General features: G+C 42.3%; 1 protein-coding gene across 3 annotated transcripts; it reads left to right on the top strand.

Annotated features, from left to right (window-relative positions):
• The first annotated feature begins 28,483 nt into the window (after positions 1–28,483).
• On the top strand, positions 28,484–140,350 carry GGT1 (gamma-glutamyltransferase 1). 3 transcript variants are annotated; one of them, XM_063454515.1, is made up of 14 exons: positions 53,229–53,323; positions 78,663–78,830; positions 94,322–94,452; positions 105,786–105,875; positions 108,049–108,241; positions 113,963–114,123; positions 114,641–114,790; positions 116,280–116,416; positions 117,390–117,577; positions 117,934–118,061; positions 128,487–128,599; positions 137,543–137,656; positions 139,602–139,772; positions 139,879–140,350. In XM_063454515.1, the coding sequence occupies exons 1-13, from the start codon at positions 53,241–53,243 to the stop codon at positions 139,746–139,748; spliced, it is 1,803 nt and encodes a 600-aa protein (XP_063310585.1). In that variant the 5' UTR covers positions 53,229–53,240; the 3' UTR covers positions 139,749–139,772; positions 139,879–140,350. The 3 variants fall into 3 exon arrangements, with proteins under 3 accessions (XP_063310586.1, XP_063310585.1, XP_063310584.1); XM_063454516.1 differs by lacking the exon at positions 53,229–53,323 and adding an exon at positions 28,484–28,634 and having other exon boundaries at positions 139,602–140,350; XM_063454514.1 differs by having other exon boundaries at positions 139,602–140,350.
• Positions 140,351–144,179: the final 3,829 nt, after the last annotated feature.

Below are 144,179 nucleotides of genomic sequence, written 5' to 3'. Positions count from 1 at the left end.
AATTTCATTCACAGTCCTCCACCTGATGAATACAGGTGAGGGCATGGGGGGGGGGGATCTGGTCAACAATCTTGATAGAGAAACCACTTTGGATAAGGGCTCTGTTTCATTTTTGCTTCAGGCGATTAGGTTCATACTGACACATAATTTCTTTATGTTCAATGAAGAGTTTTTCCTACAAGTCAAGGGTACGGCAATGGGCACCAGGTTTGCCCCCCAGTTATGCCAATATATACATGGATTATTGGGAATGGACATTTATTTGGGTCAACAATCCATATGGGGCAAACCTGGTGCTCTGGCGTCAGTATATCAATGATATCCTTGTGATTTGGAAGGGGTCTGACGAACAATTGCAAGACTTTTTTCTATATTTAAACAGCAATGCATTCTCACTAGTGTTCACGCCGGTTTTTAGTTCTGTCTCCATTGATTTTTTAGACTTGACTATTTTGATTATGGATTCAGGAATTAGAACTAAAACATACTTCAAGCCAACTGATATAAATAGTATCATCGAGTCCAGCAGTGGACATCATCCCAGATGGCTTGCAGGGGTCCCCAAAAGTCAATATACCAGACTTAGATGGAATTGCTCAGATCAAACATTATATGTAGAGCAGGCAGAGATTCTGACCAATACATTCTTGGAGAAAGGATACAAGAGAGAACATCTACAAATGGAAGTTCAGAAAACTGGGGGTATCAACTGAGGAGATCTCCTGGTTGATAAATCCAAACTGAGGTCTAACTCCAACACCCAATTTGAGTTTTCTTTCAATACACAGTATAACTCCAAGGCTTTCTCCATTAATCGAATCCTTAAGAGACACTGGCCAATCCTCCAACACGATGAGTACCTGAGACGTAAACTACCAGATATTTCAAAGGTCATTTATAGAAAAGGGAGAAACTTTTCAACTTACTTTACACCTAGTTTATTTCAGAATAAGAATACCACCAAGAAAATTAATACTAGGAAGGGGTTTTATACTTGTGGACATTGCAAGGCCTGCAGATTTGTGCCATCGCATACTCATTCATTCTCCAGTATGACTATTCTTCCACACATGTGGTGTACCTCCTCATGTGTGGATGTGGAGCACAATATGTGGGAAGAACAGGGATAAAAACAAAACTCGCTTTTTGGAACATCTGAATAATATCAAAAAGGAAATCCAAAGTCATACCATTCCTGTACACTGCAACAAATGTCCAGGCTTCAAAATTCAGAACTTTTCTTGGATTATCATTGAACAAGTTACTCTAGATGTGAGAGGGGGTGACATCACTATGAAGCTAAGACAAAGAGAGGGATTCTGGATACACAGACTGAAAACACTTCAACCATTAGGGCTGAATGTGGATTTCGATCTAATTTGTTTTTTATGATTTTCCAATCATTTAATATATATAGTTTTATGAATTTTATTTTTTATATATTTTTTATTATATTTTTATTATGATTTTTGATTATTATTGATTTTTCAGTCTAGTGTCTCCAAAATCCCTCCTTTTCTCCCACTTTCTCTTTTCTATTACCTTTGGTTCTCTAGAATACTCTGCGAGTAGTATGATGCATGTTTTTGACTTTTGACATAACACACATTTGATATGTATTTGATTGTATACATTTTTATATTTGGCTGTGGAAAATGCATGAATATATTACATATATTGAACCACTAATATATTTTTATATGCTTTTGTTTTATTATTTGGTATTTCACAATTAATGAGGACTCATTAAGATAATCCTGTGAAGGAAAAACGAAGTGGAACATATATGCGTTCCAGCTGCATATCACTGCCATCAACATCATTCATGCAAGAAGCTAGAACACTTCCTGATCGGTGAAACGCATGTGCGTTCCACGGACGTCCGCCGGAACTCCATATAAGGAAGAGAGTGAGCGAACAATTGGAAACAAGTGAATTGATATAAGCAGATTGGTTGAATGGATTCCGACACCTGTAGGAGGGACTTTTAAATACAGCTACGGTTGCCAGAGTTACTCAAGCACTTTATTTGTATATTATATCATTCTTTACTCCTGATGAAGTCTAACATATTAGACGAAACGTGTAGAGTTTATGTTCTAACTTTTGTTTTATATACATATTGTCTCTTCGCCTACCACTTCTGTGAAGAACCCTCTACTTAACATCATACAGATTGGAAACGCAGAACTGTATTGATGGGCTTTTAACTGCTTGTACACAGTAAGTGCAGTCATTAAAGCACGTGATTTTAATTTATATCATGTACTATGTTTATTTTTTTTTTTCATGCATCACTGGATATCTGAATGAGGATGAACACGTGTGAGTCCATACATTATTGATGAGCCTGAATACCTCTCAAATTTTGTGAGTGCAACATTTAAATAAAGGGCCAATTGTTAATGTTACTTCCCTATGAGTTTTTTCTTTCTCTGTTTATGTGTTTAGGTATATCTTATTTTTTTCATGTACATTGAGGATTGAGAGGAATCCTTTGTTATACCAAATCGAAAGGAAGTAATTTTCTTTTTATATTCATTGTATATATGCTGCACCTGGGAGGCTAATCTTGCTTATTTCTAGTGACCAGGCAGATATGGCTGCCCAGTCACTTGTGTTTAGTTACAGCTTGTGGTTGCTCTCTGTTTAGTAAATATGGCTACCAAAAGTTGGGTCTAGATCTGAAGCACCTGGACCTAGATTATAATAATACAGGTCCAGATTTCAGCTGTTCTGAAGCCAAGGGTCCAGACTATATTCTGGGTAATTCAGAGCCTTCACTGCAAAATTCAGACATTGATAAATACAATATATATTTTTCGACTTTAGTCAATTACTCTGTAAATTATAGGAGGAAGGTAATTAACTTCTTATCCCACCTTACGCAGGGAAACTATGTATTGGAAACTGCTGATTACTGTTTGTGACGGTAGTAAACTGTATCGCCGTCCAGTATTCCCTTTTTCCCAATAGTAGAATAATCCCAATAATCCACAGGAATAAATATCGCTGGTATTGCCAAATAATCCACACATGAGCCAAAGCTTAATGCTGGAACAAGACTGATTTACTGGAAGCAACAAGCATTCAATTTAAACAATAGCAGACTCCTCCTCTGGGCCAGGCTGGATAATTGAGTTTCAGCAACATACTAAACTCAATTATCTGCTGGCCAGAAATATTAAAATTTTTAAAAAATTTTGAAAAGTACTTTCTGCATAACATAAAACATATAACAATATATCACATCCCTGGGTAGCTGAGGATACTGGGAGTCACATATCCAAATTTCACGAAAATCCGTTCGGTAGTTTCCGTGTCGCATCGTGTGGAAGTTTGACCAGCTCGCCATGTGGTGGTATCCGATTTAGAGTTCCATGAAATCAGCAGCAAGAGCCAGTCTCCGTTCGCGCATAATTACATGAAAAACTACCATAGGTATTTTGCAGCTTGTTACATGAGAATGCTCCCCTTGTTCGGTAGATTAAAACTCCCGAATGCCGGTTTGATACGTTGAATGGAAAGTAGCCAGACGGGACTTCCATAATGACCGGACGTTTGCGTGATTGCCCTGCCGAAAACAGTTCCATGCAATTCACGCGTAAGTCCCGCTGACCGCATTAGGGAGATTTAAGATGGCCGCCATCCTTTGTTCTCGCCACGTGTTCGTATGCCAAATGGCGGCCACCTAGAAGCAATCAATTAAGCTGCGGTTTTTCGTGTGATTACTCAATGTTCCAAATTCTGATTGCTACCCAGGGTGGTCTCCGTTCGGTAGAACGAATACATTTCCCGAACACATAGTTAAAACGAAATGTCCAAAAGCAGTTAAACAGCAGGGAGAGGATATAACCGAATGAACACAGGTGAATATAGGAAAATCCTTTACACTGTTTTCATTAATAAGGACACCAAATAAGTTCTTGCCAGGTAAGAGATTTGCAGTGTAATAAGGAAGTTAGCAAGGCTCCAAGCTTGTGAAACAGTTTAGTCATATACAAATGTTTCGTAAAATAAATAAACATTGAATAGTAAGTATTTTAATATATACAGATGATAATGTGTTCTGAATACCAAAACTCCCAGTAATGTCCTCATCTGCAATTTTACTACTGACGACAGCATTAGCTACCTCCCCAACCAGGAATGCAGAACATGTAAACTTAGAAAACTTTAATCTTTTTCCCTTAAATGTTAGCTTTCAGAAACAGTTAACGTAAAAATAGTATATTACAAGTATATAATATACTTATCTAATTAGTAAAGTAGGACAGCCTCCCCAAGATCACTTCCCAAGTGGTGATCTCATATAAACCAGAATATAGACAACAAAAGCACATGGGAACCGGCTGTTAAATCTAAAAAGTACATAAAACAAAAAATAGTGTGAATTATGTGTGCTGTAAATAGATGCACTCACAGGATGAATAAAATGCACAGTCTGTATATGCCGCTATCAATCAGGACTCCAGATGGAAAGTTAAAAAAAAATGGCAGCTTTATTATAAATAAAAGGTGAATGGATAATAATATAATGCTTACAAACAGCAAAAGTTGGTCCTACGTGTTTGGTTCCAATACTTGGGACTTCCTTAGGGTCCTTAAAATCAAGGTTAATAACAAACATACAATCAAAGCAGCCCCTTTGATTGTATGTTTGCTGAGGCTGCTTTGATTGTATGTTTGTTATTAACATTGATTTTAAGGTTTATACATACTCACGTAAAACTGTATTACACTATGTTTTGTTTTATGATCTTTTTATATTTAACAGCTGCCATATGCTTTTGTTGTCTAGAAGCAGTAATAGTAATATTTCATAAAATGCATTGTCACTTTTGTGTACATCATACACAATCTTCAGTAAAATTCCAATGAGATAACCGGAGACAAAGTATTTTCTACTTTATGTAGACAGATGCCGAGGTTGACAAAAGACACAGCTTGAAAGGAGTTTCCCCATCAAGTCTTTAACAAGAGTACAACAGTGATACAGGATCCTTGTGGATGAAGCACCAGGAGCATGAAAACAGACTCCTGAAAGTAGATGATGGCACAGAGGGAGCATTTTAGATGAATATGTATAAATCACAGCACAAGCCAAATCTCCCCTCGAACTACCTCCCAAATAAATCAATGCAATACCCTGACAGAACAGTTTCTACTGTTTTCAATATATGTTGAGGTATAGATGTTAAATAAGAGGTACATATTTTCTTGATATTAGATAAATCAAAGTTGAGTTGTTCTTGTTAGAACTCAAACCTGTGACCAGAGATATTGGGGCACTAATCATTGCGCTTTCTTATCATTATTTGGTTATTTCAGACTAGTTCGCATCGTTCATACATACTGAAGATCATTTGTATCCTAAAGAATTTGGTGACAATAAGGAACTGCTTGATTAAGGAACAATAAGGAACTCACATCACTGTTAGTTCTGAAACCCAAGATCTTATTTGGTCATTTAAAATCTAATCAAGTTGGCATCCCATGTGCAAGAGTACTTTGCTAGATGAGGCTGACCTAAACTGGCACCTTTTAGGAGCCAACTCACCAGGACGAAATAGATCACCAACCAATACAAATACAGAAAGCATGACCCCCCCCAACCTCCCACCATGGAGAGAGAAGTTAGGAGGCCAAGAATATCTACTATACGTGCTGAAAAGGGACTCTTACCAAAACACCTATAACCACAAAAACACCAGGCTGAATGGTAAGGTTTCCAAGTTCAAGAAGCCCACAAACCCACCAGTAAGTATCAAATACCATATTTCACCGCATAACGGTCGCAGATTTTATGCCTAATTCCTTTCCCTAAAAATGGGGGAAAGAAAATGAGCATTCCAATCCACCTCTACAATGCTCAACCCCGGAATGTACTTTACTTGGACTGATATATTGTGAGCCAGACAAAAGTTCTAGGTCCACCGATTGGGTGCTGCCCAAGTGGTTAATGTAACACGTGGCAGATATGTTGTCCATACAGAGCTTGATACAGGTGCAGTGTTTGGAGAATCTCATGGCAGTGAAGGAGCTCCAAACAGTGGATGTGCAATTCTGAGTCCATTGCAGACGGACATCCACCTGTTGTACCTCAGCTGTGAAGAGTCATTTCTGAATTTATGGAAAGCCATTCCAAGTATCCATGTTGAGAAGTTGCCAGTGCAACTTGCCCTTGGTCTCAATGTCTCAATGTCCAGTGCGACAAGACCCTCTGTTTAAGGCCAGAGCACAGCATCCATGGGTGGCAGGGGCCCAAAATATGTAAGGGATCAATAAATAAACAAATTAAAAAATGTGTGAAAAACTTAGTACACCCTTACTGCTTCCATTGGATTTAAAAGCCTAAGCAGCATACAAGTGCTGCTAATTTAATGCCCTTGAGTAATAGGTCATCAGCAAGTGTGACCACCTCTATAAATCATCAGCAAGTGTGATCACCTCTGTGACCACCTCTGTTATCAAAGTTTTAGCAGTTTGCTGGTCTGGGGCATTCAGGTGTGTGTTAACACAATGCAAGGAGAAATACACCAGCAATGATCTTAGAGGCAATTGCTGTTGCCCATCAAACTGGGAAGGGTTCTAAGGACATTTACATTGAGAAAGATTATTCAAAAGTGGAAAACATTCAAGACAGTTGTCAAGCATGGTGGTGAAGGGGTGATGATTTAGGCATCTTTTGCAATCACAGGGCCTGGGAACCTTGCAGGACTCATGCACAGCCAATAGAATGTTTCTTGTAGAGAAACACTGAATCCAATGCATCTGTTTGAGAAATACGTATTACTACTTTGAACTCGTGTTTAAAGCAAGCGGGCAGGAAGCCCTCCTTTCTCGCAGTTAGGATATAAATAATGTGGTATATAAACCATTTCTCTTGAAATCTGCACGTATGTAAAATAAAGCAATGGGGATAGCCCTAATTTACCTATTAAAGGAATACTTCTGCTACCTAAGTTTTTAGCAGCAGGAGTGTTCCTTTAATAGGTCAAATAAGTTACTTCTAGAACAGGTTTAAAAGTCTGTAAAAAAAAAATCACATGATGTCTCCATGATTGAGACCTACTCAGGAGGTGAGCGGGGTGGACAATTGCCGCCCTGATACCTGGCCTTTGATCCACGCAGCGCCGGCCCTGCTTCCCCCCCTGTGGGCCGGTGGGGGTTATCCCAGCCAACACTGGGGCCCAACTGTCAGCTGTTTCGGTTGGAGAACTCGCCTACCTTCTAAGATGTGAAGCAGCACTATGCGTATTATGTCGTTATTCAGCTTGATCTCTTACTCTGCCTAAGCTTGTCCTTATAAAAACAAAAATGTGCAGATTGTTTGTTTTAAACGCTTGAACACCGTGCTTTTCTTCTTTTGTGATATACTCTCAAGACTACCAAAATGTTTTTTTTTCTGCACAACCAAAATAAAGAATTATTAAAAAAGGCTGATGGGTGCTTTATTGTCGTCATAAAAGCACTCAGCATACAAAATACATGTATTTCTACAGGACATGTTGTTTTCTTTAATTTTATGGCAAGACAGGAGGCTTCATATTTGCTTATCTTTCTTTACTGTAACTCCCAGCAGCAAAGACATAGTTAACAAGTTGTAAATAAAAATTCAACCAATCATAATACATCATACAACAATATAGTGCTATCAGACTCCTCCCACTTCCTCTTTCTTTGCTGCTTGCCTCCCAGGCGAGTCTATTCTAATTACGTTGCCTAGTCTCATTCATTATTTTATTATCTTGTCATTATTTGTATTTCTAATTTTACAAGATTTCTAATTTTATAAATATTTTTTTTTTTTTTTTTTTTTGCAGTGCATATAGTGATTACAACTGGCATTGATAACAAGTAGGGTAATTGTTAGACAGTGCACATTTTTTAGTATAATAGGTACAGGATAAGGTTACAAGCGGATAACACACTCTTTTTAAGTGGGTAAGCTTTGTATAAAATAAAGAAGCAGGTTCAAGATTTCCCTGTCGCATAGGTTCAACTCAAACAGTAGGAACATGCTAACACAATAAACGATGTAGGGTCAAAAATTACAGGCTATGAATTGAACAAGGCTGAGCTAGTGTGTCCCCCTCAGGAAGTGGGGAGTCTCTAACAAGCTGTGCACACAGTATTAATTGTAGACTACACCTCAAAGATCGCGCAGTTGCTATCTAGTTAATTAAGGCATATTCAGACAATATTGAAATAACCAGCAATATGTTTTTGACAATGCATGAGAGGTGAAGTAAATTAACGGCATGCGGATAAAGCAAGGTAGATAATCTGGGGAGAGACTAGCTAACATGTTTAAAACACAATATTTTATCAAGAAGCTAGTTAGCCTTGGATGAGCCACATAATAAGTATTCACTGTTGTCTGGGGTTCGCTCAAGTGTCTCTCGAGTGTCCTGCTGCCCGGTACAGTCCATATGTTTGGTAAGTGGCGTGGCAAAGTCGATGCTGTGTAATGCCCGGTTCTCGGCACAGCCAGAATGTGTCGGTTAGCGTTTCCATCATCCGACGCCTTCTCTCAGGAGGCAGCTTGGGTTCGCCATTGGGATTCTGCAGGTTGCCGCCATACAATTGGGTCAACAGGTTCAGTGCTTCATAGGTAAGACTGTCAGTCCTGGACACTTGGTTTACCAGGCTTAAGCTAAGGGTATATGGGCCTGGCGCTGTCGTGTCATGGGACTTTACGCAGAGAGTCTCTATCAGCCGATGCCTTCTCTTGTGGGGCAGTGAGCATTGGTCGGGGTGGTGTTGAAGGCTGCGGTAGCAGTGAGCAGTGTGAAGACATCCTTCCAGCCCCATGCTGTTTTGTAGGCCTGCATCTCGGTGCCACGAACTCTAAGACTACTGGAGCTTGAGTTGCTTCCCCTCTCGGGGGCAATGGAGGGCCTGCTGGACTTTGGCCGCTTGTGGCGATAAAGCCTCCTTGCGTGTGGACGATGCGTCCGGGTCTTTGCCCTTTTGGCCTTCAGCCCGGGTGGGCTCTGTGGTTTGGGGGTGTGTGGGTTGCCTGTCGCTGTGCCCGAGGGTACCTTTCCCTGCCCCTGCCGCCAGCTGCCTCTCTTACCCGCCGTCTGTGCAGGTTCCTGAGTGCTTTGTGCTGCTCTTATGCGGTCATTGAGTTGTGCCCAGAAGCGGCTGAATATCGCGTTCAGGCGCCGAGCGGTGTCTCGTCGGATCATCTTTAGCTGTAGCTGATTGTTTGCAAACAGCGTGTCGGCTGCCGCCATCTTGGGGGAGCTGTGTGGGTGCCGGCGCTGTTTTATCTCCGCTTTGCATCCCCGTATAGCTGGTGGCTCCGGACACACTTTGCAGACCGGGACGACCCCGGCCGGTCCAAGGGGGGGGGTAGGAGGTGAGTAGCGTGGAGGTTCCATGCACAGGGTTACCCGCGAGGAGAGCGGCCGCCTCTCCCCTACAGGGTCTCAAGTAGGCCTCAAGTTGCTGGTGCCGGTTCCCGGTAAGTAGTGGGTTAACAACTGGTATCCATCGCTTTGTCCGGGTGTCCCCCACGTTTCTATCACCCTCCAGGTGCTGTGCGTGCATGTTTTTTGGGGTTTTTGCCCCGAATTGTGCCATTGTGCTCAGGAGCTCTGTTGCAGCACGTCCATGCAGCCTGGAAGCCAGGCTCCGCCTTCTTTTTATAAATATTTTTTAATAAATCCTTGTTACTATGGGGCATTTCATGCTTCACTAGAATCTTTATATTTACATTGCTATTCTATGTTGTTTTTGTTTTTTTATTTTGAGTTTGATTTAAGCCTTATTCTTTATGTGAGATCTTGTACCTTTAATTAGCTTCAGGTTTTCATTTGCCGCCGGGCCGTTCTCTGTCAATTACAAGAACGGCCCGCCGGGTCTTTCCTTTCCCCTTCCGTCACGGGGAATCTCTTCAGTAACGGACTCCATTTCCCAGGAGTCCGTTACCTTGCGCAACAGTTTCGCGCCCTTTTTTCTTCCCGCCCTTGCGGCCGGCAACGCCTTCCCCTTACGCGGCGGCCATCTTTGATTGCGGTATCACGTTTTTTTCTGGCGGATTCCACGGCTTCTGACAGGAATTTCGCTTTAACGCCTGTTTCAGAAGGTAAGTCACATCCTAATAGAAATAACCCTTTTATTAGGGTTTTTTTTGTTATCTTTGTACCCATTTCGATCAGAAGTCTCATCTTTTCTTTTCATACATTTGCAGGTACCTTGCTTCAGGATAACCTGCTCAAACTGATGGGTGACCCCCTCCCTGTTTCTCAATAAAAAATTGATTTTAATATACATTCTATATTATTATTATAACCTTACTGTGTGGCTGTCACCACCTTCTTACTGTGGGTGACCCCCACTTTACATTGTATATATATTTATATACATTTATCTGCTTTTCCTTTGTGGGTGACCCCCACCTTTGTCTCTGTGGGTGACCCCCACTATTCTTCACCATATTTTTATTAACTATTGTCTGGGTGATCTATCTTATCAGCTGCTCAATAATAGTGGGTGACCCCCATTTGTTTGCTATTATATGCATATATTTATGCCTGCTTCTTAAAGTCAGTGGCAGAATACCACTTTATCTACTGGGTAACACCCATATATTTTATCACTATCCACATTAGTGATTAAGTCCACATAGTGGGTGACCCCCACTTTTCTCCTCATATACCCTAGCTGAGTTGCCTCATCTTCTTGTCTTACAAGAATACTATAAATTCACATTTATCATATTTTAATTCTGTCTGCCAGTTCCCTCTCATAATAATAAGTATGTCAGACCGCCAAGACCCTGCAATCTCTGCGGAACTTCGGGAATGGCTTTTCTCCACCATTGCGGAGTCCATTCCCAAAGCCTTGGCAGCCTATCAAGAACAGACTGCTCCAGAGGTTCATCCCTCTACGCACCTACCCTCTGACTCCCACTTTTCTGACCAAGAAAGTGCCCCGCGCAAAAGACCCATGAAAGGGAATAGCGCTACAGCGGGCAAAGGCAAGGCCCCTGCCAAAGTTTTAAAATCTTCTCTGCCTCACACCGTGCGAGATCCTACCGATCCCCTTGAGGGTTCTACTTCCCGACTCGCTGGCCGTATTTTAAATGATTACGACCTAATGTACTCTGATGAGGACTCCATGGCGAATGTGCCCCAGGAGTGCTCAACATCGGAGTTCGTTAAGGAAACCTTCCTTAATTCAGATATGAAAGGTGCCCCTTCATCTAAAGAGCCTGTTTCAGATGTCCTTCTGGATGCTTCAGGCCTCCCCTTGTTTGACCCAAGGACAATTCGTCATCCACGATCTGCAGAGTGGGCCAATTTCTGCAAGATGTGGCTTCGCAAGCCACTTGAAAAAGAGATCAGGAACAAATTAAGGGCAGCATGCCCAAGACCCACTATACCAGGCAAAGTTGCCTCTACCCCCGAATTTGACCCTATGCTGGTCACTTATTTAACCAAGTCGGGCAAAGACGCTCGTAAGGGTATCGAACAAGGGTTAAAAACAACCCAAGACAAACTTTTGGACATTTCAGGTCCTATAATTCAAATTTTTATTCTGGCAGATGAGGCACTCACTAGCGGTAAATTTGACCCTCACACTGTAAGGGAATGGGCTCAACGAGCTCTATGCCTATTGGGTAACGCCAATGTGGCAATGTCGGTAGAGACAGAAAGCAGCACTCTATAAGATTGATGCCAAATTAGTGGATTTAAGCTCCAAAGAGTTGGGGCCAGAAGCCGATGGTCTGTTATTCGGCGACAAGTTTATGAGAGACCTCTCTAAGCATGTCTCGGTTTTTACAACCCTAAATAAAGCCCAATCTTCATTACGAAGGGTTTTTAGGTCCCAAACTAATCGTTTTTATGGGAGAGCTGGTCGCTACCGGGGTCAAGCTACCAGTAGGGCAGCCTTTCAAGGCTACAGACCCCGACCCACAGACTACTGGTCTTCAGGACCCAACCGACCATACCACAGACAGCTCTTCAATACAAGAGGCTCCTTCCGAGGACGTGGTTCTGCATCCCTGCGCGGTCGCACTGCTTCAGGTAATGGACCTTACTTATTTAAAATATGTACCAATTGCTGGTCGACTAACCCTTTTTTTCCAACAGTGGAAACTACTCTCTCAGGATCACTGGATCCTTCATACAGTCAGGGGTTTCAAGATAGATTTCCTTACACACCCCTTTCAAAACTCCTCTCCGACTCCTCTAGAGATGTCGAAGGTGGACAAACAAATCCTGAACTCAGAGTTACACAAACTTCTAGACAAAAGGGCGATCGAGCCTTCGCCTTTCCCACACACTTTCATAAGCAATATTTTCCTAGTACAGAAAAAGACGGGAGAACACAGTCCTATTATCAACCTCAAAACATTGAACCAATTTATCACATACCGTCATTTCAAGATGGAGGGTATCCATCTTCTCAGGGACCTACTCTGCGTGGGAGATTGGTTCTCCAGATTCGATCTGAAGGACGCTTATCTCACGGTCCCTGTTGCACCGAGTCATCGTGCCTTTCTGCAATTTCTCTGGCAAGACAAAGTTTGGCAGTTCACCTGCCTTCCTTTTGAACTTTGTTCCGCCCCTTGGTGTTTCACCAAGTTAATGAAGCCGGTCATAGCTCTACTCCGTTCTCAAGGAGTACGCTCCATCATATCTAGACGATATCCTGATTATGGCCCAAGACCGACATTTGCTCCGCAAACACACTCACATGACCTCTGCTCTCCTTCAAAACTTCGGTTTTGTAATACATTTCCAGAAATCAGATCTGGAACCTTCTCAAATAGTCCAATTTCTGGGTTTTCAGATAGACTCGGTTCAGGCGACTTTGCAGCTGCCTTACCCAAAAATCAAAAACATAAAGAAGGAAATACGAAAGTTACTCTCTTCGCAACGACCTCGGCTCCGAGACCTTGCTCACATTCTTGGACTCCTGTCCGCTTCAATTCAAGCTATATTTCCCGGGCCTTTACACTACAGAGCAATGCAACGGTTGAAAACCTCCTACTTGCATCGCTCAACCGCGTACGACCAATTCATATCCCTGACAGACAAAGTTCTCATCGAACTACACTGGTGGCTTCGCAACATGGAAGCCTGGAATGGGAAAGCGATCTTCGGATCTCAACCAGATTTTATCCTGGAATCCGATGCAAGGGGGTTGGGGTGCTACATGTGCCCGAAACTCCACAGGGGGTCTCTGGTCCCCTTTGGAACAAGCACTCCATATAAACTGTCTCAAGCTCATTGCTGGATCATTCGCGATCCGCAGCTTTGCCAAGAACGCGTCCAACTGCTCCCTAGTGCTTCGGATGGACAACATCTCCGCAGTGCGGTATGTAAACCGCCTCGAAGGCTCCAAATACAAACTACTGTCCGATCTCACCAAAGATCTGTATCAATTCTGCCTGAACAGGAATCTATCCATCCGAGCGGAATATCTTCCGGGACCCGACAACCGGCATAATCAGGATATCGTCTAGATATATGATGGAGCGTACTCCTTGAGAACGGAGTAGAGCTATGACCGGCTTCATTAACTTGGTAAAACACCAAGGGGCGGAACAAAGTTCGAAAGGAAGGCAGGTGAACTGCCAAACCATCGCAGACTGGTTTTCACGTCACTGGAGAGATGCCAGCGATTGGCAATTAGACCCTTTTCTGTTCCACCATATTCATCTATCACGGGGACCCCTCACACTCGATCTCTTTGCATCCCGCCTGAACCGTCAGACAGACGATTTCTTCAGCTGGCTACCAGACCCTCTGTCTCTGGCTGTCAATGCTTTTCTACAACCTTGGCCACGGAGAGGAGCCTATGCTTTCCCTCCCTTCTCGATGATTCAACGGACCCTTCACCGGGTCAAGGCACAGATGGCCAAGATAGTAATAATCACTCCACTATGGAAGGCTCAGACTTGGTTCCCGACTCTCCTGGAACTATCGGTAGACTACCCAATCCTACTACCTCGCTTTCTCCGGGTTCTCAGGAACCCAACGGGAGACTACCACCCACTCGCCCTACAGGGCCACCTCCAATTGGTAGCTTGGGCAGTTTCAGGGGAGCCTGGCATGTCTGGCAGGACTTTCACGCACTGCTCAGATGCTCCTGTGGGATTCGTGGGCTCCAGGAACCAGACGAACCTACCTCGCCGCATGGCGAGTTTGGGTCAGCTGGTGTCTGGAAAGGGACCTCGATCCCGTTTCAGCACCTCTTTCACCAATTTTAAATTTTTTGTCATCCCTTTTTGACCAAGGTAAGTCATACCGGTCGATTAATATTTTTCATTCCGCCATTTTGGCGGCCCATGAAACTGTTGATAATCCCTTGGTTGGGAAGCACCCGTCCGTATGCAGACTCCTACGGGGCATACGATTGACGAGGCCACCTGCGGCTAAACTCCAACTTTTGGGATATTTCTAAAGTTTTCCAGCTGTTGGACTCCTGGCTGTCTAACGAGGCGCTATCCCTACGCCAACTCTCTGCGAAATTGGCCCTGCTCCTGTGCCTGGTGTCCTTCCGCAGAGTTTCAGACATTCGAGCCTTTGACTCTCATGCTGTGACCTTCGCACCGGACGGTGTCAGATTCACTATTACTAGACGTACTAAGACTAATTCCTCCTCAGTCTTTTACCCCTACATTCCAGACAGACCGTCTCTCTGTATAGCCCTGTGTACCCGTTGTTACATGGAGAGCACGACCTCTCTACGTGCCCCTACTGGACCTCTGTTTGTCTCCTACGTTAGACCTCACAAACCGGTCTCTTCACCCATGATCGCACGCTGGATAAGATGGTTGCTTAACCAAGCAGGGATCGATCAATCCTTTGGTGCTCACTCCGTTAGAGGTGCAGCCGCATCCTCTGCCTTCCATGCGGGCAGCTCATTGGCGGATATTTTATCCGCCGCAGATTGGTCAAGGGAATCGACTTTTCAAACCTTTTATTTTAAACCTACGTCACATGCGGCTTGTTCTTTCATTCAAGAGCGTTAAAACAGCAAATATGAAGCCTCCTGTCTTGCCATAAAATTAGGGATTATTCTAGTTTACAGTGAACGAATAATCTAAATTTTATTAAAGACAGGAGGCGAATATTTTCCCTCCCTTCGTTCATTATGGAACCCACCCCAGGGTAAGTCTCTTTCATCTTACTATTGCACATATTGCAGAATTATTAGGCAAGTTGTATTTTTGAGGATTAATTTTATTATTGAACAAAAACCATGTTCTCAATGAACCCAAAAAACTCATTAATATCAAAGCTGAATATTTTTGGAAGTAGTTTTTAGTTTGTTTTTAGTTATAGCTATTTTAGGGGGATATCTGTGTGTGCAGGTGACTATTACTGTGCATAATTATTAGGCAACTTAACAAAAAACAAATAAATACCCATTTCAATTATTTATTTTTACCAGTGAAACCAATATAACATCTCAACATTCACAAATATACATTTCTGACATTCAAAAACATAACAAAAACAAATCAGTGACCAATATAGCCACCTTTCTTTGCAAGGACACTCAAAAGCCTGCCATCCATGGATTCTGTCAGTGTTTTGATCTGTTCACCATCAACATTGCGTGCAGCAGCAACCACAGCCTCCCAGACACTGTTCAGAGAGGTGTACTGTTTTCCCTCCTTGTAAATCTCACATTTGATGATGGACCACAGGTTCTCAATGGGGTTCAGATCAGGTGAACAAGGAGGCCATGTCATTACATTTTCTTCTTTTATACCCTTTCTTGCCAGCCACGCTGTGGAGTACTTGGACGCGTGTGATGGAGCATTGTCCTGCATGAAAATCATGTTTTTCTTGAAGGATGCAGACTTCTTCCTGTACCACTGCTTGAAGAAGGTGTCTTCCAGAAACTGGCAGTAGGACTGGGAGTTGAGCTTGACTCCATCCTCAACCCGAAAAGGCCCCACAAGCTCATCTTTGATGATACCAGCCCAAACCAGTACTCCACCTCCACCTTGCTGGCGTCTGAGTCGGACTGGAGCTCTCTGCCCTTTACCAATCCATCCATCTGGCCCATCAAGACTCACTCTCATTTCATCAGTCCATAAAACCTTAGAAAAATCAGTCTTGAGATATTTCTTGGCCCAGTCTTGACGTTTCAGCTTGTGTGTCTTGTTCAGTGGTGGTCGTCTTTCAGCCTTTCTTACCTTGGCCATGTCTCTGAGTATTGCACACCTTGTGCTTTTGGGCACTCCAGTGATGTTGCAGCTCTGAAATATGGCCAAACTGGTGGCAAGTGGCATCTTGGCAGCTGCACGCTTGTCTTTTCTCAGTTCATGGGCAGTTATTTTGCGCCTTGGTTTCTCCACACGCTTCTTGCGACCCTGTTGACTATTTTGAATGAAACGCTTGATTGTTCGATGATCACGCTTCAGAAGCTTTGCAATTTTAAGAGGGCTGCATCCCTCTGCAATATATCTCACTATTTTTGACTTTTCTGAGCCTGTCAAGTCCTTCTTTTGACCCATTTTGCCAAAGGAAAGGAAGTTGCCTAATAATTATGCACACCTGATATAGGGTGTTGATGTCATTAGACCACACCCCTTCTCATTACAGAGATGCACATCACCTAATATGCTTAATTGGTAGTAGGCTTTCGAGCCTATACAGCTTGGAGTAAGACAACATGCATAAAGAGGATGATGTGGTCAAAATACTCATTTGCCTAATAATTCTGCACTCCCTGTATACTCTTACAAATTGATTGTTAAAAGTATACAGTTTAATGTTACTCTGGCTTTTATAGCACTATATAACATTTATCATTAGGGTTTAACCTATCAAGTAATCCAAACTGTCACTTAGGTGCGTGTTTATGTTTTTCTCTTATACAAGAGACCATACTTTCACAAATTTTCTCTTCTTCTCTCCTAGTGTGAAGATCACATTTGCATCTGCTCGGCTACTCGTTTACATGGTTGATTGCTAGTTCCACAGTTTCAAGTTTACATGGTTGACTACTACTATCGCTGATCGGCACCACCAAGAAAGAGGAAGTGGGAGGAGTCTGATAGCACTATATTGTTGTATGATGTATTATGATTGGTTGAATTTTTATTTACAACTTGTTAACTATTTCTTTGCTGCTGGGAGTTACAGTAAAGAAAGATAAGCAAATATTCGCCTCCTGTCTTTAATAAAATTTAGATTATTCGTTCACTGTAAGCTAGAATAATCCCTAATTTGTTGCACAACATGATACATTCACGGTTCACATGAGGAATCTTTTTACAGGTAACAATACTGAGTATACATCACAGTCTGTCTACATAGAAAAAGGGTAAATAACTTCCTGTAGTAGTTACCCAGAGACAAATCAATTTAATTGCTTTTAACTTTGTACATTCTTGTCACAGATATAAACATAAAGAAAGTTAATAAGTAAGACTGGTAGTAGATAATTCCTTTGCTCATCTTAATATCCGGACATTTCATTTTGTATTAACTTTTAAAAGCATGTAAAAACACGTGTTCTCAATCCTCTCTCATTCTCAATGAGTGATTAAATAAGATCTCAATGCTTATTTGTGCAGCTTTTTATCTCTATTAGCTCTATTAGTAGAACTGGATTTTAACCCTGTTATTAATTGCTTAAAATATTATCACAGTTTAGAGGTTTATAAAGAATGAGACGTATTTAGCAATGCAATGTATGCTTGGTTTAAAGTAATAAAATAATTTAAATAAGAGAATTTTATATTCCCGATTTAGTTTACCATCTACGATGTCAAAACATAACAAATAATTACCAAAAATAAATAAATCTGCAATTCTACTTTAAATGACAAATTCCCTCCCCACCCACTAAACGCAACCATTCATAAAAGCAAAAACATAATGAAGACTGCACACATAGTCTATGCTATGCACTTGTGGTGTCAGCAAATCTGAGCTCTAGAAAGTGATTATCCAGTCAGAGCTCAGATTGATGAAGGGGTGCTTCTCTTTCTCTCCACATCACACCACCATGTCAACATCACCTTTTTATGTATATTGTGTTCATTATTAAGTGTTCTTGCATAGCAAGACCACTTACTGTTATCTCACATATATATTATTATTATTATAGCCAAATTTGCCACCCTAGCTCCTCCCACAGTTTTTACACTACATAGACAAAAATATACCAAAATGTGCGGATTGTTCCCGATCGGATTGCTATTACTTTGTGGAACGTTTCGGCGAATGGTTCTTGGAATATCGTCGTTCTTGTGGCGAAATTTGTCCCATAGGAATGAATGGCAAAGCTAGAGTGGGAGCTGGCAAAAGCTGAAAAATCAGGACATGATTTCTAAACTGCCACCACTCCCTCATTTTCAGGCCCACCTACACAATTCTTATATCAAAACGTTCAGCTATCCCTGCTGCTACTAAAAATGTCCACAGCTAAGCCATAGTCCTTATAGTTTTCACAATATGACCATTTGTTTGCAACTCATGCAGTCCATTGACATTCATTGAAACTCCACTCTGCAAAGCTCACATTTGAAGGGCAATTTCTAAACTGTGACTGTGCCTTCATTTTTAATATCTCAGAGACATACTATACATCAATGTAGGTCCGGGTCTTGTGATTCTCACAATATAAAGCTCTTCACTGTAGGATGTATAGTTTTTAAAATACGACCGTTTGAAGATGGCAATCGCAAAAATACTCTGACCTGTGCAAGGCTGCAGCAGCAAGTGATGTCATAGACAGGGCCTTTTGCACCTGCTAATCGTTTGTATAACTGTATGTTTTAATGTAACTGTGAAGCACTTTGGGCAACAACGTTGCAATTAAATGTGCTATATAAATAAATAATAACAGTTACTCCGCCCACTCCAGTTGTAGACTACTGGTGGAGGCAAGAACACTTCACACAATTTCCCCAGAAATTGTAGCTTTTCTAGTTAATATTGCAGGGATAAAATCAGGAAAGCCACCTCTCTCACACCTCACGTTACACCACAGGCATCCTCTGCACACAAAGCACCATATCCCACAACAGATACACAAAACTCCATAAGCAGTCTCCTTTCACAACTACATTCATACATGCAGTCACACACACATCCCTATTCATACATACAGTCACACACATCTCCATTCATACATGCAGTCACACACATCTTCATTCATACATGCAATCACACACACATCTCCATTCATACATGCAGTCACACACATCTTCATTCATACATGCAATCACACACACATCTCCATTCATACATGCAGTCACACACACAACTCCATTCATAATTGCAGTCACATACAATTCAATTCATACATGCAGTCACACACAATTCAATTCATACATGCAGTCACACACACACCTCCATTTATACATGCAGTCAAGTCACGCACACAACTCCGTTCATACATGCAGTCCGACACACACAACTCAATCCATACATGCAGTCACACACACAACTACAATTAGATATGCAGTCAAGTACAGCTCCTATCACACACAGCAGAGTAAGCAAAGGAAAGTGGCTGAGAGTGTGAAAAATAGAAATTGTGAAGAGAAGGGGATAAAGTAGATAAAGAGGGAAAAATTGGAAAATAAATTGAGTGCTTATATTGTTGATTATAATAAAATAGATATGGGTGGAAAAATCTACCCTGGATGAGTGGAAAAAATGGTTGATTTAATTGTGGTCTCAGAATATAATAATATGATAGGAAGAAGTTCTCAACTGGTAAATGAGCTCCCCATTAGAGCTCTGAAACAATAAGACTTTGAATAAGGGGAATTAACCCTAAACGTACCAGGAGATCTTCTAACCATAAAGGGGAAACAGCAGTATTGGTCCAAAAATGAACCCAATACGTAAACCACACACTGGAGTATGTAAACTCTCTATACGTCTCCTAATCTCAAATATATGATAGGTAGAACAAGCCAAAAACTAAGCCAAATGATGGATAAATAAAAATAAAAATAAATATAAATAAAGATAAAAATAAAAATTAAAATTGAGATAAAATTATTCTAAATCCATGTACTGAGTACAAACTGGTGCAATTGAGTGTAACAGTGGATGTGAACTCCAGCAACAAAGTATATATGCGTTCAGCTGTACTGTGATACTGTCTGTAATACTGAGTCTGTATGATAACAGACAAACACAGAAATATAATCTAATGTTTTGCAGTGTTGACTACTGCTCAGACATTAAGTTACTGGCATAAATCTAGAATGATAAAGATAAGTGTCCTCTAGTACTTTATAGCTTCAAAAAACACCCGTTTTTTTCAGTAAAAAACTATAAAATTTATTTTAACAGCATCATCAATGGTAGAAAAAATGAATGAAAACGTAATACATAGTATATATATAAAAAAATCGATGGGTATATTTACAGAGTCCTTTGGGATAAGCAGAATCCAATTAAAGTGGTTGCTCACTGAGCCTCTGGCCGGTCAAGAGGTAACGGTGGAAAAAAAAAACGGGAAGATAGTTTTCAAAATCTTCGCGTGCGTCTCACTCTGTGTTGGTCTGCATTCCCCTGGATCTCTATGAAATTGCGGCTCCTGCCGAAAATTGCCTTATGCGTTTCGTGACTGAATGATGTCACTTCATCAGAGGCTCGTAATCTTAGGAGAGCAGTCAATGTTCTTATATAGCTCCCATTAACCAGAATATCCCGTGCAGCTGTGAACTGTCTGAATAAAAATTAGTCACTTTATCTGTGATCTTTGCAATGTTTAGGATAACGGAAGAATAAACTTAATGAATGAATGAAAAAGGAGCAAAAAAAAAAAAAGAGTAATGTCATATAATACAATACATATAAAACATACACGCCTATAGTGCAGAATATCAATCCATACGTAAATGTACAACTGAGGGGCAGTTTATAATACAAAACCCCATTGTTTAAAATCAGGGTGAACCTAGATAAAGCACATATATTTTCAAGCATTGTTGATTACACTGGCTCTATGAGAATAATATTTGTGATTCGGGAGTCGAGTCTACATGTATACATGAATACATCTATACAGAGACAATAAAATTAGATAATAGAGTGAACTTCCTCCAAATGATATAGAGATACAGAGCATTTTGGGGAGGGATTTTTCAGTAGGATTGCAAATTGTATCAAGGCAATAACAGGATACTGGATTACTGTTAACTTGCAATCTAGATAAAACAAATCTTAATCTAGAGAGTGAGGTAAATCTAAATCTAGAGAGAAATATCAATGACTATCGGTTTCTCATACTTTAATACAGACTGGAAACACTCAGACATAATATCATACCAAAATTATAGTGGTAAGACATGACAGTAGATGGCAGATAAACACTTATGGCAGATAAACCATTATGGGGACAGACATCAGGAAGAGGGAATGTAATAAATATATAGGTATAGAGTCCCGTTGGAATTAATTGTAGTAGAAATACATGAAAATAAAAATAAAAATAAACATAAATTGAAGGATTTAAATAAAGTAAAATAATTTTCCAAATAAACATAAAAATAAAAATGAAAATAGAATAAAATAAAATAAAATAAAAATAAAAATAAAAATACAAATACAAATAAAAATAAAAATAAACATAAAAATAAAATTAAAATAAAATTAAAATAAAATAAAAATAAAAATAATAATAATAATAATAATAAAAATAAATAAAAATAAAAATAAAAATGAATATGAAAACAAACATAAAAATGAAAATGAAAATGAAAATACAAAATAAAAATAAATCAAACATAAAATTAGAAATACAAGTAACAATCAAATAGAATAGAAATAAAACTGAAAATAAAAATAAAAATAAAATTAAAAATAAAAATAGAAATAAAGATAAAATAAAAATAGAAATAGAAATAAAAATAAAAATAAAAATAAGAATGAAAATGAAGATACAACTACAAATAGAAATCAAAATAAATCTAAATATAAATATAAAAATAAAAATAAAAATAAATATAAAAATAAAATAAAAATAAAAATAAAAATAAAAGTACAAACAAAAAATTGAAAAAATAGAAAAATTGAAAAAATTGAAAAAATAGAAAAATAGCTGTAAAATTAAATCGATGAATGGATATAGTCATAAGAGGTGTTCCATCTTGATGACACCCAACAGTGGGTAACTCGTATTCCAGTATATGACAAGGTGAATAGTAACTTGAAAAAACATACAATTGGCTTTTAGGGGTTGCTTATAGAAAGGCATTCAGCTCAAAATCTTTGTTTAGGCCTTTCGGTTCTAATGTATCTAAATTAAAAATCCATTTGCTTCTACTTTGTCCAGTTCCTTTTCTAAGTTGCCTCCTCTCCAATGGACCTCGACTTTCTCAATTGCTAGGAATTCGAGGCCGATGGGATTGCTGTGGTGGTGTTTGCTAAAATGTCGTGATAGGTTATGGTTCTGGAATCCTCTTTTGATATTTCTAATATGTTCGTATAGACGGATCTTAAATTTTCTTTTTGTCCTGCCCACATACTGTTTGTTGCATGGACAACTGAGTAGGTAGATGACCCCTATAGAGTCACAGTTTAGCATTGTCTTTATCTTGAACGTCTCTTTTGTTTCTTTATGTTGGAACTCTTTTGTAGTATGTCTTGTGTTGGTATTGAGTTTGCAGCCTATACATTTGCCGCAGTAAGTGAATCCACATTCTATGCCTTTACAGGTTTTCTTCATATTCTTAACTGTAGGGGCTAACAAAGTCTTGAGATTGGGAGCCTTAGAGTATATCATTCTTGGTTTCTCCCCCAGAATTTTCTCCAGACTTGGATCACCTTTCAAAATGGTCCAATTCTTATTAAAGATCTTTTTGATTTGAGATGCTTGATTGCTGTAATTCGTAATGAATGCAGGTTGTGTAAAGGAGTCTATTGAGTCTTTTTTCTTTGTACCCAGGATAGCTTCTCTTGGTAGATCAAGGGCTTGATGAGATGCTCTATCAAGTAAGTCTGTTGGGTACCCCTTGGCTACAAATCTTTTTGTCATTTCTTCCATCTTCCGTTTTTTGAAGCTATAAAGTACTAGAGGACACTTATCTTTATCATTCTAGATTTATGCCAGTAACTTAATGTCTGAGCAGTAGTCAACACTGCAAAACATTAGATTATATTTCTGTGTTTGTCTGTTATCATACAGACTCAGTATTACAGACAGTATCACAGTACAGCTGAACGCATATATACTTTGTTGCTGGAGTTCACATCCACTGTTACACTCAATTGCACCAGTTTGTACTCAGTACATGGATTTAGAATAATTTTATCTCAATTTTTATTTTTATTTTTATCTTTATTTATATTTATTTTTATCTATCCATCATTTGGCTTAGTTTTTGGCTTGTTCAACCTATCATATATTTGAGATTAGGAGACGTATAGAGAGTTTACATACTCCAGTGTGTGGTTTACGTATTGGGTTCATTTTTGGACCAATACTGCTGTTTCCCCTTTATGGTTAGAAGATCTCCTGGTACGTTTAGGATTATAATAAAAGACTGCATTGCTGCTTACAGTGCAGTTGCATTTTCTGTGTTTATGCTGCTTGAATTGGTACTTTTGTAAAATGTAATCCTTTCAGAATATTTGTCTGAAGAACTCTACTCTACCCCTAACTCAGATAATATGCGAATAAAGAAAGTATATTATACAAGACTAAACAGCAGAATAAATAATCAGCCCCTCCCTAAGTTTTTTTAGAAAGAAATACAAAAATAAAATAAATTCTATTAGCATTGTAAAGACTACTGACAAGTGCGTGTTAGAAGAAACATGAGTCATGATTACACCTGCAGTTATTGTTTTTTGCTTTATTGATAAGTGGAAATGCAGCTGGTTTTGAACATGGAATGGCATATCATGGGGTTAAGTGGCTAGAGCTCAACAAGTCAGGTGGTCAGTGCCACCTCATCTTTAAACTTTGCCAACTGATACTGGTTCCCAGTGCCCTGCACTATGGAGCCAAGGTCTTGACCGCTTGCCAGAGAAGAGACTGTGCCCAGCAAGCATATAAACTGAAAATAGACAACACAAACTTTAATACGAACTTTAAACTGAATGTAAAACCTATGTCACCCATTGAAATGCCTGTAATTGCTGTCGTGGCGCTACAGGTACCTCTGTTATGTAATCAAAGGCACAAGAAAAATAAAGAATTAAAAAAAACCAAAAAAAACCTATGTCATAGCCACACTTTATCACCGAAGATACAAATTCTGTAAATTTTTACAACAGATTCAAAGTAGGGCTGACAATCCTAATTATCTCAATATGCACCAATTCAGCTGCACCAAGCAAATATTAAATGGACACACTAAGCTCCATAATCAATACAGTTTGCTGTAGTGGCTATGGTGTAATACATGCTTTGGCATCCCCATTGTAAGTACTCAAACAGTTTTAAGATGACTGTGACAAACCCTGTAATTTCCCATGCCCCAGTTATTTTTTCCTGCATTCGCTAGTTTGATCTGCCGAACACTGACCACCCCCGGCTCATTTAACTTCAAAGCAGTTAGTGATCTATCAAGTTTGCGCCGTGGCTGCCCTTCTATTATTTCTAGCGTGCTGCTGGCCATGTTCCTGGGCGCAAGGGAGCACTTACATTGCTGCTCATTAGCACCCGGTAAAAGACTGGTTCGGCGGCATACACATCCCACTCAGCCAGACCCCCCCTCCAAGACATTCATTGAGTCAAGTGGCAGCAGCGCCAGGGCGCTTCAATTGCTCGCTCCTGCCCCTTCCCCTGTATGTGGGGACAAGTGGGCAGGAGCATGTCAGGAAATGTGCAGGCAAGATGGACATAGAAACAGCATTGAAGGTAAGATATGTGTCAGAGAATGTGTTAGTCTGCTTCAGTCAGCATTTATGTATATGTCAGTCTGTATGGGTCAGTGTGTGTCTGTTTGGGGCATTGCGTGTCTGTATGGGTCATTGTGTGTCTGTATGGGTCAGTGTGTGTCTGTATGGGTCATTGTGTGACTGTATGGGTCAGTGTGTGTATGTGTGGGTTAGTGTGTGTCTGTGTGGGTCATTGTGTGTCTGTGTGGGTCAGTGTGTGTAAGTATGGGTCAGTGTGTGTCTGTATCCATCTTATTAATATTATATATGTTTTGGGGTGTTTTATGGTTTATTTTCTGTACCTCTAGTGCCTGGGAGATAATTAGCTTAAAGGGACACTACAGTCACCAAAACAACTTTAGCTTAAGGAAGCAGTTTTGGTGTATAGATCATGCCCTTGCAGTCTCACTGCTCAATTCTCTGCCATTTAGGAGTTAAATCAATTTGTTCATACAGCCCTAGGCACACCTCCCTGCATGTGCCTTACACAGACTTCCTAAACACTTCCTGTAAAGAGTCGTCTAATGTTTTCACTTCCTTTATTGCAAATTTTGTTTAATTTAGAATTTATCTCCTGCTCTGTTAATAACTTGCTAGACCCTGCAGGAACATCCTGTATGTAAGTTCAATTTACAAAGCAGGAGATAACCCATTTTAAAGTAAGCTACATCTACACCCGAAGTGGTCTGGGTGCCTATAATGGTCCTTTAACCACTTAAGGACCAAACTTCTGGAATAAAAGGGAATCATGACATGTTACACATGTCATGTGTCCTTAAGGGGTTAACCATACAGTATATATGAATACCAATAAACTATGATATGGTAGAAGTAATGCAACCAAGTATTTTCAAACTATCTGTTTATTGTGGGGGTGGTATATCAAAATGAACAGATTCATTTGTCATGAATATTATATCTGGAAAGTGATATTTTTACTTGCACTCAAAAACCTCTCAAATAGACTAAAAGAATACATTGTATATGGCTTAGTACCTATTGTATAAGGTTTCCCTTATATTATGCAGATAGATCTGTAGAAAAAACACTGGATTCATTAATTTAGCACTAATAGTGAAACTAAGTAAATTCATAGACTTTGAGGTCCCTTGATTCAAATGCTATGTTGTCAGATTTAAATTAATTCTGCTATTCCAAGTATTCTGCTTTAATTTATTTATTATAATGTCTGGTGTTATGGTAGGTTTCTTGCTTTTTAGTAGGACCTGACGTAATTTCGTATAGGTAACTAATTGGTCACATGCTACAACTAGGCTCAGTTATGTAGAAGTTAGTATTTGAATCAGGGGACCTCTAAGTCTGTAAAATAATTTCCTAAATAAAGGTTGCATTTTAATTCTGATGTTTTTGGCAGGTGGGTGTCAGTCTGGCCCAATCACTGAGCTCCCGTTGTTAATTACTGATGGGAAGAACCCATATTTTATTATGCTCCTAAATAAAAAGCACAGGTTTGGTAACAGGGCCCGACTGGGAACTAAAAGCAGCCCTGATTTTTTTTTCTAAAACAACCCCCAATAATGCGTCGCGCCAGCCTGGAGTGCAGGTATAGAGGTGGAAAAGATAACTTAAAATTGAAAACTATTACATAGTTACATAGTTACAGTTACATAGCTGAAAAGAGACTTGCGTCCATCAAGTTCAGCCTTCCTCACATATGTTTTTGCTATTGATCCAAAAGAAGGCAAAAAACACAGTCTGAAGCGCTTCAAATTTTGCAACAAACTAGGAAAAAATTCCTTCTTGACCCCAAAATAGCAGTCAGGTGTCTCCTTGGATCAAGCAGCTATTACCTCACTCCAATGCCAAAGAAAGCACTCATAGGGCTTCAAAATAAAAAAGAGGGCAGATTTATTTTAAGCAGACGTGCATTTGCATATAATCAAAGTTCCAATCCAACTACCTTGACATAGTAAGGAAAGTTTAGTAATAACACTGAAATGGTGAGTGTATGCTGTACAAATTATGTTAACTTTATTTTGGAGTCCTATGAGTGTACTCTTCACTTTGGCTGATATCATCAATCTTGAAGAGTCTTTTTTGGCACATTGCTGCTAGGTTGCATACCCCTGTAGTAGTGGATAGCATGAAATGCTCTCTGTGGGAGTGTGGCAATATAATCTACATCATATAGCTGAGTTAAAATAGTAACAGTGCGAGCCTAGACTAACTCGCCAACCCAGACACACGCACGGCGTACCTGCTCAGTAACCGACTTACAATAAGCCGCCAGCAACTAACACACCATGTTCACGATGACTACCAACTATGATACGACCACACAAAACCTTAAGATACCAAAACACGACAGGAGGACCCAGTGACACCTAACCAGATGACTACACACAAGACCGTAATGGCGGACCTACCTAGCTCACTAAGCTACTCAGGATTTACCTACCACGTAGCTTCTTATTGTTTATTGTTTATTATTATCGCAACATGTATGTTATGCCAACCTTTCTTCCATACAAAACACTCATGCTGCATGTTCATGACACTTTGATGATAGGCGACCCTAAGGGGTTTTGTTAAATGTTGATATTGTCTTTATTGAGATAACATTTTCATTCTCCATGTAGCGTGAACCAAAATAAAGAATTAAAATAAAAAAAAATAGTAACAGTGGTGGAGAATCTGCAGTTGTCAAGAGAATTACCAGGCATGTACAAATTTCTCATAATCAGTTCATCTGATTGTATTGCATCAATGTATCCTTGTCAGTGTTTCACAAATATTTTGTACAGGAGACTTCTGGATAGGATAGGAGACATGTAGAGGACTAGCTATTGACTCAGGGCTAGGTGTGAGTCACTGCATGCAGTCTCTTCATAGTGATTCTCAGCAGGGTGGCATGCAGCACGCTTGGCACAATATGGGTGGACACAAAGTCTTTGGTTCTGTTTGTTCTATATTGTTACACCATGTTCCTCGAAAAACTACATTGTTCAGCATAATCTCAATACATGAGTACATTGTATCACCTCTTGGAGGAGAGTTATCAAGGCAAAAATATGTGTTATTGTGTAGCTAGGAGCTAAATAAAGAGCAACCACTAAGCAGGGATAGGCAACCTTTGGCACTCCAGAGGTTGTGGACTGCATCTCCTTTAATGCTGGCAAAGCATCATGTGAGGTGTCGTCCAAAACATCTGCAGTGCCGAAGGTTGTCTATGCCTGCCCAATGGAGACCAATAGAATGAGCAGTTTGCACCCGAATTTGTACCCGTTTCCCCCTGATTAATCTCTGCTAACACCTGCCATTAGAGGTAGCAGTGCATGTACACGGGTCTTGCAGAGGATTGCCCTGCCAGTTGTATGAAGTCAGTGGACTCTGATCTCTGGCAGGTTAATGACAGCTCTGGTTTTAGTAAAACCTGCAGTGTGTGTGTTTTCTAAATTCCATTGCAGATTCTCGGATCAGTAATTCGGTTTTTTTTTTTTCTCCTGTGAGGTTAATGTCAGATTCCTTGCTGGTATAACACTGCTTCTGCAAACTGGCATGAAGTACAACACCTAACAAAGCAGGCTAGCCGTGCTAGGAGTAGCAGTCCACACGAGCTGCACTCCTAGCCGATTAGTGGACACCTTACTCTGTAGCCTCTTGCTCTGAAGTGGTTTGAGGAGAGTTACAGTTTTGACATTCTCTGCCTCCTCCCCACTCGGTAAAATGTAACCAACCTCAGGATACATGTAATGATCTGCTGTGGGAAGTATCTTGCCATTCTTCAACTTCTTCCTCAGTAGAAGGACTTCCAGTCAGTGCTCAGTGAGGGTGAGTAATAATGTTTCATGTAAAGGGTGGGCTACTAAATCTTTTAGCAATTTTTATGTGTAACTAGCATATGACTTGTTTCCTGTAGTCACACTTTACAGTTACCCATGAGAATTTAAATGATAAGAGACAAAATGTTTATGCTATCTTCTGCAGTCTGTCTTTGTAAGACACTGTCATTAATTAGGGACTCTAACACCCACCCTAACAATTGGAGTCTGATACTCGACCTCCCCTTAAGTTAAAAAATCTCTAGAATTCACCCATCTAGGTAAATCTTTAGTACCATCTTTAGTACCCAGTTCTCTAACTAGAGTCGGTAGCATTCACCCCTTTTACACAAAGTTCTTCTTTAGTACCCATCTCTCCACCCTTGTGGTCTTTGATCGTTACTCACAGGGACCCAAATGATGTACTTTATATAAGGATAGCAACATATTGCTCATGTATAAAAGTTAATCAGCGATCCATTCTGCAAGTTTTATATAATCAACATTAGATTATTTTTTGCAAAATAGCTTAACATGGCTCTTTAAAAAGAGGATGTCTGGATTGCACTGGAGAAGGCAATGCCACCATGGTAAACAGTTAAATATGGGCATTTGCCTGGGGTATGATCAATATGGTGTGCCTATCCCAAGTATTGGAGATCCAGGCACTTGGGGCAAAAATAAGCCCTGAATCAGGGGTTAAGAAAGACTGCCTTAGCCAGAGATCCTAACATTCACCCATCAAGCTAAGAACAATTGATCATATTCTCCTCTTTTTTATTAAAAATCGATTTCACACTCACTTTGCTAGTTGACTCCAATTACTGACTTTTATATTCTGCAGAGACTTTGGTGGTTATTCCAATTTGCACATTTGCCTTAAAAGAAAAAACTCCAATGTAACCAGCCTCAGGAAACATTTAAGGAAAAGCACTTAAGCTTTTCTAGATTGTAAACTCTTTCAAACAGGGTCCTCATCCACATATTGTTCCTGTAGCATTTTGTATTTATCTTATAGATGATAATAATAATAATGCGTGAAGATATGTCCTCTTTTTGTACAAAAAGGACAGGTTTCAGTAGAAATTTAAATTTTTTATAAATTAACCTTGTTACATCCCTTGGCTGTTAATCAGACAACAGGTTTGGTTACCTCCTGGTAGTTTAGCTCAGTGGAGCTAAACTTAAAAAGACACTCCACTGTCCAAATGGAAAAATAAAAAATCAATAACAATCACTGTTTAGTAGATATAATCCAAATAAAAACATGCATACATTTAATTATGTGTTTTTTCGTTGGAGTTATATCTACAACAGTTTGCAAAAGCTACAGATCTCTTGTCTTCTTTCTTTGCAAGCCCTCCCCTTCTAATCCCGCCCAGACTTTCTATGGCTGTCCAATCACAGACTTCCCAATACAGCTCAATGAGAAGTCATTGTGAGGCAGATACTGTGAGCAATTGACTGTCTCTTGTGGTAAAGGGACACTATAGTCACCTGAACAACTTTAGCTTAATGAAGCAGTTTTGGTGTATAGATCATGCCCCATGCAGCCTCACTGCTCAATCCTCTGCCATTTAAGAGTTAAATCCCTTTGTTTATGAACCCTAGTGACTTGCACAGCCTTCCATAAACACTTCCTGTAAAGAGAGCCCTATTTAGGCTTTCTTTATTGCAAGTTCTGTTTAATTAAGATTTTCTTATCCCCTGCTATGTTAATAGCTTGCTAGACCCTGCAAGAGCCTCCTGTATGTGATTAAAGTTCAATTTAGAGATTGAGATACAATTATTTAAGGTAAAATACATCTGTTTGAAAGTGAAACCAGTTTTTTTTTTCATGCAGGCTCTGTCAATCATAGCTAGGGGAGGCGTGGCTAGGGCTGCATAAACATAAACAAAGTGATTTAACCCCTTAAGGACCGAGGACGGTTCAGGACCGTCATCGTCATTTTTGCATTGCCGACCGATGACGGTCCTGAACCGTCCTAACGGTTTTAGTTACTTATCCGATTGCGGTCGTACCCCCGGCGACGATCGTCGGTGCTCCCGGTGTGGGGAGACTGCCTGCAGCCCAGACAGTCTCCCCATGGCAGATTAGGACCCCTGGGGCCATGTGATCGCTTAACAGAGTGATCACATGGTCACAATAGGTGTCCATGTGTCTGCCTGCAGGGGGACTGTCTGTGCTGACAGGCAGTCTACCTGCAACTGTAAAATTAAAGGAAAAAAAAAAGTTAATGTCAATTAAAAAAAAAAAATGATATATGTGTGTATATATATATGATATATAGACATATATTATATTTATATAATATATGTCTATGTATCATATATATATAATGTCATATCAAGTGTATTTTTATATTAATATGTAAATATATTAATATAAAAATACACTTAGAATTAAATTACACACACACATATATATATATAATATATATAATAACTATATATATTGAATATATACATATATATATATATATATATTATAAAATGCAAATAATAAGTAAATTAAATTAAATAAAAAAAGTTTAAAAATAATAATAATTTTTTTTACAAAATTATATATCTATATGAAATTGTATTCTAACTGTATTTTGATATTAATATATATATATATATATATTTATATCAAAATACACTTAGAATGAAATTGTATATATATCTATGTATATATAAATAAATAAAAATAATACAAAATATACATTTGTCCATATACAAAATTACATAAATAATTATATAAATATACATGTAGACTTCAAATATACAAATATGCATATATATTTAAATTCTACGTGCGTATTTATGTAATATTTTTACATAATTAATTAATTTTATTAATTGCAATTTGAGGGACCTGCCTGCCAACCCAGGCTGAAATTACAGATAATTTAATTTGCTAGCACTGTATTTTACCCTGTAACTTTCTATGATACCCTAAAACCTGTACATGGGGGTTACCGTTTTACTCAGCAGACTTCGCTGAACACAAATATTAGTGATTCAAAACAGTAAAACCTATCACAGCGATGATATTGTCAGTGAAAGTGACTTTTTTCAAATTTTTCACACACAAACAGCACTTTTACTGATGATATAATTGTTGTGATACGTTTTCCTGTTTTGAAACACTAATATTTGTGTTCAGCAACTTCTCCCGAGTTTAACAGTAGCCCCCATGTACAGATTTTATAGCGTTTTTGAAAGTTACAGGGTCAAATATATGGGTCAAATATTTTTACATTGAAAATGGCCAGGTTGGTTACGTTGCGAGCGTATGGTAGCCCAGGAATGAGAATTACCCCCATGATGGCATACCATTTGCAAAAGAAGACAACCCAAGGTATTGCAAATGGGATATGTCCAGTCTTTTTTTAGTAGCCACTTAGTCACAAACACTGGCCAAAATTAGCGTTCAATTTAGTTTTTTACTTTTCTCACACACAAACAAATATGAACGCTAACTTTGGCCAGTGTTCGCGACTAGGTGGCTACTAAAAAAGACTGGACATACCCCATATTGAATACCCTGGGTTGTCTACTTTAAAAAAAATATGTACATGTGGGGTGTTATTCAGAGATTTTTTGACAGATAATAGTGTTACAATGTCACTATTGGTAATTTTGAAAAATTTATGTTTTGAAACCGCAATATCCTACTTGTACCTATAGCCCTATAACTTGCAAAAAAAAGCAAAAAAGCAGGTAAACACTGGGTATTTTAAAACTCAGGACAAAATTTTGAATCTATTTAGCAGTTTTTTTTATTTGCTTTTGTAGATGAGTAAAAGATATTTCAAGTAAAAGTAAAAAAACATGTATTTTTTTCATTTTTTCATCATATTTTTTATTTTTTTTTAAAATAAATTACATGAGATTATATAAATAATGGTATGTAAAGAAAGCCTTTTTTGTCCTGAAAAAAACAACATATAATTTGTATAGGAACAGTAAATGAGAGAGCGGAAAATTACAGCTAAACACAAACACCACAAAAGTGTAAAAAGAGGCCTGGTCGCAAATGTACAACATCACAAAAACAGTCCAGTCCTTAAGGGGTTAACTCCTAAATGACAGTGAATTGAGCAGTGACATTGCAGGGGAATGATCTATACACTAAAACTGCTTTTGTTTAGCTAAAGTAATTTAGGTGACTATAGTGTTCCTTTAAGCTCCACTGAGCTGACTAACCCAGGAAGCAACAGGACCGTTCTGCTTAATTTATAAAAGTCCAATTCCTATTCATATCTGCACTTTTTGTATAATAATAATAATAATAATAATAATAATAATAATAATAAAAGAGGACGCACTCTTCATACATAAAGCATTTCAGCAAGCTAAAGTGCTTTTGTAGTCCAGGGTGTCAATTTAAGAGGAAGGCAATTTTCCAGAGCAGCAATGAAAAAGGTTGAAAAGTCTGCATATAATGGATCTGCAGCGTTGGAAAGCTGTTTTTCCATATACCCTCAATGAAAAAATGCATTATTAAATGAATGTTTTTGTTGGGGGTATATTATTTTTATTATTATTATTATTATTAATTTTGCCATTTACATAGCACCAACAGATTCCGTAGCACTTTACAATATTATGAGAGGGGGGAATGTAACTATAAATAGGACAATTACAAGAAAACTTACAGGAACAATAGGTTGAAGAGGACCCTGCTCAAACGAGCTTACAGTCTATAGGATATAAACAGAATAGGGATTTTTTTGTTAAAAGTTTTTTTATTTTTTTATTTGGGCAGTGTATTGCCTCTTTAATGTGATTTTGCTGTGTTACACTAGCTTACGTATGGTGTTTTAGTTTCTCAACAGACAGAAGTATACTTTAGCGGGAACTAGCCACTTTATTTACACAAGATTGCCTAATTATTGCAACATTCCAAAGATTCCGCAAGTGTTATGATGTCATAATAAATCATGCTACTTTCCTGTGATTTAGGATGTTGTATTTTGAATTGAAAAAACTGAAAGCACTCATTTTAAACAAGATGCTTGAATTACAGACTATATTAACATACATTCCACTGACTCCTATAGGACACCAATTTCCCACTACTGAACAGTACATACTGATTGCAGAGAGGACCCTTTGCTTTTGGTATTTGGTTTCTTTTACTTTAGTTTTCCTTTTCATCATAATTGGGAAGTCTTCTTTATATTCTTAGTGTTATTGAAAATCTCAGTAAATACTCCAATACAAAAGAGTAGGTAATATAAAATTCTAAAATATACTCTAATGCACAAAAACTTGATGTAGTGGGTTTGGTACCGAGATGTTGTCCCTGCACAGTGACAAATGTAAGTATTGCTATTTGTGAGTAACAGCAACGTGTACACAGGACCGGTGCAAGGATATTTGCTGCCCTATTCAAAAGAAAAATGTGCCGCCCACATTGCTCCACACATATGATCTGCCATATGAACTAACGCCAGTGCTGCACACAGTGTGTGTTTACAATAAAAAGCCTGCAGGGTCAGGCTATAGACACCAGAACCACTTCATTAAGCTTCAATGGTTCTGGGGACTACAGAGTCCCTTTAATGTGAGGTAAATTAGAGATTAGTGCCACTAAAAATATACTAGATTTCCTACTTACCACCAGATGAGGACAAGAGGATGATGATGGGCTCAGGCTGCAGTCTGGCTCCACTGGTCTGGTGTAGAACAGACTCTCTGGAGGCTGTTTGTAACTGTGGTAACAAAAGTACATTTTCTTGGGGAACATGAAGCAGCTCCTTTATATGGGGCCCTTTACACAGCTCAAGGTCTGGGCCCCAGGGCCTGACGGTGAGTATGCCCATAAGGCCCACCCATAAGTCCACCTACATGTTCCACCCATGAGTTCGCTCAGAGGGAGTGGAGTGTGTAGGAGATGTGTTATGTGTTTTTGTAGAGGACCTAAAGTGTGTGCTTATGGAATGTAGTGTATAGGGATACTAGTTTGTGTAGGTGATGCAGTGTGTGTGTGTAATGAATGCAGTGTGTATTTGTGTAAGGGATAGAAAGCAGTGTGTGTTTGCGTGTAAGGGATGCAAGGTGTGTTTCTGTGTATGTAAGGGATGCAGTGTGTGTCTCTGTAAGGGGTGCATTGAGTGTGTGTAAGAGATGCATTGTGTATCAGTGTGTGTTTCTGTGTGTGTAAGGGATGCATTGTGTGTTTCTGTGTGTAAGGGATGCAGTGTGTGTGTAAGGGATGCAGTTTGTGTTTCTGTGTATGTGTGCAAGGGGTGCATTGTCTTTGTGTGTAAGGGTTGCATTGTGTGTGTGTGTGTGTGTAATGGATGCATTGTGTGTTTCTCTGTGTGTAAGGGAAGCATGGTGTGTTTCTGTGCGTGTAGGGATGAATTGTGTGTTTCTGTGTATGTATAGAGATGCATTGTGTGCGTGTAGTGTGAAATAAAGCCTTTGTGGGTATTGACCCATTCATTAAGGTCTCCCATAAAAGCTTTTCTATTAAATAGGGTTTAGCGCAAGCTTGTTCCAGTTTTAACCATACTGGTGAATTTAAACGGAAAAGTACTGCCAAAGCATAGGACAACATAGATGCCTGATAATATTTAATAATGTTAGGAATACCCAATCCGCCTTGTAGATATGGAAGCTCTGTAAGCCTAGCTGCCACCCTTGGCGGTTTTTTTTTCCATATGTATGAGTTAAACATAAGTTGAAATTTTTTTAATAAATTTTTTGGCACAGCCATAGGAATAGTTCGAAAAAGATACAATATATGGGGTAAGGCCATCATTTTAATTGTGTGTACACGCCCTAACCAAGATGTCCCCAAAGTCCCCCAATTTTCTAACTGATCTTTTAATTTATGTAATACAGGAATATGATTATGCTTAATTAAAAGAGAGCTCGTTTTAGTAAGTTTTATGCCCAGGTATGTTAGAAAATCTTTGCGCCAATCGAACGAGTAAGTACCTGCTAATTGATTTATCTCCGTTTTAGGTACACCCAACGGTAACGCCTGGGTTTTTTTAACATTATTTTTATAATAGGAGATCATACTAAATCTTTCCAACAGTTTAACTAAATACGGTAATGATTCTTTAGGTTTTGATACAAATAAAAGTGCATCATCAGCAAAAAGAGCTAATTTTTGTTGCCCAACCGGGGTATTTAACCCACATATACCAGCATGTTGTTTTATGTGTCTAATAAAGGGCTCTAAGGTTATTATAAAAATTATTGGGGAAAGTGGGCCCCCCTGGCGTGTTCCATTTGAGATCTCAAATTTAGAGGATATAAAGCCAGTATTCATAACCTTCGCTGATGGTTTTGAGTATAATGCCATAATATTGTTCACAAAGGATTGTGGAAAATTGTATTTCTGGAGGACATGCTCCATATAACCCCAATTCAAACGATCAAACGCTTTTTCAGCGTCCAAAGCAAGCAAAATCCCCTGATAATTATTAATACTTGCCCATTCTATAAGATTAATATAATGTCTTGTATTGTCCTCTACTTGTCTACCTGAAACAAAACCAGCTTGCTCCTCTGAAATAAGCCCCAATAGGATCGGTTTTATTCTAGATGCCAATACTTTAGCATATATTTTTATATCTACATTTAAGAGTGAAATGGGCCTGAGGTTGGCGCATTCTGTTGGTGGTTTACCAGGCTTAGGAAGGGTTACTATAAATGCCTCTAACATTTCCGGCGGTATCGCATTTGGTGTTTTAAAGCTATTAAAAAGCTACTGGTATAAGTTGAATATAAGGATTATAAATTAAATCAAGGTAATAGCAAAGAAAAGTAAAATTGAATTTATTTTGTTTATGTATTTTTATTTTTATTTTATTTAGTTTTATGTTATTGTGTTTTGTGTTGTTTATGGCTTGTGTTGTTTTTTCTGTGTGTGTAAGAAATAAAAAATTAACAATGAAAAAAAAAGCCTTTGTGGGGTAGGATAGTGGCTGAGTCCTACTAGCCCCTTTGTGCTTCTCTTTCCTTCCTTCCTCAGCCTTTCTCCCCTATTGTTCCTTAGAGCTCTAACCTCCTGTCCCCTAGTGCTCTCTCCTGCCCCCCTTTCCCTTAGTGCTCTCCCCTCCTGTTCCTTACTGCTGTATCCTGCCCCACTGACCCTTATTGCTCTCCCCTGCCCACTGTCCCTTAGAGCTCTCCCCTGCCCCCAATCCTTTAGAGCTCTCCCTGCCCCTTAGAGCTCTCGTCTCCCATCCCTTTGAGCTCTCTCCTGTTTGTCATTGGTCTCTTCTCCCCAACCTTATTGGTCTTTCCTCTCTCATGCCCCCTTCCACCCTCCCTAGTGATCTCCATGCCCCCTTTCCCACAGTGCTTTCCCCTCTCATCCCTTAAAGCTCTCTCCTACCCCCGTCCCTTGGTGCTCCCCCCATCCCTTAGAGCTCTCCCCTGCCCCATGTCTTTTAGAGCTCTACCTTCCGTCCCTTAGAGCTCTCCCCTGCTCCTTAGTGTCTCTCCTCCCCCACCCCATTAGTGGTCTCTCCTCTCCCCCTCCCCCTTAGTGGTCTCTCCTCTCCTCCCCGCTCCCTTAGTGGTCCCTCCTCTTCTCCCCCTTTCCATTAATGGTCTCTCCTCTCCCCCCACCCCTAGTGGTCTCTCCTACCCCCTGTCCCTTAGATTTCTCCCCTGCCCCCTGTCCTTTAGAGCTCTACCTTCTGTCCCTTAGAGCTCTCCCCTGCCCCTTAGTGTCTCTCCTCCCCCACCCCATTAGTGGTCTCTCCTCTCCCCCTCCCACTTAGTGGTCTCTCCTCCCCCCCCTTAGTGGTCTCTCCTCTTCTCCCTCTTTCCATTAATGGTCTCTCCTCTCCCCCCACCCCTAGTGGTCTCTCCTCTCCCCCATAGTGGTCTCTCCTCTCCCCCCACCCCTAGTGGTCACTCCTCTCCCCCCACCCTAAATGATCTCTCCTCACCCCCTTCTCCCATTGTGTTCTCTCCTCACCCTCTCCTCCCATTGTGGTCTCTCCTCCACCCCCTCCCTTCCATAGTGGTCTCTCTTCACCCCCCCCTCCCCCATAGTGGTCTCTACTCCAACACCCACCTCCCTTAGTGGTCTCTCCTCCAACACCCACCTCCCTTAATGGTCTCTCCTCCACCCCCTCCCTCACATATTGGTCTCTCCTCCACCCCCCGCCCCCATAGTGGTCTCTCCTCCATCCCCCCTACCTCCCTTAGTGGTCTATCCTCCACCCCCCTCCCTCCCTTAATGGTCTCTCCTCACCCCATTCCCATAGTGGACTCCCCCCCCCCTTCCCATAGTGGTCTCTCCTCCACCCCCCCTCTCTTAGTGGTCTTTCCTCAACCCCTACCTCCCTTAGTGGTCACTCCTCTCCCCCCTTCCCATAGTGGTCTCTCCTCTACCCCCCTCCCTCCCATAGTGGTCTTTCCTCAACCCCTACCTCCCTTAGTGGTCACTCCTCTCCCCCCTTCCCATAGTGGTCTCTCCTCTACCCCCCTCCCTCCCATAGTGGTATCTCCCCCCCCCTTCATGATCTCCCCCATTCTTCTAACCCCCTCCCCTACCCTGTGTAGCGTGGCCAAGCTCCGGTCCAGTTTGTGGTACAGGAGCTACTGTTTCATGGACCCGGCTGGACTGACAGGAAGTGCTCACTGACAGCACTTCCTGTCAGTCCGGCCGGGTACAGGAAACGGATGCTCCTGTACCGCGGACCAGAGCAGAGCTCCCATGGTGGTCTCTCCTCCACCCTTCCCTCCCTCCTATAATGATCTCTCCTCCCCTCCCGCTCATGGTCTACCCCCGTTCTCCTCACCTCCTCCCCTACCCTGTGTAGCATGGTTGAGCTCCAGTCCGGTCCCTGTCCTGTCTCTATAGAGCGCTCAGGCGGCTGCAGCATGAGGGGGGCCGGCGCTTCTCACTTAGGACTGCCTAAGTCGCCTATAAGATGTCCTGCGTGTACATTGTGTATGTTTGTCAGTGAGTGTGCATCTAGACAGCATCTATAGGCACTTCCTAGTAAGTAAAGTGTAAAAAAATCTATAGTCTTCATGTTTGGTGTCATGACACTGAACCCAGTTAAGTCTTCCCATAGAGAAGCACTGTAATGCTTCTCTATGGGAAAAAAAAATCTTATTGGCACAGTGCAGCAGTTGTCATACATGCACAGTAAAGTCCTTGTTGCTTCTCTATGGAAAAGTATTTGATTGGCCAACATTATCTGCCTGGATGATCTCAGACAGAGGAGGAGCAGCGGCGAAATGGTGAAACAGTTAGTTATCTGGATGAAAGTTGAGTATAACTTATTCAACTTTTAAACTTTCTACTGGGGGCCCAGACTCTAAAGTTAGAGTGATCTTTTCAATCATAACATGATGGTTAGTGCACTACCTCAGGGATCTACCCTGGGTCCATCTTTATTTAATCTGTATATAGTGGTACCTCAGTCTATGAATCTAATGCGTTCTCCGGGACTGTTCTTATTGTGAAAAATTTGTAAACCGAAACGCGATTTCCCATAGGAATGAATTGGAAACCAATTAATCTGTCCCGGAGGTCAGAAAAAAGTCAAAATGAGCTGGCATGGAAACCAACCCACAATGCAGAACACACAATAAAAGGCATGCAAACGATGAAGCTCAGCTCCCTACCTTTCCACAGCTTGAGAAATGCACCCAAAAAGTTTGAAAAAGTCCCAAAACCACTGCAAAAAATTTCCAGAATGGCTCCAAAACTCGATGCAAAAGCCGCTCTAACACCTCCTCCATCTCCTCCACGTCCTACCCACAGACTCCAGTATGGGGGAAACTTGCTTTGTATTGTGAAAACAATTTGTAAACTGAGGCATTGTTTTCAATGGATTTTCAATTGAAAACTGAAAATTATGTTAACCGAGGCGTTTGTAAACCGAGGTCCCACTGTATTAATGTATATTAAAATCTTAAAGTACATTTTCACATGATCATTTGTGCATATGCCCAGGATGCTAGATGACAATTAATCCAAGGAGGTTTGGATAAAACAGGGAATTGAACAGACACGTAGAATTGAGATTGGTTATTTTACTTTTTCCAGGCAGTTTATCTCAATGGTGTTAAATTCAAGAGGCAATCAATAGCACAGAGCACCTTCCTTTAACCCCTTAATTACGGATGACGGACTGGATCCGTCATGCGTTAAAATGAACCCCATATCGCAGGGTTAATGCTTCTCCGGTTTGCCTCGGTATTCGAAGCAGACCAGGAGCACCTGATCATGCTGTCCTGTCTCCCTGTACTTCCGCGGTCAGTATGAAGTGCAGGAAGACGGATCAGTGCTGCTGACCTTCTCCCTGTTAAAAAATAAATAAATAAAAGTTAAATCCCACCCATCTTTCCCCTGCTTTAATAAAATTAACCCCTTCCCTGCCAATTGATCACTGACTCCAGTGATCAATTGGCAGGGACTACATTTTACTGTCATCTGATTTTTTTGTTTACCTCTGAGGGTTAACTTTTATTATTTTTTAACCCTCAGGGGTTAAATGTATTTTACTAATTAATTTAAATATTTTAAAATGATATATTTAGCTAGCTGGGGTGGGTGGAAGTTAGTGGGGAATTTGGTGTTAGGCTAGCAAGGGGTTAACGTTAAAAAGTTTTTTTTATAAGTTTGAAAAAGTTAAAAAATCCCTACCCCCTTTACCCAGTCCTAATAAAAATTATCCCCTTCCTTGCCAGTTGATCACTACCTACAGTGATCAAAATACAGATCACAGTACTATACTGTGATCTGATTTATTTATTTTTAACCCCTGAGGGTTAACTTTTATTTATTTTTTTAAACCTCAGGGGTTCAATTTATTTAATTAATTAATTTAAATATTTTAAAATTATATATTTTGCTTACTGCTAGTTAGGGCTTAACGGTAAAAAAAAGTTTATACACATTTTAAAAGTGTAAGAAAGTTTTAAAAAAGTAAAAAAAAAATCATAAGTAAATAAAAAAGTTTCAAAACGAGTTTTAAAAAGTAAACAAAGTTTAAAAAATAAAAAAAATACATTAAAAAAAATGCTTATTACCACTACACCTGGAACAAACTAGCAAAAAAAATTATCCCACGCTAGGGTTCAGAATATGCCTTTTGGGGTGTATTCTTTAATAAATAGTATGTGTTTGTGGTGAAGTTTGATTAACCAACCCGCTAAACTACTCTGAAATGAAACATAGACACAGCGTAAAACTTCAAAGTTAGAAACAAACTGAATGGCTGCGTCTCAAATGTGCCCCTTTAGCATCCACATATACCTGGAAAAGGTACATACAGGGGTATTGCTGTACTCAGACGACACAGCTGTGCAACATATGAAGTATTATACAGTCATAGCAGACATAACGTTTGCAAAATATACTGTGCAAACTCACTTTGTGTGTCTGAAAATTACCACTACACTTGTTACAAGCTAGCTAGTTTGCTTTTTACCACTACACTTGTTACAAGCTAGCAGAAAAATTATCCCCCGCTAAAGGTTCAAAATATGCCTTTTGAAATACCCTGAGATGTCTTCTTTAAGAAATGGTATGCCTTTATGGTGTAGTTGGAATATGTAGCCTGCTCAAGTGCTCCAAAGTGGGACACGGACGCATCAAAACCCTCTTCACGCTTAAAAACCTGAACTTGTCACGTCTCTTTTACAGTACTGTAACTACACAAAATAGTGTCTAGGTCATACATTGGGCATATTGTGTCAGGGCCCCTCTCCCCTTACCTGTCAGCGAGCGGCGTCCTCTCTTCCTGACATGCCGCTCGCATCCTCCTCTCCTCCTCCCAGCGGCAGCATGTGTAACGCTGCACGCTGGGAGCCGGCACAAATATCTGAACGCCGGGGTCACTCACGTGACCCGGCGTTAAAGCTACGGCACAATAATCACGGTGGGAGGTATAGATATTCCCCACGTGTGATTGTTAATTCCGATTGGATGTTATCCAATCAGAGTTAAGCACAGGATTTAAATACTTACCTTTCCTGTCTCTCTGTGCCCTGTTGTGGTCTTTGGTTACCTGTATTGCTGTTTGCTTGTGTTTCTCTCTGGTTACCGATTATTTGGCTTGTTTCTCCGACTCACCTGTATTCTCGATCCCTTTGACCTCGGCTTGTTTCTCGTTTTCCTGTTTTCTGGCTCCCCTTACTCGGCTTGTCTCCTGACTATTATTGGTGTGCTTAACCCGGCCATTCTAAGGACCGGTACTGCACCTTTTCCTCTCTGTGACCTGTTAGCGTGTTAGGTTCCCAGAATCGTGACATATTGTTTTACTCAGAAGATGCAACTGAGCATAATTTGGGGGATTTTATGACAGTGGTACATATCAAGTGTAAGAAATACTCAGCAAAAATACAACATATATGTAAAAATGCAATTTTTTTTCCCCTCACCACAAATGTAAATTGGTGAAAAAATTGTTAAGGCACAATATATGCCATATAAGATACCCTGGCGTGTCTGCTTTATCAAATGAAAAGCCCTTTGTGGGGTTATTTGAACAGTCACACTGTTATATGTGTGTATGCCAAAATAGAGAAAAAACACAATTTTACTCCAATATTTAGCAGAGATTGGCGATGAAATGGCTACGTACAAAGTGTCAAACTAACCTTAGGTAAATAGCCTGTGATGTCTGTAACGGATCGCCTGGCACCCCGACTGGGTACCTCCGTTGAAGGATGCTCCTAGCGTTTCCTGAGGACTCCAAGCACTCTGGCAGACACCACAATCACCGAACCGAAGAAGCATATAAATCCTCTCAAGCATATGAATGCTGTAGACAGTTGAATAGGAAACCATACGAAAAGGTTTACACTCCTAGCAGTCAAACTGGAACAGCATACAATAAATCCTCCCCCAAGAATAAGACGACACTTCACTTTGAGGGTTAAAACAGGAACTCAGTTTTAATTACACACACTCTGCTTTTATGCAATTCGCCCCTGCAAGGGAGACTCCCACATCCAATTAAACATTACCCAATCACACAATGGTTACCTCCCACAGATTCCCTCGCCTTAGCCTGAGAGGTAACCCAATTATAACATACAGTTTAAACATCCATTTTTATAACTCTAAAACTATACATTCAATCTTAATAAAAACCACATATTATTAATCAGCACACTTGAAATATGAACATACTCAAAAATCATGCAAATCCTTCCATTAGTTCAAAAGTTAGTCGGAAGTCCTTTGTGACCGACCGCAGGCACATTTTCATGCCCAAAACAGTTCCACAGATTCAGGCTGTGCGGTCGGTCTATTTCTGCCCTGAAAATAACAAAGTCTTATCCGAAGGCGGCGTTCGAATCGTCGAACGCACTTCGACTTCTGTCGAAGTGTCGAAGTGAAACCGGGGTTGTTTCCGTGGTGTTATATTGTCTACCAAAGGTCTATTTTACACCCAGAAATGACAAAGTCCCGTTCGAAAGTGTGTTCAAATCTTCGAACGGGACTTAGTCTCCAGCCGCAGCTTCGAAGTGTAGGGGAAGGTACAGCTCACCGCGTTCGACTGGATTAAAATGGCCGCCGCCACGTGTTTGACTGTAATGGCGGCCACTTCGACGACTTCGGCACTTCGACTGCATCCGAAGTGCCAGTTTAAAAGTTGTAATACTGCTCCACAGTATTTAAAGGGCCAGGAACAGCATATAAACATCCATTGTGACAAAAATACCCTTCTTACAGGGTTAATACACCCCAGGGCCATAGTCGCAGGGCAGGAGGCTAGCAACCAAGCTTCTCCAGTTCACAGTGGCGAGGTTGGTCCCGTCACAATGTCTACTTTATATAAATATAAACTTTTGTGTGGCAATTTTGTTTTCTGTGATAGCTACTAAACCTACAAGACAAACATACCAACTTCTAAAATTGTTTCACATTTAAATTTTATTTTATTATTCTTTATTTTTGCAGTGCATTTAATGAGTACAAACTGGCTCGAGGTACCCCAACAGCAATCCTCGAGTTGCTTAGGATAAATAACAAGTAGGGTAATCGCTGGACAATACACGTTTTTTTAGTTTATAATAGCAATAACGTTAGTGAGACATTAGAGTAGTATTAGTAGATTGAGTAACAAACATAACATCTAACTTGTCCCCTTACTGATAAAGGATAGGTATTTAGTGAGAATAGTCAGGGTAAGATAAGGGGTACAGGAAAGTATACCACCCCAGACATCCCCAATACATCTGAGTGACAACCCTTAGTAATGGCAGCATAACAGACTTCTTTATCTTCTAGACCTGTCGTTATTAAGTGGGGGTGAGGAGCTTATAAGAAACATATGTGTGGCAAGCAAGAAGTCCGGTTCCCATTAAAGGGAATTTAGTGTCCCAGCTTGCTTGACTTCTCAGGCTCAGCAGGGCTCTCTGCAAATTGTCTTGCTGCTGTCGCTTGTCATTCCTCTTTCTGACCCCGTGTGTTTCCTTCTGCGTGTTGTTGGGGTTTTTGGGCTTCGGGGTTTGCAGGTCGACTAGTATTACCACCTTGCGCCGCTTAGGCCACCTCCGCTGCCTCCGGTATGTTGGGCTCATGGAGTGAGCAGCAGGGCGCTTCGGAGAGTAGCAGGATGATTCTGGAGGTGCCTTGGTGGGCTCAGTTGGTATCAGCTTACTCACCAGCTTCTTCCAGAAGGCTTCAAAGATTGCCTCTAGGCGCCGGTTTATATCCGGCATTTCCCCTCCAGGAGTCTGGAGACTTGTGTTGTCCGCCATCTTGGGTGTTGTTTCACCTCGCACGACGATGTTCACGGCACTGCTGCGGCTCCCAGATGTGGTTTGGGGGCTATCAGGGTGGGGACCGGGATGATCCCTGCCGGTCCAGAGGGGGGGGGGGGGGTAGCAGGGCTCCAGGTACATGTTCAGCACTTCGATCTCGCCAGTCAGGGAATGCGGCCGCCTCTCCCCTCCTCAGCGCTTACCAGGCCTCAGTGGAGCTCGCCGTCTGGAGTGCTTGAGAGGGCTGTTGAAGGTATACCCAGGTCGGGTCTTCAGTTTGTGTAGCTGGAGGTGAGTTGCTTGTTGCCCGGTCTCGGGGAGCTCACCAGAAACACAACCAGTCGCCATGATTGTCAGGCCCCGCCCCCTAAATTTTATTTTAGTCCTTGTATTTTGTGACCTGTAACTTTCAAAATAAGCTGAAATCCTATACATATTATGTACTCTATAAATGAAGACACAAATAAATGTATTTTGAATTACTTTTTCTGAACTGGACATATTATGCACACACTATTATTGCCCAAACTTTCCCACTTTTTGGCATTTTTTTAGAATTGAGAATGAGAATGTATCTATGTATATGTGACATCAAATTAAAGCCCTGTTTGCCTTCTAAAAAACCTGTATATAATATGTGTTGATGCAATAATGACAGAGATGCAAATTGCGTTTGAACACAAACAGCAAAAAATGCAAAAATGGCTTATGTAATAGATCTGCACATATTGATAGCTAATATTTTATATATCCCCAAAGAAAACATGCAAAACAAATTATGACTTTCCTAGGACAAAGTCTTCTAAATTGGTATTTATTTATGGAGTGTTCCCTTAAATGTAAAGTTTCACTGGTTTTCAAGAAGGCAGTATTGACAACTCATTCCACAGTGCTGTACATAGGTACAATTGATACAAGGTAAAATACAAAGGCACAATACATTTGAGACAATACAAAGTGTGACAGACAAATACAGGAGGAGTTGAGGGCCCTATTCCCGTGGGAACTTACAAATTAGATGGATAGGAGGGGTGAGAAACAGAAGGCAGAGACTGCAAAGTTAAGATTGATTTTAATACAGAGTAAGATGACAGCATTTATTGGTTAAATGGTATGCGTCACAGAGCTGATTGGTAGGCTTCCCTGAATAATAATGTCTTTATTGAGTGCTTAAAGCCTGGGGGTCCAACCTTTTGGCTTCCCCGGGCCACATTGATCTAAGATGAATTGTCTTGGATCACACATAAAATATATAATATAATTAATTTATATAATAAAACTTTAAAAGCCTTTTTCTTAACCCTTATTAAAAGGTATTTTTTTTTTTTTATTCTATTGAATTTACACAATCCTTTCTTTGTGGGCTGAGGACATAAAGAAAGAGATAGCTATAATATACGCCTCCATGTCTGTAATAAAATCATGAGTTTACATCATGTAAATAGTAAAAACTGGTAATAAATAAATAGTACAGCTAGATAGAGCTCTAATAATGTAAGCTGTGTGTAATATTAGACTTCCCATTCTTTTATATGCTTGACTCTCTCTCTTCAAAACTGTCAAAGGTATCCAGACTCTCTCTGTATTGGCAGAATGCCAGGAATTTGGCTTTCGATTAGACCCAGTTGGCACACTTTGTCTACCCATTTTCTGATTCAATGGACTTTAAAAGCTCAGATTTCTTTAATCCTTCCCACTGCTGTTATGCCTGCATTCTGTTGCTGCTTTTAATACTCCAGGTCTTGGCAGATTTGCAGCAGGTAAATTACATGTTTCAGTTTATTTTATTAATATTCTGCTGTCTAATGAAATACATTTGAGTCAATTATGGCAACTGAATAACCATACTAACAACGGGGTCTGTACAGAGTTCTAAGGAACAATGAATTGTCAGGTGTGTGGGGTATGGGGGTTTACCTAGCTTGCTGTACTTCATTGGGATTGTAGTTGTTTGTTTTTGTATATTACACAAAGTAGAGGCACTGAATACACTAATAACCCTTGACTGACTAAAAGGTAATATTTTAATACAATAAGATATGACAAATTTGTGGATATCACAACATCTTATGCCACCTAGAAAAATAATTAGAAGATGCTTCTGGTCACAGCATCCACCATCTATGAGCATATAAGGAGAGAAAGGTAAGAATAATAAAGTATAGTCATTTTTTTACAATTTTATTTACTTTTTTTATTGACGCAGTAAGAAATGACAATACAATGTACAATACAGGTTATCATAAATCAGCCCGACATTGCAAATGGATAAAGGAATAAAGATGAAGAAATGACATAATGTACAATGAGTGCTAGCCTCATTTTACTTTTTTTTTCTTAGAAAGCATCAGCACCACACCTACAGACAGCAGAAATATTTACTAAACAAATATCAAACAAGCCCTTACGGCTTATAAAGGAGAATCATGATATCGTGACTCAGCTAAGGTTCAACACTGTCTCCAAATATTTTAACTGAAATAAAATACAAAACAACAATGAAAGAGAGTCTCGAAAGAGGTTTTATTGTAGGAAAGACAGAGTAGGGTGTTAACGACCTGATGAACAAATTGGGCTGTATGCAGGTCACATCAGACAAAAGCAAAATATTAGCCCTTCAGGAGTGCACAGTGGTCAATGCTCAACACTGGTATTGTTCTCTGGCAGTGTAATGACATGTAGAGTTCATATAATCAACAGCAAAATAAAAGCAATAAAAACTATAGCAAATTAAAATAATTGAAACATGCATAAAACACATTCAGGTGGTAGAGGTAGCGAGTCCCAAGGATTGCAGGAATGGGTCCGCATTTGACAGGGTGTTTAGCTTATAAGGCTGACCACCTTGTTCAACTAGAAGAGCCAGTATTGACACACACTTGTACCGAACATCAGAAGCTCGTAGCTGAGAGGTCACCTCTTTTAAAGATGCACACCGGGGGGGCCGGAGTCTGACCGCCAAGCGAAGCAGACGCGGGCGCCATGAGCTCCTGCTCGACGGGCATTAAACGGGGACAAAAAGACATCAACGACAATGGCAGACACAATTGGATGCACTACCCATGCTGGGGAGGCACCACTGAAGCGGCAGACACAACCCCGAGGCCCGTCGGCCAAGGGGGCGCTGGACACCATATGCGGCCTACTCGTGCCGAAGCTAGGGCGGGAAAGCCGCTCGCCCTTGCCCAGACAAAACCAGGCACACACACCAGCACACTACCCCCCCCCCCCCTTTTGACCGGCGGGGGTCATCCCGGTCCACACGGGAAAGCCACACCACAGCGGACGGCAATCTCACAGGCCTCACTTCCCGCGAGGAAAACGTGCCGCCAGGACCCTACCAAGATGGCGGCTCGGCGGCAACCTGATCCAAGACCCTCACACAAACCCAGACCAATGACAAGGCCCCTGGAGGCTTTTGACGAACATTGCAGGAGCTTCTGGACTCTGCTCTGTCGCGGTGGGCTCACCCTCAGGCAAGCGGTGAAAACGGTGGCCCCCTGGATCCGCCCTGCGACCCGGTGCCGACACTATGGGGCCCTACCACGTGCTCCAAGAGCATACGCCCGGCGATGTAACTGCCAGCATCTGCTTGGGCGGACGGGTAAGCTGACTCAAAGCACCCGACATGCTTACACCCCGACGGCCCCTGAGAACCTCGGCCAGCAAGACGCCGCCCCGCATATGGGACCATACAAAGCCTACCATGACGCTGACCTAGACACGGAGAGACTGCACACCGGCGGGCGGGACCGACAGAGAACCCAGCCACGACCCGCCAGGGAGAGAATCCCGAGGAGGCACCTACCATGCCGCGCAGGCAAATCCAGCACGCACCAGCAACTGCATGAACTGTCCGCACATGGAGGCTTACTGCCCAGCAGGGGGATAGGCTGACGGATCGCTTAACGGGGCTGGCATACCAGGCTACCTGCCACTACAGATAGCTCTTCACTACAAGTGATGCATGGCTGTGTTACCCGTTTATCTCTGCCACCTGTTGAAATGTACATGTTTTTGCTAACTCGAGTTCTGTGTGTTATATTAATTTAGACCTACTGATAGTATTTACAACGCAGTCCTCTCACCTATGCACAATTAAGGCTAACAGGGCTGTCGTTTTTAGCGTAGTTTAGCGTGTTTAAAATCTCTTATTTCAAAAATCTCTAGCGAAACGAACAGATTGATGCAAGCGCTTATGTTTAGACAGGGCTGGAAATATTTAGGTTAAATGCATTTATGTTATATCGTTAGCAAGTCACACAATTGTAACCTCAAGCGCCAGCAGCATTATTATAAGCGACTTTACTTTTAGTCTATATAAGCAAACTTTTAAGCATTTATTGGGCACATATGCACTAATTAAGAGTTGTATCTAGCGTCTTAAAACCGCAATACTTATATTATTCATTAGTTATTAACCTAGCTCATGCACAAACTAATCCTGCTTGCAGGCTTTACTTACATTTAAAATCGTAGCTCCAACATTGCACTACTTAAGCATGATAAAATAATAATAAAAACTGTGCCACATAATCTCACAGTGATCCTGCATGTGTATAACTATACCTAAGCCTGTTCATATAGAATAGATAATCTTCGTTAACCTCATAGGTCTTATGACTGTATAGCCCCACAAATACACTATTGTCACAACGAGAATAGAAAAGTTAGAATCTAACATCATAATCTGTTTACTCTACGTGTTTGCAATGTTAATCTTGTTAAATTTTATACCACCTTAAAAAAAGTGCACTGTATTTCTCATGCCATGTCATTCTATGTTAATGAACGGTTGGCTGTAACTATTGTGGCACAGCAAGCCAGACTGTAATTTCATGCACAAACAAAAATAAAGAATTCAAAAAAAGTAAAAAATAAATAAATAAAAGATGCACACCGCTGAAGTATTCTGCTGAGGTCAATGAGTGTTGCTCAAAAACAAATGGTGAGTGGCCTTTAACTGCTGACTTAAAGTTCAGGATGAATTCTCTGGGTACAGAGGTTTTGTTGGTAGGTCTCAAAGGTAGTCGGTAAAGTCCATCCAGAAATAGTCCCTTAGCATGTTTGGGTGTCAAAGTGACCGAGAATAACTGTCTGATAGACTGCGGTAGTTTGCCAGAGTTTATGGTATCAGGAATCCCCCTTACTTTGCGTTGCCATGCGATATCTTCTAGCTGCCCCACCTTAGCACTCAGCGCTGCACACATGTTAGTCACCTCTTGTAGCTGAACTACAGCCGAGCCCTGCTTAATTCCAATGTTGTGAATATCCTCCTGTGTGGCCCATATTCTTCCAAGAAGCATGCTCAGATCTTCCTTTAACACCACCATTTCAGCCACAAAGAAGGCCTTGAGATCTGTTATCATGTTGAGATCAGTTTTAGCAGCAAACTGAGGTTTGGATTGCCTCAGAGGTAAGATTCTACCCTTCCAATCACACCATCAAGTAAACAAAGTGTGCAAAAAGAGTATGCTTTATTGAGAGATACAGTGAGATGGCTGTGCTTATGTTTTTCAATTGCGTCTAAATAGTCTACTCTTTTTGTAATTGCTTATTTTTGCATTCTTGGAAAAAAAATTATTGCCCTTATTCTTTTGAAAGTCTTAGGTAGACTAAGAGAAAAGGCAGTTTACATTGGTGCCTAGTAACACCTCTAGTGGCAGTCACTCAGATGGCCACTAAAGGTGCTTCCTATCTCAATGACGTTCAGCATCTCCATGCTCGGCATGGAGGTGCACAACATTCCCCATAGAGATGCATTGCTTCAATTCATCTCTATAAGGATATGCTGTGTAGCATTTTGCTGCGCATGTGCAATAGCCTTACAATTATTTCATATGGAAAAGCACTGGATTGGGTGAGATCATTGAGAATGATGACTTCAGCCATGGAGGTGGGACTCGGTGTGGGAAAAATTGTAAGTTTGAACCCTTTCATCTCCACGGAGAGGTGGGGCGGGCACCTAGACTGCGATTGCTGCACAGTAGTGACAGGAATACATGTTTGTATTCTTGACACTATAGTATTCCTTTAAGCAAAGTTCCATTTTAGTTGTTTAGCTGATTTACCCACATTCCATTATTCAAAACCGTCCCACGGAATGGCAATCTGCGGAGGAGTAGAAGATAAATGCACACAGTTAGAAAAGACAATACATAAAAACAAAGGCAAGTGGCAAGGAGAAGTATAATAATTATGATACAAGTGGCACGAGGAAAGAAAAACAAAAGAAAATTTCAATAATCTGTACTCCAATACCATTAATAAGCAACGTTAAGTGGGCATTGGACATTTTCCTGTGTGCTCTGGCATCAGTGACGCAAATAAGGATTTAATAATAAGGATTAATATTTATTTAATAATACGAATTTACTAAGTTAGACATAGTCTCTCTCCAGATCTCTTAGTGCTCTGCTTCTTCCATCCTCGTGGTTCATGCAGTGGTATTCTTGAAACGGGCAAAACCTGGGACTACAAGGTACTTTATTTCGAAAGGCTATGTAGGACACTGAAAGAAGTAGACATGCCACAAAACTGGATTAATGTATCCTTTTTAAAATATGTATTAAAAAAAAACAGCACAGACAATAATTTAATAACATAATATAATACAATTTTAAAACAAACAAACAAAAAAAACACAACCCGCACCTAAAATACAGCTTGCTATTGGGTTGTACAGAACATTTCTACTTTAAGGATATACTTGAGCTGAGCAGGTCAGTCAACAACTACCGTATGTTTCGAGAACTGATTGCAGTAATAGAATTGCACCACAAGTTATTAGGGAACAAGTATTCAAATATTTGAAATAGTTGAAATGTAGTTAATTTGTACTTTTACTTAAAATCAGCTCTGGTATTTACTGAAAGCAAGGAGAGAGCAAATTTGGCAGTTTTCCTCAGAGTTAATCAAATTCAGTGTCTGTGGAAAGTGGAAAGTACTGGTATTTCACTGGCTTTGTAACTGAGTAGAATTCTAACTGAATTGCCATGGCAATGGTGCAACTACCAAAATCTCAATGATCACTACAGCAGCCAGGCCAAGATGTTCTACCAATCAAAGGGGGACTAGGCTGATCCGGCCCTTTCCCTTGCAAAATCATTTTTTTCTATATCGCCATATTTGCAATATGCTTAATAACTATTAAAGTTTGTGAGGGAGCGCTTGGTAAGAGCTCCTTTGCGATCTCAGCGCGCATGGAATAGAATGAGTAAAAGTGCTACCACCAGGTTGCCATGGCAATGCTGTGACTCGAAATGAGTGCCAACCGAAAGTAGCATGTACTGTGGTCTGCATCCCCTGGAGGTGTAGACTAAACAATCCTTCACTATATTACCAGGGATGCTGCCAGTACCAACTGCATCACTAGGGATCCTGCCAGCCAGAGGAGGCTATATAATTTGGTGAGTTAGGCGGCTGCCTAAGACCTTGTGCTGACCTTACTTACCTAATTGGAGAGTTGTCTGTTGTACTGACACATTAGGCACTCAATCACAGTCCAAGGGCCTGACGTCAGGAGGGGGCCCAGCAATGCCAAGATGAAAAAGGTGATGCTGTGAAAGGGCTAATCATTAAACCAGCCCTGGTTTCTGTGGATAGAAGGTGGTCCACCGTAAGGGGGTCTTTGGAGCTGACAGCAGGTTAGGGCATTCGAGTGTGCCTGTGGGGATGGCAATGAGGCCCATGTGAAACCTCTGTGAGAAACCTGTTACCAAATAATCTACCAAATGCCTGGCTGGGTGGGGACGGAGGCAGTAAGCCACAATATCTATGTTGAGCTCGGTTAGTCATTTTTTAGGCGAAAGTCGGGCCAGGCACATGATCTTGGTATGCACTCTGAAGCAAATGCAGCAGCGTTAAAATTATTGCACACCTGCGCCTTGCCCAGAAACGCAATGGGTCTGCACAGCTTAGAAAGAAAGCTTGTAGAAAGAAAGAGGACCAATCGTACTTGTGCAGGCCGGCACATGTGCACACACAACGTCACAGCACCCTCCACAGGTAAGCCGGCCTTCAGTTGACTCTGCCTTTATTCCTGTGCGGCTGCATCACCGGAAGTGGGGGTAGGTAATTCTAAGGAGGTAGGGAGATTTGATAGAACACTCTCGACACACGATATGCAGCCCTCTGCTCTGGACTGCCTTATGTCAATTCTGTGCATACTTTACATCTGTCGCCAGAGAGCTGGCAAAAGACTTAATAGCCTTTTCACCTGCAGACAGAGCGCCTGAAAGGGGAAGATTGTGCACATGCGCCAACAGCAGCTGTGCAGAACACAGGGTAGGGAATTCTGACAGTGAAGTGTGAAGTGTACCAGCACATGTACAGTAGCACCATCAGAATACACTACATTGCATTGCGCATGCGTCCTGTACAGCTGATGTTGATGCATGCGCATTACAAGCATAAGAAACTCTACCACGATACAGCGCATGGGCATCAACATTAAGGACATCAAGCTGACACCCAGCTGATTCGGCCTTATTTTTGGCACAACTGGAATTGACGAGGGTAGTGGATTTTTATAGAGTAAGGGGCTTCAGTTCCACCACATGGCCATACAGATAGAGAGCGTAAGCATGCGCTCTGAGCAGGCTAAATGGTCAAATCAAAGGCCTCTCTAAGTAAGTTATTACTTTATTTTTTTAAACTTATTTTTGAGTTGGGGGTGTACCTAAAGTATAATGCCCAATAGAGCATTATTATTTAAATACAGAGAGTAACCCTTTAAATGTAATGTTAGAAGCGGCTTGAGTAAAGGAGGGTTTAAGGTTTGAGAAGGGTTAACATCAGAGTTAGATTAGCACACTCCCCGACATTTGCAAATGGCCCAAATGGGTGGGCCCAACTGATATATTAGCAGGTCAGGCTGATGTGAATGTACACTAGGCCACTCCACAGAGGACAGACCATGCAGCATGAAGTACTGATTCAGCCAGACCTCAGGGATGGAGAGACAGGCACCGAGCATTGGGACCATCGAGTTGAAAATGGGTATGTTGGGAAGCATGGATTACATTGGGTGCTTTAAGAGGATGAAAAGCTTTAGAAAAGTTAGTAGTAGTTTGATTGTTTTGGTAAACTCACAGGGTTATTTTCTAAAGTGAGAATTCAAAGTAAATTTCAAATGTGAGGTTTAATATGGCTGCGCTGGAAAAATTCTCTAAGTTTGGCTCTGCTTTCAGTTCAGCTAGTCTGGCATTACATGTAAATTTCATTTTAGTAAGTAGCCTTGTATTTAGGTACACTGGGTGTTTAGTACTGTTGTACACAGGGTGTTCAGAGAAGTTAAACCTAGCATTAAGGTAAAAAATGGTTTTCAGGTTTAGTCTTTGCTTATATTTGGGACTACCGTAATCAAATGATTTGCTTTAGATTTGGGAGGGGTTAAATTAAGGTTTGTTAAAGTTGTGTGGAGCGTTATTAGCCAAGTATTCCCTCTCCTATGTCTTGCATAGACCAGTCACTGAGTTTTAAACTCTCTAACTTGTTCCTGTAGCCATTCTACCACCGTACCAAGCACAGGAAACTGACAACACTGGTACTTGTGATATTCCTGCCAACCTACTTAAAATGGCACTGTCCCCTTCTCCTCCTCCCTGCAAAATTAGAATTTCATGAAGATTGAATCATTAATGCAGGTTAATGAACAGCGCACCCATAAAAATACATTTTTAAATTTGATAAGGCTACTTGAAAATCACCTATCTCTACAAATGAACATGGCAATTCAGTTCCACCATATTGTGTTAAGCCACAACTATGTCACATACCCCAATATTGGTGGATCCTACACTATTTTAAATGTCAGACAAATTAAATTGTGCTAAATAAGCCAAAGTGTACTATAATAATCTGTAAGAGCATTGTGAATATATAATGCAATCTCAATTTAATTATTTTTTTTTAAATTCAAATGCAGTGACTAAACAATTAATGTGATAGTGCTTTGTGTATATACTCACAATGCAAGTTCTATATCTGATCAATGAAAAATATAATAGGTGATTTTAAGCAGCCTTGTCAATTGTTTTGTTTTTTTTTTTTTTTTTTTTGTGTGCACTGTACCTTTTTAATCTGTATTTTGGTCACCATTCCTGCTAAATGCATGTTCCGGTTTATGGCACAGTTCCTTTTTGTCTTTACAAAGCAAATCTTTATGAAATACTTGGATTGAGTGTCTGTTTTAGAATTTCACTGATCTTCTAACCTAGTCAAAAAAATGTAGACTACTTTGTCTCCATGTTTCTGCCGTCAAGCCCTGTCATTTCCCCTAGTCGTTATCAGTAATGGCTGCAGGAAAATTAGCACAGTCTATGGAGGAATCTGCAGTCTCGTGAGATGCTGCACTCTCACATGAGCAAGAGTTAGCCATTATATTTGACTTTATTTTTAACTACAATTATTTTCAATCTATTGTGGTTTTATTTTTTTCATTTAATAGTGACTTCCATTATACAATTATATTCTTATATTTGTGTCATTTGCAACAATGTGTATTTCAATCTTTAATTTTGGCTGTTACATTAAATCCACTGTTTAGTCAATGGTGCCGTTGTATCTCTTATGCTTTGAGAAACCAAGAATTGTGGTTTGTTTCGGGTGTCCTCTCTGTTTTACTAAAAAAAAAAAAAAAAAAAATTCACCTCAATTAACCATTAGGATGTACACTTAAATGGGGGTGGAGAGGGGTGGGGTGTGGAAGGAATTCAGGTAAGTCACTGAAGGGGTTTTAACCCCTTCAGCAACATGGGTTGAGGGGTCACTGCTAGGCCAGGGAAAAAATGCATTTGTTTATCTGGCACTGGAGAGTACACTTTTTTTTTTATTTTATTTTTTAAATGTCATGCGGAACTAAAAAAAACACACATCTTAATTGCTCACATTTTTATTTTATTTTCATGCAAATTTTGGCCAGTGTTTGTGACTAAGTGGCTACTAAAAATAAAAAATAAAAAGACTAGACATGCCCCATTTGCAATACCTTGGTTTGTCTACTGTTGCAAATGGTATGACCTCATGGGGATAATTCTATTTCCTGGGGGGTAATTCTCATTCCTGGGCTACCATACGGTCTCCAAGGCAACGTAACCAATCTGGCAAATTTTAATGTGAAAAATCTAAAACACAAGCCTTATATTTGAAAACACTGTAAAACCTGTACATGGGGAAGGGGTAGGGGGTATAACTGTTATACTCAGGAGACTTCGCTGAACACAAATACTAGTGCTTTAAAACACATCGTTGTAATACATTTTGCTGTTTTGAAACATGAATATTTGTGTTCAGTAAAGTCTCCTGACTTAAACAGTACCCCCATGTACAGGCTTTATGGTGTCTTGGAAAGTTACAGGGTTAAATATAGTGCTAGCAAATTAAATTATCTGGACTTTCTCCCGGGTTGTCAGGCAGGTCCCGCAAATTGTAATTAATAAAATGACTTATGTAAAATTATTTATATATATATATATATATATATATATATATATATATATATATATATATATATATATACCGTATAAGCCGAGTTTTTCAGCACATTTTTTGTGCTGAAAAAACCCAACTCTGCTTATACTCCATAATGCAGACTGGGGGGAGAGGGGGGCTGGCAGAGCTGTAACGTACCTGTCCTGCAGCTCCTGTCAGCTCTCTCCTCCTCCGTGCCGTCCGTTCAGCACCTCGGTCAGCTCCCACTGTAAGTCTCGCGAGAGCCGCGGCTCTCGCGAGACTTACAGTGGGAGCTGACAGAGGGAGCTGCACAGACCGCGCGGAGGAGGAGAGGGCTGACAGGAGCTGCAGGACAGGTAAGTTACAGCTCTGCCAGCCCCCCTCTCCCCCCCACTGAACTACCAATGACACTGGACCACCAGGGAAGGAGCCCCCCTCCCTGCTATGTATCAAGCAGGGAGGGGGGCCAAAAAAAATATAATACAAAAAATAAAAATTAATAATTCAGTTAATAAATAATAATATAATAATATTAAAAAATAAAAAGTAAAATAATAATTCATAAAATAATTAATAATATATCAAAATGCCCACCCCCACCAACACATACACAAACACACACTACAATACACAAACACACACTACAATACACAAACACACACTACATCACACAAACACACACTACATCACACAAACACACACTACATCACACAAACACACACTACATCACACAAACACACACTACATCACACAAACACACACTACATCACACAAACACACACTACATCACACAAACACACACTACATCACACAAACACACACTACATCACACAAACACACACTACATCACACAAACACACACTACATCACACAAACACACACTACATCACACAAACACACACTACATCACACAAACACACACTACATCACACAAACACACACTACATCACACAAACACACACTACATCACACAAACACACACTACATCACACAAACACACACTACATCACACAAACACACACTACATCACACAAACACACACTACATCACACAAACACACACTACATCACACAAACACACACTACATCACACAAACACACACTACATCACACAAACACACACTACATCACACAAACACACACTACATCACACAAACACACACTACATCACACAAACACACACTACATCACACACACACACTACATCACACACACACACTACATCACACACACACACTACATCACACACCATCACACTACATCACACACACACACTACATCACACTACATCACACTACATCACACTACATCACACTACATCACACTACATCACACTACATCACACTACATCACACTACATCACACTACATCACACTACATCACACTACATCACACTACATCACACTACATCACACTACATCACACTACATCACACTACATCACACTACATCACACTACATCACACTACATCACACTACATCACACTACATCACACTACATCACACTACATCACACTACATCACACTACATCACACTACATCACACTACATCACACTACATCACACTACATCCATTATATACACACTGTAAATATATATTCAATTAATATAATTTTTTTAGGATCTAATTTTATTTAGAAATTTACCAGTAGCTGCTGCATTTCCCACCCTAGTCTTATACTCGAGTCAATACGTTTTCCCAGTTTTTTGGGGTGTGTGTGGTTGGAGATATTCTGGAGAGTGTTGCTTCTAAGTGTGTGTGTGTGTGTGTGTGGTTGGAGATATTCTGGAGAGTGTTGCTTCTAAGTGTGTGTGTGGTTGGAGATATTCTGGAGAGTGTTGCTTCTAAGTGTGTGTGTGTGTGTGGTTGGAGATATTCTGGAGAGTGTTGCTTCTAAGTGTGTGTGTGGTTGGAGATATTCTGGAGAGTGTTGCTTCTAAGTGTGTGTGTGTGTGTGTGTGTGTGGTTGGAGATATTCTGGAGAGTGTTGCTTCTAAGTGTGTGTGTGTGTGTGTGTGTGGTTGGAGATATTCTGGAGAGTGTTGCTTCTAAGTGTGTGTGTGTGTGTGTGTGTGTGTGTGGTTGGAGATATTCTGGAGAGTGTTGCTTCTAAGTGTGTGTGTGTGTGTGTGGTTGGAGATATTCTGGAGAGTGTTGCTTCTAAGTGTGTGTGTGTGTGTGTGTGGTTGGAGATATTCTGGAGAGTGTTGCTTCTAAGTGTGTGTGTGTGTGTGTGTGTGTGGTTGGAGATATTCTGGAGAGTGTTGCTTCTAAGTGTGTGTGTGTGTGTGTGTGTGGTTGGAGATATTCTGGAGAGTGTTGCTTCTAAGTGTGTGTGGTTGGAGATATTCTGGAGAGTGTTGCTTCTAAGTGTGTGTGTGTGTGTGTGTGGTTGGAGATATTCTGGAGAGTGTTGCTTCTAAGTGTGTGTGTGTGTGTGTGTGTGTGTGTGGTTGGAGATATTCTGGAGAGTGTTGCTTCTAAGTGTGTGTGTGTGTGTGTGTGTGTGTGTGTGTGGTTGGAGATATTCTGGAGAGTGTTGCTTGTGTGTGTGTGTGTGTGTGTGTGTGTGGTTGGAGATATTCTGGAGAGTGTTGCTTCTAAGTGTGTGTGTGTGTGTGTGTGTGTGTGTGTGTGTGGTTGGAGATATTCTGGAGAGTGTTGCTTCTAAGTGTGTGTGTGTGTGTGGTTGGAGATATTCTGGAGAGTGTTGCTTCTAAGTGTGTGTGTGTGTGTGTGGTTGGAGATATTCTGGAGAGTGTTGCTTCTAAGTGTGTGTGTGTGTGTGTGGTTGGAGATATTCTGGAGAGTGTTGCTTCTAAGTGTGTGTGTGTGTGTGTGTGTGTGTGTGTGTGTGTGTGGTTGGAGATATTCTGGAGAGTGTTGCTTCTAAGTGTGTGTGTGGTTGGAGATATTCTGGAGAGTGTTGCTTCTAAGTGTGTGTGTGTGGTTGGAGATATTCTGGAGAGTGTTGCTTCTGTGTGTGTGTGTGTGTGTGGTTGGAGATATTCTGGAGAGTGTTGCTTCTAAGTGTGTGTGTGTGTGGTTGGAGATATTCTGGAGAGTGTTGCTTCTAAGTGTGTGTGTGTGTGTGTGTGTGTGTGTGTGTGTGTGTGTGGTTGGAGATAAACTGGAGGTAATCTGAGGTATTCAGGAGGATAAATAAAAAGTTAAGATTCGTTTGATTTAAATAATTGATCTCATTGGAATGGCAAACTTAGTTCAGTGTAATAGTTGCTTTGCATTTGTTTCACGTTCCACTTTTTGGAGGTTTGGTTGTTGTCTAATCTGTAGACAGTTCTCTATCTTGCGGCAGGAGATTGTATTTTTGAAGTCTGAGATTTGTAAATTATCTGGTAAGCAAACTCAAGCTGGAACTGCTGCAAAGCCACTGCCGCAGAGACATACTAGGAATGGCAGATGGATTACTGTAGGATCTGATAGACTTGGAGTTGTGGATAAAAGGCATATTGCACAGTCTTTTGCGCTACATAATTCATTTTCTGCACTTTCAGAGTGTAGTGGTGTCATGGAGAGAGGCACTGAGGCTAGTGGTGTTGTGGAGAGAGGCACTGAGGCTAGTGGTGTTGTGCAGAGAGGCACTGAGGCTAGTGGTGTTGTGCAGAGAGGCACTGAGGCTAGTGGTGTTGTGCAGAGAGGCACTGAGGCTAGTGGTGTTGTGCAGAGAGGCACTGAGGCTAGTGGTGTTGTGCAGAGAGGCACTGAGGCTAGTGGTGTTGTGCAGAGAGGCACTGAGGCTAGTGGTGTTGTGCAGAGAGGCACTGAGGCTAGTGGTGTTGTGCAGAGAGGCACTGAGGCTAGTGGTGTTGTGCAGAGAGGCACTGAGGCTAGTGGTGTTGTGCAGAGAGGCACTGAGGCTAGTGGTGTTGTGCAGAGAGGCACTGAGGCTAGTGGTGTTGTGCAGAGAGGCACTGAGGCTAGTGGTGTTGTGCAGAGAGGCACTGAGGCTAGTGGTGTTGTGCAGAGAGGCACTGAGGCTAGTGGTGTTGTGCAGAGAGGCACTGAGGCTAGTGGTGTTGTGCAGAGAGGCACTGAGGCTAGTGGTGTTGTGCAGAGAGGCACTGAGGCTAGTGGTGTTGTGCAGAGAGGCACTGAGGCTAGTGGTGTTGTGCAGAGAGGCACTGAGGCTAGTGGTGTTGTGCAGAGAGGCACTGAGGCTAGTGGTGTTGTGCAGAGAGGCACTGAGGCTAGTGGTGTTGTGCAGAGAGGCACTGAGGCTAGTGGTGTTGTGCAGAGAGGCACTGAGGCTAGTGGTGTTGTGCAGAGAGGCACTGAGGCTAGTGGTGTTGTGCAGAGAGGCACTGAGGCTAGTGGTGTTGTGCAGAGAGGCACTGAGGCTAGTGGTGTTGTGCAGAGAGGCACTGAGGCTAGTGGTGTTGTGCAGAGAGGCACTGAGGCTAGTGGTGTTGTGCAGAGAGGCACTGAGGCTAGTGGTGTTGTGCAGAGAGGCACTGAGGCTAGTGGTGTTGTGCAGAGAGGCACTGAGGCTAGTGGTGTTGTGCAGAGAGGCACTGAGGCTAGTGGTGTTGTGCAGAGAGGCACTGTGGCTAGTGGTGTTGTGCAGAGAGGCACTGTGGCTAGTGGTGTTGTGCAGAGAGGCACTGTGGCTAGTGGTGTTGTGCAGAGAGGCACTGTGGCTAGTGGTGTTGTGCAGAGAGGCCTGAAGACCATGGTGAGGCCTAATAGAAAGCAGTTGTTGTTGGGGGATTCCATCATAAGAGGTGTGGAGTTGGACAATGGTGGTCTTGTGAGGTGTCTTCCTGGAGCTACTGCTCACAGAGACAGGAGGCGTATCTGTAATATTGTTAAGCAAGCAAAGCAGGAAGGGGAATTGTATGTACTTGTCCATTTAGGGACAAATGACTTGGCTTGCAATGAGGTATCAGAGGTTAAGGAAGTTTTTAGTGTTTTTGCCAATGATATACGGCAGGTTGCTTCCACACTGTCATTCTCTGAAGTTCTGCCTGTGCATAACACTCAGAACGACAGGCGGATGCGTATTAGGGACTTTAACTTGTGGCTTGGTGAATGGTGTCGGGAGCAAGGATTTGGCTTTATTGCTCATGGTAGCTCTGTTTGGAATGGAAATAAACTGTACAAAAAAGATGGTTTGCATCTTTCTCAAAAGGGAACAAATGTTCTCAGTGAGCAGTTCAGAGGTTTTGCTAGGATGTATTTAAACTAGGAGGGGGGGGGGGCAAAAGGGTGATAAAACATCAATCCAATTGTCCCCCAAAACAAGGACAGAAGGTGCCTGTAGCAAGTGTGTTAAAAAATGATAAGCTTAGAGTCATGTCTACAAATGCTCGCAGTTTAGGGAATAAGATCCATGAACTTGTGGCAATAATGGCAACTGATAGTGTAGATTTAGTCGCTGTTACTGAGACATGGTATAATGAGAAAAATAACTGGGACATAGCAATACCAGGGTACTCTTTATATAGAAAAGACAGGGAAGGCAAGAAAGGGGGAGGGGTGGCCCTGTATGTAAAGGATAGCATAACATCTAGCCTAATAAAGGTTAGTGAGGCGAACATAGAGTCCGTTTGGGTTACGTTAGAATTTGGTAATCACACAGTAACTCGTGTAGGTGTGATTTATAGGCCCCCAGGACAAATTGAAGAGTTAGATAATCTACTAGTTGAAGAAATAGCTAAAATGACAATGAAGGGGGAAGTTATCATCATGGGTGACTTTAATCTTCCTGATGTGAATTGGAAAACAAAAATAGCTACTTGTGCCAGGAGCACACATATTCTAAACTCCCTACTGGGATTGTCTCTAAAACAAGTCGTTGAGGAGCCAACTCGTAAAGAGGCCATACTAGATTTAGTGTTAACAAATGGAGATTTGGTATCAGATATTACTGTAGGTGAAAGTTTAGGATCCAGTGATCATCAGTCAGTGTGGTTTAATATAAGAACAGTGACTGAGTCACACCACACAAAAACAAAAGTTTTAGACTTTAGAAAAACAGACTTTTCTAAAATTAGAATATGTGTAAAGGAGTCATTATCAGACTGGAGCAATTTAAATGGAGTCCAAAAGAAATGGGATTATTTAAAAGTTGCACTACTGAAGGCAACAGAAAATTGCATTAGGCTTGTCAGTAAAAGCAAAAAATTCAAGAAACCACTGTGGTACTCTGCAGATGTGGCCAAAATAGTAAAAAACAAAAAGTTGGCATTTAGTAATTATAAAAAAACCCAGAGTGAGGAAGACAGAATGACCTATAAGATTAGGCAGAAAGAGGCTAAGCAAGTTATAAGAGCTTCCAAATCACACACAGAAGAGAAAATAGCACAGTCAGTAAAAAAGGGGGACAAAAATTAGAAAAGAAAAGTAAAACAAGGATTAGTTAGATTAAAAACAAAAGAAGGAAGGTATGTAGATGAGGATAAAGGTCTAGCTGACTGCCTCAATTAATATTTTTGTTCGGTATTTACAGATGAAAATGAAGGAAAGGGACCTCTGTTAAAAAAAAAGGATAAATGAGTCATTTATTACACGTGAGTTTACAGAGGAAGAGGTTCTATTTCAACTGTCAAAAGTAAAGACAAATAAGTCAATGGGACCTGATGGAATACACCCAAAGCTATTAAAAGAGCTTAGTGGTGTACTAGCAAAGCCATTAACAGATTTATTTAACCAATCATTGATAACAGGAGTAGTCCCAGAAGATTGGAAGTTAGCGAATGTTGTGCCCATTCACAAGAAAGGTAATAGGGAGGAGTCGGGCAACTATAGGCCAGTAAGCCTTACTTCAGTAGTGGGGAAAGTGATGGAAACCATGTTAAAGGATAGGATTGTTGAACATCTAAAAACACATATATTTCAAGATCAGAGACAACATGGGTTTACTTCAGGGAGATCATGCCAAACTAATCTTATTGATTTTTTTTGATTGGGTAACTAAAATTATAGATCAGGGTGGTGCAGTAGACATTGCTTACCTAGATTTCAGTAAGGCTTTTGACACTGTTGCACATAGAAGGCTTATCAATAAACTGCAATCTTTGAGTTTGGATTCCAATATTGTTCAATGGGTAAGGCAGTGGCTGAGTGACAGGCAACAGAGGGTTGTAGTCAATGGAGTATATTCAAAGCTTGGGCTTGTCACCAGTGGGGTACCTCAGGGATCTGTACTTGGACCCATTCTCTTTAATATTTTTATTAGTGATATTGCAAAAGGTCTTGATGGTAAGGTGTCTTTTTGCGGATGATACTAAGATATGTAACAGGGTTGATGTTCAAGGAGGGATAAGCCAAATGGAAAATGATTTAGGTAAACTAGAAAAATGGTCAGAGTTGTGGCAACTGACATTTAATGTGGATAAGTGCAAGGTAATGCATCTTGGATGTAAAAACCCAAGGGCAGAGTACAGAATATTTGATAGAGTCCTAACCTCAACATCTGAGGAAAGGGATTTAGGGGTGATTATTTCTGATGACTTAAAGGTAGGCAGACAATGTAATAGAGCAGCAGGAAATGCTAGCAGAATGCTGGGTTGTATAGGGAGAGGTATTAGCAGTAGAAAGAGGGAAGTGCTCATGCCATTGTACAGAACACCGGTGAGACCTCACTTGGAGTACTGGAGACCCTATCTTCAGAAGGATATTGATACCTTAGAGAGAGTTCAAAGAAGGGCTACTAAACTGGTTCATGGATTGCAGGATAAAACTTACCAGGAAAGGTTAAAGGATCTTAACATGTATAGCTTGGAGGAAAGACGAGACAGGGGGGATATGATAGAAACATTTAAATACATAAAGGGAATCCACCCAGTAAAGGAGGAGACTATATTTAAAAGAAGAAAAACTACCACAACAAGAGGACATAGTCTTAAATTAGAGGGACAAAGGTTTAAAAATAATATCAGGAAGTATTACTTTACTGAGAGGGTAGTGGATGCATGGAATAGCCTTCCAGCTGAAGTGGTAGAGGTTAACACAGTAAAGGAGTTTAAGCATGCGTGGGATAGGCATAAGGCTATCCTAACTATAAGATAAGGCCAGGGACTAATGAAAGTATTTAGAAAATTGGGCAGACTAGATGGGCCGAATGGTTCTTATCTGCCGTCACATTCTATGAGTTAACTTGGCAGATATGGCGTGGTCGTGGGAGGAGGAGGAGGATCACTTTCACCTCTTCCCCTCTTAGATTCCCGTTGTGCTGTGACATCACCCTTATACGCTGTGTAAAGCATACTTTTTAATTTATTTTGGAACTGCTGCATCCTTTCTGACTTGCGGTAATTTGGTAACATTTCAGGCACTTTCTGCTTATACCGGGGATCTAGTAGCGTGGACACCCAGTACAGGTCATTCTCCTTCAGCCTTTTTATACGAGGGTCCCTCAACAGGCACGACAGCATGAAAGACCCCATTTGCACAAGGTTGGATGCCGAGCTACTCATGTCCCGTTCCTCGTCCTCCGTGATCTCACTGAAGGTATGTTCCCCCCCCCCCCCAGCCATGTACAACACCACAGGTACCAGATAGGTGACAACGAGCACCCTGGGATGCCTGTTGTGGTTGGTCTTCCTCCTCCTCAAAGCCACATTCCTCCTCTGACTCCTCTTCCTCACAATCCTCTTCCAGCGTTGCCGCAGGTCCAGTAAGCAATGCTGATAAGGCTGTTTCTGATGGTGATGGTGACCACAACTCTTCCTCTTCACGCTCATCTACGGCCTGATCCAACAAATGGTATGATGTCGCTGATGGTGCCTTCGGTGCGACTGACTAGGTTTGTCACCTCCTCAAAAGGACGCATGAGCGTCCAGTAACGTGGCAAAAAAATTCCCAGCTCCGCAGAGGCTGTCCTAGCACCCCGGTCATACAAATATTCATTAACGGCTTTTTCTTGTTTGAGCAGGCGGTCGAACATTAGGAGTGTTAAATTCCAACGTGTCGGGCTGTCGCAAATCAAGCGCCTCACTGGCATGTTTCGCCGCTGGATATCTGAAAAGTGTGCCATGGCCATGTAGGAACGCCTGACATGGCCACACACCTTCCTGGCCTGCTTCAGGACGTCCTGTAAGCCTGGGTACTTATGCACAAAGCATTGTACGATCAGATTACACACATGTGCCATGCACGGCACATGTGTCAACTTGCCCAAATTCAATGCCGCCAACAAATTTCTTCCGTTGTCACAAACCACTTTGCCGATCTCCAGTTGGTGCGGAGTCAGCCACTGATCCACCTATGTGTTCAGGGCGGACAGAGTGCTGGTCCGGTTTGACTCTCTGCTTTCAGGCAAGTCAACCCCAAGACGGCGTGACACTGCCGTATCCGGAATGTGGAATAGTACCGGGGAGGGTTGGAGGGGTGCGCCGTTGATGTGGAGCAAGACGCAGCAGCAGAAGAGGACTCAGCCGAGGAGGCTATGGAAGAGGATGGAGTAGAGGAGGTGGCAGCAGGCCTGCCTGCAAGTCGTGGCGGTGTCACCAACTCCTCTGCAGAGCCACGCATTCCATGCTTGTCAGCAGGTTTACCCAATGCGCAGTGTAGGTGATATACCTGACCTGACCATGCTTTGCAGACCAGGTATCAGTAGTCAGATGGACCCCTACCCCAACACTGTGTGCCAGACATGCCATTACTTCCTTTTGCACAATCGAGTACAGGTTTGGGATTGCCTTTTGTGAAAAGACATTTCGGCTGGGTACCTTCCACTGCGGTGTCCCAATAGCTACAAATTTTTGGAACGCCTCAGACTCCACCAGCTTGTATGGTAAAAGCAGGCGGGCTAAGAGTTCAGACAAGCCAGATGCCGGGCAAGGGGGTGACTTTGTGACATTGGCTTCTTACGCTCAAACATGTCCTTGACAGACACCTGACTGTGGGCAGATGAGCAGGAACTGCTCAAGGCGAGAGACGGAAGGGCGGATGGTTGAGAGGGGGCAAGGAGGACAGCAGTGGTTAACGTGCCTGAAGATGCTGGACCAGGAGGAGGATGGCGGCTTTGAGTTTGTGTGCTGCTTGTACTCATGTGTTGATCCCATAGGCGTTTGTGATGTGCAATCATGTGCCTACGCAAAGCAGTTGTACCTAGGTGGGTGTTGGACTTCCCACGACTCAGTTTCTTTTGGCACAGGTTGCAAATGGCATCGCTGTTAGAGGAAGACACAAAAAATGCCACACTGCTGAGCTCTGCAATGACGGCATTATGGTGTTGGCAACAGCATGCATTGATTGGTGTGCTGTCTGGCTGACCCCGGGTGCTGTCTGACTGTGCCACTAGCTCCTTGCAACGACCTCCCCCTGCTTCCTCTTCCTGTTCCTCTTCCTTCTCCCCATCTGAACTTCCCCCTCTTCCTGTTCCTCTTCCTTCTCCCCATCTGAACTTCCCCCTGTTCTTCTTCCTCTTCCTGTTCCTCTTCCTTCTCCCCATCTGAACTTCCCCCTGTTCCTCGTCCTTCTCCCCATCTGAACTTCCCCCTGTTCCTCGTCCTTCTCCCCATCTGAACTTCCCCCTGTTCTTCTTCCTCGTCCTTCTCCCCATCTGAACTTCCCCCTGTTCTTCTTTCTCGTCCTTCTCCCCATCTGAACTTCCCCCTGTTCTTCTTTCTCGTCCTTCTCCCCATCTGAACTTCCCCCTGTTCTTCTTTCTCGTCCTTCTCCCCATCTGAACTTCCCCCTGTTCTTCTTCCTCGTCCTTCTCCCCATCTGAACTTCCCCCTGTTCTTCTTCCTCGTCCTTCTCCCCATCTGAACTTTCCCCTGTTCCTCTTCCTTCTCCCCATCTGAACTTTCCCCTGTTCCTCTTCCTTCTCCCCATCTGAACTTCCCCCTGTTCCTCTTCCTCTTCCTCGTCCTTCTCCCCATCTGAACTTCCCCCTGTTCCTCTTCCTCTTCCTCGTCCTTCTCCCCATCTTAACTTCCCCCTGTTCTTCTTCCTCTTCCTCGTCCTTCTCCCCATCTGAACTTCCCCCTGTTCCTCTTCCTCTTCCTCGTCCTTCTCCCCATCTGAACTTCCCCCTGTTCCTCTTCCTCTTCCTCGTCCTTCTCCCCATCTGAACTTCCCCCTGTTCCTCTTCCTCTTCCTCGTCCTTCTCCCCATCTGAACTTCCCCCTGTTCCTCTTCCTCTTCCTCGTCCTTCTCCCCATCTTAACTTCCCCCTGTTCTTCTTCCTCTTCCTCGTCCTTCTCCCCATCTGAACTTCCCCCTGTTCCTCTTCCTCTTCCTCGTCCTTCTCCCCATCTGAACTTCCCCCTGTTCCTCTTCCTCTTCCTCGTCCTTCTCCCCATCTGAACTTCCCCCTGTTCCTCTTCCTCTTCCTCGTCCTTCTCCCCATCTTAACTTCCCCCTGTTCCTCTTCCTCGTCCTTCTCCCCATCTGAACTTCCCCCTGTTCCTCTTCCTCGTCCTCGTCCTTCTCCCCATCTGAACTTCCCCCTGTTCCTCTTCCTCTTCCTCGTCCTTCTCCCCATCTTAACTTCCCCCTGTTCCTCTTCCTCGTCCTTCTCCCCATCTGAACTTCCCCCTGTTCCTCTTCCTCGTCCTCGTCCTTCTCCCCATCTGAACTTCCCCCTGTTCCTCTTCCTCGTCCTCGTCCTTCTCCCCATCTGAACTTCCCCCTGTTCTTCTTCCTCGTCCTTCTCCCCATCTGAACTTCCCCCTGTTCTTCTTCCTCTTCCTCGTCCTTCTCCCCATCTGAACTTCCCCCTGTTCTTCTTCCTCGTCCTTCTCCCCATCTGAACTTCCCCCCTGTTCTTCTTCCTCGTCCTTCTCCCCATCTGAACTTCCCCCCCCTGTTCTTCTTCCTCGTCCTTCTCCCCATCTGAACTTCCCCCCCCTGTTCTTCTTCCTCGTCCTTCTCCCCATCTGAACTTCCCCCCCCCCCCCTGTTCTTCTTCCTCTTCCTCGTCCTTCTCCCCATCTGAACTTCCCCCCCCCTGTTCTTCTTCCTCTTCCTCGTCCTTCTCCCCATCTGAACTTCCCCCCTGTTCTTCTTCTCTTCTAGCGGGCACCCACGGACGCATAGTCATCAACCGCTTCACTTGTATCTGACAACTCAGCAAAGGAAGCAGCAGCGGGTACAACATCACACTGTACGTCCATGTGTGTAATGCTGCCTGACTGAGACATATCCCTGTTATCTACATCCTCTGGCAATAATGGTTGCGCATCACTCATTTCTTCCAACTGATGTGTAAATAACTCCTCTGACAGTTGGATAATGGAAGTTCTAATAGCGCCTTTATAATGAGGATAAACAAAAAGGCAGTGTTTACATTGTAAAGTCTGCAGGGATAGGCTACATACACCAGAACTACTACATTAAGCTGTAGTGATCCTGGTGACTGTCGTCTCCCTTTAAAAATTGTAGTTTTGTCATTAAATATAAAGCTATGCAAGTTAAAAAAAATAAATAAAAAAATTCTGCCCCCCTAGATTCAAAGCAAATTTGTCAAGCCCTGCCTTGACTAATTTCATTGTCACACAGTCAACACCAGTTTTGCTCCCCTACATTCTTCTACGTTTCATACTTAAGCAAGAACATGTGAAGAGACTGCTGTTTGGGTTCCCCAAGTGCATTTGCGATGTTCATATGCACTGCAAAAATGAACCGTGAAGTGCCCAAAATACATTTTGTTATAAAAGGGATTCCAGCCATTAGATTGTTTTTTTTCCCTGACGGTGCATGTAGTTCTGCACCGAAACAGGTGTTCTAGTTTGGGTTTCTCTTGGGCACTTCACATTTACTCAGACTGTACATAGGTTTCACTCTTGGTGAACCACTGTACATACTTTGTTTCTAATAGAATGTCACCCTTTCTTTACCCAAACAGCACTGTGCCTAGAACCTGCTGCATTCTACAAGACTTGCGATTTTTAGTTGTGAACCTAGTCTCTGTTCATATTTTGCCTTGCTTTCCCACAGCCAACATGAGATGGCCTAGGAATGCAATCCTACTCCATAGCTTTATCAGAATTGACTACTGAGAAAAGTGAGGTATGTAAGTGTTTACTAGAACTCAAATTGGACAGATACCCAAGTCATCCTCTGTGTGCCAAGTAGGTAGGATAGCCATGACTTGCAGCCATTTGGACTGTCAGAAACCTTATTTTAGTCATACCTCTTTATATGACCTTCACATTTCTGACTATTAAGTTGGTATTTATGCTGCTAAGTAAACTAACAGACTTGTACAAATGGACTCCTAGTTCTGTTCATTTCAGACGATATTCAGATGGATCAAGGAAAATACCCATTGCCTGGAGTTATGTCTTGCTGGTAATACCTGCATTGCCCAAACATGTATAAACAGGACCTTGTTGGTGGGTAGGCATTTACTGTTTTACAGTGTCAAAAATTAAATGGTTGTAAATACCAGGTTCACCTTGGAATTTTTTTTTTTTTCTTAAAATAAACAAAATTGTCTTCAACAGAAACAAGCATGTGTCTATACTAGTGGGCAGCTACAAAGAATTTATCACATATAACAGAACTAGGAAAGCACTCCTATTTTAATGCACAGAACAGGCTAATCCGTAGATAATTTTGATGTATTCTTATATAAACTGTACTCTAGACCTATGGCACTGCAGATAATACTAAAGTGCAAACGGTTCATGTTTAGAAACCTAAAATGATATCCTGAATCTTCATGTGTATATATCACAGCTGATTTCTTCTAGAACAGAAAGCGGTTAATAAGATGATATACAGTAGGCTGACCTGACAAACTGTTGAAAGCATAGTTTGCAAGCTCAAAGTTGAAGCAACAGTGGTAACCCAACCTGGACGGAGCAGAAAAAGTAAGCTATCAATGACTGCAGGCAGATTGTGGAAAAACCTTAAGTGAGTGCAAAAGAAATGCATCAAGACTTTGTGGCAACAGGCACTGAGGTTTCAGTGGGCATAGCAAGGCATGTACTAAATGGGTAAGGTTTCCATGCCAGAGCTCCAAGACCTACACCACTATGGGCCTAAAAACACAAGCCAGCTCAAATATACTTAACCCCTTGAGGACGGTTCAGGACCGTCATCGGCATTTTTGCGTTGCCGACCAGTGACGATCCTAACCGTCCAATGTACTTACCCGATCGCCGTCGTTCCCCCGGCGGCGATCGGCGGTGCTCCCGGTGTGGGGAGACTGCCTGCAGCCCAGACAGTCTCCCCCATGGCGGTTTAGGACCCCTGTGGCCATGTGATCGCCCAACAGGGCGACCACATGGTCACAATAGGTGTCCTAGTCTCTGCCTGCAGGGGGACTGTCTGTGCTGACAGGCAGTCTCCCTGCTGCTGTAAAATCAAAAAAAAAATTAAAGTGAAAGTTAATAAAAAAAAAATATTATTATATATGATATATAGACATATATTATACCTATATAATATATGTCTATATATCATATATGTCATGCTAAGTGTATTTTTATATTAATATGTACATATATTAATATAAAAATACACTTATAATTAATTTACACGTGTGTGTGTATATATATATATATAACTATATAGTGTGTGTGTGTGTGTGTGTGTGTATATATATATATATATATATATATATATATATATATATATATATATATATTTATATTATAAAATACGAATAATAAATAATTTAAATTTATATATCTATACAAAATTTTATTCTAACTGTATGTTGATATTAATATATATATATATATTTATATCAAAATACACTTAGAATTAAATTGTATAGGTATATATCTATGTATATATAAATAAATAAAAAGAATACGAACTATTCATATGTCCATATACAAAATTACATAAATAATTATATAAATATACACGTAGACTTCAAATATATAAATATGCATATATATTTAAATTCTACATGCGTATTTATGTAATATTTTTACATAATTAAGTTATTTTATTGATTACAATTTAAGGGACCTGCCTGCCAACCCAGGCCAAAAGTCCAGAGAATTTAATTTGCTATCACTGTATTTTACCCTGTAACGTTCTACGACACCCTAAAACCTGTACATGGGGGGTACTGTTTTACTCGGGAGACTTCGCTGAATACAAATATTAGTGATTCAAAACAGTAACATATCACAGCGATGATATTGTCAGTGAAAGTGACTTTTTTTTTGCATTTTTCACACACAAACAGCACTTTTACTGATGATATAATTGTTGTGATACATTTTCCAGTTTTGAAACACTAATATTTGTGTTCAGCAAAGTCTCCTGAGTAGAACAGGACCCCCCATGTACAGGTTTTATAGCGTTTTTGAAAGTTACAGGGTCAAATATATGGGTCAAATATTTTTACATTGAAAATGGCCAGGTTGGTTACGTTGCCTTTGAGAGCGTATGGTAGCCCAGGAATGAAAATTATCCCCATGATGGCATACCATTTGCAAAAGAAGACAACCCAAGGTATTGCAAATGGGGTATGTCCAGTCTTTTTTAGTAACCATTTAGTCACAAACACTGGCCAAAATTAGCGTTCAATTTAGTTTTTTACTTTTTTCACACACAAACAAATATGAACGCTAACTTTGGCCAGTGTTTGCGACTAAGTGGCTACTAAAAAAGTCTGGACATACCCCATATTGAATACCCTGGGTTGTCTACTTTTAAAAAAATATGTACATGTGGGGTGTTATTTAGCAATTTATGACAGATAATAGTGTTACAATGTCACTATTGATACATTTTAAAAATGTATGTTTTGAAACCGCAATATCCTACTTGTACTTATAGCCCTATAACATGCAAAAAGCATGTAAACACTGGGTATTTTTAAACTCAGGACAACATTTTGAATCTATTTAGCAGTTTTTTTCATTCGCTTTTTTTCAATTTTTCATCATATTTTTTCATTTTTTTTAAAATTAAATTACATGAGATTATATAAATAATGGTATGTAAAGAAAGCCCCTTTTGTCCTGGAAAGAAAACAATATATAATTTGTATGGGAACAGTAAATGAGAGAGCGGAAAATTACAGCTAAACACAAACACCACAAAAGTGTCAAAAAGATGCCTGGTCGCAAATGTACAACATCGCAAAAAAAAGTCCGGTCCTTAAGGGGTTAATCGTATAAATAAGCCAGACTTTTTGGGGTTCTGTGGAGATGTCAAACAGAACTGGAACTTTTCAGCCAAATGGATCAGCAGTATGTCTAGAGGAAGAAGCATGAAGCATACGCTGAAAAGAACACTCTGCCTATAGTGAAGCATGGTGGTGGCTCGGTGAAGCTCTGGGGCTGCTTAGCATCCTCTGGCACTGGAAACATACAGCATATGGAAGGCAGGAAGGATTTATTAAAGTATCTGAAAAATAGGAGAAAACATTGTGCCATCTGAAGAAGCTGAAGCAAGATCGTGATCCCAAGCATACCTCAATTTCTACAAAGGCTTGGTTGTATAAGTGGAAGTGTTATTGCTGCAGGTTCTACTGGTGCATTCCTTTTGATAACCTGTAAAGCTGCCTGTCATCACGTACCCCAGATAAGTGTCCTGTTGCTGTAGAGTGATAATACTTGGAGCAAGTACAGGTTCACTGAATATTTAATACCTAACCGAATATCTGCTCTAACAAATCCAGTATCTTTGTTTTCACTAAAATAAAATTTTGAAGGGACAGTGCATGTTTAAATGTAATCTGAATTTTAGTGGAAAACCATAAAAGAAATCTGCATTTGCTTGCCAGACTAGGATGTTGCCAGTCTTGGTTTGCTATGATTTTCACATAAAATCAACATTGTAGCACTTTTAGACAACCCTTTTCATGCAAAAGCATGTTTCCTCACTCTGCAGGCTGCACTGGTAAATGACTTAATTTTTCATATTTGCCTTTGTTCTTGGGTGTCCCACATCCTCTCCAGGGAGGACAGTGATCAAATTTTATCTAAATTTGGGTATGTATGTTTCACAGATCGGGCATCTTTTGCCTAAACATTGCCCTTCAGAGTGTAACTTTCTAAAATGTGAAACAAAAACTTAGTTTAACAAATAACCATCCTAAAACCCAGATGAATTCTTTCAACTTGGTTATTTGTATATAAAGTTAATTTTGAGTTTCTGACTAGTAACTAAACATTTGTAGCAGATAAATCAATTCCCTTCCCTACTTGTCCTAACATCTCCCCACCCCCAATCTACAATGAACATGGAAGAACTGACCATATTGCTTGTGACAGCAATAACAATTCCCCCGTGGACTCTCACAGGAGGGAACACTATGAGCTTAGACTAGGCACACTCATGGAACAAGCTTTTTATTTGAAGAGCATGCGAAAGACTGTTTTGGGACCCCTTCCTCTGTGTACAGATGCCCTTCAACACCCATGGACCCTTCAGGCATGCAGTGTTGAGTAACCATTCTAACTGTCTAGAGTAGGGCTAGTTCTGAGTCCAGTATACATCTAAACTTTATTTTATTTTGTTTTTATTTTTTTTATATCCCAGTTGCCATTTACTGTATTGCTAACAGTGTTTGGAAAAGAGAAATTATTGGACTTTTGCCACTAAAATATAATTCTTGTCTGTCATATGCTCACAAATACAGCAAGTTGCTATAGAAACAAACCATATGTACCCCAATATCTAACTCTTCATCTTACTCTGCAGTATTCTTTTAATGGGGAGGGGTGGGACTGTTTAGTACTGCTGGTTAATATAACAGATGGCTGTGCCACCCACATTCTGTTTGTCATAACATTACATTGGGCACTGTTGCATAGTCATGGTGTTTCAGATACAAGGGGACATGTTAACCAGTGGGCTGCCAGGAAGGATTCCATAATGTCATCAACCCAGTGGTTAAAAAAAGTGAAACTAGGGCATAAAATAAAGAAATTCAATAAAATTGCCTTTTTAAAATGGAAAATGCTATATACATTGAGATTCTTTACATGACTTTAATTCTTGCTTAATATGACCTAGCTGTGCTTATGCGTATATCAATGCCATCTGAGCAGTCATGATACTGACATACCTCTCAAGGGGGCAGTCCCAAGTTTGGGCACAAATTAATCTGCCCCTCTTTTCTATCATTTACCTATATTTTGGTTTTTAATTTCTTTTTGGAAGCTACATACGGTTTACTGTAGATCTGTTTTACACGCACACAGTTTGTCTTTAAACTGCATTAATCTTTATATATTTTCACAATCAATACAAAACAAACTTCCTTTTTCTAGATTATATCGTAAATTACTTCAAACGTCTCTGGAAGTAGTGTATGACCCAATGGTATTGGGCCACAGTGATGTAGTGGCGGGCTTAACAAAATATGGCCAAATGGTGTAATTGAATGTCCATTGATATTTACTGCAGCCCTATTCCTGCAAAATTAATGTTCCAGCTGTGCCCCAATTCCAATTTTGTCTTTACATTGACTTTGAGGGAGACACACGGGTGTAGCAACACTTAAGGGAGGAAAGATGAGAAGCTCTGTTTTGGACAGGTTAGGATTTAGAAAATGAGCAGCCATCCAGTTGGAAATGGCTTGTGTCCACATGGAAGACAAGAGTTAACCAAGGGAGGCAGTATAGAGGGAGAACAGTAGGGGACCAAGGACAGTACCTTGGGAGACAGAGGGGTTGGGAAAAAGAGTAAATGCCAGGGGAAGAAACTCCAAGACTGGGGAAGAACCTGGAAAGAGCAGAGTCTCAGACTGATATGTCAAACAAAAAGGTCAAGGAGAATAAACGTGTCTGTTGGATATTTTGGTAAGGGCAGTTTTGATGGTGACCGGTGCAGAATCCACACTGAAGTGGATTGAACAAAGAGTTGGATTAAAGGAAGTCGATTCATCTAGTGTACACAAATCTCAAGGATCTTGGAGGCCAATTGCAGTAGCCCGATATTAACATGTAATGTTAGGCCGTTCTTTTAACGTACTTGTATCCATAATTTTAAAAAATTATATGTATGGGGCACTTGCAAACTTATGGTTAAAATGTAGGTTTTATCAGAATGTGGACGATTGATTCTGTCATTAATGTTCCCAGGGGTCTTATTATATATAATTTTTATTTTTTAATTTTTTTTGCGGTGGGAGTGGGGCAAAGTTCCTTAAGTAAACCCCCCCAAACCATGTTTCAATCACATCTCCATTTGTACAAACTTTAAAATTTTTGCTTTCCTTAATTGACTGCTAAATTTTTATTTTTTTTCTTTATTTTCGAGTTTTTTTTTTTTTTTTTTGTCTTATGGGATGGGGGTACAGAAAGAAGGGAATAAAGGGGTGTTGGCGTTGATGGTTCCGATTTCACATAACATTCAGGAGTTTAGTAAAGAGGTCAAACTTCATAAGCTAACATGCCCAGTGTTTTTCAGTGGTTTCATTATGTTCGTTTTGGATAAACCTTTTCTGCGTTTTGATTGGCTGTTAGTTTAGTCTAGGGTTTGGGGTGGGGTACAGAAATAAGAGGGGTAGGATGTTCTTTATTTAAATTTTTCCCACAGGTACTTTCGGGTAAGTTGAGGTATAGAATACAGTGTGGGGGGGGTGGGGGGGTGGTGGTGTGTGTGTGTGTGTGTTACACTTGGTTAAGTGTTTTGCGATGCTGTAGGGTTGAGGTGTAGAGTTTGCGTATTCAATACAGTTGATTACCCCATTGAGTCGTGACTTTTTTTGGTCTCTTGTGGCATTTTCAGCGCATTTTGTTTGGTGTTGTCTTGTTCCCCCCCCCCCCCCCTCCCCACCAGTTATGAGTTTGTGGTCTGTGGTTGTTTAGGGTGATGAAGTGTGCAGGTGTTTGGGTCGTGTGGTGTCTTTTGGTGTGCCTGGTTGTCTGGCTTTTGGTGGTGTAGGCGGTATGATAATGGTTTGGGGGTTGTGGTGTGGGGGAGTGGATAGGAGTGGTATGGGTCAGGTTCTGTGTGGGGCATTGGTGGGAGGGTATGTTGTGGTCTTTTTCTCGATTGGGTGCATTTGCATTTTTGTCCAGTCCCCGGGCCAGCCGCTCCCGACCCCAGGAAGGACTCCCGGGTCCATGGGTCCCAGATTTTGTGGTAGTGTTGTGACGTGTCATGCAACAGTGCTGATAATCTATCCATTTCTTTTGTTTGTGTTTTGCAAGCATCGTTGTCAGTTGGCGTTTTTGGGTTCCCCCATTGTTCCACTATTGTGCGTATGGCGAGCTCCATTTTTGATACTAGTTTTATTCTGAGCTCTAGGGATATGGGCGTGGGGTTTGGAGAGTAGCCATATCCAGGGGTCCAGTGGTATGTCAGCGTGTAAAACCATGGAGGCTAGGTCAGTTACTTGTTGCCAGAGTTGGGATATTTGTGGGCATTCCCACCAGAGATGTATGTGCCTTTTATGGCCGCAGCCCTTCCAGCAGGAGTCTGTGTCCCTGAGGCCCATTTGTTTTAATCTCGGGTGTGAGGCACAGATTGTTAGTGAGGCTGTGGCTTCCCAAATTTCTGCCCAGATCGAGGGGTCTTCAGGGGGCCTGTCACTTTCCCATGCCTTAGTGTATGAGAGCGTCCGTCAGTGAGTTGGAGTTAAGGAGGCATATTGTAGAGATTTGTCCTTTTTGTATCAGCGCATGTAAACATGCCCTTTCAAATTGTCTGTGTGGTGATTGTGGCTATTGTTAGTCTCCTCTAGGAAGCTCCGTATTTGTATGCAACGGAAATGGTCAAAGGTACTTAATGGCGTTTCTGTCGTGGGGTCTGGGAATGGTTGGATTCTTTGTCCTTGGTAAAAGTGGAAGAGTCTGGTGAGTCCATTGTCTTCAAATCTAGTGAAGTTTTGGGGTGTGACTGCTTAATCTTTTATACATTCACTCACTCTTCAGTTTAGCTCATGACAGAGCAGTTAAAATCCTCTCCCTTCTTGAATCTGCTCCAATTACTCAAACAAACCAGTCATCTGTACACTTAATTTTGTGTTTTTTTTTTTTTTATTTAACTATTAAACAAATGTTCAAACTTGGCCTAGCTGATGAGACTAGATCAAGAATGTCAAACTTGCAGGCCACCTGCCCTGGGGTCGCTTTGTGCTGTGGCTGCGACCAGCTGCACGACAGGAAATGTCTCTCCTGTCTGACTCGCAGCCTATTGTGTGCTCCTGCAGCCACAAGAGTGCCAGAGGAGCGGCTGGTCTGCTTGAGCAGAGAGTAACTGGAGGATAGGCGGCTCATCTTGAGGTAGGAGGAGAAGAGGTGCTTGGGGGACCTTCCTGCATAGTGTTAAATTTGGATTGTCCAAAATATGCAATAAATATTTACCTCTAAACATCTGTTTGTCTTTTGTTTGACACACTGCTTTGTTTTATGTATACTACATACCCCTAGGGTATTTAAAAAATGTGTGTGTGTCTAGATAGTATAGTGGCTTCAGTACTCAACATATCTGGGGATAAAGGTTATAAAAATATATAATAAATAACGTGTAATTAAAATGTAGCTGTAAAATTACATGTCAGGAAATACTCCATTCATGCATAGTACAAAATGTGTTTGCTCCATGTCCAACTCAACTTTGGGCGGATGCTACTTGGGTTGGGCACCTGCCTGCCCCCCAAAAAATCTCAACTCATTACAGCTTATTGTATAATGAGTAGGCCCAATAAGTTTAATTAGAATAAAGCTGATATTCAGGTAAATGGTTTACAAACGTCTATCTGGAGAACACTACAGAATTTTAAAAATAGAATCACCAGGGTGGTGGGAGAAATGCATATGTGGCAATGGCCAGTTAAAGGGACACTAGTCACCAAAACAACTTACACTTAATGTTTTAGTGCAGTCTCACAGCTCCATTCTCTGCCATGTAGGAGTTACAGCACCTTGTCTATGCAGCCCTAGGCCCACCTCCCTGCATGTGACTTGTACAGCCTTCCTAAAGACTTCCTGTAGAGTCATCTGTTTATACTTCCTTTATTACAAATTCTATTTAATTTAGAAGTTCCTATCTCTTGCTCTGTTAATAGCTTGCTAGACCCTGCAAGAGCCATTTTGTATATAATTAAAGTTCAATTGACAGAGCAGGAGAACTTTTAAAGTAAGATGCATCTGATTGAAAACTTTATATATTTTTTTTTTTTTGTGTGTGTGTGCTCATCTAGGGGAGGTGTGGCTAGGACTGCATAAACAGTGACTTAACTCCTAAATGGCAGTGAAACAGAGGCATGATTTATACATTAAAACTGATTTATGAAGCTAAAGTTAATTTGGTGCCTATAGAGTCTCTTTAAACAGAATTTAAATCCTTGTGAAAAACATAGGACTAGATTGAAAACAGCCTTTATTCACAAATCATTCTGAGATTTTAAAGCCTAACTGGTAGCATGAAACTGCCAGGAAATTGGTCATGAAAAGACATGGCTTTCCAAGAGCTCCTATTCACTTCTTTATTCTTTATCACGCTATTCATTAAGCCAATAGTTAGGGGCTTGGGTCCTCTGGGCATCGTTCCTATTGGCACTCATAAAATAGCACTATGGATATTTCATCCACTGAGAATTAAATCAGTGGGGATTGGATTATTGTGATAGAAGGAACTTGTCTTGCAAAACTGGATTGCTGGTAATGGATAATCTGTAATAGTGACGGCATATTGGTGGGTGCTGAATAATCTGACTGAAGATGGATTGATATGACCGCTCTCTGGGTTCCTTGTGATGCTACTTTGCTTAGTGGATAGTGCCAGATCTGTTGGCAGTCAAGACAAGTCTGGAAAACGCTGGAAGCCATGCCAAGCACAGGCATTCTCATGTTGCAGCATGAACACAAAGGGGCCCAGTTCAGGTTGCAAACAGAAGGTGTAAATTGGGAAGGGTAGGATAATGCCATGTTTAATCCATGGTTTGAGCAGTGACATCTGACAAATACTTGGATAGAAAGTGATGACCAAAGCATGTAAACATGTGTCTCCCCACAAAATCTGAAGTTTTGTATTTTGCATCACAGAACCATGCGGAAACTCTTACTGATATTTGGACTCTCTATCCTGCTGGTGTCAATCGCTCTATTCTGTGGGCTGTTTTTTGGCCTGCGGTCTCGCCCCTCTCCAACCAGCGATGTCTATGGAAGAGCTGCTGTAGCCACTGACTCAAGGACATGTTCTGAAATTGGAAGGTGAGCATTTATAGTTTGGGCTTTCTGTCTTTGTTTTCTACACAAGTCTAAATATAATTTTATTTTTTATTCACCATTCACAAGGATGGTGATGTAATAACTGCTTGATATATTCCTAGTAAATTTAAAATTTAGCATTTTATTTCTTGGTTTACTGGCTGGAAAAAGTCAATAAACTCTAAGAATTATACATATAGAATGTTGCGTAAAATCTATTTGAAATATGCTTAATGGAAAGGGGGGCAGGGGTGTAAGGGAAAATCTGACATGCCTTTTGATATTTTATTATGGATTCATTTAGAGGAATGCCATCATTGAATATAAAACAGAACTTGCATAATCCCAGTAGAGCACTCTGGAGTCTTGATACATTCCAACTGTTGCTTTACTGAGCAAAAACAGTGATACACAAAGTACAAGTTGATGTTTCAGTCTATTCAGACTTTTCAAGCTCTTGAAGAAAAGTCTGAATAGACAAACGTCGATGTGACAGAACCATCCGTCTGTCTATTTCTTTTGTGTGTTCGTCTATTTTGTGCCATCCGTCTAAATGACTGTGTTCAGTATCCTAACCATCCGAATGACTGTTTTCCCGAATAAAACTGCCGAACGGATGGCCACCCAGAAGAGAAGTGTGCTGCTGGTTAACCTTTTGATCCCAATTAGAACGTTGTGGTTAACCGCAGACACTTCTCAATTAAGCCGACTTCAGGGTGGCCGCCGTTCGCATGTCGACCACGAGGCAGTGGCCATCTTTAATCAGACGAAAGCCCAGCGGTGTTCGGCTCTGTTTCCATGGAACTAAAAACGGACACCTTTTCTGCCGAACACCGCTGAAACCATGGGTCATCCGGCTGCCTCGACAAGACCATACGAATACCAGCTGTTCGGGAGTTCTACCGTCGACCGAAAGTATGTAACCCAGATAGCCTTCCCATGGAGTCGATCGCCTGCCGAAAGACTATACGAACTTTGACTCCGTGGCGATTGAACTATACGAATGGGATCTGAGCGCTATTCGTCAATAATGTGCCCTCAGATCCCGGCTATCTGGGGATATGTGATATGGATGTGAAATATACAGTCATCATAAAGTTATGTATTTTTATGTATTTTCTGATTTTATATTTAAAATGGCGATGGGTCTTTGTCCTGGAGATAATTGCATTTCTTCCCAATTATCTCCAGGGCAGGAAGTAGGAAACCCCATTGCATTGTGGGAAAAGTCTATGCCTGTATGTCTGGAATGTCCTGCTGTACATCTATAATTTCAGTCTCCCATTTGGTCCCCTAGGGGAGCGTCCACCAAGTGGGAGACCTGCATAAATACGGGTGGGTAGCCCACAGTAAATCCAGATCCTGTTTGACCCTCAATACGGAGCTTCTGTCTCGTTATTGGGGGGATTTCTTATTCACGCTTAGAGACTGTTTATGGGAAACTTATGCCGCTTGGTGGATATCGGGATTCAGTTGTTAGCGGCAGTTCGTGGAGTTCGGTTCGTGAACCAGAGTGCATTCACGGATCCCGTTCGGGAGATTACCGCTTCCCCTGGTTATGGATTATACATTATACGAACAGAGACTTAATACGGTGAGAGGGGAAGGTGAACTAAACGGCGATTTACTTATAGAGACAAAAGGTGTCTTAACAGTCGACTTGTACTTTGTGTATCACTGCTTATGCTCAGTAAAGCAACAGTTGGAATGTATCCTTAAGACTCCAGAGTGCTCTACTGGGATTATATACAGTTCGGTTGGAGATTGCACCGGAGCACTTGAAAGATGGGAACATTGAGTGCGTAGAGATGTCGCGAACATAACATTTTCCGTTCGCGAATGCGAATTTCCGCAAATGTTCGCGAACCGGGAAAACCGCCATAGACTTCAATAGGCAGGCGAATTTTAAAACCCACAGGGACTCTTTCTGGCCACAATAGTGATGGAAAAGTTGTTTCAAGGGGACTAACACTGTGGCATGCCGGAGGGGGATCCATGGCAAAACTCCCATGGAAAATTACATAGTTGATGCAGAGTCTGGTTTTAATCCATAAAGGGCAGAAATCACCTAACATTCCTAAATTGTTTTGAATAACGTGCTTTAAAACATCAGGTATGGGCGTGGCCTGACCGTCAAGGAAGATGGACGCATCTCGCTAGTGCTCCGCTCCGATCCCACTGAAAATAGCCTACAACACCAAGCCAATTAGCGATACACCCTAGTCATGGAGAAACGAAACTCCAAAAAGGTTACCAAACGGGGCCCCGAGGGCAACAACTCCGTGGCGAGCCTTTTCGCGGTTCAAAGAACCGGCCAACAAGAACCGCAAGATGGCGCAGGGGAGAGAACTCCATCGCAACCGCCTTCGCCAAGTGGGGCAGACAATGCCGACACACCGGCCGACACCGCGTCACAGATTCTAGCCAGGTTGGCGGAGGTTCGATCTTACCTGGCTGGGGAGATCGAGAAATCCACCGCCGTCCTCCAGGCAGAGATACACGCACTCGGAGCGAGAACGCACCGCCTGGAGACACGGCTGGAAGCCACTACTACAGCACATAACGCGGTTGTGTCCCAGGTAAACCGCCTCACTCACCGCCTGACAGAAGCCAAACTCCAAATTGAAGACATGGCCAACAGATCGAGGCGTAACAACCTCAGACTAAGGGGCCTGCCAGAAAAAGAAAATGAGGGCCCAGTGGCAGACCTCGTGTTGAAGGCCCTGCAACCTTTACTGTCCGACATTCCTAACGATCAATGGATCATCGAGCGTGCCCGTAGAACAGATACTGCCTATCCGAGGGACATAGTGATACGTCTCCTCCACTACCAAACCAAGGAGGCCCTGCTCCGCAAGAGTCGGGAAGGCCCCATCAAGTTCGACGGAGAGGAGATCTCCATATACCAAGATCTGGCCCCCAGCACCTTGCAATGCAGAAGAGAATGGAAACCCATAACTGAGGCTCTGCGTTGGGCAGTTATCAAGTATGCCTGGGGATTCCCGTTTAAGATCCTCGCTTTCAAAGATGGCCGCACTCACGTGCTTCAAAATGGTGGAGACCCTACACAACTGTTCCGGAGCCTGGGAATACAGCCACCGCTCAACCTACCTACGGTGCCTACAGAGCCTGCTGACCTCAGCAGCCTTCCCACGGAGTGGCAGGAGGTTGGGGAGGCCCGACACCGGAGACAGTAAGGGTATCGTATAAACAGGGACTGAGACCGAACATAGCCCATTAGAGCCAGGCTATTAACGCAGGCGACTTGGGTGGGGGGGTTATATTGTTGTGGGGGGAGGGGGGGGGGCTGTGGACTTCGAGGCTGTTCACTGGGACTGCACCCCCCTCTCTTTCTCGTTGCTACGGCTGGGCAGCCATTTCAGGCATCTGGACAATTGGGGAGGGGGATGGTGGCATTAGCCACAGGGTATTGGACACGCTCTAACTCCGAGCTCTGAGGGGGGACCAACAACCATCACTGGGACACAAAGTGACTCTGGCTGGGCCGCGGACCGGGGTGACGGTTCCACCCCCCTCGCAGCAAGCGGCCCAACCTCCCTTATACACCGGAGAGGCTGACGCCTTATTCCAGCGTTCTTTCTTTTTTTCTCAGGACACCTATAAGGCCACGTGTTTATTGCAGCGATAGTAGGGGTTTTGCCCCCCCCCCCCCCTCTTCGCCCTACCTGTAGTGGAGATAAGCATACGTTGTAAGGGGGGAGGGTGGGGGGAAATACATAAATGTCTAATGGAAAAAGCTAAAGACCAAAACGGGGTGTGTGTGTGTGTGTGTGTGTGTGTGTGTGTATATATATATATATATATATATATGTATATATATATATATATATATATATATATATATATATATATATATATATATATATATATGAAAAACCCAAAAGAAACAGCAATCAAATTAGATTCTTGTCATGTAAAACACAATGGTACACACAAGGACGTCCCCCCCCTTAGCTCCCAAAATAGCGCACCTACAAAATGCCCAAGTTAATACCGCGTCTCCACGCCACCCTGCTGGACCCGCGCATGCGGTATAAATGCCCCCAAGCGGGAGATTACGTGGGAGATAACATATAACGATAGCGCGACAAAATTGAAACACTCTCTCCGACCCACCTGCTTCACAGACCCCTGTGCATACACACCACACCGCAGTGCCCACAGGGACCAATGACCACCGCACAGGGGTAGGAGCCACCGCCTCACTGGCCCATGGCTGGGCCCTCGGCGCTTGGCCCCCCGCACCCTCCCTCTCCACCAGTTCGGGGATTTCCCCCTTCTGTGCATCCCCTTCACGCTATACAACAGTTTTCCGAAACCTGGGCAGGATATCGGTCCACACCCCTGTAACAGTGGTAGAAATGTTGATTGTTGAAATGTTAAAAGTTTTCATTACTCTGTATGTTTATATGTATTTTATTTGTATAATTGTGACCTTAGGGACATTGAGAATTGACTAGGGTTACCAACTGCGCCAAGACCCCCGAGAGGGAGGGACGCCCTCAAGGGACTCCCCACCCCCCTCAATGAGGGCCGACAATGAGCAGACTTTTAGACACGCAGTGGGATACGGTCATGGCTCATGGGCCCGCTTCTCCCACGAGTGCTGGTCGCGGTGGGGGAGCGATCCCATGTACCCATACTGTGGCTGGCAATGGATAAGACCAGACCTGTATCACCTCCCCAAGGAGGTGCATTATTTTCTTATCTTCTACCCCCCTTTCCTCTTTCTCTCCCCTCCCCCTTGTGGTACTGGGCAGACCCGCTGGCGCGCGGGGAGGGAGGTGGTTGCCTCGGCTGGGAACGACTTCTTGGGACGTGGGTGACGTGGGGACTCCTTTTATAGAGATGGGCGTACAGCATACTAGCACACTTCCCCTCCCCCCCCCCCCCCCCCCCAAATATGGCTCTACACATAACATCCTTAAACGTTAAGGGCCTCAACGCGCCAACAAAGACGCCTCCTGTTCCGCGAATTGCGGAGAATGAAATCTGACGTGGCGTTTATACAAGAAACCCACCTCCCCAAACACTTGCAACTTCGACTGCGAGACCACACGTACAACACTTCCTATGAGGCACGCACCCATAAAAAACAATGGTGTAGCAATACTAATTCGAAATAGCTGCCCCCTACGTGTCTCCAAAACCACAATAGATCCTGAGGGCCGATATATTATCCTAACCGGCACAATGCTCTCACATACGGTCCACCTCGTCAATGTCTACGCACCCAACCAACCCGACCCGCGATTCTGGCAACAAATACAACGGCTAGTACAGGCCCTGCCACACGGTATGATTGTGGTGGGAGGGGACCTTAACGCGGCGCCGTGCCCTGCGGCAGACAGGAGCGCCCACCGGGGAATACCTAGGTCCCACAACAGAGGAGGCCAAGATAAACTACTCCACGAGTTTATCATGCACACGGGCTTGGTGGACGCTTGGAGAGCGCATCACCCAGACACAGTTGATTACACTTTCTACTCCGCACCACACGGTACTTACTCCAGGATAGACCTGTTCCCGGTCAACGACCGCTGTATGGCTCGAGTAACGGACGCAACGGTCGGTACCATTGCATGGTCTGACCATGCGGACGTGACCTTGACCCTGGGCAACCTGAGTGGGGCAACCCCGTGGACCTGGAGGATGAATACATCCTTACTAAGGGACGAAGACGTTACAAAACAGGTCAGGCAGGAACTCTGGGAATACTTCCAGATTAACGATAGTCCAGACTTGACAGCCAACACAATTTGGGCGGCCCACAAGACGGTGATACGGGGCACACTTATTCGCCTCGCCACTAGAAAGAAAAAATTTAAATACCAAGCGCTTGAACGGCTCTTGACGGAACTACGCACACTTGAACAGGCCCACCAACTACACCCAGACAGACCGACCTTTCAAAGACTGGACGCCAAGAGACATGAGATCAAGACGCTACTAATAGACGACACAGCTAGGGCCATGACCTACTCAAGATGGACATTTTACGAAAAGGCCAATAAAATGGACACGCTACTTGCCAGAACCCTCAACCCCTGACAGAGGCGCACACACATCACCTCGATTAGACACCCAGACGGAACGACAAAGACAGCCCCAAACGACATAGCCGCAGTGTTTACAGAATATTACAAACAGCTATACAACCACACCCCTAGCGCAGAGGGCGACGAAGCATCCACCGGGGCTAACATTGGCAACTTCCTCAAAGACTTACATTTACCCACGCTCTCCCCCGAGGCCAGGGAATCACTTGCATCGGAAATTATGGAAGAAGAGAGACCACGCCATAACGGCACTGAAGGGCAACAAAGCGCCGGGCCCAGATGGCTTTGACGGTGGATATTATAAGGCGTTTAGGGAAGAACTGACACCCTACCTCCTACGAATGTTCAGAGAGTTTAGAGAGGGACGCGCGCCGACACAGGACATGGCCTTAGCCACTATAGTACTCCTCCCCAAGCCAGAGAAAGACCCCATGCTACCAGCGAGCTACAGGCCAATTTCCCTAATAAATCATGACATGAAGATCTTAGCCAAAGTATTAGCGACCCGCCTTAACCCTCTTCTTACGACCCTGATAGACGCCGACCAAGTGGGCTTTGTCCCCGGTAGACAACTGTTTGAAAATACCAGACGCAACATTGACCTCATATGGAGACAGGCGACCCTACGCACACCCTCACTATTTGTATCACTCGACGCCGAAAAGGCATTTCAAAAAGTCAATTGGATGTACCTATTCAAAGTCCTGGCCCACTTCGGCCTGCCTGGGGAATACATAGCGCCCATCAGGGCGATGTATAGTAACGTCCGAGCCCAGGTGCAGGTCTCGGGGGACCCCACTCACCCCTTTTAAGCTCCACAATGGCACAAGGCAGGGTTGCCCACTGTCCCCACTCCTATTCATCCTGTCCCTAGAGCCCCTGTTACAGGCCCTCCGGCAACACCCTAGAATACACGGGATCACTGTGGGGGGCAGAGAGTTCTTAGTATCGGCATATGCCGACGATGTCCTCCTGACTGTGTCAGGGTACCTGAAGTCTCTACCTCGGAGGAGGTTAGACTTCCCGATGCCCGTTCTCTCAGGGGGGCTGATTCATCCAATCCTCACAGCTCTCATAGTCATTCTCACGCCGGCCGCGATAGCCCCGCTTCCTTTTATGACACGACGCTCAGGAGCCGACGTCATGACGGCAATCACATCCCGACCTGTCAATCTAGTTCGGAACAACGAATCAGGGCTCGGCAAGGGCGGAGTCATCAATTAAAGAACCAGGGTATAAAAGAGGGATGTGTGTAATGGTTCATTGCCCTGTCGTGGTTCTAGCTTGTCTGGTTCCTCAGTGCTCTTATGTTTATTGTTCTATTTGGTTTTGACTCGGCTTGTACTCTCGTTCCTGTTTACCTCTCGTGTCCTTTCACCTCGGCTTGTCTCTCGCTTACCTGTTCTCTCGTTCCCTCGACCTCGGCTTGTCTCTGACCATTCTTTGCTTTCTCCTTCCGTTAGTCCGGCCATTCTAAGGTCCGGTATACGTACATCTCTCCTGTTCGTACTCTGCGTGTTGGATCCCTGTCCCGATCCTGACACTCTGACAGACCCACCCCAATCGTTAGCAGCCCTGAAAGAAGTTCTTCTGGGCTATGGGGAAATTTCGGGATACGCGGTAAACATGGCTAAGTCCAGCGCCCTACCGGTGGGTATGGCAGCGGCCGAAGCAACAGCAATAGGTAACACACACAACATTAGAATCGAACACACTTCCATCAAATACTTTAGGAGTCCACTTAACCGCAAACCCCGACAAACTGTTCCAAAGCAACTATACCCCACTTTTTAAAACTCTCACAAAAGACCTGGAAAAGTGGCTGGACAAGCCAATATCATGGGTGAGCCGGGTACATTCGGTAAAGATGAATGTTTTGCCACGCATCCTATTCATGTTCCAGGCACTACCCATCCACTTATCAAAATCCCAGCTACTACCATTGCAAAGAAGTATTGGAGCTTTCATATGGCAAAACAAACGCCCAAGAATCTCGAGGCAGGTCCTTTACAGACCGAGGGACAGGGGGGGACTGGGATTGCCCTGCTTACACATTACTACCTAGCCGCCCTACTAGCTCAAGTAGCGATGTGGCACGCCCCCCCCCCCCCCCCCCGACGAAAGGAAATGGGCTGATATAGAATCACTCATGGTAGGGGCTGATATGCCACAATTCGCGATGTGGGTACCCAAAGAACATAGGACCATACTCAGGGTGACATGTCCAGCTATCATGAACTCGCTCCGACTGTGGGATCAGACACATACGAAATACAAGCTAGCGTCCTTGCCCTCTCCCCTAATGCCATACCTCTGCAATAGGGCCTTCACCCCAGGCCTGACCGCCAAAGACTTTAGGAACATTGAACAAGCAGGGTTACAAAGGATATGCCAACTATACAAAGGTACCAACATCATAGGTTTTAACGACCTCACAGGACAGACATCTCACACCTAGCGACTTCTTTCGTTATCTCCAACTGAAGGACTTCGCTAGGCAACCACATATCAAAAGCGCAGCAACACAAACACTGACTTTCTTTGAGCGCTGGTGCCTCTCCGGGAACTTTCCGAGGGGCATGATCACATTGCTGTACGCCCATCTCTGCTCGGAGACCGGGGAATGGGGCAGACTAACCTACACGGAACGTTGGGAACAAGACCTAGGGGAGGTCCTGGAAGGGATAGTGTCAGGAAATATGGGAGGCAAATGCCACCACCTCGGTATGCGTGACCCTACAGGAGCAATCCTTTAAAACAATGTTCAGATGGTACACCACCGCCGTGAAACTGTTCCGAATGCACAAAACTACGAGTGACGAATGCTGGCGAGGGTGCGGACTCAAAGGGTCATACCTCCACATGTGGTGGGAGTGCCCCAGTATGGTCAGGTTTTGGAATAGCGTACAACACATACTCAGACGAGTGTTCTCAAGGACCGTAGACTTGGATCCCTGGGTATACTTACTCAATAGACAAATAGAGGGCTGGACCAGAGCGGAACAAAAACTCTTGCACAGAATAACGTTGGCAGCTAGGAAGGCAGCAGCCACCTCCTGGCTGAAACCCTCTACCCCAAACAGTGCAGACATTGTAGCTAGAATTAAAGACATAAGATTAATGGACGACCTGACGGCCAGGATTAGAGGGTCCACCAAAGCCTTCCACAGAATTTGGGACCTATGGGACACCAGCGACTACGGCTGAGGGCGACGGTTCCTGCCCCCCCCCCCCGACCGCGCTAAACAACCACACGAAGCAAACTGCTCAGTGCCACATCCCCTTGGATTCCCCCTCCTCCCCCCCCCGCCTCCCTTGGCCACCCTCCAGCTTCTCGTCTACCTCTCCCCCACGCCAGCTCCGAACCACCCCCTACGCCTTCGGTACAGATCTAAGAGAAGAGCTGTGCACTTGCGCAGGGAATAGACACAGGCGAGCATTAACTGACAGATCCCATGGGCACAAGTAAAAGGTACGCATACCCCACCAACAAGGCTAGCCCGGGCGGACAGGTGTTAACATGGGGCATACACCGAATGGCTACTGATAACAGTTCTCAGGGGTTCCCGAACCTGAAATTAACTCCAATATATAACACACAGAAGCCAGGCGCCTACCACCGTGAGGATTAATGCGCATACCATAGACACGCAGACGGACGCACATCTTGTTTCAAATATGTCCGTAACATCCAAGGCACATATAGACATATCCCACTACACTCATGGGAACAACTGTCATCCTAGCCAATGGCAGAATATCCCCAAATACAAACGACCCCCGATCTCGGGTTAACTACTGAGGGGACACGCAGCGGACACGACAAACAAATATTTACACATAAGAAGCACAGTTGTAACCCACTGGCGAGTGAATGATACCCCTCAGCTCTGAGGCGTGGCCTGGAAGAGGGATGCGGCTCACGCCGCTCGTCCCGTAGCCCCCCCCTCTATCTCCTTCTCTATCTTTCCCCCCCCCCCTCTCTATATTGTTTGTCCCTTGGACATCAAGGGACTTCCCTTTCAATGTAATTCCCAGACAAAGTATTGAGATGGTTCTAGCCAGCTGAGCCTTACGTAGGCCTCTAGACAGCCCACTTATCCGGTAACCTAGCATTGTGATGAAAAGAATACCGGACAAAATGTGAATGGGGCTTCTGCGTAAGCCAGACTTGTATTATACCTGCTACTACCATCCCAAATGTGGGAACAACGTTCCAAATGATCTGTACCCAAAATGTGCACAAATTCTTGCCACTCCAAGTGTTTACGAAACTGATTTCATTTGTGTGATGTTATACGCAGTTATGTATCTACCTGCACTTTGAAAAATAAAGAATTAAAAAAAATAAAATAAAACATCAGGTATGATGTTGTATCGATCAGGTAGTGTAAGGGTTACGCCCGCTTCACAGACCAAAACTCCCTGTTTAACGTACCGCAAACAGTCCATTTGCACAATCGCAAACTCCCCATTTGCACAAGGTTGGATACCAAGCTAGCCATGTCCCGTTCCTTGTCCTCACTGATGTCATTGAAGGTCTCTTCCTCCACCCAGCCACGTACAACACCAAGGGTCCCTGAAAGGTGACAACAAGCCCCCTGGGACGCCTGCTGTGTTTGGTCTTCCACCTCCTCAAAGCCACCTTCCTCCTCTGACTCCTCTTCTTCAGACTCCTCTCTCTGCGTTATTATAAGGTGTGTTAAGTAGTACTATTCCTATCAGGGGACGTGTATATGGCATCAATTTTTAGGAACCGGGAGATGGAAAAAGATGCTTGGTCGGTCCTCCTACTTCAAATTTGGGGCACTGCGCATGCAATCTAATGTGCCACCAGATAGGAGTGGTGTGTTAAGTAGTACTATTATCAGTTTAATCCCTGTTACGTCCCCCTCATCAGGCCTTTTTTAGTCAAATGTATAGCCCACTGTCGGTCCCTTCGGGATCCATCCCTCATTCATCTTAATAAAGGTGAGGTAATCTAGACTTTTTTGACCTAGGTGACTTCTCTTCTCAGTGACAATACCTCCTGCTGCACTGAAGGTCCTTTCTGACAGGACACTTGAAGCGGGGCAGGCCAGAAGTTCTATCGCAAATTGGAATAGCTCAGGCCACAGGTCAAGCCTGCACACCCAGTATTCAAGGGGTTCATCGCTCCTCAGTGTCGATATCTGCAGTTAAGGCGAGGTAGTCTGCCACCTGTCGGTCGAGTCGTTCTCTGAGGGTGTACCCCGAAGGGCTGTGGCGATGCGTAGGACCTAAAAAGCTCTGCATGTCCTCCATCAACAACACGTCTGTAAAGCGTCCTGTCCTTGCCATCGTGGGAGGAGGAGGATGACTTTCACCTCTTCCCCTGTTATATTCTCGTTATGCTGTGACATCACCCTTATACGCTGTGTAAAGCATACTTTTTAATTGATTTTGGAACTGCTGCATCCTTTCCGACTTGCGGTAATTCGGTAACATTTCAGGCACTTTCTGCTTATACCGGGGGTCTAGTAGCGTGGACACCCAGTACAGTCGTTCTCCTTCAGCCTTTTTATACGAGGGTCCCTCAACAGGCACGACAGCATGAAAGACCCTATTTGCACAAGGTTGGATGCTGAGCTACTCATGTCCCTTTCCTTGTCCTCGGTGATCTCACTGAAGGTATGTTCTTCCCCTCCCCCCCCCTATTAAAATCCACCAACGCAAAAGGCGTTGAAGACTGGACCGGAGTCACAAACAGAAATGCAGAGCCTGCCCCACGTCAAGCACTCGCCACCACAATCCCACACCGGACGTGAAGCACCACCGGGACAGATCCAACCACCCGACAAAACAAGCTTCCACCACCTTAAGCCGCAAACCCGGCACTCAGCCAGAGACTTGCCTTTGTTGTTCCAGGTATCAGGGACTCCCAGGGTCTGCACCTGGCGCCCAGATGGTATCGGATGAGCACAAGCAGTAAACAGTAGCCTGTCAAGCATGTCCCATTATAGCCGATCCTCCACACCATGCCTTTGATCACATGAACTGCTCTCTGCACATTAACTAATCGTAAAGTAGCAAGCGTTTAAACATGTCATTATTTCACCTCCTAAAGAGTTTGTCGTAGTTCCTTACATGCCTTTACCTTAACCGTTCATGTATTATGTTATTCACTAGTCTCATCTCATGGGGCGACTCACACTTGATTTTATAACTAGTGGTGGAGCTGCTGATATAAATACACAGTTGATAATGTGCAAGCTACACCCTAAACATGACAGCCATCTTTCACAACAATGTACTGCTATATACTCATACCCTCAGTGCAACTAGCCATGATATACGCACATTCAGCCTAGCATGCTCAAATATAACACACTTCTGTCAAAATAATGCAGCTTCCAAATTAATCTAAAATGGATGCTGTCCAGGAGGTGGGAGGGTCTGGGAGGGAATGTCTGCTGCTGATTGGCTGAAATGTGTCTGCTGACTGTGAGGTACAGGGTCAAAGTTTACTCAATGATGACGAATAGGTGGCGGACCAAACATAGCATATGTTCGCCCGCCGTGGCAAACGCGAACAAGCTATGTTCACCAGGAACTATTCGTCAGCGAACTATTCGGGACATCTCTAGTGCTGGGACCTGGGGCAAGAGCCAATATCTGGTACACTAATGGATGGGGGATAACCCCAAATGAAAACTAATAAACAAATGTGTACTGGGATAGATGAGATGTACTGTGATGCAGGTAACAAATCACTGCAGAATGTCTCCAACAAGGAGCAATTGAAAGAAGGGGGAAAAAATTTATTAAATCTAGTATAAAAATCTTAATGTGCTTGTGTACAAAAAGGTGAATAAAGTGATATGTAGGAGGAAGTTAGACCAATACATTAATATAAATATCACTACTGGAGATGGGTATCAAAATGTGTCTAGCCTAGGAAAATGGGCAGCCTGGCTAGGTGGATAAAAGTAGTAGCGATAGCCAATCCTTAATTATGGATTGGTAAGGGTTAAACCACAACATAACCTGTAGTGGGCTCATGTGCAGTAGAGGTGTAAAGACCTGATCACTTCAAGGATATAATACAATCACGAAGTGATTAACTAAGCAGATAATAAATGTTTGCATGGTAGCAAGTCCATGTGCTGCTTTAAAGTTATAGAAAGTAGTACTACATGGACCCCCTTGACGTGCGTGTTTCACCTGACATGGCATCTCCTTATTTGTGGGACAAAGTATTGTCACAAGACCAATGTTGTGATTTCCAGAGAATGGACTTTTTCCTTTAATCAATCCATCCCAGTGTGTCACTTCTGTGGTGAGACCAAACACTATAAAACTCCACACACTGCAAATAGTGAAATCAATGTTGTGCATAACTTGCTCTTCTCAAGTTGGGAAAACCACACTCTCTGCACAGAAACTCAAATTCCTGTTTACACAATAGATGTCTATATCACAATGATCTGCACGTGATGCATAACCGTAACATTGTATAAAACACTTTAAAGGGACACTATAGTCACCTGAGCAACTTTAGCTTAATGAAGCAGTTTTGGTATATAGAACATGCCCCTGCAGCCTCACTGCTCAATCCTCTGCCATTTAGGAGTTGTTAAGACACTTACCGCTTAAATGGATGAAACCGCCGTTTAGACGATATTCCCCCTTTCCAGAGACACAGGCTCTATACAGCAGACCGCCAAACTCTCGAACGGAGTGCAAGGGAATGCGGTAAACCCACGAACACAATCAGCCGAACTCCTTCCACGGCTAAAACAGGCAAAATAAATCCTTCCAAGTAGCCATTCCCTCCCCCCCCCCCCCCCAAAAAAATACGAGACCAAGCTCCATCTTGATGGTAAAACAGGAATATGTTTTTAATGAGGGCTACCTGCCCGGTATTTATGCAGGCCTCCCACCTGGTGGACACTCCCCTAGGGGACCAGATGGAAGACTGAGACATATATTTGACAGTAGCCAATCACAGTGGCCCAGGTTTAAACACTCCCCTTTACACAAGTAAATCCCTCCTCTCTATCCTGGAGATAATTGGGAAGAAATCCAATTCTCTCCAGGGATAGAGGCAAACCGCCATTTTATATGGTACAGTAAAAATACATAACTTTACAAATACCGAATACATTGGATTTGTGCAACATATCCCCAGATAGCCTGGATCTGAGTGCATATTACTACCGAATAGCGCTCAGATCCAATGCGCACAGTTCAATCGCCATGGAGTCAGTCTTTCACATGTCTTTCGGTATACGATTGACTCCATGGGATGGCTATCTGGGTTAAGTCCATTCATATCATCCAAACTCCCAAACGGACGGGTGTTCGTATGCCTCGACGAAAAGGAAGGGCAATCGGTAGTTCCAGCAGTGTTCGGTAGGTAAAGTGTCCGTTTATAGTTCCATGATATCTTCGTCGAACACCGCTGGTCTTTCGTGTGTTTAAAATGGCCGCTGCCTTGTGGTTGGCATACAAACAACGACCACCCTGCATACGGTTAGAATGAAGAGGTGTCTGCGGTTAACCACAACATTCTAATAGGGGCCAAGAGGTTAACCAGCAGCACACTTCTCTCCTGGGTGGCTGTCCGTTCGGTGTATTCTGTAACAAATGAACAGGGGCATATGGACAGGCAATTCCACGAAGGGAGGCAAAACAGACGAACCAGCAATATCATTTTATACAGATGGATCTGTCACAGGAGTTAAATCCCTTTGTTTATGAACCCTAGTCACACCTCCCTGCATGTGACTTGCACAGCCTTCCATAAACACTTCCTAAAAAGAGACATCTTTAGGCTTTCTTTATTGAAAGTTCTGTTTAATTAAGATTTTCTTATCCCCTGCTATGTTAATAGCTTGCTAGACCCTGCAAGAGCCTCCTGTATGTGATTGAAGTTCAATTTAGAGATTGAGATACCATTATTTAAGGTAAATTACATCTGTTTGAAAGTGAAACCAGTTTTTTTTTTTTTTTTTTTTCGTGCAGGCTTTGTCAATCATAGCCAGGGGAGGTGTGGCTAGGACTGCATAAACAGAAACAAAGTGATTTAACTCCTAAATGGCAGTGAAATTGCAGGGGAATTATCTATACACTAAAACTGCTTCATTTAGCTAAAGTAATTTAGGTGACTACAGTGTTCCTTTAAACCTCTCAGAACTTTGCAAGATTTAGCAAATTGCATTCCAGTTATTCTAGGCACATATTGCAAATGAGGAGAAATACAAAATGTTGGCAGATCACCAGAGATTCCCTTTCCCTCAATGTTTCTCTCCAGAGAAATATTCTAGCTGCACCAGTAGGCCTGATATACACACCAGCTGCTCCATTAAGCTAAAGTTGTTTAGGTGACTAGTGTTCTTTTAATATTTCTAAAGTTGCAAATTTCTTCTTGGTTGTCCCTTGTTTCTATTACAGAGATGTCCTCAAAGAGAGGGGCTCAGCAGTGGATGCAGCGATAGCTTCACTACTTTGTACTGGACTCGCTAGCGCACACAGCATGGGTATTGGAGGAGGTGTGATCCTGACAATATACAACTCAACAACCGGTAAGATCTAGAAACTATGGTTAAATGTACCGTAACTATCAACCATCCTCTATATCTAGACACACTACTCTTGCATATGTTTTTTTTTTTTGTGTAGTTCCTCATGAGTTGCTCTAGCACGACGACGAATTAAATATATATATATATATATGTGTGTTCTCCACATAGCAGTACTACATGTATATGCCTTTAATTTTGTGTCAATCTCTTCTCCTGTATTGCTATTGTGGCTTTGCAGGTTGCATCTGTATTCTCAAGCACAGCAAAAATAAAGAATAAAAAAAGTACCATAACTGTCACATCTTTGGATATTCTACCAGTGAATAACCCATTAATACATGGTTTGAATGTTGCATTCTTTAAATGAATAGTGAAGATTAGCTCCAAACTGCCTCGCTAGAAACGCCTCCTAAGTAAAAGTCAATATAAGAAAATAAACTTTAACAAACATACATGAGGACTAAAACGTGCAAAAACAGTGATCAAAGTGGAATTTAAGACTGCTGTGATTATACCATAGATCTAAACGCTACCACTGTGCTCTACTAGTTGTTGTAAAAACTTGCTACAAAAATAGCAACTTGTATTTAATAATTAGTCAGTGTTACAAGAGTAACAAGTTGGTTATTATTTCCCAGATGAGTAATACGCAAAATTGTCTTTTACAAGGGGGAAAAAAAGGGAGTAGAATACATGTTTAAGGTTAAACCTGAGATCGTGGTGTGTAGGAAACTAGTCAAATAGACTAAACAGGATGTAATTGTAGAAATCCACAAGTCTATATCACTAAGACGGTCATATTATAGAGGGGGACACTAAGATTAAGGGAGGTAGATATACTGCAGTCCAAACAAGCGAATTGAAAAATAAAGTATCCGCATCGGTAGCCCAACGTGTGTTTCGGCGGTAACTCCGCCTTTCTCAAGAGCTAATAGCTGTCATCCAGAGACAGCTTATAAACCTAAGTAGATCCCGCACTGTGGTGGGGAGGATCCAATCCATAAAATACCTCTAATGATATCGGAGCCTTTCATTTCTTTGAGATAGTGGTTCCAGTGCGCATGTGTGAACACTTGATTTTTACCAGCCTGGTACGTGAATTAACCTTGACATGCCGAGGTTTCTGCATAGGGAAAGCTGAATAAAGTCTGGCATGTTCAGTCTCCTATGTATATCCCTAGAGTATTTCTGTAGTATTATACAGAAGGGGTCTATATGTACACTTAACAGGATCCCAAAGATTGTATACATATAAATGTTCTTTCAATTCTTTCAATGTTCTATAATAAAAACCCAAAACAAATTCTCCCTTTAATGTTTTTCTGACATATGGTGGCAGAACAAATGGACTTTCTAATTGGGACAAGCATCTTTGGGTCTATCCATTTAGACCCAAAGTAGAAAAATCTCCCCTCTGGCAGGTAAAATTTCCTACAATTAGACATTTACCAGTATAGAAAAAAAAAAAAAATAAAGCTTAACCACTGTCTGCGGTGATGACGGTAAAAATAGCCCAAAACACAACCCATAACTTCGTGTCTCTTGGGTATAAACATATGTGAAAGGTAGAGACAGAGGGAAAAAAAACCTGCAAAGGAGAACCCTTAATTTAAATGTACATATACCATCTAAGCCAGGGCCAGATTAAGAGCCCAGCGGGCCTGGTGCTGACAATTACGATGGGCCTAATTACAAAATCTAATTGACCAAAAACACTAAAACAGTCCTACCTCCTAAGCGTCATGTATCTGATGGAGATGGTGCTGGAGGGAAACTCATAGGATGCAGCTAAGAGAAAACACCCTACTAATCATACGCTTTCATCTTTCAAGTAAACCCATACCCCCTAACAGCAGTGTCCAGTAAAGCAGGAAGTCTATGGATCGCGTAAAAGGGTGGGCCACTGACACAAATCACACAACCAGAACTGCCGAAAGAGGCAAACATACACAAAAAGGGGGCATGTCTGTGTCCCCATGTCTCCCAGTCCCTTAGTGTCTGTGTCCCCATTTCTCCCAGTGTCCCCATGACACTAGGGGACATTGAGAGACATTGGGGCACTGGGAGACATGGGGACAGTGAGATTCTTGGGGACACTGAGTGACATGGGGACACTGGGTGACTTTGAGACATGAGGGGACACTGGGAGACATGGGGCACTGAGACACTGTGATACATAGGGGACACTGTGATATATAGGGGACACTGGAGACTTGATAAAGACCTGGGTACAGGACAAAACATTAGTGTCCAATGAACCTGCTTAAATCTATCACAGTGAGTGCCTGAGATTTTTTTCTTTTATACTTGGGGACACTGAGACACTTGGAGGCACTGTGAGACATGGGGACACTGGGAGACTTAGGGACACAGACACTACGGACAATGAGAGACACCAGGGACACTGGGAAACATGGGGCACTGAGACACTCTGATACATAGGGGGCACTGTGATACATAGGGGACACTGGAGACTTGAGTGCCTGAGATTTTTCTTTTATACTAGGGGACACAGACACTGGGAGACTTTGGGACACTGGGAGACTTTGGGACACTGGGAGACTTTGGGAGACTTTGGGACACTGGGAGACTTTGGGACACTGGGAGACTTTGGGACACTGGGAGACTTTGGGACACTGGGAGACTTTGGGACACTGGGAGACTTTGGGACACTGGGAGACTTTGGGACACTGGGAGACTTTGGGACACTGGGAGACTTTGGGACACTGGGAGACTTTGGGACACTGGGAGACTAGGGGACTTTGGGAGACTAGGAAACACTGAGGCACTGGCACATTACGGACACTGAGAGACACCAGGGACACTACGAGACATGGGGATACTAAGATACTAGGGACACTGGCTGGGAGACATGGGGACACTGGGAGTGCCCCATATCTACCAAGTCTCAAAGTCGCCCAGTGTCCCCATGTCTCCTTGTGTCCCCCAGTGTCTCCATGTCTCTGTGTCCCCCAGTGTCTCAGTGTCCCCATGTCACCCAGTGTCCCTTAGTGTTTGTAGCCCCATGTCTCCCAGTGTCCCTTAGAGTCTGTGTCCCCATGTCTCCCAGTGTCCCGATGTCACTAGGGTACTATGGGACACTTAGAGACATTGGGACACTGGGAGACATGGGGACACTCAGAGACTGGGAGAAACATGGGGACACTGAGATACATGGGGACTCTGGGAGACTAGGGACACATACACTAGGGACACTGGGAGAAATGGGGACACTAGGACACTAGGGACACTGGCTGGGAGACATGGGGACACTGAGAGACTAGGGGCCACTGAGAGACATGGGTCAAAACGTTGCAGTGTCACTGTGTCCCTAGTGTCTCAGGGTCCCCATGTTCCCTAGTGTCCCAATGTCTCACCGTCCCCATGTCTCGCAGGCTCGGAGCTGCTGTCTGGACTCTCTGCGCAGATCTGCTTCCCCGCGGGTCAGTGAGTAGAGAGAGGCAGGGAGGGAGATGCTGTAACTTCTTATCCCTGCCTCCACACAAACAGTGACCCCTACTGGCCGGTGTGGGTATTGCAGAATAATCTGTTTATACTGAGAGAGACATTTCTATTGCCGGTATTACTGCAAAACCAGCACTGGCTATGCAGCCTCAAATACCTGAGAAATACTTCTGAAAAATACCTGGCATCCCTAAGAAATACATTAGAAATACCTGGCAACCCTAAGAGTAGTGTGTAAAAAAAAAAAAAAAAAAAATTTTTTTTTTTTTTTATAAAATCAATGGCCCTATTCCATGGGCCTGGGCCTGGAGCTGCAGCTCCATCAGCCCCTATGTTAATCCGGCCCTGATCTAAGCTAACCACCTCATATATAGACGTAAGAAATATCCTAATCGTATGTTCGAACAGGAGTATAAGGGAACATAGCTCTCTACAACTTGTTACAAAATACATGAAGGCTCTAGCATTCTAAAAAAAATTGTCTACAACAAAATATCTTAAAATAAATAAAATTAAATAATAAAAGCGATAGATAATTATGTGAAATCAAATAATCTTTGTACAAAACGGCTTAATATAAAGTGCGGTTGTCATCTTACTGTGCAATAAAGTCACTTTAAAATATCTTATTGTAATATGCTCATTTTGGCTTTACGGATAGGGGCACTACATATGCTCACTGAATGTGAGTATATGTATCCTAGGTAGTACTGTAATTGGCCTGGTGTGCAGTTAACAATTTAGTGCAACATGTCATTTACAATAGATGTATGTATCTCTCCCTCTCCCTGAAATCTACAATATTGTATATCCCCTAAAATAAAAAACAGGAACCCCGCAAGTATTATGCGCCCAACATATCCAAAAAGGCTCAGATTGGTTTAATGGAACAAAATCGCCATCTGGGAGCAGTTTTGACTGGCTGGCCACGAGTTCCACGCGCTTGTTTGTGTTCGGGAGACAAAATGGCCATGCATGCACTAGACCACGTGTGTTTGGTTATACGAATGGCGGCCACCCAGGGAAAGCACTAGAGTTAATCCTTTTAATTGCGGTTAACAGCCAGGGGTGGTCAGTGTTCTGAGGCAATAAGAGGGGGGACCACACAAGTTCTATTCGGTACACGCATAGGGGGATATGGGCCTGTTCGAGAGAACTCAATATGGGTTCGGGCAACCCATGGAATGATGCCCGGTCTGCCACAGTGCATTCATTTTCAAATAGCCTAAAGTAAAACCACTTTTTTTTTTTTTTTTTTTTCATTTTTTGTTCCTAAGTAATACCACAATTAGACAAAAGGGCAATTATCTTTTTGGTGCAAAATACCCTATATAGTGAGTGTTGGTCATAACCTAGCTCTGGAAAGCTACTGTAACCAAACCAAAGTTGCATTTTCAAAGAAAGAATAAGTATCCGTTGTCAAATGGCCTGAGAAGTAGAGCAAGAAAGAGAATAAGCGTGAAAATACCCTCAAAAGTAAGAGTGAAGGCCAGTTCAAACGTAGCTATCAACTATCGAAATACACCTGACTAAACAGACATACTCGTGTATATGGGAACCAGACAAATCGTCAGAGTAAACCCTCCCCTTGCTTCCCACATCCAAAGGAGATCATCCTATATTGTTAGCTTGTAACCATTGTATGAGAGAGGGTGAATCCATAAAGAACTCAGCTTTTTACTGAAGTCTGACTCTCTAAGGCCCACTGGGCAGGCCCAAGAGTATTTAATCCCGTTTCTTAGGATCGCAGTTTGGGGATGGAATGTTCTTCGTGTGTTTCTGGTAGCAGGTGATGTATCACTAAATATTTTCAACACATATGTAGAGCCTTTGAGAGATTTGTCTCATAGCGTAGATAATAGATGACTGAAATGTAAAAGATTATAAACCTGCAAGAACGTCTCTTGAGGCTTGCGCCTGCAGACAGTCAGGTTTCCGGAAACCAATTAATTCTTTCCATAAAGTTTACATTCTCCCATTGTAGACTTGGGAGGTGAACAAATTCCTCTATGTATTTCTCCAGATTCTCCAATGTTTTCAGGAATGCCTCTTATGCGTATATTATTGTGGCAAGATCTTTTTTCATATTTGGCACGTTTCGTTTCACGTTGAAATCTTATGTTGTAAATTATACTGTAAAACTGAGCTTTCCAACTTCTCCTCTACACATTTAATTTTGATTGTGAATTTTGACAAGATTTTAATTCACCTGTTATAATTTGGATCTCGGTTTTAATTTTACCGAGTTGTATATCAAAACAAGCATTTAAATGCTCCTGATCAAAATACTGAAGCTATTTTCCTTCTCTATGGCTAATAGTGGGTTGTACTCTTCATTACTATGGCTTTTAATCTATCATGTTGACTTGTTCTTCTAGACGTGATATCTTGCATCGGGGGAAAGGAATTGGAAAGAAGTCTCTCCTCTTAGTTCAGTTTTCTTTTCTATTTCCATGTTTTAGGATCACTGTTTTGTGTAGTGGGGAGGGAGGGGGTTGTAGCATTTGCAGCTCTGTATTTTCTTTTGGTTTTTCCCTTTAATGGGTTTTAAAAAAAATGGCACCATATAATATAGTGCTAGATATCCAGGAGCGGTGTATCTACACAGCTTGTGGTTATCTTGCACTATTATATGGTGCCATCTTTAATGTTTTTATTGGATTTGGTGAAATTCCTATACCCTTCCAGTTAGAGCTATCTTTGTTTATCTCACTCCCTCTTCTTTCTGTATATTCAAAGTCTTTTGGCTTAAAAAAAGTCAGCTTTTTTTTTTTTCCTCCGGAGGCCCACCCAGCTCACAGTTGTGAGTTCAATTATCACTGTACTTGTGTATCTGGCAGATTTGAGCAATTTTTCAGAATCCAACTCTCATTATGCATGGCAGTCTGAAGGTTTATATTATTTGGATTTGACAATTAGAAATATTCAGCAGGGAGAGTGTTATTGGCATTTGTATAGTAATGGCTTATTCCGTAGCGCTCTACATTGAAGGGGAATTTAACAAATGAGACAATAGCAATGTTACAGGAACGATAGATACATGCGGACCCTGCTCAAATGAGCTTAGTCTAGAGAAGGTGGGGCAAGGAACACAGTAGGAAGGTCTATAAATGGGTGTATCTTCTAAATTCAACTGGTTTGAGCCAAGTATGAATTTGGGTTGAAATCAAATTAATTTGCAGTCTATTGCACCATCTCAAGTTTAGCAGGCTGTCTAACAATATAACAGATTCAAGCTAAATGGGGATCTTACTCTGAACTCTCATCGCCAGCCAGCTGAATTTAATTTAGAAGCAGAGCATTTACTGAGAGGGGAAAAAAAACTCCAGGAAAAAAGCAAACACACCTGAAAAGGGCACTATTTTAAACTTAAGTTCTATTGAAAGCCCCTTTTCATAGTGCTGTGTAGCGAGGAGAAATATTAAGCATAAGGAGCAGCCTTGTGTGCAGTTCAATTATCACTCTCAGCCTTCCCTATGCATGTAGATGGTGTCGGTCAAATATAGCATTTCAATTCCATAAAGTAGCGTTTGGCAGATTTTGATTAAACCAGAGAAAGTTTTAATTGATGCACAGCAACATTTATATATGTGAAAAAATAAACTGTCGTTGAACATTCATTTGAGAGACTTAAACAGAGAAAATAATTGTGGCTTTTGCATACTCTCTGCCCCAGCATCTCTGGATAAACTGCCAGCTACCTTTTTGGTCAGAGTATCTTCCAGGGAGCCTAGTGCCAAAGTTTTACCTTCACAGGCTTCCGATGGGCTCCTGGTCCAGCTGATCTACTGCCAACCTTCCCCTGTCTTCCAGAAATCAAAGTTTGGCTCTGTGCCAGTCTGGAGGCAAATCAATTGTGTTCTGTATTATCAGCATGGCATGGCCGGTATGCATGTTCACATCGCTCCCCACCCCCAGGAGCAAACACTTACTTTTTTGTGTATACATTTTTATTTAATTGGGTATATGAATTTAAGTAAATGTATGGAAGGGGGAAAATCAAACCTGCATGCATGGAAAGTTAAATAAGTGCATCTGAAATACAGGTTATGAAATCAGAATGTCAGTCTGAATCCTGTGGCTTTAAGTCCTTATCTGACAGATTGTAGACCAATAATACATTCTAACTCGCCTATATATTAACCTTGTTTATAGATGTCTGTTTTTAAAATTTATTATAAAGATTTAACAGCTTAACAATCCAGTTCAGTGCAGGCACACAATGCAAAGGAAAAAAAAAACGGACCTGTGACAAACGTGTAGTGTGAGCACATATTTAGATGCACTAGGGCGTAGGACCCTGAGAGCATTGAAACATTGCCCCATGCATGGTCTACTAATGATGGACCAGTCTGCGAGATTAGCTGGCAGCCTGACTTGCATTCACATCAGGCTTACCTGCCAATTTGTAAGCAGCTAGCTATCATGTATCACTCATGTTTTCTATATAAACTACAATACCAGAGTAATGGCTGTATCTTAAAGTGTTTTTAATAGGAGTGTGCATTAATATTTGGGGAATTTTATCTGGTTTTTAGGTTCTCTAATTAAAAAAACAATAAGGCAGTAATTGGTTCTTAACCCCTGGGAAAGGGCCCACATGTGTATGCTTCTTTGTCTATATCTATATCGGGTTTATTTTTGAATTGCCTAAATTTTTCTCACTAAATGGTGGATAAATGCTATCTGTGTACAGCTATATATATTATATACACACATCCTTTAGGCTTGTATGACTCATCCCAAAACTCTAATTCAGAAATGTCCTATTTTAGGGGATGAATGGTCTTGACGTGTACAATTATTGTGGCAACCATGTCTGGAGTCACTGATGCCCTCCTTCCATTCAATGTTAACATTTATATTCTAAAATGTTTAAAATTCCCCACTGGGCTAATGAGGAAGTGCTAACCTGAGCAGCAATAGGCAGCTGTGCTTTGCTCAGTGTCTGCTTACTGCTTTCAGCCAATCGCAGCTGCCATTGCTGGTATGAATTGGCATGGCTAGAAGGAAGTGTGTAAATTCTGCCATGGTCATACCTGGGGGTATTGTGGTGTAAAGAGGGGTTAAAGTTGTAGTATACAGGTTGTTTAGGGCTAGAGTTGGTACATTTTGTATGGGGGTGGGGGGCTACATACACTGTTTAGTTTTTAGAGTTAAACATTTTTAAAGTGAGTGCTGACATTTTGAACGGCTATTTGCAAAGTACTCACCCAATATCTTCTGTACAAAGTGTATATAGAAAACACTAAATACAGCAGAGGGCGCCAGACACCAGTTAAATGTGCAAACCGCGACAACAAATGTATTTACCATAGGGAATGGAGTTCCACTTCCAATATGTGGTAAAAGGCAAAATAATCAGTGTTGTACATGTATTACCGAAAATGTGAAAGAATAAATACTCACTACGCATAAAGTAAATATACAAAAAAATTTGCAAATAGACTTTACCACTAGGGCTCCAAACAATCACTTGGATAATCTGTCCAGGGTTTGGAGTTCAGTGGTCCCCAGTCCTAGATATAGCTCCACTAAATTAAAATAAATAAATCTATTACATTTAATCTGGTGTAGTATACAATCATGCATTGACTGGCCAGGGCAACCAGTACAAGTGAACCTAATGAATGGATACCAAGGATACCAGTATATGCTGCGGTGCTGTAAATCAACTCTGTACAACCTAGAATTTTTTTATTTTGGAAAAATATTGAAATCTTAAGAGTGCCTTGAACCTAAAAAGTTTAGGAAGCACTGCCTTAGACAATGTTTACCCTTGTATTTTATTTTTTATTGTGCATTATGTTAAAACTACTTTAATTGTATAATGAAAGTAAATAAACAGGTGCAAGATGTATGTATTTTAGTATTCGCTTTAACAGGCCGTGAGGCGCTAATTGTTGTTCTGGGACAGACTTGTCTTTTGTCAAAGTGCTCTTGAATACGAAGTTTGGTGATCGTGCCTACAGACTCTTTAAATGAGATGTTTTATATGTATTGATTTTTTTTTTTTTGATTTTTTTTTTTTTTGCTATGACCATCTTTAATCCACTCTGGGCAAAAACCCAGCTCATTCAACAAAAACCATGCTTGTAATCAAGAGAATGTATCAGGAATTTCAAAGTCTTGAACAAGCACATAGCATCTAAAACCAAATTCACTCTGGGAGGATTTCAGTCCTTCAAATTATGTTTGCTAGCAAATAAGTGATGCTTCAGACCAAAAATGTCTATAAATAGCTGCCCCACAGAAAGTAATAAGCCAGGAGATGAATATATATATTAACTAGTAACTTTAATGCACATGGGGCTATATTCCATGCAGTCTTTTTTATTTTAAATCCTAATAGAATAACGATGACCAGTTTTACTTTGCTTAAAGGGGCACTCTGCACTATAGCCACTTTTACAAATCGCTATTTGTAACTGGCCCTTTAAATGGAAAAGTGCCCTGGATTGTGGAGAAGCCTATTTGCCAGCCTCCTTCCTCATGACTATGGCCCCTGGAAGATTGTGCCCCTGAAAACTGAACTTTTATTGGGTGTGTATGGCCCTTTAAGAACCATCTGGGGTCATGTTGTGACTTTGAACAATGTCCTTTAAGACTATGTCCCCAGACCTGTAAAATAACTTGTCCCTGGCTTTCTCCCACTTGGTTCAGTAAATAGGGCTTACTGAACCAAGTACCACACAGGCGGACCACCCAGAAGTTAAAGTGTGCAGGCAATTTACCTCCCAGGCTGTGAGGTTACTGCAGGGTAATTGCCGACCACTGGGTGGCCGCAGTTCGTGCAAACGAACACGTGGCGGCGGCCATCTTTGTTCAGTCGAACGCGGTCAGCGGTGTATGTTAAAGATTCTGTGGAACTGAATTTTTATGGAGATTGAATGTATAGTTTTAAAGTTACAGTGTATGTGTGAAAACTATTTTTACTGTATGCTATAATTATGTTATATGTTTATCTGAGGGGAGGAGACGTGTGGGGGTGGTACCATGTATATGATTGGTTATTTTCAACCTCCCCCTGGGTGTGTTCTGTTTGTACCTTTTTGTAATAAAAAGCAGGCTGGGTGTTCCAGTCCTCAGTTCTTCTTGACCCTTCAAAACGTAGCCTCGTCTCGTTCTTGGAAGGGGATTATTTGGGAATATTATTCTGCTCCTATTCTGCTCAGCTTACAGCTGAACCTGACCTCTCTCTCTGGATATCGTGGATGGGACTATACCAGATCTACTTCTCCACAGCAGCTTGCAGGGAAAAGGACATCTCCAACGGCAGATACCCTCTCTCTACCTGGGTAGCTGTTACAGCCACAAACATTCTTGTGTAATTATGCTCACTCACTGGCAAAAATTTGTTGGATTTAAAATTGACACGTTCAAATTTGGATGTGGCAAATCAGCTTTATGATAGAAAATGTCCAGTTTAGTGGAAGATTCTATTAAACTAAATGGTTTATATACCTATGCTTATTCTATGTATTATGAAAGATTACATTAGTTTTTCACGTTTAAACGTTATCTTTTATCTGCAAAAAGTGGTGGTAATAGTGGCACTTTAACTGATATATTTTAAGAGTGGACAATTCCGATCATGCTCACCCAGACATTGCCTGATGCTGTAAAGCCTACACAGTTTGAAGTGGGCATTGATTATCAAACTAACTTCAGGTGCTCCTTCAATATTCCAAAATATGACTGTCACATGACTGTCTAATTTTATCTAAATTAAATCATTACACTGTGTGGGGGAGAGTCCTCAAACTTAACTTGCACACTTTATGTATGAGGTTTTCTTTACGTTAATGTGATTCCCAATACAATGTTCGTTTATTTCTTATTTTTTATTTTATTTTTTTTCATTTCAGGAAAAACAGAGGTTATAAATGCCCGAGAGGTGGCACCGTTAAATGCCAATGAAAGCATGTTTGGAAATAGCAGTCAGTTGTCTCAGAGAGGTGAGCTGAATAAGGACCACCTGTTGATCCATACAATGTTATTGACCAACTTAAAACTTGAGCCTGTGCCAAACCCCAATGATGCGGCCAATCAAATATACCATAGAAAAAAAACAGATGCACGCTCAATCAAGCATGCATGAGCAACGATATAAACAAAAGGGCCACTAAAATAATTGAAGTCATAAAAGCTGATGATCAGTGTTGCTTTTAATTAGCTTTTTATTTTATTTTGCAATGTTGTGCAGACACACTTGTGAAATATGACATTGGGGTTTGTTTGTAAATGCATTGAATGATGCTCTTGCTCTATGCTTTCTGGGGACTGTTACCTAGCACCAGTGGTGTATCCTGGTTTTGTGCTGTGACAAAACTCAGGCGCCCCCACCCAACCTTTCCCCCCGCCCCGCATTCTAAATACACACACACACACACACACACACACACACACACACACACACACACACACACACACACACACACACACTCACTGACAGATACGTATACACTAGCTAACAGAAACACACACACACACATACTAACGCGCACTCACTGGCAGACGCACTCTGCGGTGCGCGAGGGAGCTGAGGAGACAGCTCAGAGGAAGTGCTCCCTTGCCAGCCGCCCACCAGCGCCGCCCAGCAGCCTGCCGGCAGCCCAGCATGTCTGTTAGCCGCAAGGCTAACAAGACATTTGCCTTGGGCATTTGGGGACGGCTTTTTTTCCTGCCACCTGGAAAATGACGCCCAAGGCAAATGCCTTGTTTGCCTCGCGGCTAATACACCCCTGCCTAGCACTCACTTGTTCACTCCTCTCCTTACTTTCTTACTAGTAGGTAGAAGCTCCTGGTATGTAGCCTGGACAAAGAACGTAGATATGAGTGTAGAAGGGGGACATGCCACTGTATTAGACCTAAACAGTAAGCGCATTTGCACCATGTGCAACGTTGTTTTTTTACCTTTGCCAGACAGTCAACACAATATCTGTTCTCCTAAATCCTTCTTAATTTTCCCATGCTTAAATAAAAAAACACACATTACTCTACACATGCTCTTGTTTTGTGTAAAGAATAATTTAAATCAATGGGCACATTCCATGGGTATGGGCCTGGAGCTGAAGCTCCATCAGCCCCTTCAGTTTGTTTCCTTTATGTTTTTACTCTAACACTGTCTGTCCAATGCTATTGGTCATATTCTAAGCATATTCATATTGTATTGAGTCATAAGATGCAGCTACTAATCCTTGGCCAATTCACTGTGAGCAAAGTTTTAATATATTTTGAGGTTCTCAAGATGGAATGGTGAATTTGTGTTTTAATCCTTAAAGTAGCCACTTCATTTTCTAAGAACTTTAATTTGTGTTTTTGCAATTCCCATATGTTCTATTTCCCTGGTAATGTCTCAGACAACATTGTTAATTTTGAGATGTTATAGTATTGGTTGATGGTTGCTAATATGGCTTGTTACCAATGTTTGCTGCTTTGGTTAGGATATGTTTAATCCAGTCTAGCCATACACACCCTAGTTCGGACAGATTTCTTGACATTCGGCATTAAGCGTATATTCAAATAAGTTTGCTGCCTAAAGAGCTGGGGTTGCTCTACTTCTCTTTTTGGTGAGACCATGCTGGAGTGTATTGATTTATAGAGGACTTTTATGCAAAGCTTTTAATTTTGCATCTTATCGTTTAGCTACATGTTCAAAAACAAACTACTTCTTATAATATTAAATAGTTACAGAATAAACTTAACTGAAAACACGAAAATGCTGGACAATCTGGTGGATTCATAGAGGTCAAAGTATTTTCTAAGCCAATGGGGCTCCCCTTATGGCTTTCGATGCCCAAACTGGAGCACAGTGGTACACAAACTCAAGACAGAAGGTGGTGGGTTTGGTTGGACACTTAGTACATGCTGTCATGGCAAACACGACACGTCCTTCCCAGCTTGATCTTCAAATCTAAAATTTTGATTCATTTTATCACATGGAAGCTTTGATCAATGCTGAAATAGTCCTAGTCTTACATTAACTCACATTTAAAGACTAGTAAACACCATACACTCATTGCCATAAATCTTGTGATATAATTTGCCTTCTCTCTGTTACCAATATGATTGCCTCTCCTAAATTTCCTTTTTATTGTCCTCATTTCTATCTCTGGTTAATTTCTTTAGGAGGACTTTCCATTGCAGTACCTGGGGAAATCCGAGGATATTATGAAGCACACAAGCGGCATGGCAGATTACCATGGAAAAGGCTCTTTGAACCAAGCATTAAGTTGGCACGTGAGGGGTTTAAAGTAGGGTTGGGTCTATCCCAAGGCCTCACAGCAAGCAAGATTGCTATTGAAGGGGACAAGTCACTATGGTAAAGAATCTCCCTTAACTGTGTATCATGTGTCCATAACATTGAATTAATGAAGTTATTACTTTAGAAGCACTTTAATTGAAATCAATGAACCCATAAAATCCGCTACATCACAAACTTGCAGAATGTTCCAATATAACCAGACTATTGCAAATGGTAGTTGCTTTACATATATGTAGAATAACTAACTTAATAATGGATTATCACGCCCACTGCTATGAACTAGAAGTAGGCATATCCCTTAGGAGAACAGTTCATTTCAAAACAAAATCAGACTTTCTTAGACTGGGCAGAGCTACCACCATCAAGAAGTGCCATCTCTGTATATGGAGATTTCTGCATGTGCAAGAGTACAGCAGTGACATCGGCACAGCGCCAGGAGCTGAAAAGAGCCCTCCGGAATATGGTGGCATGGGACTGGTTCAGGTATTTAGAACTTGACTTTCCCTGCATTCTCAGACGCTTTAAGTGTGTGCATTACTGGTTTACCATGAGTGGTGTTCAAAGAGCATGGCCTTCAGGATCCTGTTATCAGTATAGCGAAAGTTACCTGGCAGGAGTGAAGGCTGAAATAATTCTGACAATGGTCAACAGATGGCATGGCACTCTGGAATTGGCAGTCAAAGCAATGTAAACAAACTATGTAATTGAATACATAACTCAGGATGAGTGCAACAGCTTCCTCATGATAACCAGTGTTGGATCTGTTCCGACTAGATACTAATGAGATCATATTACATGCTTCTGTAGAAACAAGGCTGGAAATTGGAGATACCATGGTTATCGACGCACAATCTTTAGTGTGATGTTCTAGTAGGATGACAGCCAAAAACTACACACAAAACCCTACAAATATGATAAAGCTGGAAACAACATACCCTACTCTCAGTGCAAACAGTGGCTGTCATTCTTCTTGGTGAATAAGCTATTGTGCTTTTATAAAGATTCTTATTTTCTTTAGGCCAAGTACAGGTCACCCCAATTTACAAAACATGCTGGTGCTTTCACTCATATGTGAGAGCTGAAACATATGGGGGAGGGGGTGTGAGTTCCCACACTCTTTTCCCCAGGACTTGACCCCTGTCATCACTCATTACTGTCCCTACTTCTCCTGCATGGAGCATGTGCTCGGAGTCAGTGGGAATGGTCCAATCAATTACTTCTGAGAGGGATGCTGTCAGTCTTTCGGAACATGGAAACCAGCACGGGGAACTTTGCCTAGTGCTGGACTCCAGGTATATAATTTAATAGGCTTTCATGGGTAGGGGACCTGATTACTACTACCCAATAGGGAATTGTGAATTAAAATATGTGCCTTTTTTGAAAAAAAATACAAGTGTTGAAAACCAGTGCCCCCTAGAGGTGCCTAATCGGAAATCCAACCCTGACTTTAAATATGTACAGATGGAACCAACTATTTATGTGACTGCTGAAGGCAGTTTGCTGAAACAGATTTTTATATAGGGGTTTCCTAGCAAAAGGTTGAATAGTTATGCAATCGACAAATGTCTGTTTTTGTTTAAAAACTCTCCAAGCACCATGACCACCAAAACCTGGTATACCAGGTTGTGCTCCCCCATCTCACTGCAGTCCTTGGCTCTCTTGAGGCAAGACCTGCATCAGCTGACTACGATCAGCCAATGAGCTAAGCGTTGCACTGCCTGGTGGACCCCAAGTAAGATATCAAAAGGTTAGTAAATGGATCCACTACCTACATGGGGGTGCCAGAGAATTCCTGGCACCGTAACTTTATAGCGCTCTGTAGTGTTTATGGCTCTCAACCTCTGTATTGCTAATGCAGATGTAACACTTCCTAATTAACGATGTTAATTTTGTCCAATTTAGATCTTGATTGGCTGATCAAGTCAATCAGTGCTGTAGAAATTTGGACTAAATAGTTTCACACAACTGGGGTATGGATTCCTTGGTTTTCAAGCACCATAAACTCCTCAATGGACTATATTGGTTATCCTGATTAAAATGCCCCTTTAAATAAAGCCTTCCCCAGTATTAGAAAACAAATGATTTGTAGAATTACATTAGGAAAATGGACATTTGGATTTTACATGGTGTAAGGGATATAGAGGTACAGTGGATTCACTTTTGTTCAAAGAAAAAAAAAGCAGTTACAAATGAGTGCGTTAAAACAATTACATTTTAAATACATGAAAGTACATTTAGATCGTAGTCGCCTTCTAAGTCCCACAGATACCAGTGTAGAAATGCTGTTATGTAGGGGTGACTGTGCTCTGCAGTACTTTGTTAAAGTGTATATCTGACATGTACCCAATCGTCCTGATGACCAGTTGTGTGGTTTGTCCGTGAAGCGGTGGGTTTGTCGTTCTGGTCATTGGGCCTCTTAACGGGAGTTGTGTAGACACTTGGCACTGGGTACCTTTTTTAGGCGGCTTTTTGTGTTTGTAACAATACATGTAGGTAGAGAAGGATAAGGGGTGAAAAAAGAGTGAGAAGGGAAAGTGTCCCAGTTGGTGACAATGGATGTATCCGCATCCTGAAAACATCCATGCTCACGAATTCACATTTTAAGAACATGTAACTAATGCTTTGAGTAAACTATTGATTCCTCCACCGCAATATCGGGTATTTGAGAAGAATATGAAATGTTGATGCTTTTGTATGTGTGCTAGAAATGACCTACATGAGAAGTGATCACTCCGTATACTTCTTACATTGCAAAAGTATGTAAAGTATAACGATACTTTACTGATCTTTGCCACTTTTATCAGAGTATGCTGGAAAATATCTTTGATTACATGAAATTGCGATAATATCTAATTTTGATAAATCTACAGTTGTATTCTGTAGAACAGTGATGCCAGGCCCACTCTATGGGCACGTGGCCATAGGTCACCGGGGAGGGAGCTGCTGGCGCCGGTTACACCAGTCGGCCGCAATGCGGAGTAGGTACTCTACTCTGCTTTCGTGTCGGGAGGACCCAGACAGCTCTCCTGTCCTCCTGCGAGCAATCTGTGTGAAGCATTACCATGGCAACACTCCACCCAGCATTCTGCACGGGAGGACAGGAGAGCTGCAGCCAGGCACATACTTGCCACCAAGGATGGCTGTGTCCCCCCCCCCCCCTTTTCAAAAGGTAAGACTATGTATCTTTACTGCACCCCTCAATGCGTTGTGTGGGTGTGGGTGTGTGTGTATTCAGCAGACTGTGTGTATTGCATTTGTTGGAGATGCTAATAAATATAATATCTATTTAGATAATTTTTTTTAAAGGTGTATCATTGAACTGCTTTTGTTTAAAAAAAACAAAAAAAAAAAAAAAACAAATTAGTTTGGACAACTGTAAGTTAAACCTTATTATTCAGGTTCAATTGCTGTGTTACATGGCTGAAAAGAGACTTGCGTCCATCAAGTTCAGCCTTCCTCACATATGCTTTTGCTGTTGATCCAAAAGAAGGCAAAAAACCCAGTCTGAAGCGCTTCCAATTTTGCAACAAACTAGGAAAAAATTCCTTCTTTGCCCCAAAATAGCAGTCAGATGTCTCCTTGGATCAAGCAGCTATTACCCCACTAATTATAAACTATATCCCTGTATGTTATGTTTTTGCAAGTATTTATCCAATTGCAGTTTAAACATCTGTATAGACTCTGACAAAACCACCTCTTCATGCAAAGAATTCCATATCATTATTGCTCTTACTGTAAAAAAAACTTTTCTTTGCCTTAGATGAAATCTCCTTTCTTCAAACCTAAATGTGTGACCTCGTGTCCTATGTATAGCCCTGTTTATGAATAGATTTCCAGATAATGGTTTGTACTGGCCCCGAATATATTTGTATAATGTTATCATATCCCCTCTCAGGCGCCGTTTTTCCAAACTGAAGAGATTTAGATTTTTTTAACTTTTCTTCATAACTAAAATGCTCCATTCCTTTTATCAATTTTGTAGCTCGTCTCTGCACTTTTTCTAGTGCCATGATTATCTTTCTTTAGAACAGGTGCCCAAGATTGCACAGCATATTCAAGGTGTGGTCTTACCAGCGATTTTATAAAGAGGCAAAATTATATTTTCATCTCGAATTTATGCCCCTATTTATACATGACAAAACCTTACTGGCCTTAGCAACGGCAGATTGACATTGCATATTGCTACCTAATTTGTCTAAACAATTCCCAAATCCTTCTCGTGTGTGGTTATCCCTAGTTCATTACCATTTAGGGTGTAAATTGCTTGTGCATTCTTAACCCAAAGTGCAAAGCTTTGCATTTCTCTACGCTAAATTTCATCTGCCATTTTAGTGCCCAGTCCCCCCAATCTATCCAAATCCCTCTGCAGCAAGACAATATCCTGCTCACATTTTATTACTTTACAAAGTTTTGTGTCATCTGCAAACACTGATACATGGCTTTCAATGCCCATTTCAAGATCATTTATAAATATGTTAAATAGAAGCGGTCCCAAAACAGAACCCTGAGAGACACCACTTACCACTTTTTTCCAGCTTGAAAATTTACCATTAATGACAACTCGTTGTACTCTATCCTTAAGCCAATGTTCTACCCAAGAACAAGAATATTCATCTAGACAAATTTCTTTTAGTTTTTAGACTAGCCTATTGTGAGGAACCGTATCAAATGCCTTGGCAAAATCCAAGTAGATCACATCCACTGCAACACCCTGATCTATATTTCTACTTACTTCTTCGTAGAATGCAATTAGGTTAGTTTGACATGACCTATGTTTCATAAAACCATGCTGATTATTGCTAATAATACAGTTCTTCCCAATTAATTCCTGAATATTATCCCTTAATAGCCGTTCAAATAATTTCCCAGTCACAGAAGTTAAACTCACAGGTCTGATTTCCAGGCAAGGATTTTGAACCCTTTTTAAATATAGGAACAACATCTGCCTTCCTCCAATCCTCCGGTACAATACCTGAAACAAAAGAATCTTGAAAAATTAAATACAGAGGTTCACTTATTTCCCACTTAGCTCCTTAAGTACTCGTGGGTGGATACTGTCAGGCCCCGGAGCTTTATTTGCATTAATTTTCTTTAATAGCTGTAGCACCTTGTCTCGAGTTATCCAATCGCAAGTTATCTGCAAGTTTGTTGCAGCAATCATTTGCATATCTCTTGCCATAGGATCCTCATTAATAAATACTGAAGAAAAAAAGTTATTTAAAATATTTGCCTTTTCCTGGTCTTCATTGACTAACAGACCCATCTCTGTTTTCAGTGTACCTACACTTTCATTTTTTGTTTTTTTTAGAATTAATGTACTTGAAAAAAATGTTTGGGGTTGGTTTTGCATTCTTTGGCTATCAATTTCTAATTTTCTGGTTTAGCCACTTTAATTGCCTTTTTGCAAGCATTATTGGCTTCCTTGTATCTTATATAGGATGCCTCTGATTTGTCCAATTTAAATGCTTTAAAAGCCCTTCTCTTTTTGGCACTTTGATGGAAAAAAAGTTGGCATGTATTGCGGTTTGGGCACTCTGGCTTAAAAAGGTTCACCATCACTGCTGTAGAACAAGATTAAAACCCACATTGAACATGCACAGGGTTATCCGCTAAAGTGAAAATCTGAATTTTAAGGCCAAAGTAGCTTAAACAGACCAGTGCTGATTTCAGTTTGGCTATTTTTGTACCTTTTTTATTTTGAATTCTCATTTTAGTGAATTTCCTTGATAGTAATAAATTTACTACACATATTAACATCTGCTCTCTATTTTGCCACAGTGAGGTGTTTTGCAATGCAGAAGGCAAAGTGTTGGAGCTAGGGGACACTGTGAAGCTACCCAAACTGGCAGAAACACTGCAAACACTGGCGGATGAGGGTCACGAGTCTTTCTATACAGGTTCCCTTTCCAAGAAAGTACTGCAAGACATCAAAGATGCAGGTGAAACCTAACTAGGGGGGATGGGTTATAGACAGAGTTAGATGAGGGGCCTAACGGGAGGCTTTTTTTTTTTATTTTAATAAAACCTGTGTTAAGGTAACACCAAATACAAGATGTGAAAGCTTTGTATTTTCACCTTTATTCGCTCAATGCTGGGTTCACTGAAGTCTGCCACACATTGTTCTTTGTAAACGCCAGCACCACAGCTCTGGCACATTAGGGACTTCGACCAAATCACTTACTGCAATGTGTAAAGTTTATTCAGTACAGTATGCCAGGATTCAGTTGAATATCCGTTCATATTGACATCTGTTTATAGGCTGACATGCCTTTAAAATCAATGGAAACGTAATCTGGCAGGGTTTAGTAGAACTTGAAGAGTAGAGAATCTGTAGTGCTCTACCAAACCAAGTTACAGTAGGAAAATAAAATGCACACTTGGTAAACAAACTAATTTGTCCTAAATGGATATTTCTTTAAATCAATATTGCGTTACTCCTCTGACACTTTCTCACAGGTGGAATTATTACAGAGGAAGATCTGAGAACCTATAAAGCAGAAATCGATGACAATCCACTTCGTTACCAACTAGGCGACTACACTTTAGTCACCCCCAATGCTCCACTGAGTGGTCCAGTTCTGGGTCTCATGCTCAACATCCTAAAGGGTGAGTATTCTCATAGTAGAGTTGCATACTGGATAGTCTGTGTGGAATCTCTCGTACACACAGTGATATTTAGCTTTTTCTGTAAAAGAACAGCTGTAATATTAATTAGGATAATCCAGCAAGAAGTCTGCATATTGCATGACCTGTACTATACATAGCATTTGTTACAAATCGCTATTTGTAACTGGCCCTTTAAATAAGAAATTGCCCTGCTTCCCTGGATTGTGGAGAAGCCTATTTGCCAGCCTCCTTCCTTATGACTATGGCCCTGTGTGAGCGGTGATACCCCAGTTGGCTATGCCATGGAGCCTATTCATATAATGAAAGACTATGGGAAAGACTTTAGCTCCATGGCAATTGAACTGTGTGAATAGGATCTGCGCGCTATTCGGTAGTTTTGTGCGCTCAGATCCCAGCTATCTGGGGATATGTGAAATGTCTGTGTGTTATGTGTAAAATGTGACTTTATGTATTTTAAAGTGTTTTATGTTGTTTTGCAACCATGTGGTTAATGGAGTCTGCCTCTAGTCCTGGATAATTGAATTACTTCCCCCCATTGTCTCCAGGATAGAGGGCCCTGTAAAACCATGCTTCCAGAAGGTCAAATGCACATTTGTACTAACTTCTGAACCCCTGGTCCAATTCGTATGATTTTTGAGTATGTTGTTCCCCTGAATGGATTGATTGTGAATATGTATTTTTATGGATGAATGTGATGTATATTTTGGGAGTTATGAATGTTGTGTAAAAACTGTATTTTTACTGTCTGTGATAATTATGTTAATCCCTTGTGTAGCATAATTATATCACAGACATAGGGGAGGATTTTGTGTGTAATTACTGGGAGTGGTTTTAATGATGTACGTGTATGATTGGTTGTTTTGTCCCGCCCTGTGGGTGTGCTGTATTTTCAAAATGGTAATAAAAACCAGGCTGGGTGTTCCAGCACCTGAGACCTCTTCTGACCCTCAATACGTAGCCGTGTCTCGTTATTGGAGGGAACTGCTATATCACACTGGGGATTGCTATGCGCTGCATATTCCCCTGAGCTCTTAATCACTTAGCTCTTTTAAGAGCTTGTTCCTGTTACGCTCTCCTGGAGGAGAGGTCTTCCCCACACGGTCCTGGAGGACAGAAGCCGATCCAGGGTGGAAGGAAGACGGCGCGGCTCCAGTTAAGCTACGGCGGTTGTGGAGCCTGCGGTGGTTGTGGTGTCGTCTGCAGTGCTTGGAGTCCTCTGAGAGTGCTAGGAGCATCCATCAACGGAGGGTACTCGGTCGGAGTACACGGAGCTCCGTTACAGCATTTATTAAACATTGTAATTCTTCTTCTAGATTTACCTGCCCACCAGCATATGCAAATCTCTTAAAATGCTACATCCAATGAAATATAAGAACCAAAGTGTAGAGTACAAATAGGTCCTGCCATGCTTTACAGTTTTTTGTTTCTTTTAACAGGACAGACTGACTTCCTACTGCTGTTTTTCTAGGTTTCAATTTTACTGAAAAGAGTGTTTTGACGGACAGTGACCTTGGGTTGACATATCATCGCATTGTAGAAGCTTTTCGATTTGCCTATGCCAAAAGAACTTTGCTGGCCGATCCAAACTTTGTGAATATTACAGAGGTAATATTCAGCATCTCTGCTACCATTCCTTTTTCAGCTTCTTCTTGGGCTGTATCCTCTCATAGCACTTTCTCAAATGTATAAAGATTAACATATTTTAATTTTTCTATTTGCACTACCCGGTGACCTAAATCTGAGAATAGGCGATCTGAATTCACCATGTTGGTCACATAATATGTATTGCACAGCTAAACTTTAAAAAGAAAGTCATACCAGCTGTTATGGGATCTTCTTTGTAACTTAAAGGAATACTCCAGTCCAAAAATGGGAGGGGAAATCACAATTTAGTAGGTACTACGTTTTTATGGCACTGAGTAGATGCATGAACGCCCAGTGACATTCTAATAATTATTATTCTGTCCTGTGGCTCTGCTGACCACCACGGAGTGAAAAATACCCGTAGTAAGTTATTGAATCATATGGGAACTAAACAGATCTACATAGTGTAGACATTTTAAAAAAAACAAAAAAAAAACACACAAACATAATGCACTGGCCAAATGGTTAAGCCTTGCACAATTGAAGCGTTTAAATTTGTTTTTTTAATCTATTTAAAGATTTTTGCCTGTTGACCGGTACTAAGAACAATATCTGGAGTTTGTAGTCAAAATGGCTCCTTAGGCAACCAAATGGTTTTGCCAAAACTGTTACAGGGCTATCTGGACTGTATGAATAAGTCCAGTGGTTTTGGTGCCATGACCATACTAACAAAGTGAACTGTAGTGGTTATTAGGCTTTAGAAGGCTTTAGATGCCATCTCGGTAGATAGTTTGTGTAAAAAAAAAAATAGAAGCTGCTCATGTGAAATTCTTCAGATCCAAAGTAACTGATCTGCAAGGCATTGTTCTCAGTGTAGGAGTTGTTTACTTTGCTGTTTTATCCCACGGTACATTCGTCCCCCTGATTTGATACCTAGAAGGTAAAATAGTTGCATCCTAAATCAGTGATATGGCTTGTTTTATTGCCCATGCAGGTGTTAAACAATATGACTTCCGATGCATATGCGTCAGAATTGAGAGGGAAGATCACAGATAACACCACCCATCCATCAGACTACTATGATCCCGTATTCTATTTACCAGAAAATCATGGCACTGCACACCTGTCCATCGTGGATGAGGATGGTAATGCAGTCTCTGCCACCAGCACCATCAACCTATAGTAAGCTCATGGACCGTTTATATGAATTGGGGTTTGTCCTTGTCCTTTCCCTTGTGCAAATAATTGTTTTTCAATCACTTGCTTTGTAGTGAAAGGGGTTAAAGGCTATAAAGCTGCATATAAAGTGCCCTCTGTTATTAAGAAAAAATCAGGGACATTGAAAATCTATTTTATCAAAAACTTACAATACAGTGGACAAATATTGCCCTAGTGTCATACACACAAGTTACATTTGGCACAAATAGGATTGTGTAAAAGATAAATTATATTTAGCAATCAAATGGGTAGATTATCGTATAAAGTGCTACATAGAACTTTCAATTTTATATAGACTATGAATCTATTTTTGCTTGCAGCTTTGGGTCCCAAGTTCGATCTAATGTGACGGGGATAATTTATAATGATGAGATGGATGATTTTGGTTCTCCTTTTATAACCAATGGATTTGGAGTCCCTCCTTCTCCTGCAAATTTTATTAGACCAGGTAATGATCTTGATTACACTTGCAAATCATTCAGCAGTATAAATCAGAAATCTAATATGGAGTTAAACCTGGATTTCACTAGCCGTTTTTACTTCAAGCCAGCATTAAGCTCCAAGTTTCAAACGTATACGTTTTATTGGTAATATTTTAAATTGCATGTTATTTTATATTGATACCGGAGAAACTGACGGAAGCCAAGCACAGAGAGATGGACACAGGTTTCTTCAGGAAGGAAGAGATTCTTTATTGGATCACCGATCGGGACTCAGAGGGACTAGCGTCACCAAAATACAGCAAAGTCTGAGTACTGAATACATAGAGTACATTCCTTATATAGCACTGTAGCTCCTCCCACAATTAACTACACCCACACATACCCTTAACCTATTTAATAAATAGAGTCTAAACTCATCCATCCGGTCTAACCACGTGGCTCATCTGATACAAAGGAGAGGGACGCGTAATTCCAGTTCTTACATTCCTGCACCTGGTCAGTACAGTGATGACAGTATCTTAGCTACGTGTAATTAACTAGATACTACAAACACATATACATACATATGCCTTGTGGCAATCTTAGCCTGCTAAACTTGTATTTTACTGGAATTACATCACATTCCCCCCTTTGATGCCTCTGATATTTCACAATTACTTGAGGCATCACTTAACCTTGGTTTGCATATACCTCAGGTTACCATGAACCAGACCAGACTTATCTTATGATGTGAATCTTTTAACACTCATCTTCCTGCATTGGTTCTCCCTGATTTAAAGCCTCATATTTATATATGGCCATTATCTGTGCAGCAGCCTTTCTCTCTGCTATATTTTCTATCAGGCTCTGCACAGACCTAACTACTAAAGGAATAAGACACGGTAGGAGTAGACACAACAGTAAAATCAGTAGGACTCCACCTACCACTGCCTTAAGCCCTCCAAACCGCTCATACCAGTTACCAAACCAACTACTTGGATTGTACCCTTTCCATACCTGAGTAGGCACATGCGCTAGTTTAACCATATGGCTAGTAAGCTCAGCTATTGCTTGCCCTTCGTCATCTATTTGAAGACAGCAATTGCTTAGGTTAAACTTCCCACATACACCTCCCTCTACTGCCAAAAGGTAATCCAAGGCTAATCTATTTTGGTATACTGCTGTCCTCATCCTGGTGTTATGCTTCGCTAGAAGATTGAGCGCTTGTGATGTTTCATTAGTGATAATCTCAACCACCGCCTGTAACCTTATAATACGGTTGAGCATATAAATAGGGGTTCTATAACCAAAGGTACCATCCTCAGCCCACGTGGCTGGCCCATAATAATCTATGATACGCTGGGGAGGCCATTCATTATCTTCCCAGGTGCCTATCTCTATGGGTCCCCTTTTCTTCCTATGATTCACATCATACACTTTAACACCTAAAGTCTCACCTGTTTCGATAGGTAACAAGAAGAAGGATGGTTTGAGCATACCCAACACACATGCCCCTTCCCAGTCCTGTGGCAGCTCCGAGTAGGCTTTCTTACCACAGATCCAGTACAAATTTGCTGGGGCTCTCCAACTAGATGTGATGGATAGATCAAACCACACGTCCTTTAAATTGGCGTATCTAGCAAACGGGTTAGATGGTTCTGAGACATTTGAAGCCGACCACCAAGTTGTATTTTTAGTATCATCATCATAAGCTTTTTGCCCTAGACAAGTTAATTCTCCTACAGAAGTATTATACATTATTCCTTTCCTTGCTATGCAAACATAACCTATGATGGAGGTCTTTAATCTCCACTCAGATTTACCTCTAACACTCAAATGATAATCGGCTTGTGTAGATATTAGTTGGTCAACTGCCTCAGAACCGGACATTACCTCCTTTGCTTCCCAAGGCCATTGGTCTCCCATGTTAGTACCTCCACACACATAGCAGTTGGTAACATTAAGACTACCGGCAATACTTTCAGCTAGGTCAATGAACAGGTTTTTAGCGTTATGGGGGATCTTATTATCTATACTCATCTCTTCATAAAAGGAATGGTATACTTGATGAGTCTGGGAGGATACCGTATCAGTCTCTATTCCTATAAACAATAATGTCCCAGGATCTAAACCCGTCCCGTATATTTGAAACCCAAATAAATTACCATATTTATCTAAGAACTTGTCGGGGTTATTTATAAGAATATGGACTGGATTGCATTCCATAGACTTACAGTATGGATTGGTAGGCAACTTAGTAACAATCATGTCTTTGTCTACTGTCTGTCCCCAAGTCGCCCACCCCACACAAGACCAATATGGACAAAAGTTATAGTCTTTATTTGGGCATCTAGGACTCACATATTTATTTTTACTACTGGGACAAATATATTTATCATTAGACCCATACGTCCTCTCCCATCTAAGATCCCCACATACATTCCACGGTTTTCTACCACTTGATATCGCCTTACATGCATCAAATAGCAGAACACCCGAAGAATGTACGGATTCTAACACCGTCTTATTAATTAGGGTCCCCTGAGGATCTCCATTCCTGAGAGTCAACCAAATTGTACGAGGTTGATACTCTGGACTGAAGCACTTAGGTTCTCCTACTCCTAAATGGCACACACTATAGTCTATATTTAGGTATCTACATCTTGATACCTCTCCTTTACATTCGTATTGTGAATGCCAAATTAGGGTTTGGGAAATATGATTACCTGTTCTCGTAGTCTTAATGCATACCTCACAGCTAGGAGTGTCGGTACCTCTACCTTCCTGAATATAAAAACACATATAAATAAACACTATCAAAAGCACATCTTTCGCCGTCATCCTCAGTCTTCGTCCGTGCGATGGAACCTCAGCTTCCAGGATGTGAGGGCTGCAGGGAATGGAGTTCTGCTCGTCTTCACAGGTGTCCCTTCGAGACTTTCCTGGCTTATACACTATGTGTTGGTAAGCGGACAGGCTTTATTATGGCCTTCTCACTCACACCTGTAACAATAAAATTTGTAATCCACAATAATTCCTCGTTACTCCGACTGAGTAGTGCGTTTCAACCGGATCTTGCAGGGATTCTCTGGATCTGCTGTAACTTGCCAAGAATCAACTGCTGCTGGCTTAACCCTGGAGTGATGTATCCACGGAGTCACTTCTGCTACTTTTATTGCTGTAGGGGTAGACAAAAGAACAACATAAGGACCTCTCCACTTGGGCCCTAACGGTACATTATTCCACTCTTTAATCCACACTTGATCTCCTGGATGATAACTATGAACAGGGGGATAAATATTCACCGGTAATCTATCTTGTACCCATTTCTGTACCTCCTCCATAGTCTTACCCAACTCTACAACCTGCTGCCGGGTAATTCCTTCTCCCAACTGACTCAAGTCCCCCCTTAAGTTACCAAGTACGGGAGGTGGTCGCCCATACATGATTTCAAAAGGAGAGAGGCCCATCCTTCTGGTAGGGGTACTGCGGATTCGCAATAAAGCTATGGGTAAGAGAACGTTCCACTTAAGTTGGGTTTCCTGACACATTTTAGCCAACTGGTTCTTGATAGTTCTATTCATTCTCTCTACCTTACCAGAACTCTGGGGTCTATATGCAGTATGAAGCCTCCACTTTATACCAAGCATATGAGTCAGTTGTTGTAGGCACTGATGAACAAAAGCTGGACCATTGTCCGATCCTATAGAACAGGGTAGTCCATATCGGGGTATTATTTCTCGTAGCAGGAATCTCACAACTTCTCCTGCTTTCTCTGTACGAGTAGGACATGCTTCTACCCAGCCTGAATAGGTGCACACAATTACCAACAGGTAACGATGTCCACCCGATTTAGGCATTACTGTAAAGTCTATTTGTAGATCGGACATGGGGAGTCCCCCCATAAACTGGACTCCTGGTGGCTTTACTGGTCCTTGTCTTGCATTATTCTTAGCACACGTTACACATCTGCGTACAATGGCCTGAGTCAAGTTGGACAATCTTGGTATGTAGAAATGTTTCCTGAGAGATTCTTCAGTACTGTCTCTCCCAGAATGTGTCCCGTTGTGATAATTTTGGACAATTTCTACCGCTAGTGATGCTGGTATGACTATTCTTCCATCTTCTAGCTGATACCACTTGTTCTCCAAATACTTTCCCGGTTCAGTCTTTAACCACTCCTCTTCTTGAGCTGTATAAACTGGAGTCCATTGGGACAGTGGAGTTGGTATAAGAGCAGCTATATGCCCCACATACTCCTGTCTTCCTGATTCAGCAGCACGCTTAGCTGCACTATCTGCCATCCGATTTCCTTTGGTTACATCACCATCTCCTCTCAGATGCGCTCGACAATGTATGATACCGACTTCTTTCGGCTCCCACACTGCTTCCAATAGTTGTAGGATTTCAGCTGCGTACTTGATTTCTTTGCCTTCTGAATTCAGTAGTCCTCTTTCTTTATACAAAGCTCCGTGGGCATGAGTGGTTAAAAACGCATACTTAGAGTCCGTATAGATATTTACTCTTAAACCTTCAGCCAATTGTAACGCTCGTGTTAGTGCTATTAATTCTGCCTTTTGTGCTGATGTTCCTTTCGCCAGTGGCCGAGCTTCTATCACCTTGTCTATTGTTGTCACTGCATATCCTGCATAGCGGATCCCTTCTTTCACATAACTACTGCCGTCGGTGTAATATTGAACATCGGGGTTCTGGATGGGAAAATCACGAAGATCTGGTCTACTTGAGAATACTTCATCCATTACTTCCAAACAATCATGTTGACTTTCAGTAGGTTGTGGCAAAAGGGTAGCTGGATTTAAGGTGTTTACAGTCTCTAAATGCACTCTTGGGTTTTCACACAACATTGCTTGATACTTGGTCATACGGCTGTTACTAAACCAATGATTTCCTTTGTAATCCAACAACGTCTGTACTGCATGTGGGACTCGTACATAAAGTTCTTGACCCAGAGTGAGTTTATCGGCTTCAGCTACTAGCAGGGCGGCTGCAGCTACGGCTCTTAGACAAGGTGGAAGTCCGCTGGCCACTGCATCCAATTGTTTAGACATGTAGGCAACAGGTCTTTGCCATGATCCCAAGTACTGTGTCAATACTCCCACAGCCATTCTTCTTTGCTCGTGTACATACAGGTAGAATGGTCGTGTGTGATCAGGTAGACCTAATGCTGGGGCACTCATCAAAGCCTTCTTCACATCTTCAAATGCCGTTTGCTGTTCTTGGGTCCATAAGAAGGGGTCGTGCTCTGTACCTTTGATAGCTGCGTACAGAGGTTTTGCTAGTATCGCATAGCTGGGAATCCATATCCTACAGAAGCCTGCTGCCCCCAAGAATTCTCGCACTTGTCTTCTATTCTTGGGTATTGGTATTTGGCAGACAGCTTCTTTTCTCTCTGGCCCCATAATTCTTTGACCTTCAGAGATATGGAATCCTAGATACTTGACAGTTGGCAAACACAACTGAGCCTTCTTTCTAGACACCTTGTATCCTGCCTTCCAGAGAATGTGTAGTAGATCGTGCGTTGCTTGCTGACAGATTTCTTTTGTAACTGCTGCTATCAACAAGTCATCTACATATTGTAACAATACACACTCTCCTGGGATGGAAATCCAATAGATCTTGACTTAGGGCTGAACCAAATAGGGTAGGTGAATTTTTAAACCCTTGGGGCAGTCTTGTCCAAGTCATTTGGCGTTTTGAGCCCGTTACAGCTTTCTCCCATTGGAAAGCAAAAATACATTGACTTTCTGCGGCAATTCGGAGGCAAAAGAAGGCATCTTTGAGGTCTAAGACTGTGAAGTAAGTAGCCCCGCCCGGAATTAAAGCAAGCAGGTTATATGGATTGGGTACAACTGGATGTATACTAACAACCGCATCATTGACTGCTCTTAAGTCCTGTACAGGTCGATACTCATCTGTACCGGGCTTTTGAACAGGCAGCAATGGGGTGTTCCAGGGGGAAGTACAGAATTTTAGGATACCATACCGTATGAACTTATCCAGATAGGATTGGATGTTCTTCTTAGCCTTCTGCGGAATGTGATATTGTCTTAGGCTCACTGGATAAACCCCATGTTTCAGTTCAATTTTTATTGGTGGAATATTGCGGGCCAGTCCTGGTGGGTTGTTCTCTGCCCAAACTCCTGGTATGTTAAACAATGTCTCATCACTCCTAGGGTTTTGGCTAGTCAACACTGTATAAAGTCGCCACTCTTCTTCCTTTGGTATGGATAAAGTCATAATACCTGAAGGTCCATTAAACTTTAAAGATGTTGTTCCATCTGGTAGGAACGTAATCTGCGCTTGTAATTTGGATAGCATATCACGTCCCAGCAATTGGACTGGACATTCAGGCATATAAAGGAATTGGTGTTTTACTACGTGGCCTCCCAATGTACAGAGTCGACTTTTAAGAACCGGTTTTTCAGCACTTCTTCCAGTTGCTCCTATCACAGTAATAGTCCTTCCAGATGGAGGAGCAACTAGATTAGTCACCACTGAATGTTCAGCACCAGTGTCGATCATGAACGCACTCCTTTTCCCCCCTATTGATACATCGACCATAGGCTCCGCTCGACCAAGGGGGATGGAGCCCGGTCGGTATCAATAGTCCTCCATGACCGTGTCAGCCAATCCTACGAAGTCCCTACCTTCTCTATCGCGGGACCTTTGCGCTGCTGGAATATACCTGTCTTCCCTAACACTTCCTCTGTTCCCATTACTCCCTCTATAACCATTACTCCCTCCGGGGCCTCCTCTACCTCTCGCTCTGCCTCTAAAGTTTCCGTAGCCTGCCCTGGGTTGGTCTCTCTCGTACTGCTCTCTTTGCGGACATTCGTTCCTCCAATGCCCTTCTTCCTTGCAATACGCGCATTGATCCCTACTCAAAGGCTCCCTACTCCATCTATTATTGCCTCTATCTGGGCCCCGTTTATCTACGCCTGCGATCGCTACCGCTAGCATATCAGCCTTTTTACGCATCTTGCGCTCTTCCTCTTTCTTACTTTCTGTATCCCTGTTCATATAGACCTTATTTGCTACCTCCATTAGTTGGGTGATGGACATACCTGCAAACCCTTCTAACTTTTGTAGCTTGCGCTTAATATCTCCGTATGCTTGGCTGACAAAGGCGGAGTTAACCATTCGGGAATTGTCTGCGTCTTCCGGATTAAAGGGGGTATACAAGCGGTATGCCTCCAATAATCGGTCATAAAAGACACTGGGCGCTTCATCGCTTTTCTGGATCACCTCAACTGTCTTCGACATGTTAATGGCTTTCTTTCCTCCGGCTTTCATGCCAGCAATTATAGCGTCTCTATAGGCTCTGAGTTGAACCATATCAGCACCATTTACGTTCCAATCGGGATCGGTGTTGGGATAGTGTGTCGCGGCCCATGCTGCTGGATTGGCTTGGTTCAAAGCACGGGCTCTATCCTCTAATGCTTTAATGGCTGCTTGATTTATTCTTGTCCTTTCCTCATTGTTAAATAAAGTCATTAGTAACTGCTGGCAATCAGCCCATGTCGGATTATGCGTCTGTACTATTGAGGTGAACAGATCAGTCATGGCTTGTGGTTTCTCAGTATACGAGGAATTATGGGTCTTCCAGTTTAAAAGATCGGTTGTGGTAAATGGGACATATACGAAGACTGGGTCAGCGTGTGCCATTTGACCTGCGGCATCGATATAAGCTGACCCGGGATTCAGACGAAGAGGCATCTGATAGTGCTTTAATTGTTGGGCACCAGTCAACTGTCGGGTTTGGATGGGGCTACGTAGAGAGGCGTCAGTCATGGGTTCCGGTCGGGGAGAGATAGGGTATGGGGATGTGGGAGGTCGGTTTTGGGAAAAGGTCGTAAATAGAACACTTCGGGCCGAGCTAGATGAAGCTTGACCGGAAGTCTGAAGTGGCGCCAAATCAGGATATTCGTTTCTAATGGAGGTTGGTCTATCTGGTTCCGGAAGGGGGGATTTAGTACGAGGGGGGGTGGATCCTGCACTGGAGGAGGAAGCGGAAGTGGATGAGGGTAATGAGGGAAGGGTTACAGGACTTCCTGTATTTGCGTCACTTCCTCTTACCGGAAAGTAAGGGGGCGGCAAAGGGATCTCGGACTCAGGGGGCGTGTCCAAAATGGGCCTAACACCAGTCCTAGTGGACGAGCAAGTCCTAGCTACCATGAGGCGACACTGCTCCTCGTGGCATGTCTGGAGCCATTTTGGCGAGTCATTTACGGCCTGTCTCCAACAGTCAATATAAGGAAACTGGCCGTAAAGTTCAGGCCTACCCGATACAGCCACGTGTAAGCGCTGTACCAGAGTTGGATCCAAACTGCCACGTGGCGGCCATGCCGCAACCAAAGTAGGCCACTCCCTAGTGCACAAAGTGACCAAACGTACAGGAGACATCTTAACCCCAAAATCACAAACCTTGAATCCCTTTTTAAAATTCTTAACCATACATCCTAAGGGATCCGGAATCGTTGACTGCGACGCACCCATACTTAACAATGGAACGTCGTCGACAACGAATACTATACACGCGTACTATTCAACAGTCACACCCGTTTCCTCTGGCAACAGCACCACGTGGTACGGTTACCAAGTGAAACGTACACAATAACAATAAACACTCAGGGAATTCCCGTACACACACAGCTGCTACACCAGTCACTATATAATCAATATTATGCCCTTTGGCGTAACTACACAGTCACCCACGCTATAATTCTCTATATACGAATTACCCGTCTATAACACACCCAGTAACATCGTCTTTTACAAATAGCGGTTACAGTACGGTTAGCATAGGTCAAAGCACAAGTTAAGGTCACAATACAATTATTAGTGGTTATGGTGTTAAAACATGCAATGGACGACAATGATTAGTACTTATTATACAATGTCAGTAAATATACAGGGTTATGGTACCGTGCACTATAATACAGCAACACACTATTAACACTCTCGCTAGACGGCTGAGCTCGCGCTATCTAACAAGATATACACTTTACTAAACAATCGTTAACACATTTACAATTCCCAACTAAACTATTGGCCAGTACCTTGAATGGACTACCTAAAACTATATACACCCGTTTTGGTTAGCCACACTGCCCAATCACCACATATACATAGCGAGCTAGAGATCCGAATTTACACAGGCGCCTCTTAGTCGCACTATACAACGAGCTAGAGATCCGAATTTACACAGGCGCCTCTTAGTCGTACTATCAAAAGTCTAGTGGGTTCCAAATTTACACGCCTTCCCACTTAGCCCAGATAGGATGAGAACTAGCGAACCGAATTTACACAGGCGCCGCTTAGTCTCCCGGTCCCTCCGACCTAGCGAACGTAATATACACCCTAGAACGCTAGTCTAGACAAGACACCGGTGTCCGGCTAGGGCTATCTTACACCAGGACCCCGCCTGACTAACCAAATCAAACGGTCTGACTAAAGAGCGTTCGATCGAGCGGTGCGCCTTCGCTCCTTCCCTCCGACAGAGGGGGCAGATACAGATTCAAAAACCCCTTTGGGCCTACCGCACAATCGGTATACCCCTAGCGGGTCCTGCCGTCTAAAACAGCAGTTATCTTACCTCCTCGTTCCTGAACCTGAGTTCACACTCATCGACGGGGACACCCCAGCACTTCTTACGTAGAGGCCGATGATCTCCTGGACAACAGACCAGTGGCGCCGAGACGAAGGGAGGTCCACGCAGAAGTTCAGGGGTGCAGCCGTAGAGAACGTGGGCAAAGATAGACCGTCTCACGCCTCTGCCTCTCAGCTACCGTTGAACGATGAGCTTCCCGGCCAACGCACCAAATGATACCGGAGAAACTGACGGAAGCCAAGCACAGAGAGATGGACACAGGTTTCTTCAGGAAGGAAGAGATTCTTTATTGGATCACCGATCGGGACTCAGAGGGACTAGCGTCACCAAAATACAGCAAAGTCTGAGTACTGAATACATAGAGTACATTCCTTATATAGCACTGTAGCTCCTCCCACAATTAACTACACCCACACATACCCTTAACCTATTTAATAAATAGAGTCTAAACTCATCCATCCGGTCTAACCACGTGGCTCATCTGATACAAAGGAGAGGGACGCGTAATTCCAGTTCTTACATTCCTGCACCTGGTCAGTACAGTGATGACAGTATCTTAGCTACGTGTAATTAACTAGATACTACAAACACATATACATACATATGCCTTGTGGCAATCTTAGCCTGCTAAACTTGTATTTTACTGGAATTACATCACAATATAAAATAGGATTTGAAAAACAGCATGCAAAATATTTATCAGAGTGGAAGCAAAATTATTGCATTTCACCCATACAGACTTTAAAAGCAATTTTTTAAAATATACTTATTGATTTTTTTGTTTTATTTATTGTTGAATTAAATTTGGCTGTTTTTGTAGGGAAACGACCCCTCTCTTCTATGGTCCCTTCTATTGTGTTGGACAAGAACAATCAGGTGCACATGGTGGTTGGAGCCTCCGGAGGCACTAAAATTACCACCGCAACAGCTCTGGTATGGTTTTATTTTATATAATAATGGTGGAAAAGTGGAGTCCTGGGGAGATTAGAAACCTAGAATATGACGGCAGATATGAACCACTTGGCCCATTTAGTCTGCCCAATATTTGAAATGTTCCTCCAGCGACCTCTCCCCAGGCCGGGTGAATTTTAGGCAATTTTAAGAAAGCAGGTGCCTATCCTGCTTTAACACCAAGCATGTGTCAAACTCTCAGCTCGTCGGGCTGCAAAGAAGTCCATTGTGGGCCGCGAGTTTGACATGCTTGCACTACACTACGCAGTCTACTGTTAAGAACCAGTTCTTAGTTTTAGTGGTGCAGATCTAGTATCTAGACTTTCAATACACCAGGTAGTTCCAGCAGAATCACCCGCATGGGTCATCGGGTTTAAGGTAAACCACCTGGTCATTCTACACCTAAAATTAAAGCACCTTCACTCCTGATCTATCAAGTAGGATTGTGTTTTAGCCTAAAGGCTTAGGCTTAGGCTCTTTAATTTGTGTTCTAATTGAATCTTGTGTAGCGTTACTTACCATATCCAGGGGCCGGCCGCGGTCCTGTCTTCGAGCCGCGCGCGGCTGATCTGACAGCTGCAACAGGAAGGCGGGCAGTGACCGCGAGAAGCGGTCACATGTCCCACCTGAATCTAAGAGCATGCCGCGAGTCTCGGGCGCGCTCTTAAAGAAACAGTGGGAGCCTAAATTAGCAAAAGGCTCTCATTGGCCCCTGTCATGCCACACTCCCCATACGCTTACCATTTGGGGGTGTGGATATGACAGGAGCCAATCACATTAATTTAGAAGGTACTTATACTCACCTTTTCCCCTTAGTCCTTGCCCTATCGTGGTTTCTGTTGCAGTTCCCTTTAGCGCTTGTTGTGTTCCTTCGTATTGACCTTGGCTTTGTTTCTGACTTTGTTATCTCTTTATCCTTATCTGTTCTGTTTGCCGGCTTGCTGTTTACTGTGTACCAGACCCCGGCTAGTCCTAGTTTACGCTGTCTCTTTGTGCCCTTGACCTCGGATGGTTCCTGACTCTGTCTCCTCTCATATACGTCCGGCCATTCTAAGGTCCGGTAGACATATCTCTCCTCTGTGTTGTCTTTTGAGTTGAATCCTGTGAGTTGGGGTATATTTTCGTTACATTACGATAGGGCCATGGACCCCGCAGATTTAGCTCAGCAAATGGCATCTCATGAGGCTAGGTTTGTAGAGCAGGACCACCGTATGGATCAGATAGCTCAGGCTCTCCAGACGCTCTTGTCTAGAACTATTCCAGCAACTACACCTAACCCTCCTACACCTCTTCTTCCCGAAGTATCCACTATGCCTAATACTTCGCCCCATTTAACACCCCCTCCCAGGTATGGAGGGGAGGCTAAGACATGCAGAGGTTTCATTGATCAAATAGAATTCCACTTTGAGATGTATCCACGTTCCTTTCCCACTGATAGGTCTAAAGTTGGGTTTTTGATGCATCAACTTACTGACAAAGCACTAGAGTGGGCAAATCCTATTTGGGAAGCCAATGGACCTATGGTGCATAATTTCAAGTTTCCTTACGGCTTTCCGTAGAACTTTTGACACCACTAAAAGGTCAAAGAATGCCGCCAGAACATTAATGAGAATCAAACAGGGCTCTAGATCTGTGGCTGACTATGCCATTCAGTTTTGTACCCTTGCTTCACAGGTAGATTGGACCAACAATGGGTTAACTACTGCATTTATGGAAGGTTTATCTGACACTATATTGGATGAGGTAGCAGCTAGGGAGCTTCCTATTGCATTAGATGACCTTATTGACTACCTCATTGATATAGTTAATAGGATTCGTGACAGGCTCTATACTAAGAACAGGAATAAACGTTTAGTTACACCATATAACCCCAAAGTTGATAAACCTGAGAGTTTCAGAGTATCTGAGGAGGAACCCATGCAATTAGGGGTTGCCAAACTCTCTGATACTGAAAAATTGCATAGAAGAAGGGACGGACTCTGCCTATACTGTGGTAGGAGAGACCATACGATAAAGGAATGTCCTGTGCTTCCGGGAAACTCTCGCACCGAAGACCTTATAGGGGACTGGCCTTGGGTGTGATATCTAAGTCTCCTAAATTGCCTCCTAACAGTTTGCTTCTCCCTGTTTCTCTTCATGTGGGAGAGAGTTGTATAGCTGAAAGCATACTAGCCTTGGTTGATTCCAGGGCTGCTGAGAACTTCATAGACTCTGGTTTTGTTATGAAACACAACATCCCCATCAGAGAGAGGGAGATACCCTTGGCCATAGATGGTAGACCTTTAAGCACTCCAGTGGTTACCCATAGTGTACCATTATTCATGTACACAGGGGTTTTACACTTTGAGACTGTTCAGTTCCAGGTTATCACCTCTCCCTCTTCTCATAACGTGTTGGGGTACCCATGGTTATGTTCTCACAATCCCATTTTCGACTGGGAGTCGGGACAATTAAAATCATGGAGCAAAGCCTGCCACGAATCTTGTATGATTAAAGTCACCCCTTTAAATACTATTAATGTTCCTACTACTCCTCCTTTGTCTACTGTTATACCTCCTCAGTACTTGTTTCTCAATACTGTATTCGATAAAAGGGAAGCTGATAAATTACCGCCTCACAGACCCTATGATTGTGCTATTTTATCTATTCAAGAAAACCGTATCATGGAGTATGTTAAGGAATCACTAGAAAAGGGGTTCATTAGGAGATCCTCTTCTCCGGCTGGAGCGGGGTTCTTCTTCGTATCTAAGAAAGAAGGTGATTTAAGACCGTGTATCGATTAGAGGTCTAAATAAAATCACTATAAAAAATGCATACCCTATACCTTTAATCACAGAATTGTTTGACAGGCTGAAACATGCTACTGTATTCACTAAATTGGACCTTAGAGGTGCATACAATTTAATACGTATTAAAAAAGACCACGAATGGAAGACGGCATTCAACACTAGATCTCGTCATTACGAGTATACTGTTATGCCATTTGGTCTTTGCAATGCCCCAGCAGTATTTCAAGAATGTATTAATGACGTCTTAAGAGACTTTATTCACACATTTCTAATCGTGTACTTGGACGACATACTAATATATTCTACAGATTTACACAATCATCAGACATGTTATAACAGTCCTGAAGACCCTTCTTGCTAATGGTCTTTATTGTAAACTAGAAAAATGTCTATTCGACCAATCCGAAGTCCAGTTTTTGGGGTATTTGATTTCCGCTAAAGGTTTTCATATGGATCCCCAGAAGCTTTCTGCTGTCATAGAGTGGCCTCTACCACAAGGTTTGAAAGCCATTCAGCGTTTTCTTGGTTTCTCTAACTATTATAGACGCTTTATTAAGGGTTTTTCTTCTATTGTAGCGCCTATCACCCGTATGACAAAAAAGGGTGGTAATACTCGTGTCTGGTCTCCCGAGGCACTTCAGGCTTTTGAATTTCTTAAAACTACATTCGCCTATGCACCTAATTTACAGCATCCTATCCCCTCACTGCCTTATATTCTTGAAGTTGATGCTTCTGATATCTGGGTAGGTGCTGTTTTGTCCCAAAGAGTCGCCTGAAAAGCCATTGCATCCTTGTGGCTTCTTTTCTAGACAAATGTCCAAAGCTGAAAAGAATTATGATGTGGGTAATAGTGAACTCCTTGCTATTATCTTAGCTCTTAAAGAATGGAGACACTTGTTAGAAGGAACTAAGGATCCTATCCTCATTTTTATGGATCACAAGAACCTATCCTACCTTGGTGAAGCTAAAAGATTATCTTCTAGGCAGGCTAGGTGGTCACTGTTTTTGTCCCGTTTCAATTATATTATCACCTATAGACCAGGTGATTGTAACGTTAAAGCAGACGCTCTGTCCAGACCATTCGAAACTGCTGACAAACAGGAGATTGATGTTACTCATTCCCCCAGACAGGATCATAGCTACTACTATTTTGTCTATTTCTTCATCCCTCTTGCAGGCGAAACAAAGCATGGCACCTAGCGAGAGGCCTATTGATAAATTGTTCGTTTATGTTTCCGAGAGACCGGGATATTCTGTCATTATACCATGATACTAAGACTGCTGGACATCCTGGTATTTCCAAAACGATGTCAGCTGTTTCTCGGTATTTTTGGTGGGATTCCTTACGCAAGGATGTCACTGACTATATAGGTACTTGTGCCTGTATGAAATCTTCTTATAGAATTCCTTGTGGGCTTCTGCATCTGTTACCTGTTCCCGAGAGACCTTGGTCTAACCTATCCATGGATTTTATTGTTTAATTACCCCCTTCGAATGGTTACAGTTATCCTGATGATAGTAGATCGGTTTTTCAAAATGGCTCACTTTGTGCCTCTTCGCAAGTTGCCCACATCCAGGGAACTAGCTCTTATCTTCGCTAGAGAGGTATTCCGGTTACATGGTATTTCCGTATCTATTGTGTCCGATAGGGGTAGCCAATTTATTTCCAGGTTCTGGAAAGCATTTTGTTCAGAAATGGGTATTTCTCTCTCATTTTCTTCCGCTTACCATCCCCAGTCTAATGGAGCTGCAGAACGTGCCAACCAGTCTCTGGAGCAGTACCTTCGTTGTTTTGTGTCCCACCATCAGGACAATTGGTCTGACCTTCTTCCTTGGGCTGACTTTGCTCGGAATAACGCCACTCATGATTCTTCCGACAAAAGCCCTTTTTACGTTATCTATGGCCAGCATCCCGTTGTTCTTCAGGCTGCATTCTCCTCACAGGGCATGGCAGTCCTGGATGAGCATTTGGCTGGTTTGCGTAATACTTGGGAGCAGGTTCAGCGTTCTTTGGTGGATTCCGCTGCTCGCCAGAAGGCTCAGGCTGACAAGCATCGCAGGGCGGCTCCTTCTTATGTTGTGGGGGACAGGGTTTTGCTTTCCACGTGGAATATTCGCCTCCGGGTGCCTTCTATGAAATTGGCTCCCTGCTTCATTGGTCCTTATCGTATTCTGCATAAGGTTAATCCTGTTTCGTATGCCTTGGGCCTTCCTAAGAATTTGCGTATTCCTAATGTCTTTCACACCTCAGTGTTGAAGCCTTACGTACGCAACCGCTATACCCGGCATGCTCCCCCTCCCCCTCCTGTCTCTGTGGAGGGTCATGAGGAATTCAAAGTTTCTGCTGTTCTTGACTCTTGTTTCCTTAGGGGTCGACTTCAGTACTTGGTGCATTGAAAGGGCTATGGGCCTGAGGAGCGCAGTTGGATTTCAGCTGATGCTGTTCACGCTCCTCGCCTTGTGCGTTCTTTCCACTCTCGTTTTCCTGCCAGACCTGGCCCTACCCGCCCAGAGGGCATGTCCTCGGTGGGGGGGGGGGGGGGTACTGTAGCGTTACTTACCTTATCCAGGGGCGGTCCTCTCTTTGAGCCGCGCGCGGTCCTGCTGCTGCACGAGCCACGCGCGGCTCAGACGACTGCAACAGGAAGGCGGGCAGTGACCGCAAGAAGCGGTCACGTGTCCCACCTGAATCTAAGAGCACGCCGCGAGTCTCGGGCGCACTCTTAAAGACAGCGGGAGCCTAAATTAGCAAAAGGCTCCCATTGGCCCCTGTCATGCCACACTCCCCATACGCTTACCATTTGGGGGTGTGGATATGACAGGAGCCAATCACATTAATTTAGAAGGTACTTATACTCACCTTTTCCCCTTAGTCCTTGCCCTATCGTGGTTTCTGTTGCAGTTCCCTTTAGCGCTTGTTGTGTTCAGTTGTGTTCCTTCGTATTGACCTTGGCTTTGTTTCTGACTACGTTATCTCTTTATCCTTATCTGTTCTGTTTGCCGGCTTGCTGTTTACTGTGTACCAGACCCCAGCTAGTCCTAGTTTACGCTGTCTCTTTGTGCCCTTGACCTCGGATCGTTCCTGACTCTGTCTCCTCTCATATACGTCCGGCCATTCTAAGGTCCGGTAGACTTATCTCTCCTCTGTGTTGTCTTTTGTTGAGTTGAATCCTGCGAGTTGGGGTATATTTTTGTTACAGTGAGACTGTTATGGGGACAAAATTGGGCCCCCCTCCTGCCAACCTGTATAGAGCTTCTTGGAGAAGTTCCACATCTTTGAAGCTAATGCCACTTCTCAGACCTATCACTCAAATGACTATCAATCCTCCACCTAGGGAGTTTTTAGTGCTCAGTTTAAGACTTGTTGCATAGTTGAGAATCTTTTTCCCGTTTCTAAAATGACCAATTGTAAACATGTGGCTACTACAGGAAGGGCCTCCATCAGGGGGTGACAACCATGACTGTTGGCATGGGCCGGGGGCCCAGGCCCCCTATTCCCAATGTGTGTTGGTGAGCATTTCTCTGCAGGAGCTTGGTATATATCTATATCTATCTCTCTATCTCTCTATCTCTATCTCTATCTCTATCTCTATCTCTATCTCTATCTCTATCTCTATCTATCTCTATATCTCTATCTATCTCTATATCTCTATCTATCTCTATATCTCTATCTATCTCTATATCTCTATCTATCTCTATATCTCTATCTATCTCTATATCTCTATCTATCTCTATATCTCTATCTATCTCTATATCTCTATCTATCTCTATATCTCTATCTATCTCTATATCTCTATCTATCTCTATATCTCTATCTATCTCTATATCTCTATCTATCTCTATATCTCTATCTATCTCTATATCTCTATCTATCTCTATATCTCTATCTATCTCTATATCTCTATCTATCTCTATATCTCTATCTATCTCTATATCTCTATCTATCTCTATATCTCTATCTATCTCTATATCTCTATCTATCTCTATATCTCTATCTATCTCTATATCTCTATCTATCTCTATATCTCTATCTATCTCTATATCTCTATCTATCTCTATATCTCTATCTATCTCTATATCTCTATCTATCTCTATATCTCTATCTATCTCTATATCTCTATCTATCTCTATATCTCTATCTATCTCTATATCTCTATCTATCTCTATATCTCTATCTATCTCTATATCTCTATCTATCTCTATATCTCTATCTATCTCTATATCTCTATCTATCTCTATATCTCTATCTATCTCTATATCTCTATCTATCTCTATATCTCTATCTATCTCTATATCTCTATCTATCTCTATATCTCTATCTATCTCTATATCTCTATCTATCTCTAAGAGATGTGGCTGCACTCACGGAAGTTTCTTAAAACTTAACTTATTTAATCCATAAAACAGATCGACGTTTCAGTCCAGCATGTGGACTTTCATCAGGATCATATGATCCTGATGAAAGTCCACATGCTGGACTGAAACGTCGATCGGTTTTATGGATTAAATAAGTTAAGTTTTAAGAAACTTCCGTGAGTGCAGCCACATCTCTTTGATATATGGATACACAGCCCTGGTAATGCACCCGTTTTTTTGGATATTTGTGGACAACTTTGGAATCCACTGGCAGCCTGAGTGCAAGGTACTGTATATATGTATATGTATGTATGTATATATATATATATATATATATATATATATATATATATATATATATATATATATATTTTACACACACACACACGGCATAGAGCTACAGATCCACCCACCTATGTTAATTCGGCCCTGACAACAGTATTTATGTTTAATATAGGTAACAAAGTTATTTATTTTATTTTTTTTGTAATTGATTTTATGAATGGGTTAGTCCCTTCCTCATGGTGTATCTTTAAATTTTGTCCTGTTTGTCTTTCACTTTCTTTTTATTACTAAAAAATATATGTATATAAAATAGGGGCTTTGTTCTCCTCTATCCAGCCTTTGATAAAGTGCAAGTGAGCACAAAACCCTTTAGGTTGAAACTGTTATTACCCATGTTAATTTGATTTCTATGGTGGGGTGGGTGTTTATTATAAAACCCTACTGTAACTTTGAAACTGTAAAATGAGCATAGGTTGAAAATGATGTAGTAAATAAAATTGACTGCAAAGCAATCAGTAAGATTTATGCCACTGATCCATTTTTTTTTTTTTTTATAGATCTATATCAGATTGCTAATTTTTATTTTTTGATTAAAGGGACACTATAGTCACCTGAACAACTTTAGCTTAATGAAGCCGTTTTGGTGTATAGAACATGCCCCCGCAGCCTCACTGCTCAATCCTCTGCCATTTAGGAGTTAAATCCCTTTGTTTATGAACCCTAGTCACACCTCCCTGCATGTGAGTTGCACAGCCTTCCATAAACACTTCCTGTAAAGAGAGCCCTATTTAGGCTTTCTTTATTGCAAGTTCTGTTTAATTAAGATTTTCTTATCCCCTGCTATGTTAATAGCTTGCTAGACCCTGCAAGAGCCTCCTGTATGTGATTGAAGTTCAATTTAGAGATTGAGATACAATTATTTAAGGTAAATTACATCTATTTGAAAGTGAAACCAGTTTTTTTTTATGCAGGCTCTGTCAATCATAGCCAGGGGAGGTGTGGCTAGGGCCGCATAAACAGAAACAAAGTGATTTAACTCCTAAATGACAGTGAATTGAGCAGTGAAATTGCACTATACACTAAAACTGCTTTATTTAGCTAAAGTAATTTAGGTGACTATAGTGTTCCTTTAAAAACAGCCAGTGAGAGAGCTCTGTGGGCTAATGCATCATTAGAAGAATCTGTTCAACCCTTTGGTGTTGCAGGTTCAAATCCTGGCAGGCTTGACTCAGCCTAGCCCTTCATCCTTTTGAGGTAGATGAAATGAGTACCATTAAATTGGGTAATAGGAACAACCCCTGGATGTTGGGCAAACTTAACATCCCCAGAATGTACTTGGAAACATAGAAATCTAAATTTACCTTTCCTGATTAAATACTATGTGGCTGGTTTTTTTTCTTGGTAGTTTGAATGTTAAGGGCTTGTTAAATGTGATTGCTTATGTGAAGATTCCCTACACAAGGGGTCTGTGTGGTAACATAGTATGTCTTTGTAGGTCATTATAAACTCGCTGTGGTTTGGTAATGATGTAAAGAAATCTGTGGAGGAATCTCGGGTGCACAATCAGCTTTTCCCCAATGACACCACCTTAGAGGAAACTATAAATCCAGTGAGTAATATTAAGCTATGACTTAAACTGTGAAACCTGCAGGAACTAAAATGGAATAACTCGCTTGACACGCAGTTGTCGCTCTGAATCGGAGATTGACAACTCATACCAACTAAACATGAGGGCTTGTATCGTATAAGTAAGGCTTCCCCAAACTCCGGCCTTCCAGATATTGCTGAACTACTACTCCTATGATTATATGAACGAAATGGATAGGCTGAGAATCATGGGAGTTGTAGTTCAGCAACATTGGAGGGCCGGAGTTTGAGGAAGCCTGGTATACATACCTTATTTGTAAACTAATACTTACCAGGCCCAGTGACTATAGGATTTTCACATCTCATCTCCCATTCTGACATGGCCCATATGGTGTATTCTGCAATATGTATATGAATAGCAAATAGGGGCCATTGTGACTTCCTTCCCACAAGTCTTCAACATTTGGTTTCTTTGCTACATGGGGAACCTCATGGCTCTTCTTTCTTATGGTACTGTATACTTTACAAAACTCTAATTGCTTGACAATCTACTGAAGTTGTTTTTTGTTTTTTTTTTATTTATTTAATTTATTTTAAATCCTTCCTCACAATCGAATGTCTGTTCTCTATACTTAACTTTTCTTGTGCACACGGGGGGGGGGGGGGGGGGGAGGAGAGAGAAATTGGGTCTGCCCATCAGCTACTTTATTGATCGTGGACATGTTTTTTTTTGTGTTTTTTTGCACTGTATTGTATGTTACTCGTTTTCCTGCACATCTTCCAATTTTTCACGTAGTATTCATAGAAACGTTGGGGGAAAAAAGGGAATATTTTTTTTTACATATAAAAGGTAGAAAATGTTTTACATACTTATCGTAATTTTATTTTCCTGACTCTTCTACATGGCAGCATCACTTGCAGTTTAGCTCTTAGCTTCCCCTCCCCCAGCTGTCGGGACAGGAATAATTAATCAAACCATTAATAGTCAATGTAAGCACACCCAAGTCTTGTTAAAAAGCAATAGCTGAGGAATTAAGGAGGGAGCATGATGCTGCCATGTAGAAAAGCCGGGAAAAGAGAATTATGGTAAGTATGTAAACCATTTTCTACTTTCCTGGTCAAACATGGCTGCACCACTTACGGGTATTACCCAAGCTCCCATGAAGGGTGGCATAAATAAACAGTAGACCTCATAGATGCTCAACACACAAGGTTTAAAGCTAGGACACATTCCTAAAACAAGATTCTTCAGAAGAGGACAAATCCAGTTTAGAGTGTCTTACAAATATCCTCTACCGGTATCTCCACCCTAGAAGCCCATGAAGTTGCCAACTGGTTGAATGTGGTGTGATGGTTCTGGGAGCCTGGAGACCCTGGGAAGCATAAGCTTAAGTAATTGCCAGGGAGATCCATATTCTAAGCATTGTTATGGAAGCTGCTTCACCTCTCCTGGTGCCTGATGGAAGGATGAATAGTATTGATGTGCATGGGAAAAATAATCGGTTCGGCATTCCGCAATTCGGAACGGGGTGAGGTTAGGGTTACTCCTAACCTAATCCTACCCATACCCATTTTGCCTCTTTTCTGAGGTCTGAAGCACTTTGGCAGTTCAGTTCGACATTCCGAAATTTGGCACTTAAACCATTTGGAGGAGGAGGGGGGGGGGGGGGGGGGCTGGGGCTGAACTCCCACTGGTAGAACAATGTTAAAATCATTTTCTTTTCTGGGCTCATTACCATGTTTATGTGGGATCCAGCCTGCCAGCTGGGACAGGAAAAAAGACTGGGGAGTTTGGGGGGTGGGGGGGGGCTTATATTGACAATTTGTAATTGTTTAAGTATTCCTGCCCTGACAGCTGGGGAGGAGCTAACCCATAAGTGATGCTGTGCCATGTTTGGCCAGGAAATAGTAATTTTGTGCCTCATTGATTTCCACATATATCAATTTCTCCTCTATTCTGTTTGCAGGTTATAGGAAAAGAACTTCTCAAACGTAACCACAATGTAGTATATTCTAAAAGAGCAGGATCAGTGGTCCAGGCTATAGTACGAACTGGAAACAAATGGGCAGCTGCTTGTGATTCACGGAAGGGAGGATATCCAGCAGGCTATTGATCCAGGCCTTCAAATAGTGACTATGTAACTGGTGCCTCTACTTATTGACTTTCTACATCATTTTACAATGGATTGGCTCCAACAAAGTCTTCTTGTTGTAAATTAACTGGTATTCCTGCTTCTGTTACAGGGATTGATTATAGGACAAACTTGAACAAGACACATTTTTCAGGATCTACTAAAGAAAAACGAACACCATCCTCTGCACTGACACTCCATTCCACTAGAGGGGAAAAAAAAACTTATGTTTGAAAATGCATGAAATAAATCTGCTCAACAAAGGGACCAAAGAAAACATCTGGATATGGCCATGGTCCACGACCACATCTTTCATGCCCAGGATAATTGGAAATATCTGAGGTTTCAGCAAAGAAATAAATACACTGGGCGAGTGCTGTAGAAGTTGCGCCAAAATTTATGCTGTGAATCTGTGCCTTCTGTAGACTTTTACAAGTGTACCACTCTGTGAGCAGTACTGTAGGGGTGGGTTTTTTTCATGCTGTTTTGGTGGGTCTACATAGGGAGCTGAAAGAGCGTTTCCAGCTCAGGTTAATGAGAAGCTGGCTGCATTGTCTCTGTCCAATAAATTGATCATTTCAGTACATGGCTTTTTTTTTTTTTAAAATTCTTTATTTTTGAGTCGGCACGGAGTGCGGCATTTCGAAATACAGTGGCTCACGCAGGGGCCGAGTACAAACATTTTTACAGGTTATACATCAGTAGACAGATGATGTTTTCGCATATTAGGTGGTGATTCATGCCGCTCCATGTCGCTTTTAAATGAAATATCAAGGAAAAAAAAAAAGGGGAGGGGGGGGGGCCGTTTCAGCCCTGTATTCAGGGGAACAGGAAAAAACAATAGTATAAAAATAGAACAGTACAATACAATGCAAACATTGAAATGAATCAGAACAATACATTGTAGATGGACAGTGTTATAGATAAGTCGCTTCACATAGAGTGAGTCATGGTGGTGATTTACGGTTTGTGTTGCCTGTGGCCGTATAGGCTTTGACAACTGTGAGTCGTGTCGGTGCTGAGCTGGCTCTATGAGGTGTTACGGCTCATACCGAGGTCGACCTCCAGGATGCGATGTGTGTCTTGTAGCGTAAGCTAGTTGTATATTAGCCTCTACGGTCTTTAGGCCGCGTATAGATAAAGAGGACAAGGTAATGTATTGTTGTGTTCGAGAGAAGCATAAGAATCTGTTATAATATGTCCAGCTGATTGTTGTTTGTGCAACCAACAGCTGGAAATGGTGAAAAATAAGAACAATGGGGGGGGAGGTGGGAAGGGTGGGAAGGGATGAGAGGCTGGGGGGTGGGGAGGGGGGGAGGGGGGAAGCACCGGTCGCGGGGGGGGGGGGTGCGGCGGAGTGAGGCCAATTCGGCAGCCTCTGTCTGTCAGTGTCATATCGTAAGGTCCCTATTCGTCTAGGTAGTCTTCCCAGGGTTGCCATATTTTTTGAAAAGATTTTTCTGTGTTTCTGATTTGGGCAGTGAGTTTGTCCATCAGGTATGTGTCTTTGATTTTTACAGTTACGTCTGCGTCTGTGGGTAGGTCAGGTTTTAGCCATGCTTGGGCAATGGCCCTTCTGGCCGCTAGTGTGATTTTGTCAAAGAGTCGTTGTTCTGTCCTGGGGAGGCCGTCTATGGGTTTGGATAATAAGATCGACCAGGGATCCAGCGCAATAGGTTTCAAAAGAACGTCCGTCAAGAGCGTCTGTATGCGCGTCCAGTATTTGTGCATTTCGGGGCATTCCCACCACATATGTATGAAGGTGCCCTTACCCCCGCATCCCTTCCAGCATATGTCGGTCGTGGTTTTACCCATTTTGTGTAGTTGTACTGGTGTGGTGTACCATCTCATAAGCATTTTATAGGATTGCTCTTGGTGTAGTACGCAAATAGAGGTTTTGGCTGTCGCTTCCCATATGTCAACCCAGTCCTCTCCCTCCAACGTCCCTCCCAGGTCCGTCTCCCATTGGTTAATATATCGCGGATCTGTGTCGTCTTTGACGGGGGCGCTAAGATGTGAATAAATAGCGGTTATTAAGCCTTTTTGTACGGTTTCGGCATTACATAGCTGTTCGTAGAATGTCATTGGGGCGTGTGCTGCTTTTTTAACCTCTGGAGATCTGGCGAAGTCTCGTAGTTGTATGTGGCGGAATACGTCCTTTGTAGTCAGGGTCGTCAGGAGTTTAAGACTGTCAAACGTTCTGAAGGCTCCACCTTCGTACATTTGTCTGTATCTCTGCATCCCCGTGCTCTCCAAGCCCCTAAAGTCCCTTGCGCTCAGCCCGGGCTCAAACGCCTTGTTTCTCAAGTACGGTGTCAGTGGCGAGGGGGTGTGCTTGAGTGCGTATTTAATAGCCGTCTTGTCCCAAATTCTAACTGAGTTTAGGACGGCCGGGCAGGTAGTGTTTAGGGCGGGTCTGTCTTGTTTGGGGACCCATATCCAGTATTGTGGTAGGTCTGGGCCCATGAGCTTAGTTTCCAGGTCGACCCACCTATGGGAGCCTTCTGGAGCGTGCCACGCCACTATTTGGGCTAATTGGGCCGCTAAGTAGTAAAGATGTAAATTTGGGAGTCCAAGCCCTCCTCTTAACTTCGGTCGATACAACACCTGTCTGGCTATTCTATGTCGTTTTTGTGCCCATATGAAGTTATCTATGTGTCTTTGTAGTGTGGTGAGGTCTTGTTTACTAATTTTGACCGGTAGAGCCTGAAACAAGAACAATAGGCGTGGAAGCAGCGTCATTTTTATGGCATGAAGCCGCCCAATCCATGAGATTGGCTTCTCTTGCCATTTGTCTATGTCTTTGCATAGTTTTTGCACCGTGGGTGTGTAATTCGCGTCGTAAAGCTTCTCTGGGTCTGCGGTTAATTTGATCCCTAAGTATTTGACTTCGGTTCTCGAGAAGTGAAGGGGGTGGCTGGCTTGTATGGCAATGATTTCTGCTGTATTCAATTCCAGTGGCATCGCCACTGATTTATCAAGATTAACTTTATAGCCTGATACTTGCCCGTATTCGTCTAGGAGGGAGAGAAGGTGTGGCAGGGATCTCTGGGGGTTGGTGATTGTGACCATTATGTCGTCAGCGTACGCTGAAACTTTGTACTCCTCTCCCCCTGCCTTTATGCCTGGGATGTTCCCGTCTTCCCTTATCCGTTGCAGAAGTGGTTCAAGCGCTAGGACGAACAATAAGGGGGAGAGGGGGCAGCCCTGCCTGGTGCCGTTGGCAGGCGTGAATGGGGTCGTAGCCGCTCCTGGGACAGCTGTCTGCGCCCTGGGTGCGGTGTATAGGGCCTTTATGCCCCTTATGAACCTCTCCGGCATTCGGAGGTGCTCCAAGAGCGAGAAGAGGTAGTGCCACAGGACCCTATCGAACGCCTTCTCCGCGTCCAGGGAAAGGACCAGAGAAGGCGTCCGGGTCCTCACTGCCCACCATATGACATCAGCGCCTCTCCTAGTGTTCTCGTATAATTGTCGAGATGGCACAAAACCGACCTGATCCGGGTGGACCAGTTTTGTCAGCAAGGGGTTTAGACGAGTCGCTAGAATTTTGGCGAACAACTTAACATCGAAGTTTATAAGCGAAATGGGCCTATAGTTCCCCGCCTCCGACGGGTCTTTACCGGGTTTCGGGATGAGGGTGATGTCTGCTGTTAGAGTTTCTGGGTTGGGATGTCCTCCGTCCATCCATTCCGCATATACCTTAACTAGTCGTGGGGTTAGGGTGTCTCTAAGGATCTTATAGTAGGAACCATCGTACCCGTCCGGTCCCGGGGCCTTGTTACCTTTAAGTGCTGAGATGGCTTTGTCGACCTCCTCATCCTCTATTGGGGCATTTAGTGTCAGCATGTTCTCCGCCGTGAGATGTGGTAATTTTGTTTTGTTCAAGTAGTTTGCGACAGTGTTCGCATATGTCGCATTGTTACTATTTAAGTCCGGGGAGTGGTCATATATATTTGCCAGGAGCTCCGTAAAGACCTGGTTGATTTCCGAGGGGTCGTGTGTGATCTGCCCTGTCTTGTTTCGGATCGCTGTTATGGTTTTGAACTGTTGTTTGGGGTTGAGTGCCCGGGCTAGGAGGGTGTCCATTTTATTAGAGCGTTCATAATAAAGTCGTTTTTTGCGGACTAGATCCCTACCGAGTTCCTCAACCGCCAAGGACCTAATCTTGTGACGGAGTTCCCGAAGGTCTTGGAGACCTTGCTTCGTGGGGGTTTGTTTGTGCTTGGCTTCGGCCCTCCTCAGCGCCTTCTGGAGCTCGAAGAGGGTTTCCGCCTTCTGCTTTTTTCGTCTAGTTGCCAGTTTAATAAGGGAGCCCCGGATGACCGCCTTATGGGCGGCCCATATTGTGGTTTGCGTTAGGTCCGGTGTGTCGTTTTCCTTGAAGTAGGAATCGATATCTTTCTGAATAAGTAT

Source organism: Pelobates fuscus, chromosome 5, assembly GCF_036172605.1.
Source record: "Pelobates fuscus isolate aPelFus1 chromosome 5, aPelFus1.pri, whole genome shotgun sequence".
Taxonomy (NCBI): domain Eukaryota; kingdom Metazoa; phylum Chordata; class Amphibia; order Anura; family Pelobatidae; genus Pelobates; species Pelobates fuscus.
The sequence above is the reverse complement of the archived record's forward strand: the minus strand, read 5'-3'. Positions and strand labels throughout refer to the sequence as shown.

What these genes read in the sequence shown, in the direction of transcription:
- GGT1 (XM_063454515.1), top strand. Translation starts at nt 53,241, where the DNA reads ATGCAGCATGAAGTACTGATTCAGCCAGACCTCAGGGATGGAGAGACA. An exon ending in GAAGGGGACAAGTCACTATG is followed by an intron (nt 108,242 to 113,962) that starts GTAAAGAATCTC and finishes ATTTTGCCACAG; the next exon opens with TGAGGTGTTTTGCAATGCAG. An exon ending in ACTTTGTGAATATTACAGAG is followed by an intron (nt 116,417 to 117,389) that starts GTAATATTCAGC and finishes TTGCCCATGCAG; the next exon opens with GTGTTAAACAATATGACTTC.